The 139,990-nt window shown below is 39.7% G+C and overlaps 1 protein-coding gene, 1 long non-coding RNA gene and 1 pseudogene across 3 annotated transcripts; 1 reads left to right on the top strand and 2 right to left on the bottom strand.

Annotated features, from left to right (window-relative positions):
• Window positions 1–8,003: 8,003 nt before the first annotated feature.
• Window positions 8,004–19,229, bottom strand: LOC141276042 (uncharacterized). The gene is made up of 2 exons (XR_012324907.1): window positions 15,226–19,229; window positions 8,004–13,738 (listed from the first exon to the last, which is right to left on the bottom strand). It is a non-coding gene; the product is annotated as an uncharacterized lncRNA (long non-coding RNA).
• Window positions 19,230–37,274: 18,045 nt separating this feature from the next.
• TAB2 (TGF-beta activated kinase 1 (MAP3K7) binding protein 2) lies at window positions 37,275–123,903 on the bottom strand. 2 transcript variants are annotated; one of them, XM_033867827.2, is made up of 8 exons: window positions 123,519–123,903; window positions 98,790–98,938; window positions 75,590–75,780; window positions 66,531–68,031; window positions 50,523–50,683; window positions 50,214–50,307; window positions 48,887–48,967; window positions 37,275–39,330 (listed from the first exon to the last, which is right to left on the bottom strand). In XM_033867827.2, exons 3-8 carry the CDS (start codon window positions 75,689–75,691, stop codon window positions 39,188–39,190), a joined length of 2,082 nt encoding a protein of 693 aa, XP_033723718.1. In that variant the 5' UTR covers window positions 75,692–75,780; window positions 98,790–98,938; window positions 123,519–123,903; the 3' UTR covers window positions 37,275–39,187. The 2 variants fall into 2 exon arrangements, with proteins under 2 accessions (XP_033723718.1, XP_033723720.1); XM_033867829.2 differs by lacking the exon at window positions 98,790–98,938.
• On the top strand, window positions 79,269–80,613 carry LOC117314451 (large ribosomal subunit protein eL30 pseudogene; annotated as a pseudogene).
• Window positions 123,904–139,990: the final 16,087 nt, after the last annotated feature.

The raw sequence follows: 139,990 nt of genomic DNA, 5'->3' as shown, positions 1-139,990 counted from the left end.
GAAGTGGAATCGCAGATCCCACCATGAGGGAACGCGTGGAGCCAGGACCCTGTGCAAAGGTAACTCGTGGGGCCCTATGTAAAGTCAAATAGCAGGGCGCCTTGTTCAAAAGTGATAAAGAATTTCAAGACATTGGCAACTGAGCATTGAAACGAGTGCCCTCTAAGTGCCCGCCTCTGATGCAAGAGACTGAAGAGGGGAAGTCGGGGGGATTGGCAAACTGCACACTGGATTGGCCACTTCCAAGTGAGTACCAGATGTACGCAGGGGGGGCTCTAACAGGGCAGCAGGCATGCTCATTTGTGTCGGGCAAGGTGGTTTTTTACAAGCAAGGCTCACAAACCAAATGGCGGGAGGCCAGGATGGGGGCAGCTGTGGGGTTGACTGAATTTAGGGGCTCGAACCCTGTCAGGACTCTCTCATCTGTTTTCTTCTATATGTGCGATCATTCTCTCCCTTAAGATTTTCCCTGCACTGTGAAAGCCATTCTGTTGGCAGACAGGCACATAGCCTTCTAGCTAAAGGACTCAGGAGGCAGCCTCAGAAAAATCCTGGGAAGAATTCTGATTGGCCTGGCTTGGATCACGTGTCCATCCCAACCAGTTGCTGTGAGGTTCTACCATTGGTTCACTGGGTCTTAGGTGCACACTGATTATCAGCTCACACCTGAACCCAGGTACTTTGTGGGGAGTTGGGGATGGTGAGTGGTTCCCTCAAAGAAGCGGGTACAGTGTCCAGGCAGACAAAACAAATGCCCCATGCACAGCAAAGCCAATCTACTGACACTGGGCTGTGGGGAAGGACAGTACAGCATTTATTGCATGGAGCCAGGCAAGGAGAATGGGCAGCTGGTGCTCAAAAGACCTGAACTCCCCAATGGCTTTCAGGCAAGGGTTTTAAAAGGCAAAATCAGGGCTGAGGGTTGCACAGTACATGGACAGTTTTTTGATTGGTTAGTGGTGAGGTAACAGTGTGATGTTTCAGTAATCTCAGTCATCAACCTTCTGGTCCAACCAGTCTAGGGTCTACGTGTTTGTGGTCAGCAGTCTTCACTTGGTGGGGTCCTGGCTTCTGTAAAAACAACTAAAAATGTGAGTCAGAAGTTTATCTATCGCCCTCAAGGAGAAACTCGGAGTCTTGTGATTCTTTTATGGCTGGACTATTATTTAGGTTATTATTACTTTTTTGCTTCACTGCTTTTCCTTTGTTTCTGCTTTTTTATTTCTCTAATCATTAACTGCTTGGGCCTGTTCTTTGGAACTCAGGGAAGGCCTAGGAGACTAAAGCTTTTTCTACAAGCAAGAAATGGGGAACACAGGGGGTCTATCACTGGGGAAGGTCCCTGTGCACCAGGACTTAGGACGTCCCCACCCTCCTCCACCCCCAACACTGGCTGCACCCGAGAAAGGAGCTGCTGTGTTTATTCACTTCCCCCTTAGTCACATCCACAGACAGCAGACGGCAGAGCTTTCTGTGGGAGGAAGTTGGGAGGCCCTGCTGCTACGGCACCCGAGGTATCATTGTGTTCATCTTGCCAGTCCTGGGACTGCGGCCAGATGAGCACTTAGGTGGGAAGCCTCCAAAACCCCTGCAGGGGAGGAAGTGCCTCCCCAGAGTCTAAGGTGACCTGGGTCCCTTTCAGTCACTTCTGAGCTGATGCCCTCAGGAGGCCTTGGGATCACGGCCGCTCAGCCTAGCAGCTGGCAGCCAGGCTGAAAATGAGGGGCTGAGGGCCTGACCCAGCTGGGGAATTACTTTGTTCTGAATTCCTGGGGAAACAACATCACCTGTGTGTCCTCGTGGAGGAATGACATACCTATCCCCATGACAGAAACAGGAAAGGTGCTGGGTAGATAGAGGCAAATGGGCACGGCGCTCAGAAACCAGCTGAATGCTGTACTTACTGACTAGCTGACTGACTGACAGACGCGGACTGGCTGACTGACAGACAGTGATTGGTGGATTGACTGATACTGAGAGACACTGACAGGCTGACTGACTGACTGACACTGGCTGACTGATAAGATGGAAAGTGTGGTCAGCACCTGTAGCTGTGGGGAGAGATCACTCAAATAGGATTTGAAAACCACAATAGTTTTGACTATCTGAAGTCACCTTACTCTTGTCTTCAAATCAAGGGCATGCTTGACTTCAACAAGCCCTATTAAACCTCCGAAGTTCAGATTCACCCATGCCATTCTTGATGAGGCAGGTTATGGAGGCATTTTTTCTCCAAAGGAAAAATGGGAACGTCTCTCCTTGCAGCAGTGATTTCTCCCAAACAGGCCCTTTTCTCTTTCTCTGACTGTTTTTAGCCCCCATTTGCTCAGAACCTCTGCTTCACACGAAATCCCCTGCTCAGCAGTCCTCTGGGCGCCGTGTTGTGCTCGATCACGACACCTTTGCTCTCCCACCGCCCTTGACCTCCTGCCCCCCACCCCTGCCCTCAAACCTCCCCAGCCTTCATGCTTCCTCCACAAAGCCTGCCCGGCCATCCCAGCACCTTCTGCCCAGATGGCGTCCTGCTGTCCTTTCAGGGGCTGGACGTCTCCCGTCTGCTCCACGGCGTCCTGGCTCTGAATGGTGATTGGCGGCTCATCATTGAACTCTTTCCTTGCATTCAGGCTGGACGTCCCCAACAAGACCACACACACTTGGAGGGTTGGGACTCTGTCTTTAACCTTGTCTCTCCATCAGCCCTGAGGCCAGGCAGTCGAGGCCAGAGAGGTTACGTTACAGAAACAAAACGGTCCCTAATCCCAATGGCTAAGACCCCAGAGCTCGTTTCCCCACTGTGCTCTGTGTCCGTTGTAGGTTGGCTGGGGCTGTGCGTGCACAGACCGCTCTCAAATGGGCACAGACGCTTAAAGCTCCTCCCAGGCTCATCACTGCTCTTGTTTCATTGGCCAAAACAAGTGATATGAGGACACCTAACTCCCCAGGGGCAGGAAAATGCAATTCTACTGTATGTCTGCATATGGTAGGCCTATTTGTAGAACAGCACTATGACAATTTGCCTGCAGTGGCTTAGAGAGATGTGTCTGTTGATTGAAAACCTCAGTGGAAGGAACGAATTAAATGAAGCATGGGACATCCATTTAATAGAATACTGTAAGCCACTGAAATGGTATCGTAGGAGGATGTGGATGACATAGAAAATGTGGAGCACACATTATGAAGTAGAAAAGTAGCTTATAAAAAGAATGTACCATATGATCTCTCTTTTTTGTGTAAAAAATGCATATTTATAGAAAAGAACCAAAGGAAATTTACTAGAAGTTCAAGAGAATATATCTGGGTGGGGGGATTACGATCACAGGTGGCCCTCTCCCCTTTTTGGTCTCTGTAGTTTTCTAAATCTTCTATAGCTAATAACTGTGGTAACAAGAAAACAATTTCTTGCTAAACAATGCTGCCTTTAAAAAAACAATAAAAGTACACATTCATTATCAAAGATTCAGACAATTCAGGCATCTTGAATTGACATCTGATAACACCAAGGTGCAGGTCCTTCCAGATCTCTTTCCATACACGCGTGCATATTTAACTGAAAGAGGGTCCTCAGGGGCTAGGGCCCGGGTCACACCTGGCTGACGTCAGTGACATCACAGTCCAGGTGAGCAGAGCCTCGTGCTGGTTCCACTGCCAGAGCGTCTCGTGCAGGCCCTGGATCCCGGGAAGGTTGAAGGATCTGGGCAGGCCCCGCCCAAGCTCTATGTCTGCGGGCCGCAGTGGCTGTCGCATGAAGACCTTTCGGCACCCGGGGCCACGAACACTTACATCTGGGACCGTGCTATTGCGGGGGAGAGGGGGCAGCTCTCACTGTTCAGCTGCTCGCCTGGGAGAGGAGGAAGATGCACGTTTCCCATTCTCTGTTTCTGTTCTTTGAGTTGATTCAGCTCCAGGGAATTTTTCTGGCCAAGGCATTTTTCAAATAACTCTTCACAAACTATTTGGTGCAAATAACAGTTGATTTGTGGCTCTGCTGACCTTTGATTTGTTGGCAAGTCCCTGCCTGGGGCCCTGGGGAAATTTCCCTTTGCTTGTTTACCAAGAGTGGTTTAGGACCTGCAGTGCCAAGAAGGGTTCCCTAGCGCTTCCGCCCCGGGACCTGACCGCGTGGCCCCTGCCCTCAGGGCTCACACCCTGGTCGGAGCTCAGCCTCATATCTCATATGGAGAGGCAGTTGTCCTTTGGACTCGCTGGACCACGTCACTCATAGTCTCCGGCTTTTAACCCCTTTCCAGAAGCCCCCGAGGAGATTCCCAGCGTGCATCTCACCGGATGGCTGCCGCCTGCAGCCCCGCTTCGTCCCCCGTGTCTTCCACACCTGCTCTTTCCTCGCTGGGAGCTGAGCCACATGACTTTGTATTGGTTCTGATGGGTCAGCTCATTACAGAGTCTGGGAGCACAGCCAGGGCCTGTGGTGCCCATGGACTCCAGTGGCTTGGGCCTCCTTCTTGGGGGCTGTAGGTGAGGGCTGTGCTGGAGCCATTGCGGCTGGTGGACCAGACGTGGTGCTTTCCTATCAGGATGGAGCTGGAAGGAAACTCCCAGGGACTCCCTTCCTGGGAGGCTCGCTCAAGGCCCAGGGGAGCTTTCGGCCCCAGGACCCTTCCGGGCAGGGACCCATAGTTCTCTTCTTTGCGAAGGAGAAAGCATGGCTGTCTGCTGGAACCTCTGGGGACCTGGAGGCCATAAGGAGTGGACAGAAGCTTTGGGAAGGCGGGAGGGAGCTTCTTAGGGGTCCACCGTGTGGCTGCAGCAGTTTGCTTAAGTCACTGACCACTTTCATCACGGGGACGGACAGTCATGTGGAAAACTGCGCTGTTCTCACTGAAGGAGTGAGGAGAGCTGGGGTCGGAGGGCGCCTTGACGAGGGCTGGACAGCAGGTAGCAAAGACCAAATTGCTCCTGGTGCAGGGGCTGCCGTCCCCTGCGATTTAAGGGAGGCTCCAAACAGCTCCAGAGAACAGAACGGAAAACAAAACAAAACGAAACCCTGTTTAGGACAGCTGATTGTTGACAAAGGTGCAAAGGCAATTCAGTGGAGAAAGGATAGTTTTTTAAACAAATGGTGTTAGAGCAATTGAATGTCCGTGTACAAGCCAAATCAAAACAAAAACTCAAACTCAGATTGTTTTCTGAACTCGTGCCATATACAAAAATAAGTCAAAATGGGCCGCAGACCTTCGTGTAAAACCTAAGACTATAAAACTTCTAGTTTCATGTCTACAAAAACACATAGACAACTTTTTGACCTTTAAGACAAAGATTTCTCAGGTACAAAAGCATGATCCATAAAAGAAAATATTGGTAAATTGGACTGCTCTTCGAAAGATGCTATTAAGAGAATGAAAAGATAAGCCATAGACTGAGAGGAAACATTTGCAAAACATGTACCTGCTAAATAACTTGTGTCCAGACAATATAAAGAACTCTTGAAACTCAATAATAAAACAAACAGACCAATAAAGATACTGAATAAGACACGTCACCAAAGAAGATGTATAGATGGCTAATAAGCACATGAAAATATGCTCAACATAGTTAGTCGTTAGGAAAATGCAAATTAAAACCACAATGGGATACCGCTACACACCTATTAGAATGACTAAAATAAAAAAGATAGACCATGTCGAGTGTTGGCAAGGAAGTGGAGGAACTGGAACTGCATCACTGTTGGTGGAATGTACCATCAATAAAATGGTACAACCACTTTGGAAAACAGTTTGGCAGTTTTTAAAAAAGGTAAACACTCACCTGCTATGTGATCCAGCCGCTTCACTCCTAGGTATTGACCCCAGAGACATGAAAGTGTATATCCATGTGAAGACTTCCACATACATTTTTATACCAGCTTTTATTTGTCATAGACAAACACTGGAAACAACCTGAATGCCCATCACCAGGTGACTGGATAAACAATTTGTAGCATAACCGTGTGATGGAATGCCACTAAGCAGGGGAAAGGAATGAACTCCTGGTATGTGCAACATGAATGGATCTCAAATGAGGCTGTGACAGAAGCCCATCTCACACGAGCACATAATGTATGATAGCATTTATGTAGAACGCTAGAAAATGTAATCTGATTTCTAGTGCCAGAAAGCAGATGCAACTTTACCTGGAGATAAGGGAGTGGGGAGGAGGAGGAGGAAGGGGTTACCCAGGGGCACGAGGAAACCTGGGGGCCGTGGATACATCATCCTGATTGCAGTGGTGGTTTCGTGGGTGTACACAGATGTCAACATTCATCAACTGTACACTTTAAATATGTGCGGTTTGTAGTATGTTAATTATATTTTAGTAAAACTCTTTAGAAGAAAAACAAAAACTGCACAGAAACGTGTTCCCAAAAGAACTAATTCTGGAGGGTCTGATGCGGACCGGCTCTCACTGTGAGTCTTGTGAGCTGGGTCCCAGCCTCACCCCGTCGCCTCTCTGTCCCGCACAGAGTCCAGCAGGAGGGGCCCCTGCCCTGTGTGTCCCCACTGAATGAGGTAGGTCCATCTAAGGCTCAGGGGCACGTGGGGGCTGGTCTGTGGAGAGACTGCAGGGCTGCCGGGCCTTCCGTGGAGCACAGGGCCCTGTCCTGGCTGTTCCCAGGGCCCACTCCTCCAGGTAGGTCCCCTTGTGGCTGGGCTGCTGGACCGCCCTCCTGACCCCCGTCCAGTCCCTGCTCTGCTGTCCAGGGCCTTTTTCTCTGGCCCTTCGTGGACACCTTGGGTGGAGGGGGGGAAGTTCCTGAAGGTGGCAGCCCTTCTCATTTCAGGCCTGGCACTGAAATGCCCTGGAGATTTGGTGGAAAGACAAGGAACGTGGGGCACAGGCAGCTTCTTAAATAAGTGCTCCAGGAACAGCTGGAAAATGGGAGGAGCAGGGAAGGGAGAAAGTGACAGCAGCAAAGGAGAAGGCACGAGAAAATACCAGCTTCCCATTTCTGTCCGTTCACCAGAGCACCAGTACTAGTGTTTACTTGGCATTTCTCCTTACTTGATTTTACACCTACCCATTTGTTTTTTTTAACATTTTTATTGGAGTATAATTGCTTTACAATGCTGTGTTAGTTTCTGCTGTATAACAAAGTGAATCAGCTATATGTACACATATAGCCCCATATCCCCTCCCTCTGCGTCCCACCCTCCCTATCCCACCCCTCTAGGTGGTCACAAAGCACCGAACTGATCTCCCTGTGCTATGCAGCTGCTTCCCACTAGCTATCTATTTTACATTTGCCTACCCATTCTTTTAATCTCTTATTTTTTATTCTCATACTTTTTCTTTTTCATGGAAAGGCATTTTATTTTAAATATAGCAGTGTGGATATGTCAATCCAGACCTCCCAATCTATACTATACCCTCTCCACCCCCTGCCGCTTCCCTCCTGGTAACTGCAAGTTCATTCTCTAAGTCTGAGTCTGTTTCTGTTTTGTAAATAAGTTCATTTGTATTGGTTTTTTCTTTTCTCTTTTTTTTTTAGATTCTGAATATAAGAGATATCATATGATATTTGTCTTTCCCTGTCTGACTTCCTTCACTTAGTATGATAATCTCCAGGTCCATCCATGTCGCTGCAAGTGGCATTACTTCATTCTTTCTATGGCTAACATTCCATTGTATATCTGTGCCACATCTTCTTTATCCATTTCTCTGTCAATGGACATTTATGTTGCTTCCATGTCTTGGCTATTGCAAATAGAGCTGCAACGAACATTGGCGTGCATGTCTCCTTTCGAACAATGTTTTTCTCTGGATATATGCCAAGAGTGGAATTGCTGGATCATAGGTTAGCTCATTTTTTGGTTTTTTAAGGAACTTCCATACTGTTCTTCACAGTGGTTGTACCAATTTACATTCCCACCAACAGTGGAGGAGGGTTCCAGTTTCTCCACACCCTCTCTAGCATTTACTGTTTGTGGATTTTTTGAGGATGGCCATTCTGACTGGTGTGCGGTGATATCTCATTGCAGCTTTGATTTGCATTTCTCTAATAATTAGTGATGTTGAGCATCTTTTCATGTGCCTCTTGGCCATCTGTATGTCTTCTTTGGAGAAATGTTTGTTTAGGTCTTCTGCCCATTTTTTTGATTTTTTTTTTTTTTTGATATTGAGCTGCATGAACTGTCTGTAAATTTTGGAGATTAATCCCTTGTCAGTCGCGTCGTTTGCAAATATTTTCTCCCATTCTGTGGGTTGTCTTTTCGTTGTGTTTACAGTTTCCTTTGCTGTGCAAAAGCTTTTGAGTTTAATTCGGTCCCAGTGGTTTATTTTTGTTTGTTTGTTTGTTTATTTATTTTTGGCTGCGTTGGGTCTTCATTGCTGCGCAGGCTTTCTCTAGTTGTGGTGAGCAGGGGCTACTCTTTGTTGCGGTGCGCGGGCTTCTCATCGCGGTGGCTTCTCTTGTTGTAGAGCATGAACTCTAGGCTCCCGGACTTCAGTAGTTGTGGCACATGGGTTCAGTAGTTGTGGCTCGCGGGTTCTAGAGCACAGGCTCAGTAGTTGTGGTGCACGGGCTCAGTTGCTCTGCGGCATGTGGGATCTTCCCGGACCAGGGCTTGAACCCATGTCCCCTGCATTGGCAGGCGGACTCTTAACCACTGAGCCAGCAGGGAAGCCCCATTATTTTTGTTTTTATTTTCATTACTCTGGGAGACGGATTGAAAAAGATATTGCTGCGATTTATGTCAAAGAGTGTTCTGCCTATGTTTTCCTGTAAGAGTTTTATAGTATCCGGTCTTACATTTAGGTCTTTAATCCATTTGGAGTTTATTTTTGTGTCTGTACATGTACCCATTTTTATCTAGCATTTTCCAAGCAGCAGTATCTGTGAGGTCCTGGGTTGATATGTTAGCTACATTTTTTCCAGTACACATGAAAGAGTTATGTAACTAAAGATATTTCTATAGAGATGGAAAGTAGATTAGTGGTTGCCTAGGGCTGGGGAACGGGTGCTGTTGGGAGAAGTAAGGGGATAATAACTAAGGGTATGGGCTTTCTTTTTAGGATGATGAGAATGTTCTAAATTAGATCATGGTGTTGGTTGTACAGCTCTGTGAATGTACTAAAAAGCTTGAGTTGTATACTTTAAATGGGTGAATTGTATGGCCTGTGTATTATACCTCATTAAAGCTGTTACAAAGTGAAAAGAAAAGGAAAAGAAAGAAAGCTGGTCTGAGTAACATCCCGAATCTTCCTGCATCTCTCAGTGGGGGAGGGACCACATAGAAATATTTGGCTATAAGAGATCCTGGGTCCCTTCTGCTTCTAACATCTCAGGGCTCCTGTTAAAGTTGCATCTGCAAGGAACCGACTGCCCCATGCTTCCCAGATAAGCAAGTGGCGGCAGCCTGTCTGGGAGCTGAGACAGGCACAGCCCAGTCCCATCTGGGAGTGGGCGCTCCGCTGGCAAGAACCTGAGCCTGGCTGTGGGCTGTGGGCAGGGCTTTGCCCCATCACAGTATCAAGGGCTTCACATCAAGCAGTGACTTGAAGCAGCCACAAAACATCCATCACTATTGCACCACCAAGAAAACATCTGGGGTCCAAAATTGCAGCTGACCCCACTGTGAGTCGCTTGACCATGAGACCATTGGACACTTCTATGGGTCCAGGGTTGACAAGGTACCTAAACCAAAGGAGACAAAGAACCTGGAGCCACTTGAAACCCCTCAGGCAAGGCAGGGCTCCTTGGGTGATAGTCATCCAGGTTGCCCAGGACTGCTCCAGTTTTAGCACTGAAAGCCCCACATCCCCAGGAAACACCTCAGTCCTGGGCAAACCAGACAGCTGGTCACCCCAGCTCCTCACAAATCCATGACCCCTGAGGCAAACTTCCAGGTAAAAAGACTCCAGAAATGCTACAAGAATTGGCTTTCACCCTCCTCTGCTCCAATATCCACAATGACTGGAATGTGTCCTGGAGAAGGGAAAGAGGAGGGTTGTTTTGTTTTGTTTTGTTTTGTTTTTGCGGTATGCAGGCCTCTCACTGTTGTGGCCTCTCCTTTCACGGAGCACAGGCTCCGGACGCGCAGGCTCAGCGGCCATGGCTCACGGGCCCAGCCGCTCCGCGGCATGTGGGATGTTCCCGGACCGGGGCACGAACCCGTGTCCCCCGCATCGGCAGGCGGACTCTCAACCACTGCGCCACCAGGGAAGCCCAAGAGGAGGGTTTTGATACAAGCCCGGCAACCCATTTTCCAGGAACAGAAAACAACAAGAAGCTGGGCTGTAGGGAATCAGGCCCTTGGCCAGGGCACCTGTGGGGCGGTGGGCACTTGCCTCTCTCAGCTCCTACCCTCATCCTCCAGGGGATTAACTCTTACTGACTGTGATGGTTAATTTATGTATCAACTTGACTGGGCCACAGGGTGCCCAGATGTTTGGTCAGATAGTATTCTGGGTAGGTCTGTGAGGATGCTTCTGGATGAGAGTAATATTTGAATTGGAGGCTGAGTAAAGCAGATTGCCCTCCCCAGTAAGGGTGGGTTTCATCTAATCAGGCGAAGGCCCAGAAAGAATGAAAAGGCTGACCCTCCCCCTAGTTCTTCCTGCTGGACGGCCTTCTGACTGAAACATTGGCTCTTCCTGGGTTTCAAGCTTACTGGCCTCTGGACAGGAACTACTCCCCTCAGGCCTGTGGACTCAGACTGGGACTAACTCATCAGCTCTTTTGTGTCTCCAGCTTGCCCACTCACCCTACAGATCTTGGGGCTTGTCCACCTCCATAATCGTGGGAGCTGATTCTGTGTAATAAATCTCTCTCTCTTTCTCTCCCTTTCTCTCCCTCCTACTGGTCCTATTTCTCTGGAGAACCTTTATTATACTGATGAATTTAGCTCTCTCCCTGCACTAATTACTTAATGACCTTCAAATGAAGATGTTGATTTTTAGTAACTTTGAAAGGCTCAGGCTGGTGATGATTTCAATGTCAAAGCAAATAAGCCGTCAGTGTTGTTTGTGGCCTGTTACTGTGCAGACTTAGAGGATTTATAAGTGGCTGTGGAAGGAGAAAGGCTGGTGCATCCGAGTGTATTGTCTGGGGGAACACACCCGTCACTGGTCCTCCATGTAGTGCTAGAAATACTAGTGTTATTGAGTTACTTCTATTCTTGGTCACATGTACATTCTCAGACATTTCAAGACATCCAGTGTCTGTGGGGAGTTGGTACCATGAGCTCCAAGGTCTTGTCTGGCCCTGACACTCCATGATTTTTGAAAACTACTTCCCATTTATGTAGCACCACTAACCAGCTTGCTTTGAAATGGATAAAAGTACATGTCCCTACCCCACGCAGTCTTTCCTACCCAACTACAGAAACATTTCTTCCCCTCAGAGCTCACTTCACATGTGGGTTTGAGACATTATTTTCAAAGGGCTCCAGACGCTGCCTTGGTGTTGTCAAGGATGCCAGTAGAAAGCTTCTTCAGGACTTACGACTTGGCTCAGCTCTTGGAAGGAGAGGAAAAGCACAATCGAAATTCTCCGAATTAGTTTATGTTCATCTGCTCCGGCTGAGAAGGGAGCTGACCAACTGTAATCCACTCCAATCCGGAATCCTTTGTTCTGTTTTACTTAGCTGCCGAAAGAACAGGCCTCCAAATACAGCTGGTAGCGTTGGCCTGTGGCTACCCAGTCCTTCAGACCCAAGAGCGCAGGTAAGTACCTTCTCTGACCATTAGGTGTCCCTGTTGCACACAACTTGTATTGACCTGGACTCCAGGCGCTTGACAGTGCTCCAGCTTTAACCATCTAGCAGTGCCCGGCCTGAGGTCAGTAACCAGTAAACAGTGGACAGTGTTTACAGAATATAGGTAAAGCTCACTACACTTGCGCACTGGCAGTTACAGCTCCTTGTTAGTGGAAGATGTAAGAGCTGTGGGTATCACGAACATCAGGAAAGGCAAATAAAATATATTTTTACATTGTAATTTTAAATTCATATTAAACTAGTTTGAATATACAGAAAATTGCAGAGACTATTATGAGAAACACTTGAATTGAACTGTAACATCTTGCCATGTTTGTTTCAGTGTTTGTTTTAAAGAAATGAAACATTGTTGGGGCTTCCCTGGTGGCGCAGTGGTTGAGAGTCCGCCTGCCGATGCAGGGGACATGGGTTCGTGCCCCAGTCTGGGAGGATCCCACATGCCGCGGAGCGGCTGGGCCCGTGAACCATGGCCGCTGAGCCTGCGCGTCCGGAGCCTTGTGCTCCGCAACGGGAGAGGCCACAGCAGTGAGAGGCCCACGTACCGCAAAAAAAAAAAAAAAAAAAAAAAAAAGAAATGGAACATTGCTGATACAGTTGAAGCTCCATTGCTGGCTCTCCAGAGACAATACTATCTTGAATTTGGTGTTTTTCATTCCTGTGTATTTCTATGCCACCACTGTATTTATATGTACTCATAAAGATTGCATAGTATCGTTCTGGGTGTTTTCAATTTTTAGGTAAATGTTACCATTCGCACTATGTGTATTGTTTTGCAAGTTGCTTTTACTACCTCAGCCATTATTTTTCATTTTGGAGGTTTATTCATGTTGATATAAGTAGCTCTGGCTTTTTTACTTGGATCATTTTATTGTATTCAAGTGAATCTCTACAGCAATCCATTTGTAAAATTATTGGCTGTTTTCAATTTTTTACTCATTGCAGATAAGGCTGCAATGACAATTTTAAAACAACTTTATTCGAGTGTAACTTGCATACCATATAGTTTATCCACTTTAAGTATACAATTTAATGACCGCTAGTAAATTTACCAAGTTGTGCAACTATTTCCACAATCCAGGTTTCAAACATTTCACTATCATCCCAATAAGGCCCCATGCCCATTTACCATTAATTTCCAGTCCCAGGCCAGCCAGGCAACTACTAACTACTTTCTGTGCAATGATTATTCTTACACAGGTCTCTTTGTGCTCACGTGCAAGACAGCTTCTCCCTCGAAGAGTGGAATTGCAAAGGCCGTGGGCACGTGTATTTCAATTCTCAACTTTTGCTTTATCGTGCCTTGTGTGGTTGAATCAATTTACACTCTTACCAGTGGTGTGTAGACTTTTTTTTTTAAATGAAACCATGTGTGTTTTTTTTTAATTAATTAATTACTTTTTGGCTGCATTGGGTCTTCGTTGCTGCACGCAAGCTTTCTCTAGTTGCGGTGAGCGGGGGCTACTCTTCATTGCAGTGCATGGGCTTCTCATTGCGGTGGCATCTCTTGTTGCAGAGCACGGGATCTAGGTGCACAGGCTTCAGTAGTTGCAGCGCGTGGGCTCAGTAGTTGTGGCTTGTGGGCTCTAGAGTGCAGGCTCAGTAGTTGTGGTGCATGGGCTCAGTTGCTCCGCGGCATGTGGGATCTTCCTGGACCAGGGCTCGAACCCATGTCCCCTGAATTGGCAGGCAGAGTTTTAACCACTGCATCACCAGGAAAGCCCTAGACTTCTTCTTTGGCCATATTATTTTCTTTAATTTTGTTCCTTTCTTTGCCAATCTGACTTGTGTAGTTATTTTGTTGTTTTAATTTGCATTTTCCTAACTTCTATCTTTCGGTGTTTATTGGCTTTTTGCATTTCCTCTTCTGTAAATTGCCTATTCATATTCTTTGCTCATCTTCTAAAGTACTGTCTTGTCCTATTGATGTGTAGCAGTCTCTTATATATACTGGATAATTATTCTTTTTCAGTTACATGCTTTGGAAATATCTTCTCCCAATCTGTGGCTTATTTCAACTCTAGGGACTTCTGTCGGACAAAAGTTGTAAATTTTTATGTAGTCAAATTTATCAACATTTCCACATCTTATAAGAAATATTTCCCTACCCCGAGGTCACCAAAATATCTTTCTACATTTTCTTCTAAAATTTAAAAAAATTTACATTTCACTTTAGGTCTTTAATCCACCTATAATTGGTTTTTGTATGTGGTGAGGAATTTTTTCCTCCATGTGGATGTCCTTTTCCTCTATCAAACCACATTCCATGTCAAGTTTCTGTTTCTGGGCTCTCTGTTCTGTTTGTCTGCGCCTGTGCCCGTACTCACTATCTCCATCATTACAGCTTTAGAGCAAGTCTTGACATTTGGAATGTTATTAAGCTCTACAAGGGCAGGGATCAGTGACCTTTTTGTTAACTATTATATTCCCAGCATCTAAAGCTATAGCACATAGTAGGTGTTCAATAAGTATTTGTTGAATGAATGAATGAATAAATGGTAGGGCAAGTCTCTTTTCTCATTTTTTCTTTTTTCTTCAGGACTGTCTTAGCTATCTCTGGTCCTTAATTGTTCTGGATAAATGTTCAGATCAGGTTGTCAAGTCCCACAAAAATCCTTACTGGAAATTTTATTAGAATTGCTTTGAATTTATAGATTTATAGATCAGTTCGTGGAGAATTGACATCTTTATAATACTGAGTCTTTCCATTTAGGAACATGGCATATATCTAGATGTATTTAGGTTGTCCTTTATTTCCTTTAGTAATAATTTGCAATTTTCTCTGCAAAGGTGTGGGTGCCTATGTTATTGAAATTATTCCTGGACACCTTGTAGTCTTTATTATTATTATAAATGAATTCTTTTTTCTTTCCATTTTCCCATAGTCTCTTCTTGGTGTATTTATGTTTGTATGAATAAATCTTGAATTCCCCGAATACTTTGTTTGCATCTACTGAGATGATTCAGTTTTCCCCTTTCATCTGTTAATGTGCATTTCTTTGATAATTTATTGATGTTGAGCCGTCTTTGCATATGGGAAAAGCCCGTTAATTTTCTCCATTAGGGTGGACCAGTAGAAGTTTCTGTGGTGATGGAAATGTTCTGCTCTAAGAGAGTAGTTACCGCCCATGTGTGGCTATTGGGCATTTGAAATGTGGCTAGTGTGACTGAGGAAGTGAACTTTAAATTTTACTTAATTTGCTTAATTTAATTATAAATTTAAATCGCCACACGTGGCTCATGGCTGCTGTCCTGCACAGAGTCCAGCTGCGTGCCCGGTGCTGGCCAACCTGTGATGCTGCTCGGGGTTTATCTCCTGTGTTCTATTCCCTTGAATGGGCTCTTTGGGAAATACGATAAAGACTATTGCTTTTCCTGGGGAAATATAAAAAGGCAGCTGAACCCAAACCATGATGCAGTGAAAAGTCACATGACAGCCAGAGCAGCCACCACCGCAGGTTCTTCTGTTTCGTGTTCCTTCTCACAAGCAGGGGGATTGTGCCCCACCCCACTTTACCAGACAATGCAGACATCCACACGTTGAGGGCAACTCCTTAACACCAGCTCTTCTTGGGAAAATAATGCGTATGTGTATTCCACTGTTAAGGAGATACATATTCATTAGAGAAGACACAGGAGATACAGAAAAATGACGAGGAAAAAAAAATCAAATCAACCACGTAACATTTTGGTGTATTTCCTTCTCATATGCTTTTAATATATAAGTTTCTGTTGCTGTTGTTTGTTTGCAGATGTACAGTTGAGATCATTCTCCAGATATAATTTAAAATCCTGGTTCTTTCCTATAATATTGTAACATGAGCATTTCTTCCTCTTATTATAAACTTTGTAAACATCATCTGTTAGAACTACATATTTTTTGCCGTGGAGAGGCTATAATTTACTTAATTTATTGCACATTATTTATTCCTCTCTTTTGCTATTATGCATATAAATATGTTTGGCATGAAGCCCTTTCACCGTTCCAGAATTTACACCAAGTAGAATTACTAGGCACGAGCAAAGTAACACATGGTTTAAGGTCTCTGACGCCTATTGCCCAACTGCTTTCCAAGAAGGCGTGCAGATCTACCCCGTCATCAGTAATGCAGGGGACCCTGCACTTCATTACCACCACCACCACCCCCTTCTCCTGCTCTGCCTGACCGTGATGGGCAGGCGTACTGGTCAGACTGTCCTTTTCTCACTCGACAGCCCTTCTGTTGGCAATCTTACTCCGGGCTTGATCGTCACTGACACGTAGCTGCCTTTCCAGCCTAGAACACACCTTGGGCTTCAACCGCCCCCTGACGGCTCTATTTGGAAGACTCACTGGTGCCTGGGACTCAGCACGCTCACATCTGATATCATGACTCTCCCCCCAAATCCCCTTTATCTGTGTTCCCTGCTCAGCCATCTGCTCTCCCTGCACACTCGCCTCTTTCCGTGCTCTCCACTGTCTACCTGGCTGCCCCTGCCAGAGACTGGGGGACATCCTTGACCAACTTCCTTCTCCACTTTATACTATCACGTAGCCAGTCCATTCTGCTTCCTACCTGCCCTCTCTTCATCTCCACTGTGATTGTTCCTGTGAATTCTCTCCTGGATTACTTGAATCATTCCCCCCCGCCCCAACTTTCCTAATAAAGAATTTTCAACATATAAAATGTTATGTTGGGACTTCCCTGGTGGCGCAGTGGTTGAGAATCCGCCTGCCAATGCAGGGGAACACGGGCTTAAGACCTGGTCCGGCAAGATCCCACGTGCTGCGGAGCTACTGAGCCCGCACTCTACAACTACTGAAGCATGGGCCTAGAGCCCATGCTCTGCAACAACAGAAGCCCACGCTGGCTGCAACTAGAGAAAGCTGGCGTGCAGCAACGAAGACCCAACGCAGCCAAAAATAAATGAATAATAAAACAAAAAAAGTTATGTTATACAACTATGCAACCTACTACTCAGACTTAATAAATGCTAACATTAGCCATTAAATGCATCACATTTTTAAAAGAATGAGAATACGAGATATAGTTGAAACTCTCTTTATGACTCTAAATCCTGTCACCCGTCTTCTCTCCCCAGGGGTAACCAGTGTTCTACAGCTGGTGGCCTCCCTTCTATTTTTATACTTCCAACACACATATAAGTCTGCAAATACAGGGTATGATGCATTTAAAGTGTTATATAAGTGATACCAAATGCCACATAATCCTGCCTGCAGCTTGGTTTTTTCACTTAACATTATATTTTGAGATGTAGCTCTGTTAGCATGTGTGGCTGGAGTTCATTCTAATTGCTGTATAGATTCCACGGTATGAACTTACACATCTGTTCCCGTATTGGTGGACATTAAGTTACCGCCCCCCGCCCTTTTTGCATTACAAACCATGTTTTAATCAATGTTCTTACACTCACCTTCTCTCACATGCAGATGGTGTCCACAGGACACCTCCCTACAAGTAGAATTGCTAACAGAACACATCTGCAACCTCATTAGATTCTGCTAAATTGTCCTCTTGCAAGGTTTGAGGGCTTGTTTTCCCACATTCTCACCAAAAATGTACTGACAGCTTTTCCACTGCTGCTGACTTGATGGGTGTGAATCACACTGTACTGCGGTTTTGATTTGCACTTTCCTGTTTACAAGGGAGGCTTAGTGTCACTCCCCTTGTGCATTTCCTCATCTGTGAGTTGCCTGCTCATGACCTTTGCCCCCACAGAAGCCTCCTGCCCTCTCCAGTCTATTCTCTGCTCTTGCTGCCGGAGCGAAAGCTTCTAGAAAAGGCAGCCCTGACCAGGCATCCACTCTGTTCAACAACCCTCTGCTTCTCAAAGCCGAAGACTCATAAGGTGGCCTCAGACCTGCACCACCCCCTGTGGCCTCCGTTCCGGCCATGCCCTTTCATCTCTCTAGACACCAGCTGCCTGGACTTTTCTTAGTCCCTCAGATGTGCCAGGCTCTTTCCTGCCTCAGGGCATCTGAGGCACAGTTTTCTCCACTCGTGGCCGACCTCCTCTCCCAACTCCTGAAACTCTCCAAGCCCAGAAGAATGTAGGGCTTCAGGGTCCCTTCAGGGAAGCGCCGTGAGCCTGATCAACGTGCTCCCAGCAGCCTCTTGGGTCCTGGGAGCCCAGTGGTCTCGTTGTCGTGAAGACAAGATGCTGGGTGCACAGGTGCTAGACCTTTCCACTCTCCCTTCCCTCATGCACCTCCTGCCACGTCTGCCCCATCTCCTCAAGCCCCTGTTGGATAAAAACGGGCAAGACTTGGGAGGATAAGAGACAGTTTCTATATATATCAAGGCTGTAAGCTGTCATGAGATTTAAAAATGCATATAGGGAATTCCCTGGCGGTCCAGTGATTAGGACTCTGCACTTTTCACTGCCGAGGGCCCGGGTTTGATCCCTGGCTGGGGAACTAAGATCCCACAAGCCATGAGGCGCAGCTAAAAACAAAAAAAAAGAAAAGAAAAAGAAAAATGCACACAACGACGAACGCTTGCACCAGAGCTGTCTGAGGCCCCCACTACTGTGTGTGGTTAAACATCTCCGGACTCCCTTCCTTCCGCCTAACGAAGGCCTTTCTCAGAGTGTAATTAAGTCTCATGTGCGCTTGAGCCTTCATAAGAGAAAAAACCCAAAGCGTGGTACTGCATTATTAATACTGGACCAAGAGAGCCTGAAAAGTGTGGCTTTGCTGACCTGCTCAGGTTCCCCCCCCCGACCGGGTTTACTGAGATACTATAACATTGTGTAAGTTTAAGGTGCACGAGGTGATGATTCGATCTGAGTGTATTTCGAAGTGAGCATCACAATAGGGTTAATTAACACCCCATCATCTCACCTGTTTACTGTGTGTGTGTGTGTGTGTGTGTGTGTGTGTGTGTGTGTGTGGTGAGAACATTTAGGATCTTCTCCTTTGGCACCTTTCAGGTGTATAACACAGTATTGTAAGCTTCGGTCACCATGCTGTGCATAGAGCCCCAGAACGTATCCGTCTTATTAGCTGGAAGTTTGTGCCCTTCGACCGACATCTCCCCATTTCCCACCTGGGCGGCTGGGCAACCACATTCTACCCTGTTTCTGAGTTCGGCTTTTTCAGATTCCACCCATTAAGTGGGATCGTCTGGCACTTGTCTTTCTCTGACTTACCGCAGTCGGCCGGCTCCTTTGGGAATGGCCTTGCTCCCCGCTGGCAGGAAGGAGGTCCCATCCGGGAGCCGTGGGAACTTCCCTGGGAGTTGTCATCCTGGGCGCTTACGGTGGGGGGAGGGGCTTTTGCTGTGACAGCCGCGGGGACGCAGCCCTCCGCGCTCTCTCTGCGGGCTGACGGCTGGGCTGACGGACCGACCCAGCTTTTCTCTCTGGATCCCCCTCTGCGTCTGTGCTGAGGCCACTTTTCCCACGAGCTGCCCCAGCGAATGACACAGGGCGGGGCACAGGGCAGGAGCGCTCGCTCAGACCCCTTGCTGAGGGATCTGAGCTCCTTGGTGGACAAATTCCTTCAAGCACCCCCTTGGCCTGGTGCAGCTGCCGTAGAGCCACCTGCAGCCTGAGCTCTCCACCTTCCCCACCCCAACCTCCTTCCTACTCCCTCTCTCTCTCTCTCTCTCTCTCTCTCTCTCTCACACACACACACACACACACACACACACACAGGGTGAGGTCTGCATCGCTCCTTTCTCCTCTACCCTGGTGTTTCCCCCAGCACAGCTCACACATCTAACCCATCTTGGTATCCACTTCAGTGGGAAGCTGAAGCAACACAAGTGGTGACGGGAGGGGTCCCAGGAAACGAGATGGGGCTGAGGACGGGCTGGCTCACTGCCCAGGGCGAGGAGGGCACCGTGCTGAGTGGTATGTGGGCCCCTGACACTCCGTGGCAGCTCCGTCACTAAAGATTTCATCAGTGGTGGTCCAAGAAAAAGGTCCCGGTGGTGGAAATTATCCTTCCAACGTGAAGATGGGAAAACAATGTCTACAGGAGTGGAGTTTTTGGTAACTGCTAAGCTGCCGTAAGGCCCCGCAGAGGGATAATAAATACTTATTACTATTATTATGCCCTTAATGAGCAGTTAAAGCCTGGGCATGAGGCCTCTTGGTAAAGAGGCTTTTACCTCCTGCAGTAGAAGAACTGACACAGCTGAAGAGTGGACTGAGGACCTGATAGACTCAGAACTTCAGAGATGTTTAGATACTCCGTCAGGGCAGGTCTGTCAGGCTGCTAAGGTCTTTGCCTTGGCTGGGAAAACATGACCCATGAGCATGTGATGGGGGCATCTGGAGGGATGCCTCTGAGGATGTTGGCTCTGCAGACCCCCCTGCTCCCCCCTCTCCCAAGCCCTCAGAGCTTGTGGAAGCGGCCCCTCCCCAGTAAGATGGCCCTTCCCCGTGCTGGAAAGACACAGCAGAGGCCACGGTCCTGCAGGGTGGCAGGAGTCTCCTCTGGAGCTGCCCTCATCTCCTCTCCTGGCCGCCAGGCTGACAACTAGGGGTCACTTCCAGCATAATTTGGCTGGACATGGACTGTTCCTGATCAGGGAGGAAAATGATTCTATTCCACAGATGTTGGGAGAATCAGCAAGCATGTGTGGGCAGGAGCCAGGGGAGTCTGTCTGGGACTGGATTTTGAGGGGCCTCCTCAAAGAGGCTAGAATATAAGACTGGATAAGCAAGAGTGCATCGATTTGGGGCACTTTATCAGACGTGGGGTTTAACACCCTGGCAAGGCCTCCAGAGGAGGGGCAGACTCCTGCTGAGGTGGCCGTTAGAAGCCTGAAGTGTCGCAGCCAACACTGGGTGAGGTGAAAAGGCCTGAGTTGCCCTAACAGATGGTGAAGGAAGGAACAGAGACTGAGGGGAATGGCCACACTTGAAAGCTCATCCTATGTGAGGCCAAAGACCCCCAAAGAGCTTCCAGACGGGGCCATCAGGAACACATGGGAGAGAGGGACCCAGCGTCACCAGGACGCTCGGCCGTGGCTTTCTGCTGCAGCCAGGGTTGGTGGTAGAAGGGATGGCACAGAGCAGGGCTCGTTAATATCCCTTTCCCACCCCCATGAAGTAGTAGAGCTGGGTGGCAATGCTTAGCTACCAGGAACTGGAGGCTACAATGATTTTACAGCAAGACGAGAGGGGACTTGACCAGCAAGAACCATGGGGATGGTCATTAGAGCATGGTGACCCTTGAGGTCAAGTAGTTGGGGAGCCAACAGGGGCACTGCTTAGCATCTACAGCCAGAGAAAGGCAAGACTGGAAGAGCGGAAAGCCAAGGGAACTCACCCAAATAAAGTCATGATCCTTTCCTCAGTTTCTGGACCAGAGTCTATTTTCAGGACTGGAACCCATTAACTGATGAGTGGCCACATCCTTAGGAAGAAGGACCCTGTGACACCGTGGCAAGTGCGTACTGTGATGATCTCCCAGCCTCTCCCTGGAGGGACCTGTGGCCGGTTACTCAGGTGACTGTATACAGGAAGGACAATACCCAGGCATTTGGAGGCTATGACAAAAGCATTCTTTTCTATTCCAATTAGAAAAGAAGACGAGAAACAGTGCATTCACGTTGGATGGACAACAAATTCATTTGCAGTTTTGCCTCGGGGCTATGTTAACTCTCCTGTCTTCTGTCATGATCTAGTCCAAAGAGAGCTGGATTGCCTGAACTGCCCATGGAACATCACACTGGCCCATCAGTCACACTGATGATATGCTGATCGGATAGGAGAGCAAGAGGTGACTAGGAAGCAGAGGTCTTGGTAAGACATATGCTCACTAGAGGTGGGAGATAAACCCTGTGAAGATTTAGGGACCGACCACTTCAGTGACGTTTTCAGAGGTCCAGTGGTCAGGGGCATGCCCAGATGTCTCCTTCAAAATAAAAGACAAATGCATTGTCCATCACAGAGAAGAAAACTCAGTACCTGATGGGCGTCTTTGGCTCCTAGTAGCAACACATTCCACACCTCCAGCCCATATACCCGGTGACATGAAAGTTTGTCAGCTTTGCGTGGGGTTGGGAGCAGGAAACAGTTTTGTAGCCGGCCCAGGCTGCTTGGCCCGTAATATCCACCAGACCCTATGGTGTTGAAGGTGTCAGTGGTGAAAGAAGATGCAGGGTAGAGCTTATGGAGACCCCTCGAGCGGGAGACTCACAACACAGACCCTCGAAATTTGGAACAAGGCCATGCTATCCAGTTCTTTTGGGAAATAGTTCCTGGTATGTTACTGGGCCTTGGTCATGGGGTGCCAAGTGACCATGCAGGACTGTCCATTATGGGTCCTATCATATGACTCATCAAGTCATAAAGTTGAATGGACCCACCATCAGTCCATGGTAAGATGGAAATGGTCCATCCAGAATCAAGCCTACGCAGGGCCAGATGGCACAGGTGGGCTGCTTGAGGAGGTAGCCGGAACCCACACCATCACCAGTGTCATTTCCCCAGCTCACACTTATGGCCTTAAGGGGGGTCCTATATGACCAGGAGGAAAAAGCCCAACCTTGGTTAATGGATGGGCTCATCAGTCTGTGGGTACAAGCTGCAAATGTATGGTGGCTGCATTGCAGCTACACTCAGGGGTGCCTTGCAAGACAGTGGAGAGGGAAAATCTTCCCAAGGAATGGAAGTGTGAGCTGTGGCCTCCCACTTTAAGTGGAAGGAGAAACGGCCTAAGGTGAGACTGTACATCACCCTGGGCAGTGGCCTGGATGTCTGATCAGGGGCTTGAAATAAAAAGGATTGGAAGATGGGAGACAAGGAGGTGGGGGTTAGACCATGTGACGGACATACGGGGCGGGGCATGAGATGAGAAGTTATCACACATTATGTCCATCAGAAAGCATCACTATGGAAAAGGCACTGAACAACCAAGTAGACAAAATGACTTAGCCAGCTGACAACGGTCAAACTTTGTTATTGACCCCCTGGAACCGGCATGATGGGTGCACAAATGGAGCGGCCATGGTGACAATGAAGGAGGCTACGTATTAATACATACCTAACGTGGACTCTAAGTCCACTCTCTCTACTTCAGGCCCCTGAGGGCCAATGCTGAGCCCCTGATATGTAGTCTTCCTCAAAGGACAAACGCCAACCTCTTGGGAGCACGTCAGCTACACTTGGCCCCTCCTGTTCTGTTCAGTTCTTCCTCATCAGAGTAGATACCTATTCTTGGTGTGGGTTTGCCTTTCCTGCCCACAGAGCTTCAGCCAGCACCACTGTCTGGGGGCCTCCTGCACGCCTTATCCATGGGCACAGAATCCCACATAGCACACTGTCAGGCCAGGGGATGCTCTTCACAGTGAACGAGGTGCAGGAGCGTGTCCTCGATCATGAGATCTGTTGGTCATATTGCACACTGCAGCGGCCGGGAACGCTGGCCTCGTGGAGCACTGAAGTGGCTAACAGCCCAGCTGCAGCCCCAGCTTAGCAGTAACATTCGGAAAAGGAGAGGGGCCACCCTTCGGAGAGCAGTTCGGGCATGGAGTCAGAAATCTCTATTGTGGGACTGTGTCCCCAGTAAGAGTCCATGGGGCTAGGAAACAAGTGGTGGAACACAAGTGGTTCCACTTACCAGGACCACCGATGACCCACTGAGGGACTGTGTGCTTCCCTTTCCCCAGCTTTGGGCCCTGCAGAGTTGCAGGTCCCAGCCCAGGAAGGGGGTGCATTCTTGCTAGAGTGCACAGCAAGTCCCACTGAACTACAAGTACTGCTGTGCACCTTCGCCCTGGTGTCCAGTGCCCAGCACGTGAGGGGTCACGATCACGATCCTGGGGGCTGGGAGGAGTGTGGGGGGGGCCCGGGTGACCCCTGTGGTCACCTCCCGCTTCCCGCCTCAGCATGGATCTTCGTAGACCCTGGCAGCCCCTGGGCTGTGCAGCCTGTGGTCGCCGGGCCTCCGAGCCCTCAGGCCAGGAGGCTTGGGTTACACCAGGGACACCCCAAAGACCTGCTGAGGGGAAGGCTGAGGGGAACTGGGAACTGGTAGTGGAAGAGGGAGGGGGTGAGTCTCCGTTGTGGCCCCAGATCGACTGCAGAGACAGGAGCGGGAGTGTGTCCCCCAGCCTCCCTCCTTAGCAAGAGCCCCACGGAAACTGTGGAGGCGCTGCTCCCCAGACCCACGTGAAGAGGTAAGGTAGGTCCGTGAGGCGCGTGGCTGAACTGCGACAGCCATGAACGTGAGCTGCCCAGACGTCCCGCTGCAACCGAGGCCCCAGCCGCTGTCCCGGCGGATCCGTCGCCGCATCTGCGCTGAGGCAGTTTCCAGCCACTGACGGAGCCCAGCGGGTACCAGGACCTGAAGGCATGGGCGCTTCTGACAGGCCGCCACTGCTCAGGGCTCCCCACCGCCCCGGCTGGAGCTTCCTTAGATCTGTGCTGCGGCCCGAGTCTGTGTGCCCAGTCCTTCCTCCCCGCTTCCCAGGGCTCAGGCCATGCTGTGCTCTGCCGCCCTCCCCGCCCCCATCTCTTGTGCATCTCTAATCTCGCCTCGCCTCTGGTCGGCTTCTTGGAGGGTGTGAAATCACAGAGAGGCTCTTTAAAAAAACTTTTTTTTTTTTTTTTGCGGTACGCGGGCCTCTCACTGTTGTGGCCTCTCCCGTTGCGGAGCACAGGCTCCGGACGCGCAGGCTCAGCGGCCATGGCTCACGGGCCCAGCCGCTCCGCGGCATGTGGGATCTTCCCGGACCGGGGCACGAACCCGTGTCCCCTGCATCGGCAGGCGGACTCTCAACCACTGCGCCACCAGGGAAGCCCTAAAAAAACTCTTTTAAAAAAATTATTTATTTTTGGCTGCGTTGGGTCTTCGTTGCTGCACGCGGGCTTTCTCTAGTTGCGGCGAGCTGGGGCTTCTCCTGTTGCAGAGCACGAGCTCTAGAGTGCAGGCTCAGTAGTTGTGGTTCACGGGCTCAGTTGCTCCGCGGCATGTGGGATCTTCCTGGACCCGGGCCCGAACCCGTATCTCCTGCACTGGCAGGCAGATTTGTAACCACTGCGCCGCCAGGGAAGTCCCATAGAGAGGCTGTTTGGATTTAAAAGCTCTACTGCTGGGACATTTCTCAAGGGGTTAAGGGTCTACAAAGAAGTTTAAAAATGTTTAGAACAAAAGGCAGCCTTTAGAACAAAATCAGCTATGAAAACGCAGCATATTGTTCTCATTTTTTTTTATTTGCTCCAGATCGCTGAAGGAATCAGTGTGGATTGGGAACAGCATGCAGCCTGGCGTTGAGGGGCCGCCGGAGTAGAAGTCCCTCTTGGGGGCTCTCCTGTCTCCCCTGGCTCTGTTGCTGTTTCTCCTGATGAGCCGTGAACTAAACTTGTGCTCACGTTGTGGCAGCTGCTGTGTTTTTCCCGTGAATGATTTGTGAAGAGGGGTAGGGATGGGACTTACTCAAGGATAAATGCCCTAACCCGGCCAACACAGGTGGCGGGTGAAGGCCCACTGTGGGAAGGACTTTGTTCTCAGGCAGTAGAGGTGACGGCTTCACGTGGAGTTTCAAACAGCCCCTTCTGAGATGGAGTTGGAAGTGACAGCATCGAGGTCCTGGCTGCTGGCTGCTCTGCTCGCGTCCAGACCCCTCCGTGGAGTCTTTGCTTCCTCTGCTTGATATCCGTTTCCTGTGATCAGCATCATAGGTGCTTTTGAAGGCTGCTACCACGTTTGTGCTGTCTTTTGGAATTAATCAAAACTTTAATCCTCTGCTCAAAAAGTTTCTTTTGAACTATGGAAATATCAGCCCTGTCAGAAAATATTTCTGAAGGGAAAACTGAAAACAGCTTAAACTCCTCTCTCTAAAGTTTTTTCCGAGTGAGCAATGTTTTAAACTTAAAAACGTTCCCGTGTAATTATGTCTCTGTGTGTATTCGTGCTTTTCTTCTGCTTGACTTCCATTCTGTTTACTCAGCAGTTAGGAGCCGTGCCACACAGGGCTCAGCTGATGGAAGACATCCTCACGATGTGCTCAGAAAGCGAGAAAGGGGAGCCCAAGGGGAGAAGCCACACGTGTGCTGTGTCCTCCCCAGCACGGCGGTTAAGGGGGAAGGGCATCATCTTTCTGAGATACCCTCCACTCTTCCTTCCTTATTAAAGAAAACATTTAAAGACGTGAGAAACGAACAAAAACGATGTGAGATTTAGGAATCCATCCAACTTAAAATCTGCTGCTGAACAGACCGCACATGAAGAGACAAACGAGGGTAGGGTCAGAGCGACACTTTCCAGCCTTTTGGGAGCAGTGACCCCAGAGCTGTTCACTTGCCCGTTTTCCTCTCCACCCGCCTCAACAATATGACAACCAAGACCGGCTCTGAAGAGACTAACAGCTAATGTTTGGAGCATTTTGCTACACGTCTTGACAAGTGAGGTTCTCCATTATATCACAGAAGCAGAAGCCAGGAAAGTGTCACAGTTTAATCGTTCTTCAGTAAAAGAAATGGTTGCTTTCATTTAGAAATGTATTCTCGGGACTTCCCTGGTGTCCAGTGGTTAAGACTCCTTGCTTCCACTGCAGGGGGCGTGGGTTCGATCCCTCCTTGGGGAATTAAGATCCCGCATGCCCCGAGGCTCAGCCAGAACAAAACAAAACAGAAAAACCCCCCAAACCCCCAAAACTACTAGAAATGTATTCTCTTGAATTTGAGCACATGCTACTAATGGGAGAACCTGAAACCAAAATATGACAAGACCACTCTCAAAGCAACTGGGCAACATACAGAGAAGGCACGTGAGAGGCAGTCCAGGGCTGTGAGAGATCCCGGGGGACAGGCGGGCACAGTGGTAACTGTAACACCGAGTCTGTGTCCCCAGAACCAGAAGAGTGCTTGGCACATAGGACTGCATTTTTTTTTTTTTTTTTTTTTGTGGTACGCAGGCCTCCCACTGTTGTGGCCTCTCCCGTTGCGGAGCACAGGCTCCGGACGCGCAGGCTCAGCAGCCATGGCTCACGGGCCCAGCCGCTCCGTGGCATGTGGGATCCTCCTGGACCGGGGCAGGAACCCGTGTCCCCTGCATCGGCAGGCGGACTCTCAACCACTGCGCCACCAGGGAAGCCCAGGGCTGCATGTTTTGAATGAATAAAAAGAAATGAAATTTCTAAATCAAGGTTTAACTCTGGAAAGCAGAAGCATCTGATAGTTGTTTGGGATTTGTCAGCATAAAATGTTACATAGTGAGTGTAACCAGAGATGTTAATTTTATATACAAGAGAATTACTAGAATTAAACAAATAGTTTAAGAAAAAGGCAGGCAGAACGGGGAAAGCTAAACATGGGTCGCTCCCTGAAGAGCATCTGTTTGTACTGCAGAATTCAAGCTGCCAGAAGGCCAGAGGCTGTGTCCTTGGGATGCTGACGCTGTGTTCCTTTATGCAACATCCAGCGGTGGCGGCATGGGAGTGAGCACCGCCAGGACAAGGCAGCTCTTCCCTCCCTCACAAAGAATGATCCTCTGGAAGGACCTGAGGACTCAAAGTCCTAGGATGGCTCTGATCTCGGTGCACATGTGGCAGAGTTCACCCGGCCACTTTCACAGCGTCCGCACGGTCACGGATCTCATGCTGAGCTCCCCAGAACAGATGACAACGCGAAGCTCCTCAGCACAGGTTGACCTCGTCTTGCTTAGCATTAATTCAGTCAATGGTTTGAGAAGAAAACTGACCAGGTGTACTGGTTATCTGATAGACAGTGGTGATAGCTTTCAGAGGAATTCATATATACTCTACTACTATGTACTTGTAAGTAAGATACAAGTTAGTGACCGTATAGATAATTGAAATTCTCACATAGGATGATGTCTGCACGTCTTTAACTTCAGATGTGACAAGGTCACCTTATAGCTGATAATTACTAAGAGGGCACCTAGCTGGCAACTGGTTTTGTGTTTCTGCTTTTCCCCTTATTTGTCTTTCTCATGGGTGTTTGTTCATCAGCTTTTCCCCACAAGGTATTAAAACAGATGTTTCCTCCCCTAAAGTTTCTTTTAAGATAAATTTATTAGTTTAATACATACTGTTTTAATACAATAAAGTACACTCACATAAATTGTGTAATTTTCATACAAAAATCCCCATTTTTAAATGAGTTTTGACAAATGGATACACCCATGTAACTTTGCCACAATCAAGATGTAAACACATCCATCACCCCGAAGGTTCCCTTGTGCCCTTTTCAGTGAATTCTATCCCACTGCTCTGTTTTCTGTCACTAGAGATTAGCTTTGCTGTTTCTGTAATTTCACAATAATGAAATCATACAGAATGTGCTCCTCTGGCCGGCTTCTCTCACTCCGCAGAATGCATGTGAGACTCGTCTATGTTGTTGTATCAGTATTTGCCCCTTTTTCATCCTGAGTAGTGCTCCAGTGTATATACAGACCGCATCTGTTTATCCCTTCACCGATGATGGGCATGTGGGCTGTTTGCAGGTTTTGGCTATAACGGGTAAACTTGCTGTGTGGACTTCTGTTTTCATTTCCTTGGGCAAGTTACACCCAAACCTTCCATGGCTCATTATTGCCTTATTAAATTAAGCACGCTCTCAATCATCCTCCACAGGATGGTCCAAATTACCTTTCCTGGCTTTTCTTCCCAACCTGTCCTCACCTTTCAGCCGAGCGAGGTCCCCTGCAGATCTCTGCACAGCCCCTGTAGCTTCTAGACTCCACTGGGGCTCACACTGTTTCCCACACCTGGAATGTCTTTCCACCTCTGTCAGATTCGCGCCTACCATGAGTCCCATTTCAAAGGCCTCCCCTTCATAAGTTGTCTCTGACTCAACCATCAGAAGTCATCTCTCCCATCACTGAACTTTGTACCCCTCTGTACAGCACTTGCCTTATAATTACAGTAGATTCTTTTTATTTATGGTAGTTGTGTTCTATGAAGTCTCCACAAACACTGTATTAGTGAATACTAAACTCCCATTCCTAGGGAAATACAGGGTTATGTTCCCATGAGCCTCTGGTCACAACGTTTTCATCCACCAAGTAATACCTGACCTTGTTTCTATGTGTGTTTCATAGGTACTCTTGACTCATTGACTCTGACCTCCCTGGCAGCACCATGACTCACACCTGAACGAGGCTTACCTGACACACCGTCTCTTCTCCTTAGGCACATCCTGGGCTTCCTGAACTCAGGAACACGAGACAGCCCTTCAGCACTATGCTTGGGGGTCATCGTAAACAGCAAAATCACCAATAAAAAGCACAAAAATGCAAAAACTATGGCACTAAATAGGCCATAAAAAAGAACAGGTGTTGGGCTTCCCTGGTGGCGCAGTGGTTGAGAGTCTGCCTGCAGGGGACTCGGGTTCGTTCCCCGGTCCGGGAAGATCCCACGTGCTGCAGAGCGGCTGGGCCTGTGAGCCATGGCCGCTGAGCCTGCGCGTCCAGAGCCTGTGCTCCGCAACGGGGGAGGCCACAACAGTGGGAGGCCCGTGTACCACACACACACACAAAAAAGGACAGGTGTTTATAGTAGGAGAGCTGAAACAAAAAGGCAGGGTCCTCACCTTGTCTGTCTGACCTGAGCCTGAGTGTCAGGAAACTCAAAATTTTCATCGGTCTGTGCATGTCCATGAATGACTATAGTGAGTAGACAAATTCACAAATTTTATGGAATTCCAGGAATAACAAGGATTGACTGTACTGATTTCCCTTTTGTAAGCTCTAAGGCAGTGACTGTATCTGCCATGTCATCTAACACAATGCTTGGCCCATGGGAGGAATGTGATATTGAGAAGCATTTGGGGGAAACTGATAGAAAAATAAAGTTATACTAGCTCACCCAATTTCTCAGGTAACTTAAAATTTGTTATGCACCTCCATGTGCCAGGCCCACATGGGGAGCAGGTATATAGTGGTGAACAAAACAAGAGACCCCGTTCTCACTCGCAGGAGTAAGAATAGGAAGGCTAGCAGAAGGAGTAGCAAACATTGAAATGTAAAATTTCTCCTCAGATGGAAAGAAGATTCCAGAGACTGAGAGCTGATCACTTACTGTAGCTACCTTGGAATAAATAGCAATAAAAATCCATCTGCAAGCCCCTCAGGAGAGCCTGGAGGTAGCTCACTGTAGTGGTTAAAAGCATGACTGGAGTCAGACTGCTCGGTTTTTAATTTTGGTCCCATTAGCTGTGTGACCTTGGGAGAGTTACTTAACCTCCCTGCTTCACTTCTTCTTTTGTAAATGGGAATATCCTATCCTCTACCTCTTTGGGTTGTTACGAGGATCGCATGAGTTAATATTTGTAAAGCATTTGGAACAGTGCCTAATGTAGCAAAAAGCAGGTGTTAATCATATTTTGAAAATTACACAGTGCCCAATTCATCTGCCGAAGAAGCAAACCTTGTCAGATCAATGTGATTACCTTTCTTTTTTTTTTTTTTTTTTTTTTTTTTAACATCTTTATTGGGGTATAATTACTTTACAATGGTGTGTTAGTTTCTGCTTTATAACAAAGTGAATCAGTTATACATATACATATGTTCCCATATCTCTTCCCTCTTGCGTCTCCCTCCCTCCCACCCTCCCTAGTGATTACCTTTCAAAGAGAAACAGGGAAGTGCAATATGAGGTAGATAATGTCTGGGCATCTCATTATCAAGCCAGGAAAGGTGGTCTTGGGCTCTCAGGTGAACTGTGTAGTCTGAGGACGTGCCGAGTAGAGATGTTCCAAGATGTTATCAGGACTGAGTCACGGTTGGTCCTGAGGCTAAGAATCACCGCCCCATTCTGCTCGTCTCCTGGTGAGTCACATACAAACCTACTGAGAAAATGCTCAGTACGTAAAAAAAGGATTAATTTTGAATGGATGGTTAACACTGAAAGAGAAATTAAAGTTTAAATACTCTAAAACATTAGAAAAAAAAAGGTTCTATAAAAACAGCATAGGGAATTCCCTGGCAGTCAAGTGGTTAGGACTCTGTGCTTTCACTGCAGTGGTCTGGGTTCAATCCTTGGTTGGGGTATGTGGCACAGCCAAAAAAAACCCCCCAAAAAACAAAACAAAAAACCCACAACAGCATAAAGTCAGTAGCCATGAAGTAAAAGCACTGATGGATTAAGAAAACAAAACGTAACAAAAGCAAAAACCGAGTGAGTAACTGGGTAGCACAATTCTAAGGCCAACTGAGTCCATGAAATCACCCTGAAGAGCATAGGCAGAGAGCTGTGTGACAAACGCCACAGGAGGAAACCTCCCACATGCCTCAAACGTGTAGCGAAAAGCACAGGACATACAAGTGCCAGAAAACAAGCATTAAGCCCATTTTCTTTCTTATTTTAATCAATCAATTATTAATTAATTAATTAAGCTTTGGCTGCATTGGGTCTTCGTCGCTGTGTGCGGGCTTCCTCTAGTTGCAGCAAGCAGGGGTTGCTCTTCGTTGTGGTGCACGGGCTTCTCACTGCAGTGGTTTCTCTTGTTGCAGAGCACGGGCTCTAGGAGCGTGGGCTTCAGTAGCTGTGCCACGCGGGCTCAGTACTTGTGGCTCACGGGCTGTAGGGCGCAGGCTTAGTAGTTGTGGTGCACAGGCTTAGTTGCTCCGCGGCATCTTCCTGGACCAGGGCTCGAACCCGTGTCCCCTGCATTGGCAGGCGGATTCTTAGCTACTGCACCAACAGGGAAGCCCTAAGCCCATTTTCTGAACAAATAAAGATGTCAAAGGTTCTATGTCCAATTATAATTCATAAAGCATGGTAGAGGAAGCTGGGGCCTTAGGAAAGGAAAACAGAGTGTATGAGGAAAGACGGAAGGTCGTTATTCTGTCTAGAGGAGAAAGCTGAAGGGTTACTGAACTGTATTCTTTGAGAACGGAAGGGCATTTTTTTCCTCTGTATCCTTGTAGAAACCTGAGAAAATAGAACCCAATGACTCAATATAGCAACAAAATCCTTTTACTTGTGGACTCATGACTATGTAAAAATGCCATGAAAAACGAAAGCTTCATACGACTCAAGGTCTCAAGATTTCTGCACCGTAGCGAACATAGATGTCAGTACATCAGAACATAGATGTGCTCAAAGGAAAAAAATGCCAGTTGGCCGAAGGTTTTCAGCGAGTCCTGCTTATTCTTTCTTTCATTTGTCTTGGAATGTGGAGGCCATTTGTTTCATGTAATGTGAAGTCAGTGCCTTTTTTTTTTTTTTGGCAGTATGCGGGCCTCTTACTGTTGTGGCCCCTCCCATTGCGGAGCACAGGCTCCAGACACGCAGGCTCAGCAGCCATGGCTCACGGGCCCAGCCGCTGCGCGGCATGTGGGATCTTCCCGGACCGGGGCACGAACCCGTGTCCCCTGCATCGGCAGGCGGACTCTCAACCACTGTGCCACCAGGGAAGCCCGTCAGTGCCTTTAACTATGGTACATTAATGGTTGTGAACAGTAGAAAAGAGTAAGATTGTGGTTGATAAAGAAATACAGTGACAAGTTTAAAAAACTTTGCTGTGTGTTTTTACCATTTGCTAGTAACGTAATTATGCTCTGGGATACTGAATCTGGTGCTTCAGTGAAAGGGTTTGTGAAATAATTCTATTAAAACCCCAAAAGATAGTCATTATGACTTCAAGCCAATTCGTGTACTAAAATGTACCCTTGTTTCATGGTGCCCATCACACAGGCAGTGTCTTGGTTATACATGCCTGAGTCACAAATATACACCTAGTCCCTGCTCTCTGCTATTGTTCCTTTAGTCGGAAGCCTGTCTTTCCACCCCCTTCTTGGGAAAGGGGAGGAGTTATTTCACATTTCACTTGCTTCTTTCTTTCCTCTTCTCTAGACCAGTTTTCTCAGGAAAAAGATTCTCTCATGTCCTTCTCTGCTTCAATTGTGAATTAAAAAAAAAATTGATCCTCGTTATGTTTAAGAACAAGCCACGCAAACATCTTTATCGAAGAAAAAGGCAAAATTAAAGCTCTAAAATGAAATCAGATGTAACAGAATCAGGAGACTCAATTTCAAATGTCAAATTTCTGGAATTTTCCAGAATATCCACAAAGCTCTCTAATTCTCCACCCTCTTCCAGAAACGTACATAAGAGATTTGAAACATTTTCACTTAATTTCACTGTTAATTTACTTACCCCAATAGTACTGCACCTTATTTCAGTATTTCAAATGCAAAGCATTCCAGTTAATTGGTGATCTGGCCTGGGAACCTATCACTTATGATATTGGTCCTATGAGAAAATACATATCAAGTTCAAAATGGCTGTACCGATTAACTTGGAATTAAATGTTAGAAATTAACTTGGTCGTCAAGAATCATTACCACCATCACCAGTTATTGACTTCTTGCTGTACATAAGGGCATTTACTGTGAGGACACAAAGCGGGTGTGTAACAATACCTGCCCTGTCAGGATGTAAATGGAGAGGTCAAAGTAGCAATGAATGACAAGTGGGCAGAAAATACAGCAAGTGCCATGAGAAGGTGCAGTTTGGAAAGTTCTCACAACCTTGACCCTTGACCTGGTTAAGTTTTGGCTGCACCAAGTTTAACCTTTGAAAGGTTAAACTTAAGTAGAGACAGGGGAAATGGGATGGACAAAAGTACATTGGGGTGATGTGGGGCGTGCAAGATCTCTTCAGGGAAGTGATTAGGCCAATTTAGCTGGAAGAGTATTCTGTTGCAAAGTAACAAACCATCCTGAAAAGACGACAGAATTGTACAAGTTAAGCCCAGTCAGCAATGGGGAAAGAGTAGAGGTTTCTGAAGAGAGCATGGAGATGATGTTCTCTCTTTAATCTAGCTGCAGGTGCAAGGTAAGAGGAAGAAGCCAGAGGCAGAACCGATTAGATCACAGTGCGAAAGGCACTGAGCCTACTAGGAACTAATGGGTGGTTTCACAGGTGGGAGGGAGCTTTTTTCTTTTTTTTTCTTTTTTTGCGGTACGCGGGCCTCCCACTGTTGTGGCCTCCCCAGTTGCGGAGCACAGGCTCCGGACGCGCAGGCTCAGCGGCCATGGCTCACGGGCCCAGCCGGTCCACGGCATGTGGGATCTTCCCGGACCGGGGCACGAACCCGTATCCCCTGCATCAGCAGGTGGACTCTCAACCACTGCGCCACCAGGGAAGCCCCTTTTTTTTTCTAAATTTTATTTATTTACTTATTTTTGGCTGCTTTTGGGTCTTTGTTGCTGCACGTGGGCTTTTCTCTGGTTACGACGAGAAGGGGCTACTCTTCGTTGTAGTGTGCAGGCTTCTCATTGCGGTGGCTTCTCTTATTGTGGAGCACGAGCTCTAGGCGTGCAGGCTTCAGTAGTTGTAGCTCGCGGGCTCTAGAGCGCAGGCTCAGTAGTTGTGGCACACGGGCTTAGTTGTTCCGCGGCATGTGGGATCTTCCTGGACCAGGGCTCGAACCCGTGTTTCCTGCATTGGCAGGCGGATTCTTAACCACTGCGCCACCAGGGAAGCCCAACTTTTTTCTTTTTAAACTCTCTGGAAAGCACTGCCACGGTGAAGATACCACAGTATTTATTCACTATGCTATGAGGATCAATAAGCATTTTTGGAATGTAGATTGGTAAGTTGTAATGGTTCTACTATGTAAGTCGTCCTTTGGTATTCACGGGGGATTGGTTCCAGGACAGTCCCCAAGATATTCAAAATCCAAGGATGTTCAAGTACCTTATATAAAAAGGTGTAGTATTTATTATGCTTTAAATGATCTCTAGACTACTTATAATACCTAATACAATGTAAATAGCTGCTGGTGCACAGCAAATTCAAATTTTGCTTTTTGGAAGTTTTTGGAATCTTTTTCTCCCGAGTATTTTTTTCCCAACATTTATTTATTTATTTGGCTGCGTTGGGTCTTAGTTGCGGCACACAGGATCTTCCTTATGGCATGCGGGATCTTTCGTTGCTGTGTGTGGGCTCATTGCGGTGCGTGGGTTTCTCCCTAGTCGTGGCACACGGGCTTCAGAGTGCGTGGGCTCAGTAGCTGCAGCGTGTGGGCTTAGTTGCCTTGCGGCATGTGGGATCTTAGTTCCCAGATCAGGGATCGAACCGTGGCTTTGGAAGGAGGATTCTTAACCACTGGACCACCAGGGAAGTCCCTTCCTGAGTATTTTTGATCTGCGGTTGCTTAAATCTGAAGATGTAGAACCTGCAGATATGGACGGCCGAATGCAGTTGGGATCAGAGGAAAGATGTATTTCTGCCCTCAGAAGAGGGGGGCGGGAAAGAAAGAGGTAAAAGAAGGGGATCTGTAAAGAGAGGCTAGAATGAAGTGGACCTTGGGTCAATTTTAGGCTTAAAACAAATATGCAGATGTGCAAACACTGGACTAAGTCCTTTGAAGAAAGTGTTTATTTTCCTAGAGAAATAATTTGCTATTCTCCATCATAAAACGTACATTCTTTAGAGAGCTGGACATGCAAGAGAAATATAAACACACTTGATCTCCAGGTCAGCTTTGTAACCTTTGCAAAGCAATCAACCTTTTGACTTTAAAAGAGGGAAAGAATTACAGTGACTGAAATACCAAATTCTGATCGACTGAGATGTCCCTAGACCAATTCAGAGAAATAAATAGTAAACTTACCATTCTGTTCATTAATACTGTTGAGAAAAATGCCTCAAAACCCATTCATACAGAAACATAACCCAGTTTTAGGATAATCCGGTTCCTAGAGAGAAAAGAGGTTGGCTCAGATAGTTCCACATTTAAGCCCCTCAACACCTCTGTGAGGAGGGTTTAACGTTAATATAATTATCTTCCTTTAACAAGGCAAGGAAAGAAAAGCAAAGGACTATCCCAGGGTTACAGAGTAAATCTAGGGAGATGCCCGAATTGGATCCCAACTGTCCTGACTCTTAAGATTTGAGGGGTCTATCTGGGGAATAAGGTGGCACAGTATTAAAAGTGCAACTGCTTTCATAACCTTCTTAAATAACTAGGTAAATTAATGAGCTATTGTACTGTAACATGGCAATTCTACTTTTGAACTTGTAATACAGGAAGAAATTTATAGTTGCAAAGACAATGCATTACCAAGCATTTTTAATGACTAACTACACTCCCTTAAAAAACAACAAGAACAACAACAAAAAAACACCAAACAGCCTACTACATATTGGGGGGGGGAATCCAATTTAACAAATATAAAGCTACAAAGTTGTACTTTCTTTAGAGGAAGCCTTTTCTCTCAGTTGCCTAATTATATTTTCAGATGGGAACAATAAAAATTAAAATGCAGCCCTGAGTCATTTCATCTTCAAGTAAAATGGATACAATTATAGCTTCTAAAAACTAGAATCAAAAAAAAAAATACGTTCACTTGTCACGGAGAAATATAAGCATTTTGTAATATTATATAGGAAACTATGCGAATACCTGTCACGCAGATATCAAATCTGGAATGGCGTTTGATGCCATTTAATATTATTTCCTAAGGCAACACGGTCAACTTCAATTACTCACAGACTGACGATTATATCTCATACCATTTACTTAAACTTATCATTGTTCACTATAATTTCCCAACAACATTAAACTGGGATAGAGGAAACTGATGAAATGTCAGTTAACCTTGCTATTTATACATGCTTTGATTAAAATATAAGTTAAATAGCTAATATAGTTTTGAGCTATCATAGATATGAGTTTATGTACAATTTCAATTCTCCAATATAAAGTCAATTAATATTACACTGTAGTTTGGCCCTGCTTGTCATTTAAAAAAAATGGAAATTTTAAAAGAAAAATAAATTTTTATATTTTTTCCACAAAAATTCTCAATACAACATGCATCTTTGTATAACATACTAGTTATATAGTAGATACTGGCCAACATTTTGTTAAAAATAAAAGTTTTCCTGAGAAGTCCAGTTTACATGAACCGCTAACTGCCCACCTCCCCTTTCAATATAAAGCATGTCAGCACCCAAGGATGATCAGCAATGAGAAACGAAGTCCATCTTTCCATCTGAGGCTCTTAGTGCCTGCAATTCTATTTTAGTGCAATAATTCCTGAAGGTAGTCTCCAGACCACCAACATATCCAGACCTCACATTCCCTGGCAAAGAATATTTATGTCCTACTAGGTTTTAAAAGACCAGTCAGGGCAAGGCAGAGCTTTCTGTAAGTTATGTCATAACAAGGTCAGCAAGGGCCACTCTGCTCTTTTCAAGCTCAGAAAAACTGAGTCATAATTTTTTGAAAACTCAATGTAAAGGTTCTCTTCAGGGGAAGCACCACCATCCTCAGCACTTACACATAATACGAGAGAGCAAATATTAACTAAATGACTACTCAGGCTAAATGGCCCAAGAAATCGCATTTAAAAATCCCAAAAGAAACAAAAGAAAAAGCTATAATAAACTCCGAGAAAAGCAATATTCATTTTTCTGCCTTAGCTTAAACATGATTGCTTTCACTCATTAGTTAAAAAGAAGCCTGCGGAAATTGATACAAGTAATCCAAGCAATGCAGTGGAATGCCGTGATGTCATGAGAAGACTCTAGAGAGTGAGCTTTCTCTGGTTTATATTAACTATCAAAGGTTCTTCTGGGGCATAAATTATCTCCTGTCCCACAGACTTTAAGAACAAGTCACAAAATCCACGTTAGAATAGAAGTGTTTTAATTTTTATAAATAACTTATCTGTTACAAAGATAGTTTTTACCCAGCTAAATCACAAAACCATCAACTCAAGATATCCAAATTACGTTTTATTAATAAAACAAGTAAAAACTGATTTATCAATCTTCACATAGAACTGCAGATGAAGCTGAAAAACAAGGCCTATTTTTAAAACAAAACGCATCAAATGTAAGGGCTTTGAGTTTGTCTAATTAACTAGGATTGTCATAGTTCTTCCCATATACAAGATGCAAAGCCTGGAAGTTAAGGCTTTGACATTCATATAGAATCACCTGTAATAATCCTGTTTATTTAAAAATATTCATTTGCAAACATTTACAGTGGGTGACAGTCTACATTACCTCCTATCTTTTGCTACATTTCAGCACTTCCCTTAGCCCCATTCTAAGTACTGATATATAATTCCATAATTGTTTTTTAAAATGCATACTGTTATTTCTTTTTCTTGATTTCATTTAGTTATATACACTCCTGATCATCTGAATATTTATTTTCCTTATAAAAATATATCATCAAAATAAAGAGATGCTTGAGGTTGCTTCAGTGTTCAAGTTTGCTTGTTTTTCTTTTTTCCAGCTCTTCTTCAGTTGTCCTAAATATGACTAGCCTTGTTTTATAAATATACATGATACTGCCACCAAGTCAGGTTTAGAAACGGATTGCCCCAACAGTAAAGCATTTAAACTTCTCTCCGAAAAAAGGGCTGTAGGTACTGCTGCTGTTGCTGGTTTTGAAACTGTACTTTCCCAATAGTAATCTCTTGTGAGAGTTCTGTGGGACACGAGGCAGATAAAGCAAGCTTAACCTTGTTGCTGTCAGTGGGTTAAAAATATCTTTTGTTTTAAGCTTCCCTGTGGAAGATAAAACACTGTGTTGTGTTACCCACTGCTGAAGTCAGTATATAGTGTGACCTATAGACGTAAGTCTTGTAATATTTTCTGCAATTCACTGTGCAGCATCTGTATGTCTTCACAGAACATCGGCACTCATGAGGGCAAAGTACAGAATAAGTAGAGGAAAGTTATTTTGTGCATAGTTTCATTTCATTAATGCTTTTTTTATTTTAAGGCATTGCTTCTCTCAGGTAAGGCTTAAAAAGGGACATGATCGTGCTTAATCACTAAAAGGAAAAAAGAAAATTAGTTAACAAAAGACTATTACACTATACATATAGAAATACAAGAAAATAATAAGGAAGAAAAGAAATCACTTAAAGCAGACTCGAGAGATCTGTACAGTAGGAAAGGCTTTGGGATATCTCACTCCATGTTTGTACAGACAATGCATGCTGCTTTTCTTTTCATCTTTAGACCCTAGATGCTGGCTTCACAGAGTGGAGACGTTTTCAGGGAAGACAAAGACAAAGCCAAGAGTACCACAGATTTGTGAAGTTCTTCCCCTATCCATTGGCACTATATGGCAGCAAACAGTTTTTAAATAGTTAAACCTTGTTCCTTTTCTTCATGTTTGTAGTGTTTCACCGAAAGCTTTAAAAAAAAAAAAGCCATTGTTCTGTTCCTTCCTCCTGTCAAAATTCAGTAGTGACATGAGGGGAAAAGGTACTGGGAACACCTAGGTATTAATATATTGAGAATTATCCTTAATGGGCTACTGGTAACACTGTACATGGTTAGGCAGTGGGCAACCAAGTCTTTCAGCAGATTACCTTCATGTGATGAATTTCAACTGCCCATGACATTAGACTGAGGTATTATTAGCTCTGTGGGCTGACATTTAACATTAGCACAACACCATCTTGTCACACCTTCAATTTGACAAAATCCTATGTAGCAGTGAAACTTTTCCCCTGATGACAGACTAGTTTCTTGAACTTCAGATGTGGTTTTAGGGAAGATATAGGGCCTCTTGGCTCAGAAATGCCTTGGCATCTCACACTGTTCACAACGGATTAAGGCTGGATGGTTCAAAAAAGTACAGGCAGTACAATTCCACTGAGCCCCCTCATCATCTTCTGTGTCTTGAGTCTTTGGTGTTTTGATGGTGGACCTTTGATCTGTAAGGAAGCAAAAATCGCAAAGTCATAAATTACTGGCAACTTTAAACACTATTTGTACTGCACAGCATGAAACAGCTTGTTAAACAAGTGAAGCACCTAGCTGAAACTGACACACACGCTTGATCCTTACAACCTGTCTCTGTCAGGCTGGCACCTCTCCACTGGGGAACAGCAACATGTACATGACATAACCACCTCAATATCTCCTCAAAGGGGAAAAGAGCATCATTTCCCCCAATTTATAGCAGGAGAAAAGGGAAGTCAATTCATATGGTAACTAATAGCCAAGATTACCATAATGTCAACTAATATGGTGAAAAGGTGTCCAACCACAATGTAATACTGCTAGTGCATTTATGTCTGATTAAAGTTTGAGTTTCATTTCTCACTGAAGTAGTATTTATATTTTTGTTTTCTACCAGGAATGGAAGTTTTTGTTAAATGTTCTCTATCTGAACAACACAAATAAAATATAAAGATGAACTAATTTCTAAAATCTTATTTATTTAACTAAATATCGACAATAGACCTTGGAGGAGTAAATCAGTATAAAATTTTACCAGACTTTATTTCTCACTTTATTTTAAAATCATATTTATTATGGAACACGAGAAAGACTATTAGATTAAAGATTAAGAGTTGTGAGAATGGAGTTCTACTCCTGGCTCTGCCACTAACTCCTAATTTCTTTGCTCTGTGATCTTAGATAAGAAATCATGTATCCTCTACATCTAATCTTTCTTACCTATAAAATAAAGTCACTGCAGCTTTATGAGGCCAATGTTCTAGAATGTTTGAAAGTACAGAGGTAACTTAAATATAAGGAATAATTATATTCCTCCATGGTTGTATCTAAGATGAAATTACGTTTATGAAACTACTTTTTTGGGGGAGGGAGGTACCATTATAATTTCAGAATAGTATCCCTACAAATTATTGTGGAGACGTTTTAAGTAAAAGGAGCATGCATTGTTGGATCTCTCCAGTCAAGGTTTATAATTTGTAGTTTCCAAACTATGTTAAGATAATGTATATTAATTTGAAAATTCTACCTGCTCCATGGAGTTGATAACTAAATGATACCTTTTCTGCTATTTTAAAAGACAAACTATTGTATATAGTAGATGAAAATATCAAGTTTCTATAACAAATTTAAAATCATTAAGCTATGTTTGGTACTTTGTACCCCTTTAGCAGCACTTTACTGTTTGGCGTTAAACACTTTATTGCAAAATTCCCACTTTAAGCATTGGTCAGAATTTTTTAGGCATCACCACAATTTCTGGCACCTGCATGGGCAGCATGGAAGTACTATTTATACTAATTTTCTTTAAATTGAATAACTTTAAAACAAATATCTATTTAAGGTTTACCTAAGTAAAAATATTTGAAAAATCAAGGGTCTGACAGTACTAATTAGTATCCTCTAAGACACATTAAAATAAATACAGTTTAAAAAAAGTTTGACTTTTTACCATCTACAATTATTTCACACTCCATACCTGGGAAACATTTTATAGCATAACTGTTTTTATCTGGGGATAATCCAGTCTACTTACTAGAATTTTGGTCTCACCAAGGTTAGAAAACATTCCTACCTGGCACATTTTCAGTAAAACCTTGTCTTTCCTTTTCGTTTAACTACAAAGGTTTTTTAGGAAGGCTATTCTATCTATATTAACACTTCAATCTATTATTAAGTGCCAGAATCTTCTTCATTATTTAAGTAATATCTAAGGTATCAATAGAGGACCTAATTTTTTTTTTAAATGGAAAAATCTCCAATGGTTTTCTTACATCTGCACGATCTCTTTTGGTACTTAGAATTATGACTCTTATTTATGAGTGGTATTTGGAAACTAAGTAACCACCAGAATTGAAAAAAGAGGAAATTAGGTGGCACAGGATGACTTGTGATTGCCACACTTCATTTTAGCTGTTAAAAAACCCTGCGTTGGGCTTCCCTGGTGGCACAGTGGTTGAGAGTCTGCCTGCCGAGGCAGGGGACACGGGTTCGTGCCCAGGTCCGGGAAGATCCCACATGCTGCGGAGCGGCTGGGCCCATGAGCCATGGCCGCTGAGCCTGCGCGTCCGGAGCCTGTGCTCCGCAACGGGAGAGGCCACAACAGTGAGAGGCCCGCATACCGCAAAAGCAAACAAACAAACAAACGAACAAAAACCCATAAAAAACCCTGCATTGTCTGTTGGTGGAAATGTAAACTGATATAGCCACTACAGAGAACAGTATGGCGGTTCCTTAAAAACCTAAAAATAGAACTACCATACGACCCAGCAATCCCACTACTGGGCATATACCCTGAGAAAATCATAATTCAAAAAGAGTCATGGGATGGGGCTCTTTGGTGGAGCTAATGGCAGACTCTGGGAGGGCTCACGTCAAGGAGAACTTCCCAGTACTTCTGCTGCCAGTGTCCTCGTCCCCATAGTGAGCCACAGCCACCGCTGACTCTGCAGGAGACCCTCCAACACTAGCAGATAAAGAAACAGAGGCTAAAGACCCATTAGCAGGAAAGTCAGCACTGGAACTCAGGACTTCTGACTGCAGAGACCACCCACACACTTCCACATCTTCTGTTTCTCTCAAGGCCCAGCCCTGTCTTCCGAAGAGAGATCGGGTGCTGACAGGGTCTTGGTGCTCTGGCCGGATGTCAGGCCTGAGCCTCTGAGGTGGGAGAGCCGAGTTCAGGACACTGGACCACTAGAGGCCTCCCAGCCCCACGTAATATCAAACAGCGAAAGCTCTCCCAGAGACCTCCATCTCAACACTAAGACTCAGCTCCACTCAGTGCTTCACCCAGCAAACTACAGTGCTGGGCACCCTATGCCAAACAACTAGCAAGACAGGAACACAACCCCACCCATTAGCAGACAGGCTGCCTAAAATCATAATAAGGTCACAGACACCCCAAAACACACAACTGGACGTGGTCCTGCCCACCAGAAAGGCAAGATCCTGCCTCATCCACCAGAACACAGGCACTAGTCCCCTCCACCAGGAAGCCTGCACAACCCACTGAACCAACCTTAGCCACTGGGGTCAGACACCAAAAACATGGGAATTACTAACCTGCAGCCTGTGAAAAGGAGACTCCAAACACAGTAAATTAAGCAAGATAAGACAGAGAAACCCACAGCAGATGAAGGAGCAAGGTAAAAACACACCAGACCAAACAAATGAAGAGGAAATAGGCAGTCTACCTGAAAAAGAATTCACAGTAATGATAGTAAAGATGATCCCAAATCTTGGAAATAGAATGGAGAAAATACAAGAAACGTTTAACAAGGACTTGGAAGAACTAAAGAGGAAACAAACAATGACATATAACACAATAAATGAAATTAAAAATTCTCTAGAAGGAATCAATAGCAGAATAACTGAGGCAGAAGAACGGATAAGTGACCTGGAAGATAAAATACTGGAAATAACTACCACAGAGCAGAATAAAGAAAAAAGAATGAAAAGAATTGAGGAAAGTCTTAGAGACCTCTGAGACAACACTGAACACACCAACATTCGAATTATAGGGGTCCCAGAAGCAGAAGAGAAAAAAGAAAGGGAGTGAGAAAATATCTGAAGAGATTATAGTTGAAAACTCCCCTAATATGGGTAAGGAAATAGTCAATCAAGTCCAGGAAGCACAGACAGTCCCATACAGGATAATCCAAGGAAAAACACGCCAAGACACATATTAATCAAACTATCAAAATTAAAAACAAAGAAAAAATACTAAAAGCAGCAGTGAAAAGTAACAATTAACATACAAGGGAATCCCCATAAGGATAACAGCTGCTCTTTCAGCAGAAACTCTGCAAGCCAGAAGGGAGTGGCAGGACATATTTAAACCGATGAAAGGGGAAAACCTACAACCAAGATTACTCTACCCAGCAAGGATCTCACCCAGATTCCACAGAGAAATTAAAACCTTTAGAGATAAGCAAAAGCTAAGAGAATTCAGCACCACCAAACCAGCTCTACAACAAATGCTAAAGGAACTTATCTAGGCAGGAAACACAAGAGAAGGAAAAGACTTACAATAACAAAGCCAGAAGAATTAAGAAAATGGTAATAGGAACATACATATCGCTAACTACCTTAAATGTAAATGGATTAAATGCTCCAACCAAAAGACACAGACTGGCTGAATGGATACAAAAACAAGACCCATATATATGCTGTCTACAAGAGACCCACTTCAGACCTAGAGACACATACAGACTGAAAATTAGGGGATGGAAAAAGATATTCCACGCAAATGGAAATCAAAAGGAAGCTGGAGTAGCAATTCTCATATCAGACAAAATAGACTTTAAAATAAAGACTATTACAAAAGACAAAAATGGAGACTACATAATGATCAAGGGATCAATCCAAGAAGAAGATATAACAATTGTAAATATTCATGCACCCAACATAGGAGCACCTTAATACATAAGGCAAATGCTAACAGCCACAAAATAGGAAATCGACAGTAACACAATCATAGTTGGGGACTTTAACACCTCACTTTCACCGATGGACAGATCATCCAAAATGAAAATAAACAAGGAAACACAAGCTTTAAATGATACATTAAACAAGATGGACTTAATTGATATTTATAGGACATTCCATCCAAAAACAGCAGATTACACTTTCTTCTCAAGTGCTCATGGAATATTCTCCAGGATAGATCATATCTTGGGTCACAAATCAAGCCTTGGTGAATTTAAGAAAATTGAAATCGTATCAAATATCTTTTCCGACCTCAACACTATGAGACTAGATATCAATTACAGGAAAAAATCTGTAAAAAATACAAACACATGGAGGCTAAACAATACACTACTAAATAACCAAGAGATCACTGAAGTAATCAAAGAAGAAACCAAAAAATACCTAGGAACAAATGACAATGAAAACATGATGACCCAAAACCTATGGGATGCAGCAAAAGCAGTTCTAAGAGGGAAGTTTATCGCAATGCAATGCTACTTCAAGAAACAAGAAACATCTCAAATAAAGAACCTAAACTTACACCTAAAGCAATTAGAGAAAGAACAAAAAACCCCCAAAGTTAGTAGAAGGAAAGAAATAAAGATCAGATCAGAAATAAATGAAAAAGAAATGAAGGAAATGATAGCAAAGATCAATAAAACTAAAAGCTGGTTCTTTAAGAAGATAAACAAAATTGATAAACCATTAGCCAGACTCATCAAGAAAAAAAGGGAGAAGACTCAAATCAACAGAATTAGAAATGAAAAAGGAGAAGTAATAACTGACAATGCAGAAACACAAATGAGCATGAGAGATTACTACAAGCAGCTATACGCCAATAAAATGGACAACCTGGAAGAAATGGACAAATTCTTAGGAAAGCAAAACCTTCCAAGACTGAACCAGGAAGAAACAGAAAATATAAACAGACCAATCACAGGCACTGAAATTGAGACTATGATTAAAAATCTTCCAACAAAAGCCCAGGACCAGATGGCTTCACAGGCGAATTCTATCAAACATTTAGAGAAGAGTAACATCTATCCTTCTCAAACACTTCCAAAATACAGCAGAGGGAGGAACACTCCCAAACTCATTCCACGAGGCCACCATCACCCTGCTACCAAAACCAGACAAAGATGCCACAAAAATATGAAAACTACAGGCCAGTATAACTGATGGGCATAGATGCAAAAATCCTCAACAAAATACTGGCAAACAGAATCCAACAGCACATTAAAAGGATCATACACCACGATCAAGTGGGGTTAATCCCAGGAATGCAAGGATTCTTCAATATACACAAATCAATCAATGTGATAAATGATATTAACAAATTAAAGGAGAAAAACCATATGATCATCTCAATAGATGCAGAAAATGCTTTTGACAAAATTCAACACCCATTTATGAAAAAAACCCTGCAGAAAGTAGGGAGAGAGGGAACTCACCTCAACATAATAAAGGCCATATATGACAAACCCACAGCCAACATCGTTCTCAATGGTGAAAAACTGAAACCATTTCCACGAAGATCAGGAACAAGACAAGGTTGCCCACTCTCACCACTATTATTCAACATAGTTTTGGAAGTTTTAGCCACAGCAATCAGAGAAGAAAAAGAAATAAAAGGAATCCAAATCGGAAAAGAAGAAGTAAAATTGTCATTGTTTGAAGATGACATGATACTATGCATAGAGAATCCTAAAGATGCTACCAGAAAAATACTAGAGCTAATCAATGAATTTGGTAGAGTAGCAGGATACAAAATTAACGCACAGAAATCTCTTGCATTTCTGTACACTAATGATGAAAAATCTGAAAGAGAAATTAAGGAAACACTCCCATTTACCACTGCAACAAAAAGAATAAAATACCTAGGAATAAACCTACTTAAGGAGACAAAAGACCTGTATGCAGAAATCTAAGACACTGAAGAAAGAAACTAAAGATGATACAAACAGATGGAGAGTTATACCATGTTCTTGGACTGGAAGAATCAACACTGTGAAAATGACTCTACTACCCAAAGCAGTCTACAGATTCAGTGCAATCCCTATCAAACTACATATGGCATTTTTCACAGAACTAGAACAAAAAATTTCACAATTTGTATGAAAACAAAAAAGACCCCGAATAGCCAAAGCAATCTTGAGAAAGAAAAAAGGAGCTGGAGGAATCAGGCTCCCTGACTTCAGACTATACTACAAAGCGACAGTAAACAAGAAAGTATGGTACTGGCACAAAAAGAGAAATATAGATCAATGGAACAGGATAGAAAGCCCAGAGATAAACCCACGCACCTATGGTCACCTTATCTTTGATAAAGGAGGCAAGGATATACAATGGAGAAAAGACAGCCTCTTCAGTAAGTGGTGCTGGGAAAACTGGACAGGTACATGTAAAAGAATGAAATTAGAACACTCCCTAACACCGTACACAAAAATAAACTCAAAATGGATTTAAGACCTAAATGTAGGGCCAGACACTATAAAACTCTTAGAAGAAAACACAGGCAGAACGCTTCATGACATAAACCACAGCAAGATCCTTTTTGACCCACCTCCTAGAGAAATGGAAATAAAACCAAAAATAAACAAATGGGACCTAATGAAACTTAAAAGCTTTTGCACAGCAAAGGAAAACATAAACAAGACAAAAAGACAACCCTCAGAATGCGAGAAAATATTTGCAAATGAAGCAACTGACAAAGGAATAATCTCCAAAATTTACAGCTCATGCAGCTCCATATCAAAAAAACAAACAGCCCAATCCCAAAATGGGCAGAAGACCTCAATAGACATTTCTCCAAAGAAGATATACAGATGGCCAAGAAACACATGAAAGGATGCTCAACATCACTAATCATTAGAGAAATGCAAATCAAAACTACAATGAGGTACCACCTCACACCGGTCAGAATGCCATCATCAAAAAACCTACAAACAATAAATGCTGGAGAGGGTGTGGACAAAAGGAAACCCTCTTGCACTGTTGGTGGGAATGTAAATTGATACAGCCACTATGGAGAACAGTATGGAGGTTCCTCAAAAAACTAAAAATAGAACTACCATACAACCCAACCCAGCAATCCCACTACTGGGCATATACCCTGAAAAAACCGTAATTCAAAAAGAGTCATGTACCACAATGTTCACTGCAGCTCTATTTACAATAGCCAGGACATGGAAGCAACTTAAGTGTTCATCGACAGATGAATGGATAAAGATGTGGTACATATATACAATGGAATATTACTCAGCCATAAAAAGAAACGAAATTGGGTTATTTGCAGTGAGGTGGATGGACCTAGAGACTGTCATACAGAACGAAGTTAAGTCAGAAAGAGAAAAACAAATACCGTATGCTAACATATATATATGGAATCTAAAAAAAAAAGAAAAATGGTTATGAAGAACCTAGGGGCAGGACAGGAATAAAGATGCGCAGACGTGGAGAATGGACTTGAGGACACGGAGAGGGGAAAGGGTAAGCTGGGGCAAAGAGAGAGTGGCATGGACATATATACACTACCAAATGTAAAATAGATAGCTAGTGGGAAGCAGCTGCATAGCACAGGGAGATCAGCTCTGTGCTTTGTGACCACCTAGAGGGGTGGGATAGGGAGGGTGGAAGGGAGACACAAGAGGGAGGAGATATGGGGATGTATGTATATATATATATAGCTGATTCACTTTGTTATACAGCAGAAACTAACACACCATTGTAAAGCAATTATACTCCAATAAAGATGTTAAAAAAACAAACAAAAAACACCCCTGCATTGTGAAGTAGAACTGATTTCAAGAACTAAGTAAACCTCTATAAGTGAAACTAGTAACTCCCTATTTTAGCTTTAAGGCAAAAATGACTGATTCTTTATTTCTCCCAAAGTAGCCAGTACACAAGCTTCTATCTTTTCTGCAAAGGTTTTTAAGTACTGGAGTTTTTCTTTTCGAACTTTTTATCATGGGAGAACGGTGAAATAAACCCTCAGGCACTTATCCTGCTTCTACAACTCTCAAGACAAATCTTATTTCATCTATATTCCACCTCCCTCCTAACCTCAACACATAAGTACTGGATTATGTTGAAACAAAACAGGATCTTTTTATATGAAAATTTTAGTTTTTGAAAGACAGTAAGAAAGAGTGTATTAAGGCAACTCACTTAGAGGCTAAAATACCCACTTTGCTTATTTTAGGAAGCTAGGCTATACCACTGTTTTCTTTATTCCTTTATTCAATTAACATCCAAATAGCATCCAATGTCTGAACACTGGCTTCCCCATGTACTATGCCAAATACCCTAATCTCACTTTTGCTCCTTTGTAATAAGAGTTCATTACGTTCCAGCTAACAATGTTTAAAGACATTTAAATTAAAAAATATGAAGATAAAGCTAGGCCTAATTAAATTACACTTGAACAAAAACGAGTGGACAGCACAGGATACTGAAAGAGACTATGAAAATTCTTGTAACAAACTAAAAAACTAGTAACATACTTGTTTCTTTCTTATTCCCATTTTATATGTTTTTTAATGCCTGGAGTAAAAAAACCCACACAAATGTTCCGACATTTCTTAGTTTGGTGTCTATACAGTCTGTGAATATCAGTGATGTAAAAATGATAATAGGTAATTATTTTAAAAAACCATTCGTCTGAAATTCAGAGTATTTTGATTACAGAGAACTATGCGTAAACTATATAGGACAGAATACTCATGAAAAATAAACTTTCCTAAGGTGTCTTCCTTAACGTTTGTCTAAAATTTCAAAGAATGCAAGTTTCCGCACCTGGTGATCTTTTTTTTTTGGCCAAGATTTGCTATTTTGGGAGTATATGATGAATCCTTAGGACATGCATATTACTTTTCAAGAGCTAAGTACATTACATTTTTGCACCCCTCCAATTCCCAGCATGTAAGTGAAAATAAATATCTTCCGAATGAATCCATCCCAAGAATGCCGAAGTTTGAAGCACTTCTAGAGTGGAAGGTTTTCCAAAACCTTGCTTTTCAAAATGCAACAGTTCTCACGCTTACTGGACACACTAACCTTTGGGTTTTGGTGGCACAGGACCTACAAATCCAATATTGTCATAAAAGTTATGAATAGCGCTGGGATTAAAATGTGGTCCTGAAATACATAAAAAGTAAGTATATCAATGCTTATAGCTCAAAAATATTAAAAAAATTGTTAAAAAAACCAAATATTTTTTTTCTAAAAAATATCACAGTATAAATAGAAGAAATAAATACTTTTTGCACCTCTAATGTCAAATTACATGTCAGGGTTTCAAAAACAGCTGAGATAGGTATAATATAGTACCCATAACAGAGGTCTAAGTGGTAAATTGGGGAAGAAGTCAAATTAATGCCAGTAAGACAGTAACAGAATTAGAACTAGACGCCTGTTCTATGTGACAAGATAACTTAAAATTTAACAATTTAAAATTCAATTTTAACATGGTCTTAAGCAACTAAATAGCTTGGCTTCAAGTAAGTATAGAAACCTTGTAGTAATGTAATAAAATGCTTCAGATTTTAAACAAAGTTCAAGAATTATAGTTTCTAGACTGGCACTAACTTCCTTTTTCTCTCCAAAGTTAAATTATGGCATTTTCAATGAATGTTTCAAGATAAACAGCTTACTTACTAAAATAAAACAAATCATCTTTCAGTTTAATGGATTTTGGCACATACTAAGAAGTATGATTAAGGGCTTATTTTTCGGCTTCTTCCCTTTCCTGTCTTTTCCATTCTATATATTTCTATTATTTCTAAACTTCAGAATTAGGTTTAAGTTATAAATATTCCTTTTAGTTGTCTATGGAACTGAATTGTAAACATTTTTTTGTTTTACAATAAGCAGTTATTGCTTGTCAAGAATAGCTCAAGTATAATAAACTATCATTGTCCTAAAAATATATAAGCCGTATTTTTATTTTCTTCTCTATTTTAGCAATTAAGAAAGTACCATTAGGGTGGCGATGCCTTTTAAATTATGTTCTTAAAAGCATAATTCTTGAAAGGGAAAAAGGTATATGAGGTACGTACATCTTAATCTTATTAAATATTGTACCAGATTATACTAATACATAACAGCAATACTTTTGACAATACAGCCAGACATACTAATCACTGTCTTCCCTTAACACATGACTAAAGGGGATTTGAAGGCTATACAATGTATCAAATTACTCCTCAACCAAATACATAACTTTGGGGGGGAGTGGAGAGTGAGTGAAAACAAAAATCCAAGTAGCACTATACACTCCAAAGTCAAATCTGAAACAGTAAGATCACAATTGATAAGTCTGGTTTTAGCCATGGGAAAAGAGTTGGTAAAAATGAATTTCAGCTGAGTATGCATTGAACTTTACCTCTGGCTTGAAAAAGATCAATTTCTTTGGTTAAGCAGTCAATGTCAATCTGGAGTTGTCTATTACAACTTCTCAATTGCTGCATTTCTTCGAGCTGAAAAATAATTCCATGTGAGAAGGATCTACATTGAACTCTTGTGTTATTAGCTTAGAAAGAGTGAAATTTTGCAGGGGGAGGTAAGGACAGAGAAAGAAGTATGAATTAAGAGCATTTCTAGAAAACAAGATCAAGCTTTCATACTTATGACAGATTGCCTATTCTCATGTTCAAGCATAGCAGTCACAACAGTTAGAGAAAGAAAGACTTACTGAAGGTATTTGGGATATGGAATTTGATCTTTTCAGACGCCTTCGAGTTAGATTGTTTTCCATTTCATTGACCTCAGATTTTAGTTTATCCAGCTTTTTCTTTTGAATCTCAAGTTCTCTTTGAAGTCGTTCCATTCTGGCCTTCTGATGTACCAAAAGAGCTGCAATACATATTAGTAAATATGAGGACCCACCCAGGTTAGTCAATTAACCTTTAAACAGCCTTGGGAAAACAAAACAATGACTACTTCTGTGACAAACAAGAGGCTGCCAAGAATCCCAAAGATAAAAATAACACGAAATATTGTGAGTTAAACATTTAAAATTTCAAAATTTTTACTTGAAAATTATTTTAATCATTTAAGCATACAAATGTCACTCATTTTTTGGGGGGGGGGAGATTTTAATATGGCCAATGACAGCATTTTTGCCTATAACCGCTCAAAAGGTCTAGTAGAGTCAATTAACCTACTTACTATTTAATTCAAATTTGACCCCTTGAAAGGATAAGCCCCTCTACTCCAAAGAGTCTGACATGTTTGGACTATACATAAGGTATCCTAATATAGACATGTTATAGATATTTTAGAAGGGAACATGAGTTAGGTTAAATCCATTTTGATGTACACAACAACTAAAACTGATTTCAATTCATATGAATGTTAACATTAAATTCCTCAAACTGCAAATTAAAAACAATACCATTCAGATAAATCAAACACATTTTCTTATATTGCAATTACATTTTGTGAAAATATTTTCCTAAGATTTCATAAGGAAAGAAAATAAGCAATCAATCTTGTCACATGAATGATGAATTGCTTGGGAAACCTTATTAAACCATAAAAATTGGTATATGTTCCTGCCATCTCTGGACAATGTGAGCTTCACTTCTTAGGACACTGGACTGGTAGTGAAGATACCTGAATAGACTTCTATTAAAAGGCAGCTTGGGATGATTCTACCATGAGAAAACAGGCAGATTTTGGAAAATACAATAAATAACCTCTAAAAATGAAAAAGTCAAGTCGATTAAACAGATTAGATTAATGCTAAACAGTCATCATCAATCAAACTCAAATTTCCATGAATCTAAAAAATAAGGAAAAGGCTATATACATTCAGGCCATTCAATCTGGTAGTGTACTCTAGAATCAGAATTAGGGTGTGAGGTGCGGGAGGCTAGTTAGGCTCAAGTACTTTAAAATTAACTTTAAACAATACATAATTTTTCCCAACAAAAATTTGACACTAATATAATCCACAGGTATTTCCTCTGTAATTCTCCTTTCTTACTTATTGGAAGAAAAGAGTATTAGGGCATTATGTTTCAAGTTTTAAAAACCACGACTGATTCTTGCTACCCTCTCCCCCATTTTAATATATATTCTAAGAACACAGGGCAGTGTTTTTGGAGGTACACATGTTCCTGGTAGAAAACTCTCCATGTCTCTGTACATCCATACCTACCCCAAGCTTGTTCTGTCAGGCTTTTATTAATTTGGTTTATTTTATTTGAATTGCAGACTTTTATCCCTCTATTTCCAAAATATAAGAATTCTGCATTAGGGTTTATTTTATTCTCTTAAAAAAGATGAGGAGTGGGCTGTTAATTTTTGAGTGGGATAATAAGAGGAGAAAGACAGAGGCACGAAGTGGGAATGAAGGGCAAGGCAAAGGAGAACTAGGAGTACGTAATACACTTTCCTTCGTTTCTAAACCCTAACCACCTACCAACATGTCTCAAGTGGCATTAGACATTTGTTCAAATTAATGATTACTTAAAAGCAGTATTTCTTAAAAGTAATGGAGATTTTCTCCCTAAAAGTTTTTTCCTAAATATGTAAAAAAAAAAAAAACCCACAACTTTTAAAAAATACATGTATTTATTTATTTTATTTTTGGCTGCGCTGGGTCTTCATTGCTGCGCACAGGCTTTCTCTAGTAGCCGCGAGCGGGGGCTACTCTTCTAAAACACATTTACTTAGTGGTTCTAATGATATGTGATAATTCATATGTGTGCTGAATTAGAAAATAAGATATACATTTGTTATATTATTTAATATTATATATGGAGAGGGGATAAGAACAGATTTTCTAAGAAATTGAAACCCAACCTATATTACACTCTGAGTGGTCAAAATTCATACCACGAGGGCAGGGAGAGAACCTCAAAGTAAGGAGTTATAACAATTAAATACGAAGAATCAATTATATTAGCGAGGACTTCCATTTAAAGATGATTGAGCATTGCATTTACATAATCTTCTGCCTCCTGAAACCCCATGAAAATGACAGAGGAATAAAACTGATAGAATCCAACAATGATAAAAAATAGGAAGAAGGCAATAAATGGACGAGAAATTTCAACAAGTTTCTGGAGAATGAAAGTAGATGAAGTGGCATAGGTTTATGAAGGAGAAAGCTGCAGTCTCATAGACAAGTACTGTACTGCAAAGAGGCAGCTAACTTGCCTGCAGAAACCTAAAGAGGCTCCAGACTTTGGAGAATGAAGGTAACAACAGAAGGCAGAAGTGAGGAGTGGGCCAGAAAAGGGGGTTAATTGGATGTCTCTATGGAACAGCTGATCTCTCCCAATCCTGTGGAAGGGCAGGTAGCTGTATGCTTATTCTTAAGGCTCCTTCAAACACACATTTCTCAAGCTGGTTCCCATACACAAAGAATGCTAGGTGGTGATAGTGGAGTGTTCTCTTGCAGCACAAGGCTCTTCACTTATTCCTCACAAAGCAAAGTCTGCCAAGTGACGAGTCTCACTTGCCCACCCAGGGCTTTTAGCCCTCATAGTCCTTCATTCTCAAATATGAAGCAATAGCCAAGGATCACCACACATTTGAGCAACATCTGACATGTGAAGGACCTAGATAAAGAGAAAGACTAAACCCAGACTAAGTGAATATAACTGAATAGGGAGATGAGAGAACTCAACTTCTAATGAACACCATTAAGAGAGTTCAGACAATGAGCATCCATAAAACAGCAATCTGCTATGAAAAAGGAATCGGAGAACTAGCTCTTAGAAGTTAAAAACATTACTGCTGAAATGAACAATTCATACATGGACTGACAGAAAATTTAAGGAAATCTCAACTACAAAACAGAAGGACAAGGAAGTGGGATATACTGAGAAGATGACAATGAGAAATAAATAGAAAATTGGTCCAGGACATTAAATAGCTGATTAAAGTAAGTTCTGGAAAGAGGCAGTAAGAAACTGGAAATCAGGAGATTTCCTGGTCTGAAGGGAGACACTAGCCTTCAAACTGAAGGTCCAATGAATGTAGAAAAATGGACGATTAAAAAAAAAAAGACCTATGCCTAGATATATTACTGTGGTCTATATAGAGTAGTTATACATAGAATATATATGTGTGTGTGTATATATATATATATATATATATATATATATATACACACACACACAAGTATGTATACCTTGATAAAATTAAAATAATATCCAATTATATACAAGTAGTTAAACCATAATAAGGCACAGGTAAAGACTATGCTGCAGCTTCATTTGTAATATTTGCATTGTAATAATATTTTAATTATTCAGCCAAATCACATTAATTTTCCCTATTCTGTAATCCTAAATTATTTAAATCGTAATGGAACTGAAATTACTTTTTGTACTAGTTCAAAGGGCATTAAGTAAATTACTACCATGAGTGAAGTGTGAAGGAAGGAAACAAAGGGAATAAACTACATCAAGAGCTTACATATTATTACTTCGTATTTATAAATCATTTCACACTAAAGGGGAATCTTTTTCTGTTAGATGAGTTCATTTCATTTTTCACTTGGAAAAATTCAGCATTTTAGATTTTTCATGATAAAGTACATTTCTCAATTAAACTGCAATCTCCTTGAGGGTAAACATTTTTGTATCATCTTGTATCTATTTTTAACCCTGAACATTGTAGGCACTTGATAAATACCTATTAAATGTAAAATAACAACAATAATTTGACTTTTAATGGATAGTAAAATGAAATAGAAATGTCTAGGAAATACTGTTAAAACAAAAATTGGACATTTATTTTAAAGTCTCCTTGAATGTGTACTTCTAATACGTTTTACTTAGCAAAATTTTAATAATTTTAAAATATGGCAAGACTTTTTTAGGTTGCTCACACTGCAGAAAGATGGCTCTTTTATATGCCAGTTCTACTAAGGAAATAAGGGTTATATTTAACATTTCAATCATACAACGATTTCTTCAGTTTTCCAAACTTAACTATCTACCTTGTCCTTTTAAATAGACAAAAAAGGAGGAGGAATAACAGGTAGAGAAAAAATACTCAGTATGTTTTAAATCTTCTTTCAGTCAAAATTAAATTTTAATGAATAAAGGTAATTTAGGCATGCAACGCCCCCTGGTGGTTGTTAAAATAACTGACAATTAGTTACTTAAAATACATACTAAGGCTCTTAAAACCGCTTCTATAGGCATACTAGATATTTCACACAGCAATCTCGGAAAACGTAGTCTTTACCGAACTTTGGCCAGCTTCCAATAAACAATGGAGACAATTAATTACTCAACTTTATTTGTAAATAGAAAAACTCACCTGAAGTTTCAGACAGCGCTAGCTTTACTAATTTTAGGCATTCTATAAATGTAAATGACATCTAATTTCTCCAGAAGTTAAAAAAAAAAAAAAATAAGAGAATTGGATGGGCATATTAAAAAAAAGATGCCTTTGCCATTGGAAAACGTACCAGGCATTTATGGATACAAAGATTTTAGGCTTATTTAAAAAAAAAGAGAGAGAGTGAAGGAGATAAACTTTATCACTGGAAACAGAAGACACTTATTTCTACTGTCTTTAAAATTTTTGTCTGTCAGGGCAATTTTAAATGCCCAAGTGTGGTACCATGTGGCCTAAGTCATTGTACCCCAAAAGGCACAATGTCACCTTCTAAAATAAATCAAGATTTCTCTGGACTGTAACTGCGGACAGCAGGGATATTTAGATGTTTTATATGCCACTGTATAATTACAATCACTTATTTGGTGATTGAGTCACAAGATTCAGAGACGGCAATTACTCTTTAAAATAAAGCATGCTGATGTTTTAATCTATTTTGCCACTTTTAAGGACAGCTTGAAATCAGATCTTGCAACAGTGTTGCAACTGGGCCTGTAATCTGGGCAACACATTTTACAACAAAACCATGAAAATAATGCTTAACCTCTGTAATTATTTTTAAGAAATTTAAATTACTTATATATTAGTATTAATAATAGATGAGTATGGGACCCCTGCTAGACAACTTTGTTGTCATTTATTTGCATATAATTAAGATGCTGCATGCACTCTTACAGCATTATGATACAGATACTGTCTAAAAGCTTTGTTTTAGAGAAAAAGAAAACTGGGGCCTACAGACACCTAAAGAGCCGCAAAGAAATACAACTGGATGAACCATAATAGGAATTGGGAATGTTTATAGCTTAGAAAGATTTATACTTTAAAAGGGGATATGGTAGTTATTTTCACGTTTTTGAAGGGATGCCATATGAAAGAGAAATAAGGCCAGTTCAATATGATTTCAAGGAGTATCACTATAACTAAAGAGGAGATACACACAAGATTTTTGTTCTTTTCTCTCAAAATCTTGGAGTGGAGAAGGGCTTTCTAAACATAAACAGAAGCCAGAGGAAAAAAAGATTAAAAAGTTTGAATGTACAAAAATAAAAAAATTTATAAAACAACAAAAAAATTTATTGACCAAGTTAAAAGTAACAACATATTAGAAAAAACAGACTAGGCACAAAACAAGCAAGTTCACAAAATAAGAAATACAAATGGTTTAAAAATTAATACATGAAAAGATGCTCAACCTCACTCATATTCAAAGATGCAAATTTAAAAACACCAAAACAATATATTTTTACCTATCAGACAGACAAAGATGTATTTTTTTCAATCACCTACATAGTGATGGGTGGGAGAAAGAAGAAAAGGACATTCTTATAAATATTACTAAAAATGTTCCCCATGTATAAATATAGGAGTATAAACTGGTAGAATCTCTTTAGAGAGAGTCTCAAAATTAAAACTGGCAACATGCACTGAGGCGGTCATCAGTGTCCTTCACCAAATATTTCTGCCTCTCTGCTTTCCAGGTATGTGGTAGAACGGCGCCTCTCCATTCTCTCTGAATTAGGGGTGGCTATGTGGACTTGTTTTTTCTAAAGAGTAACAAGTGTCGGAGCAGAAGCTTAAGGAGTCAGAGCTGATTTGCTGTATGTCCTTTGCCTTGCCTGAACAATCACGGAAGCACAGAGATGGAGCTTCCCTTAACCTGGGTACCTAAGTGAGGATGATGTAGAAGGGCCCACCAGCTAATCTAATTGGCAAGTGAACTAGAAATAAACCTTTGTTGTTTAAAGACACAGTTTCTTACAGCAGCATAACCAAGCCTAAATGATACATCTATCAAGATTAAAAATGCACATATCCTTTGACACAGCAGTTTTCCACTCCTGGGAATCTCTTCTGCCAACATACTTGGGTGTAGGCAAAATTTGTATGCACAAAATTTTTACTGCAGCAGTTTGTAAAAACAAGACCCTAAGATCTGTCAAAAAAGGACTGATGAGAGATCATGGTACAAAATACTATGCAGTCGTTGTCGTCTTTTTTTTTTTGGGGGGTACGTGGGCCCCTCACTGTTGTGGTCTCTCCCGTTGCGGAAGACAGGCTCTGGACGCACAGGCTCAGCGGCCATGGCTCACGGGCCCAGCCGCTCCGCGGCATGTGGGATCTTCCCGGACCGGGGCACGAACCCGAGTCCCCTGCATTGGCAGGCGGACTCTCAACCACTGCGCCACTAGGGAAGCCCTATGCAGTCATTTTTAAAAGAAGCAGATCTGCAATGCCTGACATGGAATACTCTCAAAGAGATAAAAACAAAAACACTGATAAAGATGGAGAGTAAAATACTATTCTTCATTTGTATAAAAAAAGGTATAAATATACATATGCTTCATATACAATTTCAATTTCTAGAAGAACACAAAATGAACTGTTTGTGACCAGCTACTGGTTGTCTCCGGGGAGGGGAACTTTCCATCATAAACCCTTTTTGGTCTGTTTGCATTTAAAAAAAAAATCAAGTATATTTAGAAAAATGTTTTGGTGTAATCCCTATAGAATCCTAGCTGACTTCTTTGTAGAAGGTGACAAGCTGATTCTAAATTATATATGGAATAGCAGGAGACCTCAAAGAGCCAATCTAAAAACAGAACAAAGTAGAATTTACCTGCCCCAATTTCAAAACTTACTACAAAGTAACAATAATCAGTGTAGTAATGGCATAAGGATAGACATACAGATAATAAAAAAAAAACCCTGAAAGTCCAGAAATAAACCCATGTGTTTACGGTCAACTCATTTTCTACAAAGGTCCCAAGACCATTCAATGGGAAAAGAAGAGTCTTTTCAACAAATGGTGCTGGACTGCTATATTTAAAATAGAGAACCAACAAGGACCTACTGTATAGCACAGGGAACTCTGTTCAATATTCTGTAACAACCTAAACAGGAAAAGAATTTGAAAAAGAGTAGATACAAGTATACCTATAGCTGAGTCACTTCGCTGTGCACCTGAAACTAACACAACATTGTTAATCAACTCTACTCCAGTATAGAAAAGAAAAAGAAAAGGCCACCTATGGTACAGGAGAGAACTCTGCAGCAACAACACAACAGCCCAAATGGTGATGGGACATCTGGACTGCCACATGCACAGGAATGAAACTGGACCCTTATCTCATACCATTACACAGAAATTAACTCAAAATAGATGAAAGACCAAAATTTAAGCTCTAAAACAATAAAACTCTCAGGAGAAAACACAGGGGTAAATCCTGATGACCCTGGATGTGGCAAATGATTCTTAGATATGACAGCAAAAATATAAATAATGAAAGGAAAAAGATAACTTGGGCTTCAGCAAAATTAAAAACTTGTGCTTCAGGGACACTATCAAAGTGACAGGATAACTCACAGAATGGGAGAAAATAGTTGCAAATCATATAAGGGACTTATATCTAGAATATACAGAGAACTCATACAACTCACTAATAAAAACAAATAACCCAATTAAAGAATAGGCAAAGGAAATAAACAGGCATTTCTCCAAAGAAAATATACAAATGGCCAGTGAGTACATGAAATGATCCTTGACATCATTAGCCATCAGAGAAATGTAAATCAAAACCACAATGAGATACCACTTTACAGCCACTAGGATGGCAAGAATCAAAGAAAAAAGCAACTGTGGTGAAGGATGTGGAGAAATCAAAACTCTCGCACATTGTTGGTGGGAATGCAAAATGGTGCAGCCACTGTGGAAAACAGTTCATTCCTCAAATGGCTAAACACAGAGCTACCACAGGACCCAACAATTCTACTCTTATGTGTATACCTACACATATGTGTATACATATGTCCACACAAAAACTTGTACACAGATGTTCACAGCAGCATTATTCACAATAGGCAAAAGCTGGAAACCACCTAAAAGTCCATGAACTGATGAATGAATAAACAAAATGCAGTATATCTATACAATGGCATAATGGGCCATCAAAAGGAATGAAGTCCTAACACGTGTTACAAGGTGGATGAGCTTTTAAAACATTATGCTAGGTGAAAAAAGCTAGTCACAAAAGACTACATATTATGTAGTTCCTCTTATATGAAATGTCCAGAATATGTAAGTCTACGGCGACAGAAGGTAGATTAGTGACTACTTAGGGCTGAGGGTGGAGGTGATGGGATAGGAGGTGATAGATAAAGGGTACAGAGCTTCTTTTTGAAGTGATGAAAATGTTCTAATATTGGTTGTGGTGATGGTTACACACATGTGACTATACTAAAAATCACTGACTTGTGACACTGTAAATGACTGATGAACTTTATCTCAATAAATGTTAAAATAATGACTAAGACTTTTTAAAAGTAAATTAAAAGAATGAAATATTCGTACATGCTAAAATAAAATGATCTTAAGATGTTAAACAAAAAATGTATATAATATATCCCCAAAGAGTATGTTTATGTTATACATACTGTGGAGTATGTACATATTATATAATGCCACATATATGTATTTATGTATACCCATATACATATATATTGCATTCCCATTTAAAAAAAGTGTGTGAGACAGACAGAGAGAGTAATTATAAAGGGAAGGAGGATCAAGAACTGCTAATGGAGATTACCTCTGATAATTAAACAGTGGGATGGCTGGGGGAAGGGACAGGTCAGGGGTCAAAAGGAGACATTTTTATTGTATCTTCCCTTTTTTGGGTTAAATTTCTTTTACCATATGGATATGTTATTTTCATTAATACTTGTAGAAAATTCAGTTTAACATAGGAAATAACTTGCTAGTAGGCAGAACTCTTCAGAAATGGAATGTGCTGCCTTAGGAGGCAATTTCTCCCTCAGAAAGCACGCAGTACACAATGGGTTTACGCTTGACAGGGGTCCTGCAGGACCAACTGCTGGATGGGTAAGTGGACTGGATAACGTTTGTTGCAGAGTTCTAGATGAAACAAGTCTCTTCCAGCCTTGAGATTTACTCCAAATTAAAAAGGTAAGTAGTCTTAAGACCAGGAAGAACCTACGAGAAGTAGGCCAGATTCGAAAGGAAAAAAATTCTTTAAGTGGTTTGAAGTCAAGCTTAACTACTGAGTTAATTTAATGTGACCTCAATGTCAACATAGTGAGTCAACGTTCGAAAAAAGGCATTTCCAATCAGCAGGTGAATCAGAGTCAAAGTGCAAATTTTAAAATTTAAATTAATTTCTAGTTCCTTTTGAAAAGAATATCTAGCCCCCTCAAGTTTTGTCATGATTAGCATTTTTATTAAATCTCATTAAATAGAAAGGTGTTGTGATTTGGAGGGAAGTACTGCTGAAAAAAATGACAAGGAGGGGCTTCCCTGGTGGCGCAGTGGTTGAGAGTCCGCCTGCTGATGCAGGGGACACGGGTTCGTGCCCCAGTCCGGGAGGATCCCACATGCCGCGGAGAGGCTGGGCCCGTGAGCCATGGCCGCTGAGCCTGCGCTTCCGGAGCCTGTGCTCCGCAACGGGAGAGGCCACAACAGTGACAGGCCCGCGTACAGAAAAAAAAAAAAAAAAAAAAAAAAAGACAAGGAATGTGAAAGTTGAAGAAGCTAATTTCCTCTCATACATTTTCTTATTTGTATTTCTATTTTAGGTTTAAAGTCATAGTTGCTGTTTGACAATGTAATGGGACCATAAATATAACTGGAAGAAAAAGTATTAAAGTATCATTAAAAATGCTTATTACTTTAGCTAGATCAATGCCATAGATGCTTTCTGTAGCGATAATGGAGAAGATGAAATCATTTTTGGCAGCAATGTTAGTTTGGTAAGAGCCTCTGGCAACTGTAACAAAACACAGACCACAGGCCACTGCCCCCAATCCCCTACCATGAAAACTGGTTTGAATGAGTGGAGCATTTGTTCTCCACACCTACAGAAGTTTCCAGTGTTACAAAAAGCAAACTTCTATGAATGGGGGGAGGACACCAGAAAGTCTCAGAAGACAGTGAATGATTAAGGACTAAAGTATAATTTACTTCCTTTACAGGGGGTGATGGTGATAGACTTGGTGCTGAGATGAGCAGGGTCCCGAAAGAAGTTTCATTAACTGTCCTCTTTTTTCATTCTATAGCAGAGGGCGTATGAAACAATAGATCTTTAAAAAGAAATTCTCATTTTTGAAATTTTTATTGTAGTATATTTATATTTCAAATGTTAAATGATAAATAAATGAAAAATAATGCGTTTTGTTTACCACATTTATTTAGGCACGTTCTCGCCTCAATTTGAGAAAAATATTTTCCCATGATTCTAGTACCTGGCTTAACTTGCTCTTCTACTCTGAAACAGTATGATTCAGGAGCTTTAGAAAGATCAATTTCACTGCAGGAGGCAGGGATATTTCTTTTCTCTTTATTACCCACACCACACAAATTAGAGTTCAGAAAAGATCCTTACTTAAATATCAGTATTATTTGGGTCACCTCATTTAGTGCTGTGTAAACTGTAAAGCATTACACATGTATAAGTTAACATCGCAAGAGATGCATTTTGCTGGAAAGAACAGTCCTTTGATTTGACTAGAACCAAGTCAATGAAACACTAGATCAAGATTTTGACACTGGATGATACAGAAATCTTGGTCAACACCAGTTCCATGTTAAACAGAAGGAAATGAGATAAGAGGTTGCAGAACAGCACCCACCCCAGTACCGTGTGCACATGCACATAACACAAGGGTACACAGCCATACGAATGTTAGGAAATTCCTTACATAGGTAGGTACGCTTAAAGAAAGTGATCATGGTTGTTATAGCTGTTTGGAGGTTGTTCAGTAAAGAGAAATAATTTGAGTGGCCCATTCTGGGGAAACCTGTTTTTTTTTTGTAGGCTTTGAGCTCTCAAAACAGATCCCTTATTCATTAGCAAAGCTTTTTTTACCTTCAGGTGTCTTTATAAGGTCTTCCGGGACTTCCCTGGTGGTCCAGTGGTTAAGACCCTGCTTCCACGGCAGGGGGCACGGGTTCGATCCCTGGTCGGGAAACTAAGATCCCGCATGCCACGCAGTGCGGCCAAAAATAAAAGAAAAAAATAAAAAGGTGCTTCCTATATCTACCAAGGTTATTACTTTATTGTTTCAAGTTATTTCAAATTATAGCTATATATTATCTATATTGTGATTTCTTTTGTGATAGCTGCCTGTTTTTATTTATTTTTATTGAGTGATCTTCTAGTTCCATGCTTCTCAAACTGAGGCATACACAGCCCCTACAGTGGTGCACCAGGGGTTATATGAAGGTACAAGATAAACCTGAAGCATCTTTCCAGAGGGTTTATTTTGAAAATCTGGAAAGACAGTGCCATGGGCTCTGTTAACTGCCTACGTGAGAGTCCTGACGCTGCTACTTGTCCTTTGGCTAGGTATTTAACCTATCTGTTCCTAAGTATTTTAAGCTGAAAACAGGAATACTACTAGTGCCTATTTTATAGTTGGTTGTGAGAAATAAATGGGCTTTCAGAACAATGCCTAGCACATTATAAGCTTTCAGCAGGTATTAGCTGTTATATATCTTAATATTAGATTATTCATTTCCCCCTTGAGCAAATATAAGCAATGATGGAGAGACAGGAAATGCTGGGGGGTGGATTCAGATAGGGAGATCAGGGATAGTCTCATTGAAAAGGTAGACTTCTGAGTAAAGACTTGAAGGGAGTGAGGGAGTTAACTGTGGAGTCAGGGAGAAGAGAATTTCAGACAGAGGGAATAGCAAGTTCAAAGGCCCTAAGGTATGCCTTCTATGTTTAAAGAATAGTAGCATGAAGGCCAGCAGGGCTGGAACAGAGTGAGTGAGGTGGTAACTAAAAGGAAAAGAGATGGGGGAGAGGCAGTGGATGGCTGAATGAAATAGGTAGTGATCATGTGCAGAGGAGTCATATGATCTGACTTATGTTTTAAAACTGTATCCCAGTGGATGCTGAGTTAAAACAAGACCATAAATAGGCAAGGGTGAAAGCAGGTAGGCTACTGCAATAATTCATCTAAGAGATGACAGTAGCTCAGGCCAGAGTGGTGACAATGAACGGGGGTGGTAAGAAAAAAGAATTCTTGATATACTTTGAAGGTTAGAGTTGACAGGATTTATCGTCAAATTAGATGTGAAATATGAAAGAAGGAAGGAGTCAGTGGTATTTCTGAAGTTTCTGGCCTGATTAAGCTGCCATTAATGGAGATAGGAAGAGTAAGTTCGGGGCAATGTCAGAAGCTGTTTCAGACAGAGTAAACTTGGGATGCCTAGTAAACATTCAAATGGAGATGTTAAGTAGGCAGTTAATTAAACTGCTTGAAATTCAGGAAATAAGTCCAGGTTAGAGTTACAAATTTGGGAGCTATTAGCATAGAATAATATTTAAAGTTATGAGGCTGGCTGAGATCATCTAGGGAATGGTAAGGACAGAAAAGAGAGAAGGCCCAAGGATTGAACTCTGAGGCTTTGATCTCACTTCTTTGAACAAAGAAGTGGAAGAACAAAGAAGTGAAAGGTCAGAGAGATGAGGGAGAACCACCAAAGAATAAAAGGAGAGGTGGAATCCTAGTGTATTATCCTATAGTAAGTCAAATGAACAAAATGTTTCACAGAGAAGAAGGTGCTTGACAGCGGCAAACGCTACTGATACAGATCAAGGAAGACAAGGGCTGAAAGACCACTGGGTTTAGTAACGATGCTGTCACTGATGACCTTGACAGGAGCAGTTGTGGCTGACTGCAGTGGGAAAAATCCTGACTAGAGAAGACTCGAGAGAGAATGGGAGAGAAGTTGGAGTTAGCACATTTAAGCAATACTTTATTTTCACACTCCAGTTAGTATACAAATATCTCACATCTACTTTAAACAAAAATTCCCCTTATCAAGTTATCTTCATAAAATAAATTACTCTCTGGGGGTGGTGGTGGGAGGAGGAGAGACACAGGTGAGGGAGATTAAGAGGTATAAACTTTTGGTTATGAAATTCTGAGTCACAAGCATAAAATGTACAGCATGGGGAATATAGTCAATAATTATGTAATTTTTTGTATGGTGACAGATGACAACTAATCATCGTGATCACTTTGAAATGTACAGAAATATTGAGTCACTATGATGTGTACCAGGAACTAATACAGTGTTGTAGGTCAATTATACTTCAAAAACAAACAAAGAGACATCAGATTTGTGGCTATCAGAGGTGGGGGGGGGGGCGGAATTAGATGAAAGCAGTCAAAAGGTACAAACTTCTAGTTATAAGATAAATAAATACTAGGGATGTAATGCACAACACAGTAAAGATAATTAACACTGTTGTACGTTGTAAATGAAAGCTGTTAGGAACAAATCCTAAGAGGGACTTCCCTGGTGTTCCAGTGGTTAAGAATCCGCCTTACAATGCAGGGGATGTGGGTTCGATCCCTGATCGGGGAACTAGGATCCCACATGCTGCGGGGCCACTAAGCCCACGTGCCTTAACTACAGAGCCCACGCGCTCTGGAGCCTGCGCACCACAACTACTGAGCTCACCTGCTATAACTACTAAGCCTGTGCGGTATGGAGCCTGCCGGCCACAACTAGAGAGAAGCCTGCACGCTGCAACAAAGAGCCCAGGCGCCACAAAGAAAGATCTCGCGTGCCGCAACTAAGACACGATGCAGCCAAAAAAATAAATATTAAAAAAAAAAATTTTAAAAAAGAGAATAAATCCTAAGAGTTCTCAGTCAGAAGGAAAACATTTTAAAAATCTATTTCTTTAATATTGTATCTATATGAGATGATGGATGTTCAGTAAACCTACTGTGGTAATCATTTCATGATGTACATATGTAAATCAAATTATTATATTGTACACCTTAAGCTTATACAACGCTATATGTCAATTGTATATCAATAAAACTGGAAGAAAAAAATTACTCTCCATTTAAGAATCAGTAACTATCCAAACACAGGAAATCTACTATTTTGTTGGAAGGAGAGGAGAAGAAAGGACTTTGAGGGAAGAACAGGAATTAAGTATCAGTGGAAAAAAATACTGTTATATTAAAAATAATTTACTGCCAAAACTAAACAAAAATGGTTCCAGTTTAGTCACAGATATATGGAAAATAAAGTCTCAGCACAATTTCTAGTGAAATCAGAATCACCCATGGAGCTTTAAAACACACATGGGCACCCATGCACACGTGCACCCAGGCTTCACCATTAAGAAGCTCTAATTGAGCAAGTGTGGACTGAATCTGGGCATTTTTATGTTTTGAAAGCTTCGTAGGTGATTACAGAATTTGAAAGCACCACAGCCTAGCTTGGGTTGTGAATCACTAGAATATAATTGTTTAAAACATAAAATAAACCAAAACAATCAGGCTCCTCTAAGAAACTCAGCAGTAAAATCACTACTTTTAGAAATTCTAAAAACGACAAGTGGTACTAATAGTAGTAGGAGGCTACATGCTGCATGGGGGTGATACAGTATTTTCCAATCTATAATACTTGGAACAATTCATTGGCGATATAAGGATGACTGAGATACATCCTTACTCTAAAGGACTCCAGCTAATTTACAAAACCTGAGTCAATAGTCAAGACAAACATCCTCTCCTTTTTTATCTGAATGAATTTAACAGTTTCCTACGGAAGATTAAATAACTTAAGGGGTCAGATAAAATGTGATATGATAGAAATTATCTCTAATTGAATTAATATAGATATAATTTAGTATTACACCAATATTAACTAGCCTGTTCCAGAAAAGGACAATCAAGTGAGATAGATTTAAAACTAATGTTTTCATTCACAATTCTGAACAAAGAGAAAGGTTGCACTAACTGATGTTTAAGGGAGACTGAAAGAAATAAGTACCAGGAACAGGATTCAAATTTCTCTTTGAGTTATTCAAGAATTCACAGCAATTTAAATTTTGTTATAAAATAAGACAAGTAATGTTGTATTAGAAAAATGAAGAACAGAGAATTCTTCTGGTCAAAGAAGGCAGATTTACTATATTAGTTCACTAATCTCTTATTAAAATGTTTTTATGAATTTTTATTTGAAGAAAATTTAAGGGGAAAATCTGCATCACTACACGTGACAGAGTTACTGAAAAGAAAGTTTTATAAACGTTAAGAAAACAGACAAATCAAGAGTTGATTATTCTGAAGATCTGATAAGGCTACCATTCAAGCTTCAAGTTATAAGATAAAACTGATATTCAAAATTTATATGAACACTCTCAAAGGTTCTTAAGATAGTATTATTTCAGGCAACATTTAAAAGATAAAATAATGGTGATATCCACTTCTGCAGTGAAATCAAATGTACACCAATTAAGCCCAGAATGGAAAATGATCCCATTGCCAATATTATTATTACCTTGTGTGTAGGCAGCATCATCAGATCCCATACTCAACTTCCGTGCTTCACTTATTCTATCCACATGTGCTAAAGCAGGGTCCGTGAGGTGCTGAATATTCTCTGTTTCTACATAATGATCAGGATGGTTCAGCAGATTTGTAAGTTCAAAGGTAGGGGACACCACCCCTGGTGAAACTGCAGGGGGTTTATTGGGAGAAACGGTAATTTTGAAAGTATATTTTGTATTGGGTTGAGTGACCACCACTCGAGGAGAAGTTGCAGAGTTATTGCCTATTGCTCGACTTTTGGGAGGGTGGTGATGAATAAAGGCAGGCCCCATGCTCACTTGCCCGGACATGTTCCTGGAGGCAGCAGATGCTCCAGAGTTTGTGGATATGAAGAGAGTGGGCTGATTCCGCATGACCTGCTCATCTCCTGTGGTGGCATTAGCTGAAATATAGACCTTAGGTTGACTACGGGACATCACCTCATCGGTATTTGGGGGACTGGCAGCTATGTAAACAGTGGGTTGATTTCTGTTTAAGGTCTGGCTGTTGACCGAAGAGGAACTGCTGGAGGTTCGAGGTCCAGAAGAACGCAGTTTCGAAGAACTGCTTCTTTGCGGGGGTTCAAGTTTGATTTCAATCTGGTTTTTCCGAGGTCCTGTTGAAATATTCTGAATGTTATATTGGCTATGGGCAGAAGACTGTGAGCTACCAGACGAATGAATTGTTGGTGGCTGTGGAGTAGTAGGTGAACTGATGGGCATGTAGACGTGAGAGGTCTGGTGGCCTTGCTGATTTGGCTGCTGGGCTGAGGTATGTGGCAGAGGATTAGATGCAGGATATGTAGTCCAGGGACCAGGTTGTGAAGGTTGATAAACTTGTTGAGGGTTCATGGGATTAAACTGAGATACCCAGCCAGAATGCTGTTGTGTCTGTCGAGTTGTACCACTAGGAGTTGTAATGTAGGGCCTAATATAGATAGAATTTCCCTGTGGACTGTTAAGTACAGGTGGAGGTACACCATGTATGTGCAAAGATGTAGGAGTATTACGACCAGTCTGGATATTTGGGGCTAAAGTTACCATAATGGGATTAAATCTTGGAGTTTGTTGAGAAAGGTTAGATGTTCCTTTGCTGCCTAAGTGAAATCCAAGATGTGGTGCTGAATTTGAAGCACCAGATGTACTGGACATTCCAAAAACATTAAAGCCTTGAGGAACTTGAGCTGGTGCTGTCTGTGGCTCCTGCTGAAATAGTTCATTATTGGACTGACCACCTTGAAGTTGTCCATCACTAATGCTGTGCGTTAGAGTCCTACTTCCATTCATTCTATTTCCTTCTCTTCCATGGTGGTAAACATTCTGTGACTGCAAGTCCAAGTTGAGAGAAGTCATGTGATTGCGTAGACCAGAAATTCCAGAATCATCCGAAAAATTCAAGTCTCCTTCACCGTAAAGATACCTTGTACTCTCCTGAGAGAGAACTGCACAGCAGGCATCCAGGTTATTATTATTCTATAAGACGAAATAAAAACAGCTTGTGTTAACAACCAGAAGCCAATGCATATACTCTCATCACTACTTAAATATTACACGATTAACAAGAGATTATTTAATACAATTATAACAGATACACTTGAGCTCTTTTACTTGAGAAGAACTAGTATTTATGCAAATAGTTGAATTAAAAATCCTCACTACTAATGTAATGGAAAAGTTCTCTAACTAGCAATAGCTAAAAGTGAACAAAGTCAGTATTCTGTTTTAGGAGTTATTTTATAGTAAAATGGATTCATGCAAATATAGTAAAATTACAACTTAATTAAAAATGCAGTTTGAATTTTGAACAAAATATAAGCATTCAACTTAAGCATATAATATTGTATAATTAATATTTTGCATATTCATGTGCTATGTAATTCTTTTAAACCAATGACCTTTTAAAAACTATTATTTGTGGTATTTAAATTAAAAAGTTCTAAAATTCATAACAAAGGCATTACAATTCCTTATGTGCTTCCTCTTGTGTTAAAAACAGACAAGCCACATACATATACATATGTAAGATCAAGGTAGCCTCCAGAGTAACTGAGATCACATCTTTGCCTTTAGATAGCATCATATAATTCTACTCCAGAGAAATGAAAAACAAAACAAAACAAAAAAACAATTAGACTGTTTCTAAAGAATTCTCAAAAGAAACTACTTACAAATTATCCATAAAAATATTTACTGAACACCTACGATATGTACATCATTCTGTTTGAGACTGTGGAAGACTCAAATGATGTATAAAACCAGACTTTTCCCTAGAAGAGCTTGCAACTCAATTAGGGAGACAAACCATGGATTTATGAAAAGGTAACATTATTAAAACATGAATATATGTCAAATAATAAGTGGTATTGAAGTTCAACAGAGAGTTAATACCGTAGGCTACCGCAGAAAGGACTGTGTTAATGAGGGAGGTATAATCTCATGGGTTTCACAGTATATGTAGGACTTGGATAGGAAAAAAGGCATTCCTGGTGAAGGGAATGGCATGCCTAAAGACAGACATAAATGTGATAGTAAGGAAGAGTATGTTCTAAACAAGGTGACTGGAGCAGATCTGGCTGGAGTTAAAGGTTTGTATTGGAAATTTTGTGGAACAAATTGTTAGAAAAGCAGATTGGGGTTAAATAATTGGGGCTTGTTAAAAATGAGTTATACTAGAGTTTGGGCTTTAATACAGGCAATGGGGAGAGCCACTGAACATTCATTAACAGAGAAGTGAAGACACAAAGGGTGTTTGGGGAAGATAAAGAACTCCACTGATACTTAAGATGAAGAGGAAAGGAAAACTTTTTGCCAAGAAGATCGGTTAGAAGATATGAAATAATGACTGATGGTGGAAACAAATTATGAAAGACTACAAATAAACAGTCAACACAATTTGGCTATAAGGGAGAAAGAGAATTCAAAGACAGCTGGAAGACAAAGAGCCTGACAGAAGGGGGACAGTTTTAGACATAAAGAGGATGAATATAGCCAAGTTAAAATGTCTACAGGTGGTTTGACATGAGATAAAATCTTATTAGAGAAAATGGAACTAAAAGGCATCTCGAAGTCTTGTTAAGAAATGGTAGTCCACAGTTTGACCAGATAATACGAAAGAAAAGATTAGTGAGCAACGTTTGACTTTTTTTCTTCCCCAAACGAACACTTCAAATCTCTCATGCTATAAAAATTCTTTTATCCTACACACAACTCTGAATTGATATATACTAGTTTTTCAAAGAAAATTTAAAAATTCATCACAATCTTTATCAATTGATTACTCCTTATCATAGTTAGACCTTATCTTTTGCCCAACCTAACTGATGCTTTTTGCTTCAAGCTAAGTTTATTGCTATTCTTAGTAAATTCTTCTCCCTCCTAAGTCAAAGCTCACAAAGACCTCTTCTTCTCATCTCCTTTGCCGACATTCCCAAATTAAAATGTATATTCCCTACTAAATCCAATCCCACACTTCCTTTTTAAAAGCTGATACTCCCATTTAAAAAGTCTTCTTCTCTAATTCTCTTGAGCTCTCAAAAATCCTTTCAATTCTTTATAATCTCTCATTATTTAATATGTCCTAGTCCCAGCTATGCCATAACTCACGTGCCCTTAGGTTTTTTACTCTCTACAGACATTAGTTTCTTATCAGCAAAACATAAAAGAACTTACAGGGATTTTACAAGGCTACAATAGGATAAAAGGAAACGTACCTTTTATTAAACATTTTATTTTGGAAAATTTTAAACACATATGAAAATAGTAAATATGACAAACTCTCCTATATGCATCATGCATCTTTTAAAATATCAATATATGGCAAATCTTTCTTCATCAAATGTGTAAGCCCCAGCTGCTCCCTTCATCAAGCTAGATCAAGCCTGACATTATTTAATTTCCATCTGTAAATATTTCAGTATGTATCTTAAAACATAACCACAGTGCCATTATCATACCCTAAAATAATCAACACTTAAGATCGCATAATATCCAAATAGTGTTAAAGTCCCTTGATTGTCTCATAAGTATCTTTTTAGTTAGTTTAAATCGGGATCTAAGCAAGGTCCACATATTTAATTTGGTTGATATGCCTCTTAGATTTCTTATAATAATAATTAATCCTCCGCTCTTTCTCAAATTTTCTAAGCCATTTGTTTTTTGAAAAATGATCATTTGTCCAGCAGATTTCCCATCTGGATTAGCTGACTGCACCCTGTGGTATCAATATTTTCTGTATTTCACTGTGAACTAGAAGGTACAACTAGAGGTATGCGCAGGTTCATGTACAAATTGTTAGCAAGACCCTGTATGGGCTTTATTTCATAGTGTATCACACAGGAGGCACAATAATATATCTGCCTGTCTTTTTGTGATCTTAAGGCTGATTGGTAGGTTCTGATGTTGTCACAGCTTGATCCAGCTAATGATTTTTTTTTTTGTGTGTGTGTGTGTGTGTGTGTGTGTGGTATGCGGGCCTCTCACTGTTGTGTCCTCTCTCGTTGTGGAGCACAGGCTCCGGACGCACAGGCTCAGCGGCCATGGCTCACAGGCCCAGCTGCTCCGCGGCATGTGGAATCCTCCCGGACCGGGGCACGAACCCATGTCCCCTGCATCAGCAGGCGGACTCTCAACTACTGCGCCACCAGGGAAGCGCCAGCTAATGATTTTTATCAGCCAATGATAATCACTGTTTAGAAACTTTATCTCATTAGGGGTTGCAAAATGGTGCTATTGGTGATATTCCAAATATAAGATTCCTTTCTCATGTATTAGCTGCAATTCTTCCTCATAGAACTTGATCTCTTTAACTATTTACTTACTCTTTGCACAGAAGAGGCAGGATAAATAAGTTCTCTTTACTGGCTTTTAGAATAATGAATTGGTGCCCTAGCAACTTCCAAAGGTGACACTTATTTTCAGTATCATTATAAACTCCTGTATCTTTAACATTTTGATATGTGTCAACTGATTGTGGTCATTATATCCTATCTTCAGCCTAGTGGGAATGACTCCAAGTTGGCTCCTGTGTACATATGACATGAGCCCATTAGTCTTTCATAGCTTCCTTGCTTTCTAATATGACAAGATGTCTAAGATCATCTTGTACACATCTTATCCCAGACCTGGGACCAGCTGTTTCTCAAAGAAGCCCTGGCTACTTTTAGTGGGAAACTGTATAGGACTCCCTTTAAGTGTATCAAAAGAGATGGGATGAGTTTTTAAAAGGTTGAAAAATCACTGCTTTTTTATATATATATACAAATGTGCATTCTTTTCAAAACCACAAAAGAGTCTGAATCATTATTTTCAGTTCATCTTTCATTTTTCTCCAAGCTTCTTGCACAGAGACATTACAGATAATATCAAAGTATACACTATAATCATCCTTCTCAAACTCTGATTCATTCACTCTTTCAACCGATATTTACTGAGCATCCCAGTAGGATGTAGAAAGGAATATAATCGCTGCTCTTAAGGATCTCACAGTCCAGTGGAGGAGATTAATGTGTATGCAAATAAATATAATGTACAATGGTAGGTGTTTTAATAGAAATATGAATAAGGATTATGGGTGGAGAGCACCTGAGAAGGCTTCAATTAAGGATATGGTAAGTAACACAACATATTACTTTGAAAAGAAATAGCAATTTTTATTTATTTATTTATTTATTTTTGTGGTACGCGGGCCTCTCACTGTTGTGGCCTCTCCCGTTGCGGAGCACAGGCTCCGGATGCGCAGGCTCAGCGGCCATGGCTCACGGGTCCAGCCGCTCCGTGGCATGCAGGATCTTCCCGGACTGGGGCACGAACCCGTGTCCCCTGCATCGGCAGGCGGACTCTCAACCACTGCGCCACCAGGGAAGCCCAAGAAATAGCAGTTTTAAACTTACAGATATAATCGTCATATTAAAAGAATTAAAAACTAGTGAAAATTTCAGTTAAAAAAATTAAAGTGTCAACTATGCAATATTTTTACACTATTCTAAGTTATGACTTAATTACCAAATTTTAAAGATATGAATTACATCCACTGATAACATAGCTATCTTAGAGAATCCACAGCACAAGGAAATGATGTGAGTAGTTCCCAAAAGAGGGGGCTGAACAGTAAACAAAGTCAGGAAGAGAACAGAGGATAGATATTTCTGTTCTCCTCCTAAGAACATGTATACAAAGTGGTAGTGTGACATGATTCTTTAGCTACTAATTTTCAATATTCTATATACTTTTTTTTTTTATCTAGAAAAGTTCTGAACCAGTATATTATAGGGAGGATCCCTCCAGAGAAAAGACAGCCTACCCAACTGAGAAAGGGAGAGTGGCTCTCAAAAGAAAGGCTGTCACCAAATAAGAGGTGTTTATACTACATTTAGAGGTAGCTTATTTGCCGTTACAGTTTAAAAGTAACTCTAAATTTGGGAAAACTTACACCTTAGTTGTATCCCCAGAGGAGCCCTCCCCATTCCTTGCTTGTCACATTTGTGTTATATCAGCTAAAAGGGACATTATTCGAATGATTAGCAACTCAATTTAAAGAGAGTTGGGTGTTGGGAAGCATGCCATACGGAGGTTTGTGTTTGTAAAACCAGATTAACACAGTGAAAGTTGATACTACTGGGGGCCCAAAAGAAATTCTAAATCATCTATTTTCTATTTTTTGGTAAAGTTGAAAACATGTTTACTTATTTTATTTTTTAAAAAACTAGGTAATTCATTTACAAAGATCAAAACAATATTAAAAGATACACGCTGAGAAGTCTCACTCCCATCTGGCCTGTTCCTCCTTGCCCACCATGGGTAACCATCTTTTATTAACTTTGTTTTTAATCCTTCCAGTATTTCCTCATGCAAACAGGGGCAGACGTACATACATGTGAATATTTATTTATAGATGTATTTACATACATCTATATATACTGCTCTACATTTTTTTTTTAACTTAATATATCCTGAAGATCATACTGTAAGAGTTTCTCTCTCCTCCCTCCCTCCCCACCCCCTCCATGTTCTGGACAGTTCTTTCAGTAGCAAATCTTATACAATCTTATTGAAGAACCTATATATAATATTTTTGTAGTTTTCAATGATTCACTGAACATTCTCAGTATAGTCTTATCAGAAAATGCTATTTGAAAAATTAGGAAGAGGTACCTGAGTTCTAGGGGAAGACACCTTCCCCTATCTCTGCTTCTTCCCATACTTTCTTTACCTTCTGACTCCATTTTTATTACCCTTTTTTCCTCTTTCATTTCGCTGCACATCCGATATCAACAAATATGGACTATTGATTCATTCACCAAATATTCATTATGGGCCTTCCACTATTATTACTGTTATTCGTATTGGTTGCTAACATTTATTGAGCACTCATTATGAATCAGGTATCCTTAGTTGCTTTCCTGCATTATCACATTTAACTCTCTGTGAACTTTCTTTATTCCCATTGTACCCCTGAGGAAAATGGGGGTCAGAGAGGTTAATTCAATTGCTGCTAATAACTGTCAAATCTTGAACTCAAGTCTCTATCAGGAAAATATATACTATTTGTTATTATTTAAATTTTTAAATTTATTTCCCCCTAGCTTTAACTGAGGTATGATTGATAAATAAAAATTGTATATATTTTGGTTGTACATGATGTTTTTTAAAGGTATACAATGTGATGATTTAATATACATATACATTGTGCAATGGTTACTACAATTAACACATCCACCACTTCACATAGTCAACTCTTCTTTCCTTCTTCCTCCATCCCTCCCCCAACTCTCCCACCCTGGCTTCTTTCTTTCTTTTTTGGTGGTAAGCATACTTAAGATCTGTTCTCTTAGCAAATTTCAAATATACAATACAGTATTATTAACTCAAAACATATGCTCTTAAACAATATACCACAGAAAGAGCCAGACGTGTTTGGAGAATTCCAATCAGTTGAGGATGATTATAGCATAGGGTGTGAGGGAGGAGGGACTGGGTAAGAGATCATGCTGCAGAAGAAGGCACGATTTTAGATCACAGACCTAGTATGTCCTAGTCAAGATATATAAACTTTACTCTGAAGGGTATGGGGAACAACCATGAGGTTTTTAAACAGGTAAATATGATAAAACCTGCATTTAAAAAGACATTTCTAGCAGAAGTGAGGAGGATAGATAGGAGCGACCAAAGCTGGGTTAGACTAAAGGTGGGTAGACCAATTAAATGTACAGATAAAAAGATGATAGGGTGTGAACAAAATGTAGTCACTTGATATCAAGTACAGATATTGAGCCTTTAAAGTTTCATATAATTTCAAACTTTAAAAATCATTCATCAAGAATAAATATGTCTGAAACCAAATCACTTTTTTATATCTCCATTTTAACAAGCTGAAAAATAGTTCTTGATAGAAAGGTTTCCAGTTTAATCAAATGAGTAGGTACACTATCACTAGCTGTTTAGAATTACGGATTTCTAAAATTGTACGTACTAAGAAAAATGTAAAAATTTATTAGATAGTGGTATTAATTGGAAAACTTAAAAATAAACATTTTTCTTCTTTAGAATTGGGACTTCAGGCATTGTCTAGTCAAATTTCCTCATTTTACAAATAAGAAAACGAAAGTACAAAAGAAGGCATATTACTTGTCAAATATGTTTAGGGTGCCCATTTAGGATTAGATCTCAAGTTTCCTGATTCCTTATTTAATGATTTTCTCACTTTCATATGAAGACCTGGAATTTTTAAAAGTTCTGGCAAAATGGGGAAAGGGGGGAGTGAAGCAAGCTCATAGTAAGTGTGGACCATGTATCAATGCTTTATATTGAGATCTCATTTAATCCTCACATCTACTTTACAAGGTAGGTATGATCCATATCACAGATGGGGTACAGAGAGCCTAACAACTTGCTAAAGGCCACATGACTATCAGACACCAAAGCTCATCTCTCCATCATAGTACACTAATGCCAAAGAAGATAAAAGAGTTTTCTTTCAGTGTTTAAAAAAATACCAAGTTTGTATTAATAAATTCAGAAATCATTGAACACTGACCTGTAACATGCACCTGGATACAACAACTTCAGGTACTTCAGGGAATTTTTGTCGCAGGTCATGTAAAACCTGAAAATCAATTTGGTGGCTTCCTTGGGCCATTCGTATATTGCCTGATCAGGACTATTTGTACAGTAGGCAATTCTAGGCCTTAGTGGAAACAGTACTCATCTCTTCTGTCCAAGCATTTTCTGTGAAAGAAAGAAAAAAAACTTTAATGAGAACTGTTATAGAATGAATATTGTTGTGGATTTAAAATTTCAATACAAAAGGGTATGTGCTTTAGTACCTAACATTTAATATAAACTATAAAAATATTATTTAGTCCTATAATGCTTCCCATATAGTTATACTGTCTTTTCAGTTTATAACTACTGGTGGCAAACTTTAAAATGTTCTAATTCCTATGTATTTGTATGCTTTATAATGGCTGTGCCAAAAGGCATTCAAATAAGAAACTGTCAAGGTTGTTTTAAAATGGAAAACTGAGTAACTTTACTGATTTTTTTCTTAATGATCAGAGGACAGTCTAAGGTAAGTAATCTTGTTTATTCTACTTAAAATTTTTAAAGTTTGGATCCTGAAAAAGCTTGGTCCTACAAATAGCTTTGCCTGCTTTGTCTAAAACTGATCTGTGAAGCAAAACATTTGATATTTTGCCTTAATTTTCAGATATACTTAATCTTTAAATGTGTAATCAATTCATTCTCAGGGCCTTAGCAGCATTTTATTCCCTCTGTTTCTATAAAATCAGTATTTTAAAAATGCTAATGCTTGGGCCCCAACCCCAGAGGTTCTGATTTAATTGGCTGGGAGCAGCATGAGCGTGTGGATATTTAAAAGCTCCCCGAGTGATTCTAACGTATGGCCCAAGTTGAGAATTACCTAACTTATTTATATTCCTAATATTCCTAATGTAAACCGTGCTTAATCTTGAAAGCCTCTTTGGGATATAAATAGTATAAAGTATATTAAACCTAAATAACATATTAAAATATTTAAAATCATTCCATTTGCATAATAATTAAAATACATTTCATTTTAGTATAAATTTGACAATACGACAATCTCTTTAAAACAAATTTCTTATCTGTAGCATTTCTCTTTTCCATAAGCTTAAATACAAGTCTGTAAACTCTATGAATATAGGAATTAGGTCTCTTTTGTCCATTATTACACACCTAGTGCTTTGTAGACAGTTTTCAGCATAACAGTAGATATTAAAACACTTTTGAGTAAATTTAGTTATGACAGGCCTCCCGAATCCTCAACACAATAAAAGCTCATTGAGATATCATGTTTGGTAAAGACTCTCAAGCTTTTTATTATCATTTGGTTAATTCTTCCTTAATTCTTTTGTCTGTGTGACTTTAGCTTAGTTACATCTCATAGGTAAAAGCACTGCCAAACCAAGTTATCTGCATTACACATTTCTCAAATCTATTTCTAAAACACACACACACACACACACACAATTTTTAGCACTCAATGTAGTGTTTCTAGAAAAGGGTTGCAGGAGAAAAGAAAAGTACTGGAAATTAGTAAAGATATTTAAACATAACAATAAAGGGCGATAAACAGGCTACAGTACTGCTCATCTTGAGAAAGCCTCCTTGACTTCACTCCAGCTATCAGCTCATTTATCTGCCCATTCCCTCTTTTGGGCTAAACTCCTTGAAAGGGTGGTTTATACTTTGTCTTCATTTCCTTCCTCTTATCACTTTTAAATCCACCCCAGTCAGGTTTTCATAGTTTTTCTCCACTGAAACTACACTTATCAAAGCTGTCCTGGATCTTCAGGTTGTCAAACTTAACAGTCACTCCTCAGGCCTCATCTCACCAGACCTCTCTGTAGCTTATGAACTAGTCAACCACTCCCTCATTCTTTAAACAATTTCTTCACTTGGCCTCTGAGATTTATACTCTTCTGGATTTCCTCCTACCCACTAGCAGCTCCTTCTCAGTTTCCTCTGTCAGATCCTCTTCCCTTTCGGAACATCTAAATGTTGGTGAGTTATGGAGTTCAGATCTAGGGTTTCTTTTCAATTACACCTACATTCCTCTTCAAGGCAATCTCATCCAAACACACTACTTTAAAGAGAGGCTTTGCAAATCTGTATGTCCAACACCAAGGGAGCTCTCTCTCCCTTGAGTTCCAGACTAATATAACCAGCTGCCTGCCTCACATATCCTTTTGGATATCTAAAATTCACTTCAAACTTACTATGTCCATAATTGAACTCTCAATTTTCCCCCATCCAAACCAAACTTTTCCCAGTCTCTTTCATCTCCGTATATGGTACCACCAATCATTCAGTTGTTCCTTCTCACATGCCATATCTAATCCATTATAAAGTTTGGTTGGTTGTTATCTGCAAAAGAATATTCTGAATCTGACCACTTCTCCCCACCTCTATTACCGCTCTTGTCCAAGCTGCCATCATAGTTCACCTAGACTGCTACTGCGAAGGTCTCCTAACTGGTCTCCTCCCTGCCTTAACTCTTTGCTCTACCCCCACCTCCCACTCTATTGAACAGAGTGATCTTTGTGAAAAGTAAATCAGAACAATCATTTCCCCAGCACAAAATCCTAAACAAGGCCCCTGGCTAACTACCACCCCTGGGGCTTTGTCTCCTACCACCATCTTTATTCCCTCAGTTCCAAACTAAGTTCCCTCATACTGGTTACTTTCCAAAGAGAAGCCAATCTCATTCCTCCCTTAGGACTTTTAGACTCCTTGCTCCTTCTGCCTGGAACACTTTTCACTCAGATACTTGCATGGCTTTCTCTCTTACTTCATTAACATATCTGATCAAATGTCACTTCCTCAGAGACTGCTTCCTTGACCAATCTATCTAAAATAATGCCACACTTGTTTCCCTTCCCTCCCTATCACATCCTCATACCTTGCTTTTACTTCATAGCATTTATCAATATCTGACATACCTACCTACCCACCTGCCTATCCCTAAAGCGTTAGCTCCGCAGGATTACGAACTTTGAAGTTCACTGCTGTATCCCCAGGATCTAAGTCAAAGATGTAACATTTGTTGGATGAAATAAAGGTTTTACTGTATGGTTTCTTCATATTTTTTGCTTCTAACATGCATTTCAAATAACCTAGATTGGAAATTTATATACATAATTTGAGGGAGAGGCAAATAAATAAATTCTCAGTCTAATTCAGGACAACCTTTCTTATTTAAAAGTAGATGAATCATGTAAATAAATTTCAACTTATTCTATTGTTAAAACATATACAGAAATTTCTAAAGTTCTTTGAAAAACTCTTATCACACTTGCTTGCTTTCTAATAAAGACTATCAAGTACACAAACAAGAAAATTGTTCAAACGTACAACTGTATTTTAGGGATTCCACTTCCTGTAATACCTAAGTAGCTCCTACTGGATGAATTCTCTCATGAGCAACTTCTATAACTAGACAACGCATAAAGAGATTGAAGGCAGAAACAGCAAAGGGGGAGTGGTGGTGCTGGGGGTGGGGAGGTGAAGGAAGTCAGTACGTAGAAGAAGTGGACAGCACAGGGTGATTTTCCATTTTTTAAATGGCTTTTAGCCAGAGAGCAGGCCTCAGTTGGTTTGCTCAGCTAAAACCCAAACAAGTAAATCCATAGTCTTACTCACTTAATGAACCAAAGGATAGGTCATGTTGTGGCATGACCACAACAGCTGAAAATCTAGCCAGTAAATCATAGAAAGGAGAGAAGCACCAAATTCTGTGTATAAATTCTGCACGTATCTCTGATCCCCAAACTACACATATGCGAGAGATTCCAAACAGCCAGGCTAAGGCTAAAATAACAGAACTGACATTTCAGTTTGAAGTTTGAGTTGAGCCAAGTTAACTGCCTACTGAAACAAACAAGTAAGGAAGCAAACCACCAACCAAACATCAATACCCAAACATCAATACTAGAGGAACACAATAGACTCCAGAGTCTCTACAATGTGTCATTCATAATGTCCAAGTTATAAACTAAAATTACTACACATAAGAAACAGGAAAAACTGACCCATTCTCAAGAGAAAGGCAACTAAGGGAGACCAAGCCCAAGATGACCCAGATGCTAGAATTAGCACATAAGGATTTTATAGCAGCTATTTTAACTATGTTCAAGAATGTAAAGGCAAATATACTTGGATTTCTCAGCCAAAAAAAAAAAAGAAAGAAACTATTAAAAAAATGCAAATTCAAGAAGTGAAAAATGTCTGAAATAAAAAAATTCACTGGCTAGATTTAACCACAGATCAGAAATGACGGAAGAAAGAGTCAGTGAACTTGAAGACAAAGCAACAGAAATCATTCTAACCTGAAGAGTGGAGGAAAAAAAAAATGGTTGAGGTAGGGAGATGAACAGACCCTCAGGGACCTGTGAGAAAGAATCAATAACTCTAATATAATATACCTGTAAGTGGAAATCCAGAAGAAAAGGGGAGGGAGAATGGGGTAGAAAAAAGTATTTAATGAAACAGTGGCTAAAAATTTCCCCAAGTTAGTAAATGATATAAATTTACACATCCAGAAGGTCTTGACTGGCTCCCCGGCCATCTTGGAGGTTGCTCTTGGTTGGGCGCCATCCTGCACCTAAGGCAGGAAGGTGGTGGTCACAAAGAAGACAAAAAAGTTGCCTAAGTCAATCAACTCTAGACTCCAGATCAACTCAAGATTCCAACTCCTTATGAAAAGTGGAAAGTACATGCTGGGGTACATGCAGGCTCTGAAAATAAGACAAGGCAAAGTGAAACCTGTCATCCTCACCTACAACTGCTCAGATTGAGGAAATCTGAAACAGAGTATTATGCCATGTTGGCCAAAACTGGTATCCATCTACAGTGGCAATAATGTTGAATTGGGCACAGCATGTGGGAAATACCAAAGAATAAGCACAATGGCTATCAATGATCCAGGTGATTCTGATATCATTAGAAGCATGCCAAAACAGATTAGTGAAAAGTAAATCATGCAAAATTTTTCTATAATAAAACTGGCCAGAGCCTGTTTTAAAAACAACAAACAAACAAAAAGATCTTGATCAAGAAGATCAGCAAACCCTCAACAGGAAAAGCCAAAGAAAACCACAGAGAGGCCTAACAGTCGAAGTGCTGAAAACCAAAGAAAAAAAAAAATCTTGAAAGGAGCCGAAGAAACGAAATACAGGGAAACAACAATTCAAATGAATGCTGACTTCTTATCAAAAACAGTGGAGTCCAGAAGATACCGAAATGACAAAATTTAAGTGCTGAAAGGGAAAATAAACAATCAACCCACATCCTGCATCCAGCAAAAGTAAACTTTAAGGACAAGGCAAGATAACTATTTTTAAATATAGCCTTTGTGGGTGAGTGAATAAGTTTTACAACTAAACACATTACTGAAACAAACAGGTATTTATTTAATTACGAAAGGAAAACCAAGAAATACTTTACAACTTACTCTGGAAAATTATTTCTAATAATAAACAAAAATATATTTTCTATGGTTAAGATGCAAAATGACTGCTCTTCTGAGAAAATAAAGAAGTCATACTTTATAGGTATGCTTCTAACAGTAGGTGCAAAATTTTGGCACCTAACCTGCCACCAGCTCAAATGATCTAGGAGGAATAATTTCTTAAGGATTCTAAACAGTAGCAGAGTATACACAGTACTACAAAACCCAAATAAATATACTGGAAAGATTTACAAAATGTGCCATATTCTTTCCTTTCTTAGAGTATGTAAGCAATTTATTTCTGACCTCTCAATATTATGACAGTGCAGAGTACTAAGTATCAGTTAATGGCTCACTCAGACTTCACGTTATGATAATTATCAAGTCTTCATTTTCACTATTGTTTACCATGGTGAATTCTTCCAGGACTGTAAGAGTATAACACAAATAATGGTTTAACTGTACTCACAAGAAGAGACCACAGTCTTCAGATTAAAAAACAACAATAAAGAAAAGCAACAGAACTTATAGGTCTGATCAAAATTTGAGCATTTATGAGGTAACTGGATATTTAAAATTAGACTATCATCACCATCCACAACCCACAAATTTAAGGAGTGCCTAGTATGCAGCAGATACCATGTTGGAGATACAAGTATTAGAGTCTATACCCTTGCTCTCCAGGTCACAGACATTCCTGGATTAAAGGCACATCAAAACAAGCTCATAATTTAGGTAACTATTTTAACTTGTCCACTATTTTATATTCTGTCTGCCTCCTGCTACCAGATCTGCTGCCTGCTATCTCAGTCTACCTTGTTGCTGACACAGCAGTCTTTTTCATCCGTTTCACATCATTCAAAAACAGACTGGAAAGGAGTACATGAGGAAAAACTATAAAGAGCAGCAGCAAGAAAAAGGTAGGGGCCACATCGTGAAGTGCCTTTTGGGCCATTAAAATTTGGAGGTTTTAGCTTCAGGGTAATGGGAAGCCACTGATAGATTTAAGCTCAGAGGCAGGAAAGGTGACATGATCAAGAAAACCTGTATGTATGAAGAATGGCTATAGTACAGAGAAAAGGGGCAAAAGAATATATGAGAAGACCAGTTAGAAAAATGCTGTAGTGTAACCATGAAATAGTTAATAGCTTGTAACTGCAGAGATAGCAATGGACAGTGAGTAGAAGGAAAATCTTCAGGGATATTTAGGAAGTAAAATTTAATAGAACTTTGAGATGGATTAGACACTGGGGTAAAGAAGGAGGTATAAAGGTTGCTTTCTTATTTGCTCAGATGGTGGTCCCATCTATAAACTAGGGAACAACAGAAAAGGTCCAAGAAAACAAAGGGGTAGATTCTAAGTTTAGTTTTGAACATACTGAGTCGAGGGTACCTTTAAAACCTCAAAACAGTGATATCACAGAGGGAGTTGGGATATATGGACCTGGAGCTCAGAGGAGAGGTCTAGGCTGCAGATAAACATTTGAGAGGCATCTATGGTGCTGGCATTAATTAAAATCTGAGCATAGATGAGACAATCCTACCATATAATTTAAGAACAGTCAAAGAAAAATATTCTTGGTTATATTATGTATAAAACATCATACAGTCATTATTAATTTTTTCCCTAAAGGCCAACATTCCTTCCAGCCCAAACACTAAACATTATATAAAAAAATTGATTTTAAAATATCTTAATTTTTTGTTCCGGAACTATTTTAAGGATATACCCTATAATGAAAAATTAAATAAAAATTTAAAGAAGAAAACATGTACATAGTTTTTTAAAAGCCAAACAGTACTACAAAGTTTATCGAGAAACCAGCAATTTCCCTGTCTCATGCCTCTCCACTTTTATCCTATTCCATATTCCACTGTCAACACTGAGCTGTTTCTCCACATTATACAAAGATGATTATAGGGCTGTTTCTTGATTTTTCAATTTTATACATTTTCTATGGACTTCCTACTGTGGAAAATGAAGAGTTAGCTTTATAACTTAGTTCCCATCCCATAATATAACCATGCTTCTTCACTCCAATGTCCATCTGCCCAATACTTATTTCACAATTTTTTGCTTAAATCCATATTCAGTATTTATATTACTTTTTCCTGTAAATACTGTTAGCCTACACTTAATCTATTATGAGGGGTGGATTATATTGCCAAGGTCCTTCCCCTACTAGCATTTTGGGAAGAAAAGTGTGTGTGTTGTTAATGAAAAAACTGTAGAATATTAACCATATGTGACCAAAAGCTGGCTTTCCATCAAGTCCAAGAAAACAGCAAAGCTCTCGCAATTCTAACCCCAGGATAAATGGGGAGAAATGAGAGGGGAGGGGATAGGGGTAAACACTACTATTCTGCTATTGAAATTATAGATTTAGATGAGATGTATTACTTTTAAACAAACCTTGACAAGAGATTAAAAAACAAACAAAACCCCCAAACTATGACTATACCGATCTGTAAAAGATTAAAGTTGACTGCTCCTGGCCAGGAGGTACCATACAAAATAAATGATGGAGGAAAGCAAAATTCCCAGAGATCTAACTTTTAAGAAAAAAGGAGTGGACTTCCCTGGTGGTGCAGTGGTTAAGAATCCATCTGACAGGGCTTCCCTGGTGGCACAGTGGTTGAGAGTCCATCTGCTGATGCAGGGGACACGGGTTCGTGCCCCGGTCTGGGAAGATCCCACATGCCACGGAGCGGCTAGGCCTGTGAGCCATGGCCGCTGAGCCTGCGCGTCCGGAGCCCATGCTCCGCAACGGGAGAGGCCAGGGCAGTGAGAGGCCCGCGTACCGCAAAAAAAAAAAAAAAAAAAAAATCCATCTGACAATGCAGGGTATATGGGTTCAATCCCTAGACCAGAAAGATCCCACGTGCCACGGAGCAACTAAGCCTGTGCGCCACAACTACTGAGCCTGTGCTCTAGAGCCTGTGAGCCACAACTACTGAGCCCGCATGCCACAACTACTGAAACCCGTGTGCCTAGAGCCTGTGCTCTGCAACAAGAGAAGCCACCACAGTGAGAAGCCCGTGCACCACAACAAAGAGTAGCCCCCACTCACCACAACTAGAGAAAGCCTGCGTGCAGCAACGAAGACCCAATGCAGCCATAAATAAATAATAAACTAATTAATTTATAAAAAGATAAATAAAAACGGAGTAACTGGTAATGTATCTTATATAAACTACTTAGATTTATGTAATTTAAACTTGACAAAGTGTTGGCCTTTATTATTAAAGTCTTATTAAAAAAAAGAAATCAATGAATAAATTAAATGTAACTCTCAGATAAGCTTAAAACTTTCCTAAGCAGTAGAATTTCAAGAAACAATACTCTAACCATCTGTTTCTAAAATTTTCTGGCAAAAGAACATATTAATAGTTAAAAACAGAAATAACACTGCTAAATATTTCACCCTCAATTTCTACATTAGTGGGCATTGTTTCATTTAATAAGATGAGACAATTAAATGGCTGGTTAAGTATAAATTCTAGGATTCTATAATTTGTGCTCATTTATTTATGAAATTTAATCTGTCACTTACTTGCAGTGTCTTCTTGGGCAAATCATTAAACTCCTCTGTGTCTCAGTTTCTTCACCTACAAAATGGTGATGACAGAGTAGCTACCTCACATGATTTTGAGTAATACACATAAGATAATAAAAAGGAACACAGAGCAAGCAAACAAGTAAATAAAATAGCTTATGTAAATGGTAGCCATTAACACTATCATTTCTTCCTTGTAAAATGAAGGAAACTCCAAGAATTTACAGGATTAGTGATAACACAGTGAAAATTAATGGTATTACACTTGCCTGGCCTGTAGCAAAAACTACAAACACTAGTAGTAATAATTATTTATTCTAAATATCATGAATTTCCACAAAGTACAAAGGAACAAAACCTTAGCAAACACAGCTGCAGGCCACTCTGGCTGCAGAATATTGAAGGAGTTGACTGAGCCTTTGAGGCCTTCCTTTCCCATGTATATGGGACAAATAATTTGTTTTAATTAGGTAACTCAGATAAAGCTACCTGAAAACCAAATATTAGGTTGCATATAAGTGCCAGATAAGTGATATAAACTGTGCTATAGGTGTTTAAAGGGCTCTCTGGGCTGAGGGAAGGTGTGGGAGGGTCTTGAATCATGGGTACTTAAATAAGGTTAAAGTATGAAGCAAGGCAACCAAATACTGGGCAGGTTCTGGAGACAATGAGTCAGTCACCTGTCTGGCTAAAAGAAGGAGGGACAGGAGGAAAGGGAATTATGAAGAAGGAGTTTGGGGTGGTGAGTATCTACAAGAGAAGACGAGAAAGGCCAATGAAGGCTGCAAGTGTACAGTGGCCTTTATCATAGAAGATCTTGAGTTAACACTAACGGTTTAGTATTATTATGTAAACTGGTATACATATTTTATCTTTGCCCAGTTTGTACATGGTTGAGTTTTGCTGGAACAAATTTAATTATTATAACAAAAAAAAAATACAGTTCATGTTGAAATATCACAGAGAAATAGGAAGAAATATATAAAACTAAAGTTCATTTCTCAGCTGCATTAGGATTCTCCTTTAGCTTGTGGACAAGAAGGTCTTTCCACTTTAACCATATATACCATCCTAAAATTTAACTCTGATTTCCATAGTGACTTCCAGAGACGATAATTTTTTCTATAAACAATGAAATCTTGAGTTGGATAGAACCCTAGGAAATTGTCTTATAAAAGTATATATATTTAAGAGGTAAGAGAAGAGCCTTGCTGCCCAGTAGACTCCTTTTACCAGACTTCCTCTTCCATTCATCTATCCAATTTTACCTCCTAAAACTAACCCTTGACAACAAACAGAAATTTTTACACAAGTAATGTTAGTTTCAAAGTGGAGAGACTACCTTGTTCACCGCTGCTGTACCCTAAACACTTAGAAAGTGTAAGGCAAGTAGTAGATGTTCAAAAAATATTGCTGCAATAAATCTCTAAATACAGATCAGAATACATCTAGATTAAAGACTACTATAAAAAATGGTAGCTATCCCTCCAAACTAAAGTGTCTGCCTTACCCCTGGCTATGTCAGTGCTGCTGTAATACTTGTTTTGAAACTGTAAATTTGTTTCAATGCAATTGATATGTTAGGGAACAATTTGAACACTAAATGAATTTTGCTGTGATTTTATCTGCCAGAAACACTAGGTGAATGCAGAAAACCATACTCAGCTGAAACAAGCTGCATGTGAATACACAAAATGTGAATGTGAACACACCTCAACCATCTGCCAGCTACCTCAGCTCACTGCATCTTCGTGGAATCAGTCACACCCATCCACAACTTGTGTTCAACTTCCCTTGTGATTTCAGAAAACCCTTCTTCAACCACTTCACAATAGCAAGCTTCCACAACTATGTGGAAACTTCTTTTACAAGGCAAACTTCAGGAGGGTTTAAAAGCAAAATACAATATTTATTTGTATAAATATTGTACAAGTATTTACATATTTCTTAGCCACTTAACATGTGTAAAACTATACTATCATGTTTTTTAAGGTTCCTATCTTTCTAAATGTTCACTGATGACATTTTGAGTGTTGTACCCCAATTCCATGTTTCCCGTAAGTCTTGTAGGGTTTTGTTTTTTTATTTTTTGACTGTATTATTTTCCATAGTATGGTGTTTTTTAGGAACACATATGTTAAATTTTAACAGAACTGTTTGTACTGCAAAGCCCCTGACCTCAACAACGGTTACTCAACTCCCCAGGATGTCTAATTGGAAGGTAGAATGTTTCAACTTACATATTTGGTTGTCAATATGATGTTAACAGTTTCTTATTACTAATTTTAACTTGTGTCTCTCTGTGGACTGGCTGACAGGATCAGACTGTGCAGTGAGTTAGCTATAACTTTTTTAAAGTTAAAGCAAGTTTTGAAACTTTTTGGCCTCAATGAAGATTTCAGAATTAAACTTAAAAAAAAAGTATTACCTTCCTAATTATATACACTATTTAAAATACCTTTTTCATTATTGGTGTAATATGTAAGTATCTCATCAAATGCCAAGTAGGTAATCGTTGATGCACTTCACATCTGATTAACTTTAAAAGAATTTACAAATGCCATTAATTGAATAATGAAAAATCTCAAAATTAACTTCAACAGCAAATTTTTAGAACTGTATTTCTTGGAGCATGATATTACATCTTTATTAAGGCAAAGCAAATTCACTGCCCCCCAAATTCTATAATATCAAGTTATTTTCCTAACATTTAAAATGTAAGAATTATAGCTATGGCAATTAAAAATCTAAAATTCAAATACTATCATCATCTACAATTAAAAACAGGATAAGTATAATTCACCTGTAGCATAAACTTTACCATAAAACAGCTGTAATACTGAATCATTTTACATAGATATTTGCAAAAATAAAATAACAGAAACACACCAAGTTAGTCACCTAAATGCTACTTACTTTACCTATCATGTTCAGATTTAGTGTTAGTTAAAAGATTAAAGGGAACAAAGGATTATGTTACCAGAAAATGTATTTCTCAACTTTATAAGCCTACAGTAATTTATTTTCTAAAGAAAAACAGTAAATATTAATAACTGAAGTAACATAATGATCCACATTACCTCCTCTTAAAAAAAAATTTCCCAATTTTCTCATTTAATACACTGCCTCAAGTTCATTGAATGTTGACCATTTCTTATGGTTAAAAGGCTTACCAGTTATAAGTTCCTCTAAAAGGAATGTGCAAGTCAGCCACACTTGGCAATTTATGTATTGTGGTTTTGTGGTGAGTGCTACCATTTTCTAAGGATCAAGAAAAGTGCAATAAATCTAAGGCAGAAGGGTTATAATCCATCAAAACATATTATATAACTAACTACCTTGTGTGTATTTTCCAATTCATACCCCATTATTATCTTTCAATACATTAGGGCTTTAAGATGGAAACAAAGTTACTTCTGAGTGAGCCCCTTTTCATGTAATTTTTGGATAATGCATCCTGTATGCAAATATCTTTAAAAGAAAACATGATATAAATATGTGATATGATAATAAGCTCCTATTTATGGGTAAAAGGGAAAAAAAGAGGAGAAAAAGAAATGAAAGCACTTGAAAGAACCAGTTTACATCTTACATCAACCATAAACATTTGGAATGAACTAACAGTCTCAGTGACATGTAAAAATTATAATAATGTGGTTAAAATATTAATCTAGAATGGCATTTTAAGATGAAGATTCAGAGAAAGTTATAAGAAGTTTCACCATCTCCATGTAGTTTCAACCCCTTCCTTGACCCCTGTTTTTTCTGTTCATCTCATCTAACTTTGCCCATCTTCTTTCTACTGTCATGGCCCTTAGCTGACTTCTCCCCAGTGTAGACTGCTGGCCAGATGCTAGGTATGTGTGTGTGTTACGGCACTGAGAGTGTGATGATTAACTTCATGAGTTAGACACAGTATAAATGGACAGTTATTCTTGATCTCCAAAACCTTTAATAACTAACAAAAAGTTATATCAGTAATTTTAAAATCATATACATACACTTGATTGGTAATTGACAACTGTGGTGAATCATGAGACTGCTAAGCCTGCTAATGGAGAAAGTACATAAGGATCTATGTGCAAAGGAAAACATTTAAAAGAAAGATTTCATTACTATAACAGTATTCAGAATCTTCAAAAGAAATTACAGTGTATTTAAAATGAGTGGTTAAAACAGTGAAACAATATTAAATTGAATCAACTCTCTAAAATAAAGTAATTTTGTTTTTTGTTAAGTTATGTGCCAGTCTTTCAAATCTAACACTACAAAACTGTTGAAAAGATGGCTATTAATCTTGTTATGGGGAATGAATTTTATATTAGATGGTCAAGAATAATCTCAAAACTGTACAGAAACTTCTATCTCAGCAGATTTATTACATATAAATCTATTTCACAATTCTCCAAACAATTATAGATACCCTTAGAGAATACTCAATATTTTTAATTGTATAATATAGTTGAATAAAGAACCAGAAATCTCATTATACAGTGCTTATCCATAAATCTAGAGACTTTCATAATAAGAAAATATGAACTGCAAAAATATATGAAAGTGATCATCTACTTCATATTTTGATTTATGAAATGACATATTTTCTAATATATTACTGTTATATATTATATTTGCATATGTACTATATAGTATACATATTTTGCTTACTCAATAAACATTTGTTGAGTGTCTACTAGTCACTCTATATGATAATGGGTGCTGAAAATATTAAAATTAATAAAAGCACAGTTGCCTCCACTCAAGAAATTTACATTATAGTAGGGGAAGACAATACATCAACAAGTAAATATAATAACTGAACTGTAACTGAGTTGTGCTGCAGTATACATGGGAAACAAAGAAGGGACCCATCAATTCTGAGGGAAGTGGAGGGTTTATGGAAACGATTAATTAAAGAAGGCAACACTGAGACAGCGGAAGCAAGAACTACAATCCTGCAGCCTGTGGAACAAAAACCACCTTCACAGAAAGATGGACAAGATGAAAAGGCAGAGGGCTATGTACCAGATGAAGGAACAAGATAAAACCCCAGAAAAACAACTAAATGAAGTGGAGATAGGCAACCTTCCGGAAAAAGAATTCAGAATAATGATAGTGAAGATGATCCAGGACCTCGGAAAAAGAATGGAGGCAAAGATGGAGAAGATGCAAGAAATGTTTAACAAAGACCTAGAAGAATTAAAGAACAAACACCTAGAAGAATTAAAGAACAAACAAACAGAGATGAACAATACAATAACTGAAATGAAAAATACACTAGAAGGAATCAATAGCAGAAAAACTGAGGCAGAAGAACGGATAAGTGACCTGGAAGACAGAATGGTGGAATTCACTGCCATGGAACAGAATAAAGAAAAAAGAATGAAAAGAAATGAAGACAGCCAAAGAGACCTCTGGGACAACATTAAACACAAAAACATTCACATTATAGGGGTCCCAGAAGGAGAAGAGAGAGAGAAAGGACCTGAGAAAATATTTGAAGAGATTATAGTTGAAAACATCCCTAACATGGGAAAGGAAATAGCCACCCAAGTCCAGGAAGCGCAGAGAGTCCCAGGCAGGATAAACCCAAGGAGAAACACACCGAGACACGTAGCAATCAAATTGACAAAAATTAAAGACAAAGAAAAATTATTGAAAGCAACAAGGGAAAAATGACAAATGACATACAAGGGAACTCCCATAAAGTTAACAGCTGATTCCTCAGCAGAAACTCCACAAGCCAGAAGGGAGTGGCATCATATATTTAAAGTGATGAAAGGGAAGAACCTACAACCAAGATTACTCTACTCAGCAAGGATCTCATTCAGATTCAACGGAGAAATCAAAAGCTTTACAGACAAGCAAAAGCTAAGAGAATTCAGCACCACCAAACCAGCTCTACAACAAATGCTAAAGGAACTTCTCTAAGTGGGAAACACAAGAGAAGTAAAGGACCTACAAAAACAAACCCATAACAATTAAGAAAATGGTAATAGGAACATAGATATCGATAATCACCTTAAACATGAATGGATTAAGTGCTCCAACCAAAAGACACAGGCTTGCTGAATGGATACAAAAACAAGACCCATATATATGCTGTCTACAAGAGAACCACTTCAGACCTAGGGACATATACAGACTGAAAGTGAGGGGATGGAAAAAGATATTCCATGCAAATGGAAATCAAAAGAAAGCTGGAGTAGCAATACTCGTATCAGATAAATAGACTTTAAAATAAAGAATATTACAAGAGACAAGAAAGGACAGTACATAATGATCAAGGGATCAATCCAAAAAGAAGATATAACAATTATAAATATATATGCACCCAACATAGGAGCACCTCAATACATAAGGCAACTGCTAAGAGCTATGAAAGAGGAAATCAACAGTAACACAATAATAGTGGGGGACTTTTAACACCTCATTTACACCAATGGACAGATCATCCAAACAGAAAATTAATAAGGAAACACAAGCTTTCAATGACACAACAGACTAGCTAGATTTAACTGACATTTATAGGACATTCTGTCCAAAAACAGCAGATTACACTTTCTTCTCAAGTGCACAAGGAACATTCTCCAGGATAGATCACGTCTTGGGTCACAGATCAAACCTCAGCAAATTTAAGAAAGTTGAAATCATATCAAGCATCTTTTCTGACCACAACACTATGAGATTAGAAATCAATCACAGGGAAAAAAAACCGAAAAAACATAATCACATGGAGGCTAAACAATATGTTATTAAATAACCAAGAAATCACTGAAGAAATCAAAGAGGAAATCAAAAAATACCTAGAGACAAATGACAACAAAAACAATATGATCCAAAACCTATGGGATGCAGCAAAAGCAGTTCTAAGAGGAAAGTTTATAGCAATATAAGCCTACCTCAAGAAACAAGAAAAATCTCAAATAAACAACCTAACCTTACACCTAAAGGAACTAGAGAAAGAAGAAAAAACAAAACCTAAAGTTAGCAGAAGGAAAGAAATCATAAAGATCAGAGCAGAAATAAATGAAATAGAAACAAAGAAAATAATAGCAAAGATCAATAAAACTAAAAGCTGGTTCTTTGAGAAGATAAACAAAATTGATAAACCATTAGCCAGACTCATCAAGAAAAAGAGGGAGATGACTCAAATCAATAGAATCAGAAATGAAACAGGACAAGTAACAACTGACACTGCAGGAATACAAAGGATCATGAGAGATTACTACAAGCAACTAAATGCCAATAAAATGGACAACCTGGAAGAAATGGACAAATTCTTAGAAAAGCACAACCTTCCGAGACTGAACCAGGAAGAAATAGAAAATATAAACAGACCAATCACAAGCACTGAAATTGAGACTGTGATTAAAAATCTTCCAACAAACAAAAGCCCAGGACCAGATGGCTTCACAAGCAAATTCTATCAAACATTTAGAGAAGAGCTAACACCTATCCTTCTCAAACACTTCCAAAATATAGCAGAGGGAGGAACACTCCCAAACTCATTCTACGAGGCCACCATCACCCTGATACCAAAACCAGACAAAGATACTACAAAAAAAGAAAATTACAGAACAGTATCACTGATGAATATAGATGCAAAAATCCTCAACAAAATACTAGCAAACAGAATCCAACAACACATTAAAACGATCATACACCATGGTCAAGTGGGACTTATCCCAGGGATGCAAGGGTTCTTCAATACATGCAAATCAATCAATGTGATACACCATATTAAGAAACTGAACAATAAAAACCATATAATCATCTCAATAGATGCAGAAAAAGCTTCTGACAAAATTCAACACCCACGTATGACAAAAACTCTCCAGATGGGCTTCCCTGGTGGCGCAGTAGTTGAGAGTCTGCCTGCCGATGCAGGGGACACGGGTTCGTGCCCCGGTCTGGGAAGATCCCACATGCCGTGCAGCGGCTAGGCCCATGAGCCATGGTCACTAAGCCTGCACGTCTGGAGCCTGTGTTATGCAATGGGAGAGGCCACAACAGTGAGAGGTCCAAGTATGGCCAAAAAAAAAAAAAAAAATCCTCTCCAGGAAGTGGGCATAGAGGGAACCTACCTCAACATAATAAAGGCCATACATAACAAACCCACCACAAACATCATTCTCACTGGTGAAAAACTGAAAGCATTTCCTCTAAGATCAGGAAGAAGACAAGGATGTCCATTCTTGCCACTATTATTCAACATAGTTTTGGAAGTCCGAGTCACAGCAATCAGAGAAGGAAAAGAAAAAAAAGGAATAAAAATTGGAAAAGAAGAAGTAAAACTGTCACTGTTTTCAGATGACATGATACTATACACAGAGAATCCTAAATATGCCACCAGAAAACTACTAGAGCTAAACAATGAATTTGGTAAAGTTGCAGGATACAAAACTAATGCACTGAAGTCTCTCGCATTCCTATACACAAATGATGAAAAATCTGAAAGAGAAATTAAGGAAACACTCCCATTTACTATTGCAACAAAAAGAATAAAATACCTAGGAATAAACCTACCTAAGGAGACAAAAGACAAAAGAAAACTATAAGACTGCTGAAAGAAATTAAAGATGATACAAACAGATGGAAAGATATACCATGTTCATGCATTGGAAGAATCAACATTGTGAAAATGACTCTACTACCCAAAGCAATCTACAGATTCAATGCAATCCCTATCAAATTACCAATGGCATTTTTTATGGAACTAGAACAAAAAATCTTAAAATTTGTATGGAGACACAAAAGACCCTGAATAGCCAAAGTAGTCTTGAGGGAAAAGAATGGAGCTGGAGGAATCTGACTCCCTGACTTCAGACTATACTACAAAGCTACAGTAATTAAGACAATATGGTAGTGGCACAAAAACAGAAATACAGATCAATGGAACAGGATAGAAAGCCCAGATATAAACCCACACACCTATGGTCAACTAATCTATGATAAAGGAGGCAAGGATATACAATGGAGAAAAGACAGTCTCTTCAATAAGTGGTGCTGGGAAAACTGGACAGGTACATGTAAAAGAACGAAATTAGAACACTCCCTAACACCATACACAAAAATAAACTCCAAATGGATTAGAGACCTAAATGTAAGACCGGACACTATAAAACTCTTAGAGGAAAACATAGGAAGAACACTCTTTGACATAAATCACAGCAAGATCTTTTTTGATCCACCTCATAGAGTAATGGAAATAAAAACGAAAATAAACAAACGGGACCTATTGATACTTAAAAGCTTTTGCACAGCCAAGGAAACCATAAACAAGACGAATTGACAACCCTCAGAATGCGAGAAAATATTTGCAAATGAATCAACAAAGGGTTAATCTCCAAAATATATAAACAGCTCATGCAGCTCAATATTAAAAAAAAAAACAAACAAACCAATCAAAAAATGGGTAAAAGACCTAAATAGACATTTCTCCAAAGAAGACATACAGACGGCCAAGAAGCACATGAAAAGGTGCTCAACATCACTAATTATTAGAGAAATGCAAATCAAAACTACAATGAGGTATCACCTCATACCAGTTAGAATGGGCATCATCAGAAAATCCAGAAACAACAAATGCTGGAGAGGGTGTGGAGAAAAGGGAACCCCCTTGCACTGTTGGTGGGAATGTAAATTGATACAGCCACTATGGAGAACACTATGGAGGTTCCTCAAAAAACTAAAAATAGAACTACCATATGACCCAGCAATCCCACTACTGGGCATATATCTAGAGAAAACCATAATTCAGAAAGACACTTGCACCCCTATGTCCACTGCAGCACTATTTACAATAGCCAGGACATGGAAGCAACCTAAATGCCCGTTGACAGACGACTGGATAAAGAAGATGTGGTGCATATATACAATGCAATATTACTCAGCCATAAAAAGGAACGAAACTGTGTCATTTGTAGAGACGTGGATGGACCTAGAGACTGTCATACAGAGTGAAGTAAGTCAGAAAGAGAAAAAAAAAAATATCGCATACTAATGCATATATGTGGAACCTAGAAATATGGTACAGATGAACCGGTTTGCAGGGCAGAAATAGAGACACAGATGTAGAGAACAAATGTATGGACACCAAGGGGGGAAAGTAGTGGGGAGGATGGTGGTGGTGGGATGAATTGGGAGATTGGGATTGACATATATACACTTATATGTATAAAATGGATAACTAATAAGAACCTGCTATATAAAAAAATAAATAAAATTCAAAAAAAAGAATGATGACATGAAAAACAAAACGATCACAAGATTATAATTTAAAAAAAATAAAATAAAGAAGGCAACACCTAAGCTGGGTCTTGGAAGATAAAAATGTGTTCGCTAGATTGTCAGGCAAGAGGGAAAGAATATTTCAAACATAAGTAGTTGTCTGGGAAAAGACTTTAAATGCATGGCAAGTTTGGAAAACCACAAGAAGCTGGTTAATGTTGAAGTGCAGGGAGTGAGACTAACAGTGAAAAAGTGTGATAAAGGAAGAGGCTGAAGAAGTAGGGTAGGCACAGGCATATCATAGATGATCTTAATTGCTTTCCTCTGCACCATATGTGCTGAATCCCACAAGTCAGCAAGAACAACATGCCTCTCACTTTCCAGATTCAGATAATTTATCTCTGAAGTTCCAAGCCCTGCCTGGTTCTGTGACATTCCACCAAGTCCCAGAGGTGGGCATGCATTCATTCAGCAACATTCACTCTGTGCCATTTAGCAGTGTATAAGCTGCAGTGGAGATCAGGAGGAAGTGTCTAAAACTTAGGAATTAAGGAGAGGCAGGAGAAACTTCACAAAGAATGTAGTGCTTGAACTTAGCCATTACAGATGAATCATAAAAGTCTTGCAGGATATCACTGACTACTGTTTGTGTTGCGGGAAAGACCATGAAAGAATAAATTTGAAGAATTATAGCTGTAGTGTAGAAGGGTAAGTGAGATAAGGCTAAAAAGGTAGAAAGTTTTCAGTGAAAAATGTACAGATTCTAGATAATGTAAAAGAGCTAAGAAAATTATAGTGGCCTGGAACTTTCTCATAAATATGATCTACTTTTTGGTTCACCTTGATATCTGGGATCCATTCCACAAACATTGCCCACTATAAGCCTGGTAATGTGTTCTAAACATGCAAAGATGAATAAAATATGGTCCCTGCTTCTGAGATTATAAATTAGTAGAATTCAGATTTATATTGGACTTCTTATAGCATATATTTGTTATCTTACTTCATCCTCCCCACATGTGAAGCAGAGAAGACAACAGGTAAACCATTTTTTTTTTCTTTTTAACTGAAGAGAATCATGGAAAGACGTATTAAGAGATATATCTACAGTTCCAACTAAGTCAGTAGCAGAACAGTATTCTAGGCCAGCAGTTCTCAACTGTGGTGTCACTACCCAGTGCTAGCACAATCAGTTGTAAATGAAATTTGTTGCTGATCATTAAGTACCAGAGCTGCATCTATAACAATATAAAGTATCTAACCTATGGACAAACACATGTGTTTAAAGAGGAGCACATAAGGATGTCACTGGAGTGTATATTACTAAAAGAACAACCTGAATGACCATTGAGGAATGAATAAATAAATTACTGTATAGCAATACTAAAGAACATCACACAACTTTTTTTTAAGTGGAGTAAGATATCCAAGTAATTATATACAAAGACCTATAAGACATTACTGAATGAAAAAAGATGCAAAACCCATGTATAATGATACTCTTTGTGTTAAAAAAAAAAAAGGATACAAAAAAATTTTTAGACAGATTATTTTTATATGAATGCACAGGAAATGCTCTGAAAGGGTAACACTAATGAGAGCCGGCTGGGTAAAGGGACACATGGATGGAAGATGGACCAAGGAGATTTAGTCATCTCTGTTATGTCTGAATTTTTTATAAGGATATATATTCATGTATTACTTGTATAATTAAGCATAAACAATTGAGCTTAAAGCAGAATATTTTCCCTATAAAGTTATTTCCTACATATTTCCCCATAACACTACTTGTATTCTGATATGTGGGTAGGAGAGTAAGAGCAGAATAGAAAGAATTTATTTGCAAGTACCTGAACTGAGCCAACTCAATGTACTTTCAAATAACTCAAAGCCTATGTTATCAATGCTGAAACTGTTACCGATACAGTTAGCAACTGCAACAACGCTCAATCATCAGGAGTCTTGACAGACGAGATTTAAACGTCCATACATAAAGGTGGACAAGAGCACTCTCCTCTGAACCTATAGCATAACCACTCTGGTTTAGCCTCACTACAGGTTGGGCTCTGTGATGAACGCTGTTAACCTGTATTATTTCAATTACTTCTTACAACATTCTTGTAAGGATTAAATGAGAAACTGCAGGTAAAACTCTTCACACATAATGCCCAATCACATAACAATAAGTGTTGTCCTTTATAGGTGTTCCTACTGCCTAATCTCTAACCTTATCAATTACTGTACTGCAGTCAGCTTTTCAAAAGCCTCACTGTACTGCAGTCAGCTTTTCAAAAGCCTCACTGACTTAAGTGTGCCAATGCTAAGAAACCTGCAATGGATTCTCATTACCTACTGGACTAAATCCAAACTCCTTCATCAGACATTTGAAAGCATGTGTGACGCAGCTCCATCACCCATCATGTTCCTTCTGTACCCTACTATTCTGTAGGCACATTGGAGTGCTCACAATTTTCAGCATATATTATATACTCTGACTTCCATAACTTAGGAGTACTCTTGTCACTCTCGCTAAACAGTTCTATCTACTCTTCAAGGTTCTGTAGAAATATTACCTTCTCTACAAAGTTGATTCTCTCTGGCACTCTCAAGTACATTGCTTATCTCTATTATGATACTTTTTTTGTATCACTTGTTTGTAAACTGACTGAAAGCAAGTTTTATTTATTTTTACATCCCTACTGTGCCTAGCACAGTGTTTTATACACAATTTGCATTTAATAATGTAGAAAACTTTCACCATTACTCATAGCCCCAGTGATAACCAGTACAACTTGAAATTCTGAAGCAATTCTCTCTAATTTCCCCTTCAATTCACCTACCAGTGGTAATGACCCTATAGTAACTCTGGTAGTAACTCTTTCCAGTCCTAATTCAACACTCAGTGAGATATAATTATTTCCATACCAAACAAATGAAGTGGCACATAATCAGTGACCTAATGCTGACAAGACTGGCTAACATTAAATTCATTATGCATTAACACTGGAGGAAGGAATACAAAGCATAAGCTAGAATATTGGAATCATCTTTTAAAATCACAACTGGGATATAAAATTCCTCTGTTCAATTTTGGGTAATCTCTAACCTAACTGAATTGAACTTTAAAATCAAAGGATGTGTAAGGTCATCTACCCATTTAGTAAATAAAGTCACCTTTTATGGATTAATTATTTCTAAATCTATACAAATTGGTAAAAGCAGTAAATGTCCTTAAAAGCTAAGTGACCTCAGCCCTCTAACCATTCATAAGTGGTTTTTTCTCGGTTAAAATCTAAGGTAGCAAGAAACCTTAGTTTTTAGTTTTGTTGTTAAATTTCACGACATTCCAACTACTAATGACTTTGGCTTCTTTTGAGCAATCAAGTAAAAACATAGCAAATACTAGTTATATACTTACATTTAAAATATAATTAAATTCTTCAGGCGAAAGTATTACATAATACGTTACTTGATTCTATCTAGGAATCTTCTTCCAATTTTTGAAAGCCATATTAACTCTTTATGTGAAGGCATTCGTAGTGCAGAATAGTTGAGGATCTCAGGACAGAGAACTGGTTTCATTTAATTCTCTAAACTACTTGTACCACATGTGAACCTCTTAAAGGAAGACAGTTTTGTTGTTACTGTTTACTTTTCAATGAAGACCAGAGTACTTTTTGGAGATTTACAGGGCTTAACTCAATAGCATGTCAAATTTATTTTTCTTAAATGGTTTTTGCATTAGTTTGCTACTACTAGCAAACAAGTTAAATTAGAAATATTCAGGCAAAGGTACATTAAAGTCAATACTAGCTGCATGTTATCTAGGTGTTAGGGATGTTACCAAACTTTAAAGCAAGATGACCACATGTTTTGAAAGTAAAGTGTTGGTTATTATAGATTTCATAGTAAGGCAGTTACATGGCTAAGCTTGGCTGGTACCATGGACTTTAGCATACCTGGAAATAGAAAAATTCAAATGGTAGCTGTTCTTGATTGGCCCATTGCCATTTTTGCAGCTTACAAATTTTTAATTAAGTAACTGCAGTGAGCTCATCTCTACTGGATACTTCTTTTCCAGGGCAGGTCCAGGAACTGGGTCTGGAGCCTTGAAAGCAGAAGAGAAACTAGAGTAAACTAGGGGTAGGCAGAACAAGAAACGTGACCAGATAACATTGAGATCTAATAGCAGTGAGGTAGTCCCCAATGTCTCTCACATGAAATATTCTTAAGTGGAAAAGAATCTCTTAAATTACAAGTTACCAGAAGATGCTATTTGCATTAGTTCAGTCATTGTCTTAATCTACACAACTCCACTCTGAACTCCTAATTCTAGAAACTAAAACAGTAGCCTTTATGAAATCTCTATTGGCTTTTAGCAATAGACTGTCCAATATGGAACCACAGAGTATAAAAGAACGAGAAAAACAACAATAAATTCACTTTCATTGGTAAAACTGGAATTGTAAAGTCCTCATTTCAGGTCAGTTTTCTCTTTTGCTATCTTATTTCCAATCATCTTCTAATTGTTCCCCTAAATTCCTACAATCAATTGTCAGAGGTTTCTTAAGAAATGCTTTATATATATCCAAGCAATGAACTGAATTTCAAGTTCCAATTTTTAAAAATACTTTGTAATTCTTAAAGAGGGAGGCAAAGAACAGCTCATAAGATGTGGTTCTTAACCACACTGGAAATTCTTTTTTCCATTACCAAAACAGATTCAATGATTTTTTTTTTTTTTTTTTTGGTTAGGTCCACATTATTTAAAAAAACACACACACGCAAAACTTGCAACTACAAAGGTTACAGAAATGGTAGGCTATTAAAAATGTTAGACTGTTGTACTAATTAGATTACTAGGGCCTGGAAATGATGTCCTTATGTTTGGTGAGCTGATACCCTTAGGAGTCTCTCTCTAAGAAACGAATCAATCCCAGTCAAAATAAACTGAACCCTCTGCTGCTGTCAAATGATGGCAGATTGTGAGAACTGTAACAGGACAAAAAAGTAGTGAAGACAAGGATTCAAAGAACTCAACTCCCTGCATTTCTAGTAACTAGAAACACAACAAAGCAAAATAAAATGAAAGTAGTTTTTAAGAAAAATGTCAATTTTCCACCTTCTGTGATGGCATGTTGCAGGTGAAAATATTCAGGTGGAGAAAGATCTAGGTTCAAATCTGGTTCCAGTATAAACTAAAACTCTGCAGAAGTTTCCGGTCTATTAAATGGGATACCATCCCCCACCTCACTGGATTGTCATGAGAATTAGCACCTAATGACCTGGCACACAGTAGGTATTCAATACATTTTTCTGCATAATGGAACGTTATTTTTTTGTTCTAAACATATGAGTATACTTAAGCTTTCATTTTAATAAATGCTAAAGCAACAGCTGTGTAACAAGCTTTAGGTTTAAATAACTCAACTGTGTCACATCCTAAGAGATATAACTGATTCATCAACACTGATTTCAGAACAAAGCAAATGTAAGAACGCTCAGTTCTGAGAATTGATGATAAATAAAAATATAACAATTTACATTTAGGATATAAAGAGAATTAGTGGTAAACAAGTAAGTAGATATGTAATTCTTCCTCCTCCAAGTAAAGGAGAAAATACGTTTGTCAACAGGTTAAAAGGTTATAGATCTGGGATACAGTGCCTTTTAAAAAACAAAAGGAATCAATGTATGATCTAACTAGGTCTTTAAGTCAGGAAATGCTTTAAGGGCAAAGAAAAGCCTTACATTTGAGCAATAATTTTCCTCTTACTGATAGAACAGTGGCTTCCACACAAAATTATTATTTACCAAATATGGTTCAAAGATCACATTACACCTTCCCTGGCATTACCAAGTAATAGAGCATTATCGCAGGCCACAAGGAATTTTAAAAAGAAAAAGAAAAAGAAATTTCCTTAAAGTTACTCGAAATGTATTCACTGCTACAACTTTATTTCAAATAGTTTTTAAAAGTTAACATGGAAAGAAAGAGTCTTACTCAAAAGAGATTGCAATTTACTTAGAGATGATAAGATTAAACTAAATTTTGCCAGAAGGCAAAAAAAAAGAAAAAAAAAGTATTTAAAAATGAGGATTCCTATTCATTAACCCATATGGATAGACTTTCAGTTTAAAGACATCAAGAAAAACACTTTTATAGACAAACCATTAATTTTTGTTTTTATTTTATAACTACTATCATATTGAAATCTCATTACTCAAATAATGTTTCAGTTGATTCTTTTGGATTTTCCAGATATAAAATGTCATCTACAAATAAATGTGCCTCCTCCCTTTCAATAATTACACCTCCTGTTTTGTTTTTTGGTCTAATTATATTGGCCAGCATTCCCAAGACAATATTATGTAACAGTAATGCTGGCCAGACCTTTTTTGATTCATGACTTTTAAAAAGGAATTTAGTATTTCACTAAATACTAAAATAGGAATTCTAGTATTTTACCATTTCTAGTAACAAAATGCTGGCTTCCGGTCTGAGATATATAAAATCTTGGCTATGTTCATTCGTTCTTGTTTCACTAAGCATTCTTATTAGAAATAAATGTTGATTTCCCTTTTTTTGATATCCGTCAAGATATTCATAGCCCCCGTGACCTACTAATATGACTTAACTTGATTTATCATTACATTCCTAGAGTGAATATTACTCAGTTATAGTATTATTCTGTTAATGTAATGCTAGATTCCATTTGACAGTTTTATTAAGCATTTTTTGCACCAACTTTTGTGAGACTGATGTGCAATCTTTTATGTTCATATTTTACGTTACGTGGCTTTATAAAAAGAACCAGGAAGCTTACCTTTTCTTCTCTATATTCTGATATACACAGCTAATTATCTAGTGCTTTTTTCAGGAAAGAGTCTCATATCAGCTAAGACCAGCATTTTCATTTGTGGCTCCGGATCCTATCCCTTTCTTTCACATTTCCACAACACCCTTTCTTTTCAATCTCTCACTTCAACCTACGAACCTGTTTAAGTCTTAACCATCTTAAACATATATCCATGAACACATTTATACCACAAAAACTTTTCTTATCAGTTAAGTCTTGTTCAGCAAGTATTTATTCACAAAGCTGTTTATTAAAACTGCTACTCTATTCAAGGAACTGAGAATGAACTGCAGTTCCTGCCCTCTATTCCTAATCTAGTAAGGAGCACAACCATGCATACAAAAAACTGCAATAGCAATGCAAAGAATAAACAAGTTATGCTAGGACATCTCTCTCTCACCATCTGTGCCTTGCCAAACTTCTCTACTGAGTAGTTATGCTATGGTCTCAAATTTGTTTTAATCTGCCTTCAAGTTTTATCCCTTGGTAAGTTTTATTCAAATCACCAAATCCAATGACCTCTTCAGGAGCCTTACCCACCATTTTGCAAAAACTTTGCAGCTTGTTTCATATTTTTTTAATAAATCCAATTAGATCTTCAAATGTACTGTTAAATTTTGTTTTTTTAAAGGAAATTCATAGAATATTTTATTCTTTAAAAATTTATTCATTTATGGCTGCATTGGGTCTTCACTACTGTACGCCGGCTTTCTCTAGCTGCGGTGAGCTGGGGCTACTCTTCGTTGCGGTGCGTGGGCTTCCCATTGCAGTGGTTTCTCTTGTGGTGGAGCATGGGCTCTAGGCGCACGGGCTTCAGCAGCTGTGGCACACGGGCTCAGTAGTTGTGGCTCGCAGGCTCTAGAGCGCAGGCTCAGTAGTTGTGGCGCACGGGTTTAGCTGCTCTATGGCATGTGGGATCTTCCCGGACCAGGGATTGAACCCGTGTCCTGTGCACTGGCAGACAGATTCTTAACCACTGAGCCACCAGGGAAGTTCCCATAGAATATTTTAAGTTTTACTAGGCACTTTTAATTCACCATATCATTTGATGCTCATGAAAAACCACCCAGTAAGGCTAGGTAATTATTACTCTCATTTGCAAGGTTCAGAAAAATACATCAATTTACTGATTATCAAAACTCCAATAAGCAGCAGAGTTAGGGCCAGAGATGTATTTGTGGCTTTCTAACTCCAGGTCCAGGGTTCCCTCCTCTATATTTTATTAACTTGATTGATTAATTACTAACTTGAATACTTACTGATCATTCTCTTCTTTGAAACTTTTCTGGTCAATATTGCATATTCTTCTAGCGTCCTAGGTTCCTTATTTTGGTACTTCTTAATGTTTGTCAAAAGGATGTATAAGTAAAATCTATGACATTTATTCTCTCACTTCTTGCTCTGGCATCTCATCTACAGTTACAGCATCATCTAGGGAGAAGCTCCTTTAAATTGTAGTTTAACCTTCCTGTTCTACTTGATGAAACGTAAGCATTCAGAATCATAGAATTTGATGTTGAAAGGATCTTAGAGATTATTAAGTCCAACATCTTTATTTAACAGAAGAAAAATATAAAGTTCAACTCACACAAGTCAGTAGCAGAATTTGAATAAAAGTTTAAGCAAAATTTGCCTTTTTAAACTTATGAATCATAAAACAAATATATACCTATACAGTAAATAGAAAGCAACTAAAATTTCAAGAGTAATTACTGGCCCCTGTTTCATTTTTGTTAAAGATACTTGTCCATATTTCTAATATGACAATACTAATGTATGAGTCCATTTATCAAAGTAATTTTTTTAAAAAAATCATGGAATGGCAATAAAGTTAAAACCTACTCAATTCTATATATTCGTGCATTAATTATCTATCTTCCAGATTTTTAGAGTGAACTGGGAATCAAAATCACACCACTACCTAGCCTAATGCTTCCTACCTAGGTTGATAATCATGACCTAGTCTACAAGGCAGGAACAGATACCACTAGACTGTTTGCTGAACACCACTTAGAACAGTGCCTGGTACATGTATTAAGCACTGAAAACGTGTCAGCTACCACTGCTTCTCCACCAATTACTACTTCTGAATATATTCATATGATTATAAATATGGCCGTATTAATGATTCAGCCATACAGACAAGTATCCTGTTAGAGGACCAGTACCTCACTCTTCTCCTTTAGGTCTATTGTCCAAGTTTTGTTCTAGTGAGCAGGGCCACAACCCTTTGTTATCTAGGAATACCTTTCCAACAACTCCCAAGCTAGAAGTACTTTAATATCTCAACATCAGAGTCTATAGGCTCTGAAAATTAACAGCTCATTTTAAAAGGAAATTTTCTACTCCAACACTTCTAAACTTTTAAGCTCATTTACCCATGATACAGAATGCATGAGAAATAAAAGGGAATCTCATGTGAAGCAGGAAGATTTTTTTTCCTCTTAATTGTGCTTAAGTTTAAACTTAAACTCTTCCCCAAACTAGCTTCCCCTCTTCAACTTCCCATTTTTATCAGAAATAGCAATTTTCTTGTTAGCCTGAAAACTGAAATTACCTTAACTTTTCTCTTGCCTTCCTTTACCTTTCTCAACTGCTTCAAATTTCATCCATTTAATAACTATCATTCCTCAAAACACAACTCCTGAGACTCTCCTCACTGGATATTACAGTCAGTACAGTTCACAATCACTTCCACAGTTCTGAAATCTAAAAAGTTCTGAAAAGATTTTTTATGAAGCTTCATGTCAAAACTCATCTGGTAGTGGCAAAAATCTGCTTTGAACTGACGTGAAGCTACTTATAGGCTTTATTTAGCCACTTACTGTAAACATTTCCATTTTTCACTGCAGAGATACTAGTGTTTAACTACTGGGTGATGCCTCAAACCTTGCTGGGCATGTTACATAGTATACAATATATACACATGTTACCTTTCTAAAATTCAAAAAATTATGAATTCCAAAACATAGCTGGCCCCAGGGTTTCAGAAAAGTTATCATGGACCTGTACAATATTGTTCCAAGAATCCTAATTTAGGCACCCTATTCTTAACTTCCTTTTTGATACTTCCCCTTACACCACTCCATGCATTTCAGCCTCCATATTTACCACCAAGTCCTATAGGTTCTTCTTTCCAAACACCACAATTGCCAATTCTACTCCACAACTACTGCTACCACACTATCCCAATCATCCAATTTCTAAACGACCAGACCCATGGTTTACCTCCCTACCATTAAGTTCTTCCCATCTGACCCATCAAGCAGATTAAGAAAGGCTCCTATATAACCACTTAAAATATTTCACTGCTTTGCACAAGAACTTAATAAACTGGAACAGATACATAATAAGAGGGTAAAGATGGTGATTGTGGGATTATAGATGAATTTTTGTTACCTTATCTATAACTGTAAGCTAAGAAGAGGTTCTCTTTTTTTTCAAACTTTATGAAGTTTTAAAAATTTCTAAATTGACGTATTTATTCTGTAATTAAAACAACACAAACAAATGAATAATATACTAGGCCGCTCCCCTATTTATCACTTCAACTAAAATTCCTCAGTGTGGTTTTCAAGGTCTTCTCCAGTTTGGTTCCACTAGGACTGGTATCACGGACACCCCCCTGGCCAACCCCGGCTTTTCAGTAAAGGCCAGTTTTACTGAAATATAGCTAATTATTTTTTAAAAAGAATGATTTTTAATGAGTAAAATAAATGATCACAAAGAAAATCAATTATACTGAAAAGCACAGTAATCAAGTGTTCTTTAGAACCCATATTTATGATATATTTGCTTCTTTATTAACACTCAACAATAAAATCCAGCAGGGGTCTAATAACAACTATAATTTTGAAGTAGTAATCTACATAAACTGTACTCAGAGACAGCCACAACAGTAAAGTAATATGAAAATATCTGTGCTTTTTTTCTATTAGTAATAAAGTCACAGGTACTGCTAATACTACTGTGCTTTACTGTTTAAAATCATAATGGAAGGAAATATTAAATTTCAGTTACAGGTTATTCGTTGGTAAAAATATACAGATTTTTTTTTTCAGGGACTCCTTTAAATTCTCTCCTCAGATGCTCTTCAGGGTTATGGAGTCTAGAATTAAACCCTATTAAATCCACCTACTTTTATTTCCCACTAGTCCCCACAGTCAGAGAACTTCAGTCAGGTTTTGTCTGAACACGTTCAACCCTGCTTTCATTCCTGACTATGTTACTGCTCTAGCTTAGGATATCATTTCTCCACCTGCACGCTTATCAAAATCTTAACTATCTCTTGAAAAGCAATTCATGTTCCATCTCCTTTTCGAATTCTTTTTCTACTTCTTCAGCTCACATGGATCTCTCTATTCCTAGAACTCCTAATGTACCTGTGGGTCAATGCTTCATGACCCAACATGTAATTATTTTCTTCGAGTTCCACTTCCGCATCTCTTCATCCAAGGTGTAAGATCCCTGGGGACATGGGTGACATGCTTGTATACAGGACACTGCACATATAATATAGGCACATCGAATGTATTCAATAAAGAAACTATTCTCAATAAACCAAGTATCAGAAGACAATTTCTTTGGGAAGTTTAAGTACCAGAAAATACATCAAGAGGACTGAAAATTCCACTAAGCAGCAAAAACAGACTCATAAATTAAGCTTAATATTAATAATTCACCTCAATCAGAACCTAGATAGTCACATTATATTAAAAACTCAGAAACTTATTTACCTGGCAGTAATGAATTCCAAGTAATAAATCAGGAACGGAGTGCTAAAGTAGGCATAAAACAATGATTCATTCAAAAAATATTTGCTAAGCATCTACTACATGCCAGGCACAATTCCAGAGTCCACTGATTCAATGGTAAAAAAACAAAAAACAAAAAACCCCAAAACCCCCCAAAACAATGAAAAACAAAAACGCACACAAGAATTTACTGTTAGGCCTTGGACTAGAACCTGGGGTTCCTGATTCTCATTATGAGGCTCTGGAACAAAAAGCTGTTTCTGTCTTTCAGAATAGGTAAAGTTGGGGTGGAGAAATGTTCTCAGAAGGCAGTAAATCATATAAAACATTATAAAGAAAAAGATTTGGAGCTATTAAAAATATATATATAATCTACATAGTATATAAATATAACATTAAAATCTCTATACATAAAGTCTATAAAGAAATAGATTTGGGGATAAGTTTCAATTGTCTGTAGAATATTTATTGCCTAATGATACTAGATGAATGAGGTATTACTCTACTCACTGATTAATATTTTAATCACAAACACTTCATGAAGTTTTATTCTTCTTCAAAGAGCTCTGCCAAGTTGCCTCATTTACTTTATATAAAAATATAAAAACTTAAATACCAATATCACAGAAGTTGGGTGGGTGATAGCAGTCATGGTGGTAAATACTATTCGAAGTAATCTTTTTCATCGGAGGGAAGAGCCCAAAAGAGGAGGATAATGTGAATGCGGGTAGGAAACAAGGAACTGCTCTCCACACATTTCAATCTCTAGTGCTGTTTATGACCAAATAGAAATTACTTTTCTTAAAGGAAAGTTCTTAGACTAATAGCAATGGAATTCAGAGACTGAGTGAGTGAGTAAGGGGGAAGGATAAGTGGGTGGGACTGGAACAAATAAATAGTCTGACAGTGCCATGCTAGTAACCTTAAGTCATCTTATCCAAAACTCAACCCACTGCCTCCCACGCAATAATATAGCTATATGTTAACTACTAATAACAGAGCACTGATTCTGAAGTTAGAAATCTCAGGGTCTTCAATTCTTTTCCTCACCATATACAATCACTGGCAAAGTTCTACTGATTACTCCCACAAATGTTTCTTGCATTAATCCCCTTTTGTAGTCCCACAACCTCCTGGTTCAGGTATCTTTTACCTGGATAATCAAAGTAACACAATAATCTCTTATCTGATGGCTCATTCCACTCTTAGGCCGTTCTAAGCTATATTTCACAGTGGTAACAAGCTTTCTAGCTCCTAAACATAGCTGGATCATGTCACTTTCCTCCCCAAGAGAGGTAAAAGATTTTGTAGAATTAGACTGTACTGAGTTTTGGTAGAAGGTGATGACATTGACCAAGGGAATAATGGAAAAGAGGTTGGGCAGGAAGAGAGGAGACTTAAAGACCAAGAACTTACAACAAAGGAGTCAGAAAAGTTAGATAAAATGCAGGAAAGAATGGGATCAAGAAAGCCAAATGAAAAAAGGAATAACAATAAAGTTTTAAGTTTATCATTTTTATAATAATTTTGTAACAATGAATAGCTAACATTTATTAAGCATTTATGTGTGTGCTAAGCACGGGGCCAAATGATTTATAATGCATTCACTCATTTAATGCTCTCAATAATCATGAGAAGTAGGTACCTCTGTATCAGACTCAGCTGACTACACATTGTTCTCTCCCAGAGAAAATAAGGATTATTTTATATAGCGCCCCGCCCCCCACAATGCCTAAAACAGAGCACCAAACAATTTACACTCTTACTATGTTGGTGTCAACAATACCAGAGGAAAGCCATTTTTCCTATTAATTTCATTAATATGTCATTGACTAGCACAATATATACATGTATATACAGCTATATACATACATACACGTACGTAAACATACACATACAAACACACTAGGGATCTGGAAATAAAATACTATGGCTTTCAAAAATAACTCTTCTCTTGGGGCTTAAATCTGAATTGGAACAGTAATGGCTCAGGGTATTTTTGTCTTGTAAAGCTCAAAGAGGGAAGGTAAATAAAAATGTTTTTAACTGAAGAGAAAAGAGGCTTATGCCCCTACCATCTACCTGGAAATAGGGAGGACCTAGTCCTCCTAAAGGCAGATGAAAGTTACTTTCTTTTAAAATGTGTATAGGAAATTTCCTATGAGATACTACTATGGTCTAAACTCTAAGCCCAGCCTACTATTTGCCATGTGTGCTCCATTCCGTACAAGAAGTCTGGGCCAACTTTAGATGATTTTGCATAAATCCACTACCACTCGGAAAAAAGAACAAATAACAAATGGCAAAATGTGTGTTTCACTGACCTTGGGTTAGTAATGTTGCTATGTTTGGGTGCATTCTTCAGGAGTGTAATATTTGTTTGAAAGCATCAGGGTACTACTCAGAAAAGACTTTTTTTTTTTTTTTTTTTTTTTGCGGTATGTGGGCCTCTCACTGTTGTGGCCTCTCCCATTGGGGAGCACAGGCTCCGGACGCGCAGGCTCAGCGGCCACGGCTCACTGGCCCAGCCGCTCCGCGGCATGTGGGATCTTCCCGGACCGGGGCACGAACCCGTGTCCCCTGCATCGGCAGGCAAACTCTCAACCACTGCGCCACCAGGGAAGCCCCAGAAAAGACATTTGACCAAAACCTATACTCTGGAATCTCAAAAACTCACTTACTTTTAAAAGCAAGCAAATCTTCTAGCTTTAAACTTTAGTAGTATGTGTGTTCACTCATTCATTCACAAATACTTACATAGAGCTTAAATGTCAAGGCATTGTACTGATGCTGTAAAAACTTATTTAGTGGGAGAAACTGAAAAATAAACAGAATATTATAATAAAATATGGTAAATCCTGTGATAGGGGAAAAAAAGTCCTGAGATATTTAAATTATAAATAAGAAAAAGCATTAATCAGTTACAACAGAAAATATCATGCCACTTAAAAAAGTATTTTCCAGAATACCTTAATATGAAGAAAACATACCTGAATGGAACTCAGAAGATCTTTTTACCACGTCTGTAAACTGAGGCTTACCCTTTCCCTTTACCAATTTAATTCTGGCTCTAAGTCAGAAATCTAAGTCTCTCCTTGCTAGCTATTTTGCATTCCTATTTTAAATTTTTGTTTTTGACCTGTCTCTTTGGCTATCTGTTTAATCTACAAAAGAAATGTTGCCACAGAAAGCCTTTCAGTCACTTAATAATAGTGTCAAACCCTTTTCACAATATGCATAAAGCTACTTCATTTACAAAGATTTAGGACAAAGCTCTGAAAATTAGTAAAGCACATGTGTCTATACTACTATTATAGCCATCTACTTTTCAAATAAGCATGATTAAATACACATTACAATAAATATATATCCCCCAAATTTGTCTCCCAACCACATAATTTCTGGTGCACTCAATGTGAGATAAACAACAGTGTTGATAAACAGAACCAATCAAAATTTTCACAAAGTTCTTCACGTGCTAGGAGAATCTTGCTTTTTGCTAACAAGCCTTAAACAATGGCACAGTAAAAAGAAAAAGGTTACAGGTATAATTTTTAATAACTATCACTATAATTTCTCAAATATCAACTCAACTGATGACTCTCTAATTTCTATTTCTAGCCTGAATTTCTTGCTTGAATTCCATTTGCATATCAAATTACCTACTTGATAGGTCCAGTTAAGTGTCTAGTAGGCCTTTCAAAGTTAACACATCCAAAAAAAAAAAAAAAACAAAAAACTCTTGATTGCCCAGCCCAAACTTGTTACTTCACTGTCTTCCCCAACTCAGCCAACAACGACTCCATACTTCCCAACTGCTTGGGCCAAAAATCTTGGGAGTCATCCTTGACTTCTCTTTTATGCCTCAGATCCAATTCATCAGCAATTTCTGCCCACCCATGGTTTGTAATATATCCAAAATATGATCTCTTCACACTCTTTCCTGTTGTTACTCTGGTCTAAGCCACCATCAGCTCTCATTTGGATAACTGCAGTAATTTCCAATATGGCTTCCCTGTTGACATCTTTGCCCTGCTCTTATAGTTTATTCCACAAAGAGCTGCCAGAGTGAATCTTTTAACAAGGAAAGTTACCTTCAGTTAACAGTTTAAAGAAGAAAAACCGTATGGTCATATCAAGTGATTCTTAAATTAGGAAGAGACAGGCACCTACAAAAAACCTACAGCTAACATGTACTTAATGGTGACAGACTTCATGCTTTCCCTTAAGATCTGGAATAAGACTAGCTTGTCTGATGTCACCACACCTACTAAACACAGTATTGGAAGTACCAACCAGAGCAGTAAGGCAAGAAGAGGAAATAAAAGGCATTCAGAATGGAAAGGAAGAAATAAAACTGTCTCTATTCATAGACACATTAGAAAACCCACAGTCTCCACAAAAAAACTACTAGAATTTATTAGTTTAGCAATGTCTCAGGATAAAGGGTGAACTCACAGAAATCAACCATATTGCTATAAACTAGCAATAAACAACTGGAAACCAAAATTTAAAACACAGTATCATTTACAACTGCTCCAAAAAAAAAAAAAAACGTATCTAGTTATAAACCTAGCAAAACATGTATAGAATTTGTGTGTTGGAAGCTACAAAATGCAGATGAAAGAAATCAGGCAACCTAACTGTAAGGAGAGATAAACTTGTTTATGGCTTGAAAGACTTAACAAAATAAAAATGTCAATTTTCCCCAAATTGATCTAAGGGTTTAATGCAATTCCTACCAAAATCCCAGCATGATTTTTTTATAGATTCTAAATTTTCCATGGAAAGGAAATGCAATAGTTAAAACAATTCTGAAAAAGAAGAATTAAGTTAGGGAAGTTTTACTACCTGGTTTTAAGACTTACCATACAGCTACAGTTATCAAGACAGTGTGGTAGTAGTACAGAGATAAACACAAAGATCAGTGGATCAGAATAAAGAATCTAGAAACAGACGCTCACAAGCACAGCCATCTGACTTTTGACAAAGGTGCAAAAGCAATTCAATGGAGGAAGGATAATTTTTTTTTAACAAGTGGTGTTGGAACAGCTGAACAATCCACAGACAAAAAGTGAACTTCAATCTAAACTTCACACCTTTATGTGAAGATTATGTAAAACTGGATCATAGATCTACATACGCAAGATGTAAAGCTTTTTAGAAAACTTTTAGAAGAAAATAGGAGAATGCCTTTGGAAACCTAAGGTTAAGCAAAGAGCTCTTATTAGACTTGACAACAAAAGGCACAATTCATAAAAGAAAAAAAGATAAATTAGACTTCATCAATTTTTTTTTTCTCCGCAAAAGCCCCCATTAAGAGGATGAAAAGATAAGGCACAGATCAGGAGAAGATATTTGCAAATCACATACTTGACAAAGGGCTTGTGTCCAGAATATATAAAGAACTCACTAAACTCAACAACAAGAAAACAAACAATCCCATCAGAACATAAGCAAAAGACTTGAACAGACACTTCACCACAGAGGATACACAGACAGCAAACAAGCACATGAAAATACATTCAACATCATTAGCTATTAGGGAAATGCAAACTAAAGCCACAAAGAGATGTCACTACATATCTATTAGAATGGCTGAAATAAAAAATATACTGACAATACCAAATGCTGACAAGGATGCAGAGAAATTAGATCTCTCATATACTGCTGATGGGAATGTAAAATGGTTCAGCCACTCTGGAAAAGTGGCAGTTTCTTACAGAGTTAAACATACATTTATCATACAACCCAGCCACTGTATTCCTGGGGATTTATCCTAGAGAGATGAAAAAGTATTTTCACATAAAAACCTGTGGAAAACTGTTCACAGCAGCTTTAGTTTTGGAGCCCCAAACTGGAAACACAAAATTCCTTCAATCAATGGCTTAACAAATTGTGGTACATCCATACAATGGTATACTTCTTAGCATTAAAATGCAATGAACTACTGATACACGAAACAACTTGGATGTATCTCAAGCGCATAACGCTGAGTGAAAAAAAGCCAATCTCAAAATATATAACACAACACATGATTCCATTTTTATAGCAATTCTTGAAGAGTGAAAGGGGGAAAAAAAGGAAAATAGCTCACGTCTTAAAATCCTTCCGTGGCTTCTAATTTCATCCTGAATACCAAAATCCTTTCTACGACCTAAATAGCTACATGGAAAGCACATCAGTAGATGAAAGGATCTCATCCACTCTTCTCCCGCTCTCTTAACTCCAACTGCACTGGTCTTCTTGCTGTTGGAACACGGCAAGCATGCTCCTGCCTCTCTATTTAGAAAGCTCTTTCCCTTTATTACTTCACTCAGGCACCTGCTCAAATGTCATCTAATCAGAGAAGACTTCCGTGTTGCCTCCCAAATAAAATGATGTCTTCTTTCTCTTTCTCTCTCTCTAGGAACCTTAAAACCAACAAACAGAACTCAAACATCTTCCTCACCTGTTACTGCCCCTGGTATGCTCTTGTGCTGATGAATGGCAGGCATTATACTATGCACTCAGGTACTCAAGCCAGGGCATGTGTGATTACTTACTTACTTCACACTCAGTATTCTCTTCTCAAATTCATCACCTACTCTTCTCCCTAATTACAGCCTTAACTCACGTCTTTATCAATTCTCAAATAAACGGTTATAAGGCTACCTCCCGCCCCCCCCCCACTCTTTTCTAAATATTCTCTACACTGCAGCCAGAGAAATCTTAAACATTCCATCATTTATGGGATGAAGTCAAATCTACTTTACAGAGCATACAAGTATTTTCATGCTCTTTCTTCTCATTTTCCACCTCACTTCCAATTAACCCACCACTGGTACCTAATGCACTGTGGAACTATTCACAGTATTGAATAGGTGTGGACTTTGCTACCTCCATCCTTTATGCATGTTGTTCTCTCTGACTGCAATGGCCTTTCTTCTCCCAACTTGTCCTCCTCTTCCTTGCCTATCTGACACAAACAGATTGTGTCACCCTTCCTATGAAGAATTCTCTCTTATATCCCTCCTTCCCTCAGAGTCAGACACTCCCTCCTGTAGATTCCTAAAGTGTTTTATGTCTAACCTTGTCACTGCATTCGCTAGTGTTAGTACACTATTGATAGCTTGTATACCTGTCCCTTGAGGGCAAGAACAATATGTTAGTCATCCTTCCAATCCCATCACCTAGCAAAATACCTGGCACACAGCAGGACTCAAAACTAATTCAAAACTACTGGATAGGTGAATTAGGTTGACCAATAAAGAAGGTAGAGATGAGGCATGGTGAAAGAATGAGTCAGGCAAGATTTTTTGGGTTAGCTATTTTGCACAGGTATATCATAGAAGCCATATGAAACAAACTCTATGGAGTTTCTTTCTATTCTTTTGGTCATGTGATACCCTATAGAAACTGAAGTACTGATTCCGTAGCTTGGTTTGGCGAAGATCACCAGTTCACTTTTCCCATGAACCAGTTACCTTCCTCAAAAGAGTACTTCTTGTTCCATTCACAGAGCTACAGCAACGGCTCTGAACAGTCATCCTGTAAATTCATACCATTGTTCATGAGGGGAAAATCTCATGAAGAGAATGAGGATGTCTCACTCAGGCCCAAGCACCACCTCAGCTAGAAAAATCTCAAAAGAGAAAAAGAAAAGTCAAGCCCAACCAATACATGTCAATACATTTTCATATGTAAAAAAGCAGAATTGGCTTTGTGGAAATGGAAATTTTTTATTTTTTGAAACCCCACTTCCACAGGTTTATTTTTCCATTTCCTTAGAAAATCATCATAAGGTAGCAAACAGTACTTAGTTAAGTACAGTTCAGGTATATGCTAGTCACAAGGTAAACAGCAAGTTACTCTCAATGCAAACACACAGTACCTGTATTTTCACCAACTTTTGTTTGTCAATGGTCCCTTAGATATCGTGAGTACTTTTTCTCTTCAGTTCTAGTAACTACTTAACTGTGATGCCTACATGCATCTGCTTGAGTTCCAAAGAGTAGACGCCCATGTTTGTCAGGTCACTAACAGTCTTTTAAAAATTAACCAAGCAATTATACCACAATCTGTGCTCAATGAATTAAAATGGAACAAACACTCTGTTCTGAAGCCCTTTTAAAAAGCAAACTTTCTTGCCTATATTGCTATCTTCTTTGTTACTATTTTCTAGTGATAACATAGCACCAATAAAAGCTGATGAACAGAAAATGTTTGTATAAGCATCACTGTATAATACAAACTGTATTATTAGTAGGTTAAAATATTACTTATACAATAGCAATTAATACTAATTAGTACAGCAAAATATTCTACAACAATCACCAGTTCACTCAATGAATTAAGATAAAAAAACTTTTAGGAAAACTCAAAGCAAAAAATCACAGTTAACCCAGTAATGAACATCAGGAAATTCAGCACTGTATCTTTTTTGAATGTGAAATATGGACACAGAAAATAATACTATTAAAATAATTGAAAAAATATTAACTAGCAATTTAAAACAAAAAATTACGAAGGTCACCTTATACAGATAAAGTGGTATATGTTTTATAGTATTATATTTAAGCTCATATATTTTCAGTGTTTTCAAAATCCGATCCATGCCAATTTTCTAATGCTTTTCATAAAAAAACCTAAATCATGGGTTGTGAACTAATTTCAAATTAAAAATGTGGGCTTTTTCACAGGAACAGATAAGAAAAATACAAAGAATTAATAATGTGCATGTTTATTTTGTAATTAAAATAATAATGGTGATGTTTTGTTTATTTCACCCTTGGTCTGAAGAGGTACAGTAAATTAAACAGTATAGAAGTTATTTCCCTTTTATTCTACTTGTTGGGGAAAATGAATTGAACAGGTATTCTGAAAGAAAAACCTAACAAAGCTAAATTCCAAATGTAAGATTACCTCCCATTATTTGAGCTATATGTCTACTAGAAAAAATAATTCACCTTGTTCTGTTTGAAAGATTAATACTTTTTGAAACTGAGCTTCGCTAAATAGAAGCTAATATTGATATAAGAAAGTTACAGGGAAGAAAATCTGCCTCAAAAAGCATAGGATATATCAGACATTTTGACGACTACTTATTGATGTCTACTAAATTCAGGTAAGTACTGTGCTAGGTAACATAAATACAGAGCTAGCTAACATAAGAAATACAGATAATGTAGTTAAAACTACCATGCAAGGTAGGTATTATTATACCTATGTATTTTTCTAAAGACAAGTCCTAGAGTCAAAGAGTTTGAGTGATTAGCCCAAGACCACAAAGCTATAGTTAGTAATAGAACTCACATTTGAACTTGGGCTCATCTGACTTTAAAGACCAGGTCTTTTCTTATCATACGTCACAGATTCCCAACACGATAAAATTAAGATGTTTAGTTAAAAGGGAGGAGGTTGACAAGTTGACAAGTTAACAGAGACCAACTCAAACTCAAAAGTAGTATTTTCTTCAGCAGCTGAGAGAATTAAAACTAGGTAAACTCCCTTCTACTCCTATTTTCCCAGTTCATATCAGAATGATTGTTTTTGTTGATTTCTCTGATAAACAAAACTTGCCTGGTGTGAGAACTGTGTTCAGCAAGGTCAAATTGCAGATTTCAAGTTTTCATTTGTATTGGCAAGTATTTCCTCCCATTGATAGGGAATGGAAAATCATTCCGCTGAACTGCCATTGGCTCTATACTAATGAAACAAGCAGTATCTGGCCTGCCTGACTGGCAAACCGACAGGAAGCAAACTTGTGATGTGCTCCATTTTGCTAACACTAAAAAGGTTAACATTAAGATATTATGGGTCAAAATAAGTTTTCCTTAATATAAATGTTAGAGGAAAACTTTAAACATTAAAACTCAAAAGAAGAGTATTATTTAATAATTCAGATGAAAGTATAGTTAATAAACCAAAGAATAAAAAGAATTTACTAACTGAAAATTTACTTTTTGTGCACTTTTTTCCCCTCCATAATTCACTGTCATCTGTTATTCTCCCAGAACCTGTCTTCTGCACTAGCCAAACAGACAAGTTAAATGGTCAGAATCAACCCCCAGAAACTCTGAAGTTTTTGATGGTAGCACCAATCTCTATACTATACCTCGTAATGTGGCATTGCTTTTGACTTACTATTTTGGCAAGCTTGGGCAGGGGCTGGTTGCAGAGACCACGAATTTTCTTTAACAGAGTAATTCTTTTGAATAATTTTATTAAAAACAATCAGCATTCATATATTTCCACCAAAATCTTTTAAATTCTACACTTCTTTACTCTTGCTTCTCTCCTCTGTCTCTCTCTGCAGGACCATTCCAACCTCTACTTTATTATTTGGCTTCTGAGGCTTGTACCAGGACTGTTTTTTGTTTTTCTTCTTAGGTGAAACAAGAATGCCACTTTCTTTAACAAGGCAATTAAAATACTACAAATTCTTAAAATGCCCTGGTCTATGTTGTACCTGTTTGTGGATAAATCAGACTGACTTTCTTTCTGAAGCCACTCAAACTGACACCCTGTAGTAGTATCCCTTTCCAGTGGTAGGTTATTACAGTTCAAAGCAAACAAACAAACAAACAAAAACCCACAAGAGTATAAAAATATCCAATTGTAGATATTTTTATCTCATTTCTAAAACAGTATTGTGTCATGCCAAGTTTAAAAATGAAGCAATTTGTTTCTATACATCTTCAAGGGGAATTTTTTTAAAAGCCAAGAAATATTTTGCATAAATGACTAAAGATCTTAGAACTTAAGGGAAGTCTTCAGTTTTAGGAAAGCTAAAATTATTATTCATTAGGCAGAGAATAACTTGCTACAGAACAGGAAAAAGCTTCCTGGTACTAAGATTCAAACATCTGAAAAATGGTTACTGTTAAAGTAGGGTAGGGTGGGGTGGGATGTTTTCCCTTTTCCGTGAAAACACCAATATTCCCCACATCACAGGAATGTAAGAAAGTGACTGAGCCATTTAATCCATAATGTCAGTATAAATGTACAGTTTCACTGAAATTGCCTTAAAGAGGTAAGACAAACTTGTCTTTTAAAGCCTGGTTAAGAGCACATAATTATACATGAATTATTTTTTCTAATCTGCTTTTAAACATTTCTATTCACTTTTTCACTTTAATGTCAACAACTTCATAGGAATAGGTTAATAAATATTAATTTAGCTGCAAATAATTTCTTTCTTTTCTTCCTTTTAACTTCTAGGACGTTTTTTCAAACTTTTGGCTAGATTCAAAAAAATAGCATTCAGAAGATTTTGTGTGATATCTGAGTCTGTGCTTAAAACTAGAGATTCAAAGACTTAAGTCCAGTGCAAACACTTTTCAAAACCAGAAGGTGCTTACTACCAAAAAGAGTTGTGATACACAGGAAAACTATCACTAAGAGCCATTCAGCACTGAACGCGCAGTATTCCTTGAGCTCCTTAAGTACAGGCCAGGCACCGAAGATATGGTGAAGTCAAGACTGAAAGGAAAATAAGACACGGTTTGTCCTTGAGACAGTTTAGTGATTTCCCAGGCTAAAAATGAAAAACAAATATTGCAATTTGACTATTCCACTCTTTCTTCATAAAACTTATGCACAATTTGCATTACTTTCTCTTCATAAAAGTTTTCCTTAATACTTTGTGAATTCTCTGAATTACCCCTTTTCACACAATAATGGTATAAACTAATGACAAAGCGAACATTTATTGAATATGTAAACTGTACTAAATGTTTCACAAGTACTTCCATGAACTGGGATCTTATACGACATTTTTATCTACTTGTCAAAATGCTGAAATCCAGCTCATCAAGATATGTCACAACTTTTCCTCATCATAAAGACTAGGTTTACTCCTGACAGCATATTGACTAGATAACATGTGCAAACGCTCCAGAAAGTATTAGTGACCATAAATTACAGTTGAGTTTTAATTAACCTTATTCTATCAGAGAAGAGTGCTTTAGTTGTTCAAATAAACTGTGTATTAAACAATGTCCCCCACAGTGCTGTGAAAGCTTCTTGGAAAGATTACCAACATCAACTATTTTGTTTTATAACTCCAGATAAGCAACAGACAAAAAAGTTGCAGTTTATTGAGCCCCTTCTATATATCAGATAATTTACACAAAATGTATAATTTGGCATCACAACAACCCTATAGGTATTCTATTCATTTTACAGAGAAGAAAACAAGCTCAGAGAGGCTGAGAAATTGTAGTTGGCCCCAAATCACAAAGCTAGTAAGTGGCAAACCAGGATTCAAACCAGGATATCAGACTCCAAATTTTCTATTGAGCCACAAAGCAGCTTTCTGAAGCACTAACAATAGGAAATCGCTATTAACTAAAACTCTGAAGTACAAACATAATGCTGTTCCCAAGTTATGAAGTATATTTCTAAAAAAAGTTTCTTATTGGAGTATAGTTGATTTACAATGTTGTGTTAGTTTTGAAGTATATTCTTAAAGAAAAAAATTTATGTATGGAAGTTTTTGTTTTTGAAATCAAAGATAATATCCACTATGTAGTTTTTAAAAGAGCAAATATGCAATGTCTGTTCCCCAACCTCCTGTTCTGTTTTACTTTTCTCCACAGTACTTTTTTCTCCCAGACACGCTTGATTTTACTCATTTATTATATCTTCCACTACTAAAATGTAAACTATATGAGGACAGAAATTTTGTCTGTGTTATCCACTGCTGCCATCTCCAATATCTCAAAGAACCCTGTGCTCAATAAATATCTGTGAAACGATAGAAACCTTGGCACTTAGTAGGTATTCAATAAATATTAGTTTCTCTTTTACTATGCAGGAAACACTAAAAAGGTTAATGTTAAGATATTAAAGGTCTAAAGAAATTTACTACTCCCTTGATACCAAATTTTGAACTGAAACATTATCAGAAATCCAATAGAATTTCTTGCTCAAGTTTTACATTAAAAATGTTGAGGCAAATCAAAAAGATACATTCGGCAAAGCCTCATTTATAAAGCACTGTCAGGAGATACGGGGGTCTACATGAATTATATTTTGAACAAAGCACTTTTAAGTGGCAAAACTTTAATCAATTTTCACAGAGATCTTTTACTGATATTAATATTCACAATTTTGCTTTGTGGCAATTCTGACTTGGATCTCCTTCTAAAACATCAACTTCTCAGCTGACGCATCTTACTGTGCTTTTAACAGTAGCCCATTCCTTCTGAGGATTAAGAAATTAGAAACTAAGCATACTTTGTAAAATGAGTCAATAAAAATCAAAGTGAAAAGTCTAAGTAAAATGCATAAGTTTAACGCTAGAAGGCTAGTAGTAAATACTACTTAGCACCAAACATTGTGTTTTGAGGGATGGAATACTTAGAAAATGAAGAAAAAGACAGCCATTCTTTTTTTTTTTTTTAACATCTTTATTGGGGTATAATTGCTTTACAATGGTGTGTTAGTTTCTGCTTTATAACAAAGTGAATCAGTTATACATATACATATGTTCCCATATGTCTTCCCTCTTGCGTCTCCCTCCCTCTCACCCTCCCTATCCCACCCCTCTAAGCTGTCACAAAGCACCGAGCCAATATCCCTGTGCCATGCGGCTGCTTCCAAGACAGCCATTCTTAATCTCTGACTCTTATCAAGATCACAGGCGAGTTTAGCAGTTAACTAAAGGGAATGTAAAAAGTACAGTACTGGGCTTCCCTGGTGGCGCAGTGGTTGAGTCCGCCTGCCGATGCAGGGGACACGGGTTCGTGCCCCGGTCCGGGAACATCCCACATGCCGCGGAGCGGCTGGGCCCGTGAGCCATGGCCGCTGAGCCTGCGCGTCCGGAACCTGTGCTCCGCAACGCGAGAGGCCACAACAGTGAGAGGCCCGCGTACCGCAAAAACAAACAAACAAACAAACAAAAAAGTACAGTACTGGCCACCCCTGAGTACTTACTCAGGGATTTTAGCTTTCTGATTAAGTAAGTGTCCTTGATTTTTAGGGTCAGAATCATAAAAAAATGAAATGTTAAAATATTATAAGTATTTTGGAAATATGAGCCAGAGGCAAATAAATATGAACATGCATACGTTTAGATTTCATACAATTTCCAAGTCTCCAAATCCTTACCATCTTAATACAGAGGACTTAAAATAAAATGACATATAGACTGTGAGAGTCTACCGAAAGATTCAGCCCAAACCTCCTTAGAATCGTTCAGCATGATCACCTTCCTGTGCTTGGCACCCACCACTACCCACATTTCCATTTTCCTAGTTGCCTAAAACTGTTCATCTAATCCTCTACTAGCATCTTATCCCCTAGCTTCTCCTCCTTATTACTGTTTTGCCCCATTTTCACATTTGCCTCTGTTATTTTCTCATAATCCTTCTATTTTATAGAGTCCCAATCTTAGATGGACCAAATAAAGATGACATAAGTGAAACAATGGAAAAGTGCTACTACCGTTCTCTCTTGGGTCATAGGAGCATGGCCAAGTAGAGATATAATGAAATCGAAGCTTTTCTGAATTACAGTTTAACTTACAAACTTTGTATGTTGTAAAGATTATCAGGAACTTTTTTTCAAAACATCTATAACAAGGTAAACAGTGCCTTTTAAATAAGTTGATAACCATTAAAAAATACACTTTTAGTCTTGATGAATTTATACAACTAAAATAAATGCTGTTTCAGAAAATTCACACATTCCTCATGGGACTTTTTTGGCGCGAAACTCACAAAGTTTCATGTAAGTGGTGCCCATCACACCCATTTTGCAAAATGCCATATGTTCATAGATACATATGTAGATTTCATCCTCAACAGTATTTTGAGAATTTTCCTTACAGAGAAAACTACAGAAGTAGAATAAATTTTTATTTCTGTCAAGACACAAGACTAATCATGTTATGACACTTACCCAAGTATAACGTGTTACTAATACTAAACAAGCAATTCTCAATAATAACGTAACTGGGGATCTGAGTAGTTGTGCCCACTTAACTCTGCAGAGTTTAAAAACCTCCTGATTTCATTAGATGCAATAACTGTATGCAAGTTTTAAACAATATCACTAGCTGAAGGCAAGAGCTTCTTTCCAGTAAAGAGAGGACCAAATATAGGTGTTATTTCAATCAAATCAGATTAAATTAAAACTTATTTTTCAGGAAATTTGTATCAGATGAGACTGATCATTTATCCACTTCTTAACAAGTTACAAAGGCACAGGTTCTACTATGTGACAGTTCACTAAAGAGGGTTGAACCACTTGCATTCCATCAGTGTCCCCTGAGAATACTTTTGAACTCAGAAAAGGTATTCCACGTGCCCAAGAGAAAAATGAAATAACAGAGTATATTCAGTGGATGACTTACTCATCTAATTAACGCATTCAACTTTCAGTTGATCCTTTAAAGATTTAAATCTTAAGCACCCTCTATTAGAAACTGATTAGATTTAAGGGGAAAAAAACCCCAACAGAAGTTCTGAATCACTGGAATTTTTGTTCTATTTCCTGTTAACACACTGATAGTGCCATCATTCAATATATTCCTTCCAGACACGTTTTTTCAAAGCTATTGAATCCTTTTTAAACTTGGCCCTATTTTAATTTGTAACTCATTTATCTGACAATTCTTCCCATTGTTTCTAATTTAAGTGCTCAGCCAAAGCTTACAGTAAGATGAAGAGCGTGTCTGTCTTTATTAGAAAATGCAGTGGTTTCAAAATCTGAAGTTTCAAACTGTCAGGGTTTAAAACCAATCACGACTTCACTGTTCCAAGGAATTCAAAGATACTTTTAAAAAGGTGTCAATACTCTGCTACTGTATGAAGAGTGTGGTAAGCAGCAGTAGTGTAAAAACTGAAAGCAAAATTGTATTCCATGCCCACCAAAATTCCCGGCCAAATCTGAAATTGCATAATGAGCAACGTACTCTTTAAGAGTGAGCTAAAGCACAAACGAATTCCTTTTATAAAATGCGAATCAACCTGACCCTAAAGTTCGACACTTTACAAACTTACCTAAAACAGACAAAATGGATGCAAAAGTATACTGCCTCACTGTTGCCTCAAATACGACCTTAGTGTTCAAGAACTTTCCAATGAAGAGAGGCACTCAAAACAGCCTCGCACTGGAGACCCCGAAACGCATGAACTCCTGCGAAACCCCCGTGAAGCTGCAAATTCCCTCCACTCTCCTGGAAACCCAGCTTATCAGAAACATTTGAAGAATTCCTCCACGACAATTAAGCTGACTTGAAGAATAGAAACCGAACATCGCAAATATACTATATATGGAATGAAACATGGCCAAACGCATAGATACGAAGCCACATGGGCTCCGCCACTCTGCTATACTACCCAGCCCGAGCAGCCTTACAGCATCAGCAACGGGAAGATACACCTGTCACCTGTTCAGCGATACCCAGACCCTTTCAGCCTCCCGGCCCCAACCCCAATCTTAGGGTTTGAGGTTGACAGGACAGAAAGCTAGAACTATCCTCTGAAATCTAAGAGCCACACACTCACAGCGGGGCTGGCTCCCCACTTCCAGAAGGCTGCAGAAAACCCACATCGGAAAAGGAAAGACGCTCTCCCCTCGACCTCCACGTAACTCCCTCGATCTCTCCCCGCAACACCCTCGCCCCTAAGTCATCCCTCCTCGGGCCACGGCTCCCCCAGAGGAGATCTCCGTCCCCCCCGGCCCAGCCCCCCCATATCTCACACATGCCAAAGGGGCGGGCCGGGGGCACCCGTGCAGGCAGGGGCCCTCCCCGCCCCCGGCACCCTCCCCCACCCGGGGCTCTCCCCGGCGCCCGACTCCAATGAATCTCCCCCTCCCCCTACACACTTCTTCCCGGGAGCCCAGGCCGGGCCCGATGCTCCCCACCCCCGCCCGGTCTGGAGGACTTGGGGGGCCTCCCTCTCTGCCTCGCCACTGGGGAAGGAAGGAGGCGGAGGGAGGAAGAGCGAGAGGAAGAAGCGGACGCCCCGCAAGGGCCTCGCGAGTCGGCAGAGTCCCTTCCAGATGAAGGGGGGGTGCGGGGAGCTGAGGGGAGAGCCGGGATTGGGGATCCCGCCGAGGCCCGGCAGCGCTGTCCGCTTACCCTTCGCCGCCGCCGCTTCCCCCTCCTCCTCCTCGGCCGCCGCCGCCGCCGCCTCTCCCACTACGGCAGCCGTCTCCACCGTCGCCGCCGCCGCCTCCACCACCACAGCCGCCGCCAGCGCCGCCGCCGCCTCCGATTCCACCCGGCAGGGGGGACACCTCAGCTCTCCCTCCCTCCCCGCTCAGCCCCTCCGATCGGCCGCCGCCGCCAACTCCCTCCGGCTGCCGCCGCCGCCGCTCGTGGCTGAGGGGGAGGGGAGGGGGTCGGGCTGGGTCGCCCCGCCGGCGGCTGCTGCAGATCAAAAACGATGGCTGGGTGGCGTCGCCTCTCCCCGCTCCTCGGCTCCAGCTCGCTCGGCCTCCCTACCTCCTTCGGCCCCCACCCCCCTCGCGCTTGCTTGCCCTCCCCCCACCCCCCCAGCTCTCGCTCGCTCTCGCCGCGGCTCCGCCAGTCCAGTGCAAATCAAAATACTGTCACACAATATGGCGGCGCGGCCGCCGGCAAACACCGCGAGATCTGTGGGCGCTGCTGAGGCGGCGGCTGTGACTAGGCCTCCCCCAGTCGGGCGGCGGGGGAGCGGCCAGCGGCGGCGGCGGCGGTGGCGGCGGCGCGGAGATGCTCTTTCTCCGCCCTGCACCCCTCCCCCGACTCTCGCAGACTCCACACCCGTCTTGCGAAGGCTGCAGGGAGAACGCTGCCCGGTCGCGCGGACTGGCGCGGGCAGCCGCCGGGGCCGTGCTAGAGGGGGCGCCGAGGCAAACGGCCAGAGGAGGGCCCGATCCTACTTTTTAAGTTTTATCCCGGCCGCCGTTACTTGGAGGGGGTGTGTGTGTGGAGAGAAAGAGCAGGTTTACCCCCCAACGGGGGCCGATAGCAGTTTAGGTCGAAAGGAGAAAAGAACTCAGCTCCCCGCGGCTCGGCCCGTCCGGAAGCGGGCGGCGGGACCAGTGGGGCTGCTGGCCTCGCCGCGCGGGAAGGGGGCTTCGAGCTCCGGGCGGGGGGCGGACCCGATGCCGCGGCACTGCAGCAGCTCCGCGCCTTCACCGGGCCCGGGCCGCCGAGGGCGGCAGGTGGGCCGCGGCGGGGCGGGGACACACCCCTTTGGAGGCAGGCGGCGCCGAGAGCCGCTGGCTGACTGTGGTCAGAGCGGGAGACCAGAGTCGTCCCGAGAGTGTGCGGGACACGTCCTAGAAGGCTCGGAACTCGCAGCTTCGAGTTTGGAAAAAAATGTTGGGCTCTGAGTCTTCTTGAGCGCTGGAAAGAAAAAACCAGTCTAAATACTGCAAGGGTTTTGTTGTTTCGATTTTATTTAAATTGCACGTTCCTAGAAGTCCTAGAAGCAGAGCCAAAGACACTTTAACTTCGGGGGGGGGGGGGGCAGGCAAAGCAAAGACTTCTGTTTCTATCTTCTTAAAGAAATATTTGTTTAATTTCCCCCTAAAATGAAACGTGTTTAACACTCACACGTTTCTCACAATGTAAGATATTTATTTAAACATTCTAGCGCTTTAATGGTGTCCAAAACACTACATTTTTAAAATTTTTGTCCATTTCTCTGCCAGTTTCTTCCTTGAAACAATTCTTACTCCCCAGAAAAATCCTGAAGGACCATTTTTATTTTTCTATTTCCAGTATGAGCGCTGTAGTTACAGCGAGAGCCTTTAAACACACACACACCCACCCAAAACAAAACAAAAATCTCTTAAGAAGTACAGGCTTCTCTACGGTTAAGGTACTTTTGCCAGTTCTTTTCCCCTCACTCATCATTTAAAAATACCTGAAATATTGGGATAGGGCACCAATTCAATACCTTTACCACGTCAGAAGCCGGAAGTACTTATTATTACTTACTGTATCAGAATTTAAGTATTTTTCTCTCCATTGTCGATATTAAGAGGAGTAAATTAGGATTTAAAAAATGGGAAGACTATAGTTTTAATGTACGCAATGCTTGGTAATAAAAAAAATCACTGAACCTTAATACTTCACAGTAGTCCTTTCTGAGAAACTATTTCCGAACTAAATGTTAAAGTAATTAATGAAATGAGTTTAGAGAAATTGAATCCATTATTAAGTAAATTTCACTTCTCTTTGAAACCACTATAAAATATAGAGCCAAAAATTGCTTTTGAAATGGTAGAATTACATATTTTATACAAAATATTGTTAGAAATTTAATGAAATGTATATATACATATTTTAATAGAAATATAATGCTTTGTAAACTTACGAACACGATAGGTGTGAATAGCTCAAGTCTAAGAACCAGTGGGTGGCAGAGAAGGTATGTATAACAATACATCCTCGCACCAACACTGAAGAGCTTTAACCTGGATCTAATCATGAGAAGCATCAAACAAACCCAAATAGAGGAACATTCTACAAAATAGCTGGCCCATATTCTTAAAACACGCTCAATGTCATGAAAACAAAACAAAACTGCAGATTAAAGGAAACTAAAGACTTAACAACTAAATGCAATATGTGACCGTGAACTACATCTTTACTGGAGGAGGAAAATTTTATACTTTAGGATGTTACTGGGATAATTGATGCAGTTGGAATATGAACTGTAGATTAAAGTACGTTATCCATGTTAAGTTTCCTGAATATATTATGTATGAGAATATTCTTGTTCATCGGAAAACACACTGAAATATTCCCTGTGGCCACCAGGGAAGTCCCCTTGGTTATTTTTAAATTTTAAAATAGTTTAAATATTTTAAAAAACTTGGTGAATATGGGAATTTCTCTACTATTCTTGCAATTTTTCACTGTATGAAATTATTGCAAAATAAGTTTTAAAAAACAAAGAGCTTTAAACTGCAGAGTTCCCTACTTAACCAAGAGAAGGAATGTTGTGAGATGGACAGGTAGAGATAGAGAAATAGATATCCTTTCATAATGGAACTAGCCATCTGTTTCTCAGTGACAGATGGGAGTTTTGGTCATTCAACTTTTCCTTCTTCTCACCTATTTAATCTACTTGAATTTGGAACAGAAATAGGAACGCTTACTATATATTTGGTAAATGTGATATCCATATTTAGTGATCCAATAAATATTCAGTGTCTATTATCCACAAGGCTCTGTGGAGAAAACATGAGGGAACAAAGCAGACTGTGCCTTTCAGATGCTCTCTGTAATGATTAGAGAGAGAAAACAACATATAATCCCTATACTACATTCAAGAGTCTTTTAGTCTAGTGCTGTGTGGCCACTAGCTACCTGTAGCTATTTACATTTAAATTAATTAAGCAAAATGAAATGTTCAGGCCCCCAGTTGCATTAGCCACATTTCAAGTGCTCATTAACCGTCTTCACAGAAAGTTCTATGATTGAACAGCACTGGTAGTAGAAGAGAATACACTATGTAAATAACACCAATACGAAGTAGATGGTAATAAACACCATAGAAGCTTAGAAGAAGGAGAGTTTACTTTGCAGGGGGTGGCAGTAGAGGAAATGTCAGGGACAGTTTCAAGAAGATTGTGTACAGGCAAGTGGAGATGGAGCAAGAGAATTCCAGGCAAAGACAACATGAACAAAGCGGGAAAGGGAGAGGCATATTCAAGGGATCGCACTTAGTTCTATGTATCCATAGTGCAAGGTACGTAACAGAGTGTAGCGCTGTACAACACCACAAATGCTGAACTGCTGAGCTTGGACTAATTCTCTAAGCAACGGGAAGTTACTAAAGAAGTTGTCTTTTGGACAAGACAAAAAATATGATCAAATAGTTCTTTAGGAAGGATAATCTAGCAGCACATGTATGAAATGGATTAGAGTTGAGGGCATAAAGACTGCATAGCATTGCAATAGCCCAAATGAGACATAATGAATTTATATAAAGCAGTCTATCAGTAAGGATGTAACAAATTCCAATTTAAAATGGCTTAGGGGGCTTCCCTGGTGGTGCAGTGGTTGAGAGTCCGCCTGCCGATGCAGGGGACACAGGTTCGTGCCCCGGTCCGGGAAGATCCCACATGCCGCGGAGCGGCTGGGCCCATGAGCCATGGCCGCTGAGCCTGCGCGTCTGGAGCACAGATTCAAAGTAGAGGGAAAGACTGAAGGTGCAAGAATGAGATGATGACTCTTGAGCGTCTAAGAGAAACTTATAGGAATAATATTGAAGGCACAAGAAGAGTTTAGCTTTTTAGGACAAGGGACATTTTCTGAGACAAAAATAATTAAGAAAGGAAGACTATCCTAAAATATTTGTGTGTGTTTGTGCATGTGTGTGTGCAAATTGAAAGGTGATTCTAAAATTTATGTGGAAATAGAAGGGTCTATAGTAACCAAGACAATTTTGAAGAAGAACAAACTTAAGACTTAACGCTACCACGTTTAAAGACTCATTAAAAGTCTCAGTAATTAAGACAGTGTGGTATTGGCACAGAGACAGATGAATACACAAAAGGAACATAACAGAGAATCCAGAAATAGAACTTGATTTATGACAAAGGCACTGCTGCAATTCAGTGAGAAAAGGATATATTTTCAACAAATGGTGCTGGAACAATTGGCCATTCATATGGAAAAAAAGGATACTTGACTCCTACCTCACACCATATACAAAAATTAATTCAAGATGGATCATAGACCTAAATGGGAAGTTTAAAAAAGCTTCTGTTAATCAAAAGACACTATCAGGAAAGTGAATAAGAAAGAGAGAACATATTTCAATACATATATCTGACAATGGACTCACATTCAAAATATATGAGAAAATTTCCATAAATCAAAAAGAAAAACCAAACAACCCAATTTTTAAAATAAGGAAAAACTCTTGAAGAAGTACCCTATAAGATGATTTCCAAATGGCCAATAAGTTCACAGAAAAGTGTTCAACATAATTTCTTATCAGGAAAATGCAAATTACAAACGCAATGACATATCAGTGCCTACCTAACAGAAGGGCTAACGTTAAAAAGTCCAACAGTGCCAAGTGTTAGCAAAGAAAAGTGTAGAGCAACCTGAACTCTCATATACTGCAGATGGGATTGTAAATTGGTTCAACCACATTGGAAAACTCTTTGACAGTGTCTACTAAAGCTAAACATATGCCTACTTTATGACCTAACTATGTTGTTTTATTTTATGGGTCAACTTGGCAGGGCCATGGTGCCCAAACAGCTGGCTGAACATTATTCTGGGTGTTTTTGTGAGGGCGTTTTTGTATGAGATTAACATTTAAATTGGTGGACATCGAATACAGCAGATTGCCCTCCACAATGTAGATGGGCTTCATTCAATCACTGAAGGCTTGAATAGAACAAAGGAACAACTTTTCCCCCACTAGGAGGAATTTCCCCAACTGGATGGCTTCCTGACTTGAACTGGTACATAGGCTCTTCCTGGTTCTCCAGCCTGCAGGCTTTTGAACAGAAACTGCAACACTGGCTCCCCCTGGCTATCCAGCCTGCCAGCTCATCCTGTAGATTTTGGACTTGCCAGCCTACATAATCATGTGAGCCAATTTCCTATAATCTCTCCATCATTCTTTCTCTCTGTATCCTATTGGTTCTGTTTCTCTGGAGAATTCTTATACACCAACAATTTCATTCCTGGGTATACACTCAGGAGAAATAAATGCACGTGTCCATCAAAAAACCGATAAATGGAATATTATTCAGCAATAAAAAGCAACGAAGCACTGATACATGCTACAACAGCGATGAACTTTGAACACCTTCTGCTAAATGAAAGAAGCGAGTCACAAAGGACCACGTATTGTATGTTTCCATTTATATGAACTGTCCAGAATAGGTGAATTCATAGAGACAGAAAGTATATTAGTGGTTGCCAGAGGCTGGAGGAAAGGGTGGAACATGGAGTGGCTTTTAATTGGTACACAGTTTCCTTTGGGGATGATGAAAATGTTCTACAGTTATATATTGGTGATGGTTTCATAACTCTGAGTATACTAAAACTCACTGAATTTTGTACTTTGCAAGGGTAATTTTATGGTATGTGAATTGTATCTTAATAAAAGTTACATATTTAAAAACGAATTAATTACTGATACACTTAACAAAATCAGTGAATCTCATGCACATTCTGAGAGGAGAAAAAGAAAACAGACAGAAAAGAATACACATTGTATAATTCTGTATATGTGAAGTGCAAGAACAGGCAAAAGAAACTGATGGTAATACAATTCAGAATAGTGGTTACCTCTGGGGGGTACAGGATGAGGAGTTTTGATTAGGACGACTCATGCGGGAGCCTGCTGGGGCACTAAAATATTCTTCATCTTGATCTGGGTGGTGATTGTTTGGATTTAAACACATGCAAATATCCATCGAGTTATATATACACTAAAGTTAAGCGTGACTTAGGCACTTTACTGAAAATATTTTGTACTTCAATAAAAACATTTTCTAAAAGGAGAACAATGGGTGACAATGTAGAGAAATTTAATCTTAGAAAGAGGGACAGTAGAGAGGTTGTGGTGGCCTCCAAGCTTTTGAATATGCAGAAAGCAAGGTCCTTTGCTCAGAGTAAGAGTGTTGGGTAGGGGATTAAAAACTTATGGAAAGGAGATAGTGATATGAAGGAAGAGGGTCACTCATTAATTGTTGTCTTATTTCTCTCTAGGATAAACAATGTGATTTATGTCACATGCTCTCATGTGTACCAAATATGGTATGTGTGTGCTGTGTGATGCCACTGTGGGTAGAAGCACCAGAAGTTTTTATGAATGATTTAAAAACTTATTCCAGGAGAATAATAATAACAGACAGATCCATGAGAAATCAACAGTCTTTTTCATGGACTCAGCTACCCTTTGCCTCAGGACTAGACTTGAAAACAGAGAGAATTAGAATGGCTAATATTCTCATCTTTGTCTCTCCCTTTCACCCTAGATCATAAACTCTTGAATAAAAATCTGTTTCATTCAGAATAGTTTATGCCAGCATAATAAGCTAGTGTTTAAATTCCATAATCTAGCTTTAGGCTGGACTGGGGTGCTCAGTACTTTTAAGGCTCTTTTTCACCTTTAGATAACCATTAGTTAAAAAGTCTGTTATCTTTCCAGCCAACCAGTCATGCTGATTTCCATTTTTGAGACTAGATCATGATGCAAGAGCTTATCAGAAAATGTTGCCACTGTCTGATGTAGAATATGGCACGTTGATACACTGGCTTGATGCACAAATGTGATAGGAACCCAGAGTTTATAACCCAGTTATAAACCACTATTTATTATACAGTGCTTTACAATTTACAAGGTTTTCTCACATATATTATCTTCTCTGTTTGTCACAGTTTCTTTTGTTTTCTACATCATTACTTCCACCACCAATTCACAACTAAAGATTTTAAGGTTCAACAGGTTAAATGACTTACTTTAGATTGGGTAATCTAAAACAATTATTAAGTGAACAGTGGGACTTTGAACAGATCCTCTGACCACATAGCCCAGGTCCTTTTCACCATACCATCCAGCAAGACATCTTCTCTTTGCTTAAAAAATTTACAATGATGATAATAATAGGGTGGGAAGTTTAAGAGAAACAAAGTTACTCTGGAAATTCAGAAGAAGAGGGGACCACAGGAAAGGTTTCTTGGGGATTATATTCCAGATGGGCCTTGAAGAGGTGACGGGATTGCAAAAGACCAACCCCCCCCAGAACCAAACCAAACAAACAAAAACAAGGGAAGGCATTGCACGTGCATGTAATAGTAGGTGCAAAGTCATAAAGTCAGAAAAGCATAGACCATATTTTGGGAATGTTCAGTAGTTTGGTTTTGTTGACTGTAGGAAAAACGTAGGATAGTGGTAAGAGAGAAAACAGAAAAAGGTAGCATTACGAACTAAGTTTGGTAGGCAGTAGTGTACCATTGAAGTCTTATGAGCAACTGAATATACTTGCATCTGTACTTCATCTGTCCTCTATTCGGTGGAGAAAGAAGAGGCTGGAGGTGGGAAGACCACAAAGCCAATCATTTCTAGGCAAAGGTATGGACAACCTGAACAAACCTGTGGCAATAAAAAAAAAAAAGTCAGGAGCAAGAGAAATTTCGATGGTAGATTTTTTTTTTAACATCATTATTGGAGTATAATTGTTTTACAATGATGTGTTAGTTTCTGCTTTATAACAAAGTGAATCAGCTATATGTATACATATATTCCCATAACTCCTCCCTCTTGCGTCTCTCTCCAACCGTCCCTATCCTACCCCTCTAGGTGGTCACAAAGCACGGAGCTGATCTCCCTGTGCTATGCAGCTGCTTCCCACTAGCTATCTATTTTACATTTGGTAGTGTGTATATGGCCCTGCCACTCTCTCACTTCGTCCCAGCTTACCCTTCCCCCACCCCGTGTCCTCAAGTCCATTCTCTACGTCTGTGTCTTTATTCCTGTCTTGCCCCTGGTTCTTCAGAACCATTTTTTTTAGTTTGTTTGTTTGTTTGTTTTTTTAGATTCCATATATATGTGTTAGCATACACCATTTGTTTTTCTCTTTCTGACTTACTTCACTCTGTATGACAGACTCTAGGTCTATCCACCTCACTACAAATAACTCAATTTCGTTTCTTTTTATGGCTGAGTAATATTCCATTGTATATATGTGCCACATCTTTATCCATTCATCTGTTGATGGACACTTAGGTTGCTTCCATGTCCTGGCTATTGTAAGTAGACTTGCAATGAACATTGTGGTACATGACTCTTTTTCCATTATGGTTTTCTCAGGGTATATGTGCAGTAGTGGGATTGCTGGGTCGTATGGTCGTCCTATTTTTAATTTTTAAGGAACCTCCATAATGTTCTCCATAGTGGCTTATCAATTTGCATTCCCACCAACAGTGCAAGAGGGTTCCCTTTTCTCCACACACTCTCCAGCATTTATTGTTTGTAGATTTTTTGATGATGCACATTCTGACTGGTGTGAGGTGATACCTCACTGTCATGTTTTTCTCTAATGATTAGTGATGTTGAGCATCCTTTCATGTGTTTGTTGGCCATCTGTATATCTTCTTTGGAGAAATGTCTATTTAGGTATTCTGCCCATTTTGGGATTGGGCTGTTTGTTTTTTTGATATGGAGCTGCATGAGCTGTAAATTTTGGAGATTATTCCTTTGTCAGTTGCTTCATTTGCAAATATTTTCTCCCATTCTGAGGGTTGTCTTTTCTTCTTGCTTATGGTTTCCTTTGCTGTGCAAAAGCTTTTAAGTTTCATTAGGTCCCAATTGTTTGTTTTTATTTTTATTTCCATTTCTCTAGGAGGTGGGTCAAAAAGGATCTTGCTGTGATTTATGTCATAGAGTGTTCTGCCTATGTTTTCCTCTAAGAGTTTTATAGTGTCTGGCCTTACATTTAGGTCTTTAATCCCTTTTGAGTTTATTTCTGTGTATGGTGTTAGGGAGTGTTCTAATTTCATTCTTTTACATGTACCTGTCCAGTTTTCCTGGCACCACTTACTGAAGAGGCTCTCTTTTCTCCATTGTATATTCTTGCCTCCTTTATCAAAGATAAGGTGACCATAGGTGTGTGGGTTTATATCTGGGCTTTCTATCCTGTTCCATTGATCTATATTTCTGTTTTTGTGCCACTACCATACTGTCTTGATTACTGTGGCTTTGTAGTATAGTCTGAAGTCTGGGAGCCTGATTCCTCCAGCTCCATTTTTCTTTCTCAAGATTGCTTTGGCTATTCGGGGTCTTTTGTGTTTCCATACAAATTTTGAAATTTTTGGTTCTAGTTCTGTGAAAAATGCATTGAGAGGTTGAAAGGGATTGCACCGAATCTGTAGATTGCCTTCGGTAGTATAGTCATTATCACAACGTTGATTCTTCCAATGCATGAACATGGTATATCGCTCCATCTGTTTGTATCATCTTTAATTTCTTTCATTAGTGTCTTATAGTTTTCTGCATACAGGTCTTTTGTCTACTTAGGTAGGTTTATTCCTAGATATTTTATTCTTTTTGTTGCAATGGTAAATAGGAGTGTTTTCTTGATTTCACTTTCAGATTTTTCGTCATTAGTGTATAGGAATGCCAGAGATTTCTGTGCATTAATTTTTTTTAACATCTTTATTGGGGTATAATTGCTTTACAATGGTTGTGCTTTAATTTTGAATCCTGCTACTTTACCAGATTCATTGATTAGCTCTAGTAGTTTTCTGGTAGCAACTTTAGGATTCTCTATGTATAGTATCATGTCATCTGCAAACAGTGACAGCTTTACTTCTTCTTTTCCGATTTGGATTCCTTTTATTTCCTTTTCTTCTCTGATTGCTGTCACTAAAACTTCCAAAACTATGTTGAATAAGAGTGGTGAGAGTGGGCAACCTTGTCTTGCTCCGGATGCTAGTGGAAATGCTTTCAGTTTTTCCACCATTGAGGACGATGTTGGCTGTAGGTTTGTCATATATGGCCTCTATTATGTTGAGGAAAGTTCCCTCTATGCCTACTTTCTGCAGGGTTTTTATCATAAATGGGTGTTGAATTTTGTCAAAAGCTTTCTCTGCATCTGTTGAGATGATCATATGGTTTTTCTCCTTCAATTTGTTAATATGGTTTATCACATTGATTGCTTTGCATATATTGAAGAATCCTTGCATTCCTGGAATAAACCCCCCTTGATCATGGTGGATGATCCTTTTAATGTGCTGTTGGATTCTGTTTGCTAGTAGTTTGTTGAGGAGTTTTGCATCTATGTTCATCAGTGATATTGGCCTATAGTTTTCTTTCTTTGTGACATCCTTGTCTGGTTTTGGTATCAAGGTGATGGTGGCCTCGTAGAATGAGTTTGGGAGTGTTCCTCCCTCTGCTTTATTTTGGAAGAGTTCGAGAAGGATAGGTGTTAGCTCTTCTCTAAGTGTTTGATAGAATTCGTCTGTGAAGCCATCTGGTCCTGGGCTTTTGTTTGTTGGAAGATTTTAAATCACAGTTTCAATTTCAGTGTTCATATTTTCTATTTCTTCCTGATTCAGTCTTGGAAGGTTCTGCATTTCTAAGAATTTGTCCATTTCTTCCAGGCTGTCCATTTTATTGGCATAGAGTTGCTTGTAGTAATCTCTCATGATGTTTTGTATTTCTGCAGTGTCAGTTGTTACTTCTCATTTTTCATTTCTAATTCTATTGATCTGAGTCTTCTCCCTTTTTTTTTCTTGATGAGTCTGGCTAATGGTTTATCAATTTTGTTTATCTGCTCAAGGAAGCAGCTTTTAGTTTTATTGATCTTTGCTATTGTTTCCTTCATTTCTTTTATTTCTGGTCTGATTTTTATGATTTCTTTCCTTCTGCTAACTTTGGGTTTTTTTTGTTCTTCTTTCTCTAATTGCTTTAGGTGCAAGGTTAGGTTGTTTATTTGAGGTGTTTCCTGTTTCTTAAGGTAAGATTGTATTGCTATAAACTTCCCTCTTAGAACTGCTTTTACTGCATCCCATAGATATTGGGTCATTTGTTTCTAGGTAGTTTTTTAATTTCCTCTTTGATTTCTTCAGTGATCACTTCGTTATTAAGTAGTGTATTGTTTAGCCTCCATGTGTTTGTATTTTTTACAGATCTTTTCCTGTAATTGATATCTAGTCTCATAGTGTTGTGGTTGGAAAAGATACTTGAAAAAATTTCAATTTTCTTAAATTTACCAAGGTTTGACTTGTCACCCAAAATATGATCTATCCTGGAGAATGTTCCATGAGCACTTGAGAAAAAGGTGTATTCTGTTGTTTTTGGGTGGAATGTCCTATAAATATCAATTAAGGCCATCTTGTTTAATGTATCATTTAAAGCTTGTGTTTCCTTATTTATTTTCATTTTGGATGATCTGTCCATTGGTGAAAGTGGGGTGTTAAAGTCCCCTACTATGAATGTGTTACTGTCGATTTCCCCTTTTATGGCTGTTAGTATTTGCCTTATGTATTGAGGTGCTCCTATGTTGGGTGCATAAATATTTACAATTCTTATATCTTCTTCTTGGATTGATCCCTTGATCAGTATGTAGTGTCCTTCTTTGTCTCTTGTAATAGTCTTTATTTTAAAGTCTATTTTGTCTGATATGAGAATTGCTACTCCAGCTTTCTTTTGGTTTCCATTTGCATGAAATATCTTTTTCCATCCCCTTACTTTCAGTCTGTATGTGTCTCTAGGTCTGAAGTGGGTCTCTTGCAGACAGCAAATATCTCGGTCTTGTTTTTGTATCCTTTCAGCCAATCTGTGTCTTTTGGTGGGAGCATTTAGTCCATTTACATTTAAGGTAATTATTGATATGTATGTTCGTATTCCCATATCCTTAATTTTTTGGGGTGTGTTATTGTAGGTCTTTTCCTTCTCTTGTGCTTCTTGCCTAGAGAAGTTCCTTTAGCAGTTGTTGTAGAGCTGGTTTGGTGGTGCCGAACTCTCTCAGCTTTTGCTTGTCTGTAAAGGTTTTAATTTCTCCATCAAATCTGAATGAGATCCTTGCTGGGTAGAGTAATCTTGGTTGTAGGTTTTTCTCCTTTATCACTTTAAATATGTCCTGCCACTCCCTTCTGGCTTGCAGAGTTTCTGCTGAAAGATCAGCTGTTAACCTTATGGGGATTCCCTTGTGTGTTATTTGTTGTTTTTCCCTTGCTGCTTTTAATATGTTTTCTCTGTATTTAATTTTTGACAATTTGATTAATATGTGTCTTGGCGTATTTCTCCTTGGATTTATCCTGTATGGGACTCTCTGTGCTTCCTGGACTTGATTAACTATTTCCTTTCCCATATTAGGGAAGTTTTCAACTATAATCTCTTCAAATATCTTCTCAGCCCCTTTCTTTTTCTCTTCTTCTTCTGGAACCCCTATCATTCGAATGTTGGTGCATTTAATATTGTCACAGAAGTCTCTGAGACTGTCCTCAGTTCTTTTCATTCTTTTTTCTTTATTCTGCTCTGCAGTAGTTATTTCCACTATTTTATCTTCCAGGTCACTTATCTGTTCTATGCCTCAGTTATTCTGCTATTGATCCCATCTAGAGTATTTTAAATTTCATTTATTGTGTTGTTCATCATTGTTTGTTTCATCTTTAGTTCTTCTAGGTCCTTGTTAAATGTTTCTTGCATTTTTCCCATTCTATTTCCAAGATTTTGGATCATCTTTACTATCATTATTCTGAATTCTTTTTCAGGTAGACTGCCTATTTCCTCTTCATTTGTTAGGTCTTTTGGGTTTTTATCTTGCTCCTTCATCTGCTGTGTGTTTTTCTGTCTTCTCATTTTGCTTATCTTACTGTGTTTGTGGTCTCCTTTTTGCAGGCTGCAGACTCATAGTTCCCGTTGTTGTTGGTGTCTGTCCCCAGTGGCTAAGGTTGGTTCAGTGGGTTGTGTAAGCTTCCTGGTGGAGGGGACTAGTGCCTGTGTTCTGGTGGATGAGGCTGGATCCTGTCTTTCTGTTGGGCAGGTCCACGTCTGGTGGTGTGTTTTGGGGTGTCTGTGGACTTATTATGATTTTAGGCAGCCTCTCTGCTAATGGGCGGGGTTGTGTTCCTGTCTTGCTAGTTGTTTGGCATAGGATGTCCAGCACTGTAGCTTGTTGGTCGTTGAGTGAAGCTGGGTGCTGGTGTTGAGATGGAGATCTCTGGGAGATTTTCGCCATTTGATATTATGTGGAGCTGCGAGGTCTCTTGTGGACCAGTGTCCTGAAGTTGGCTCTCCCACCTCAGAGGCACAGCACTGACTCCTGGCTGCAGCACCAAGAGCCTTTCATCCACACGGCTCAGAATAAAAGGGAGAAAAAGTAGAAAGAAAAAATTAGTAGAAGAAAGAAAGAACGAAAGAAAGAAAAAAAGGAGGGAGGGAGGGAGGAAGGAAGGAATGAAGGAGGGAAGGAAGGAAGGAAAAAAAGAAAGAAGATAAAGTAAAATAAAGTAAGATAAAATATAATAAAGTTATTAAAATAAAAAAATAATTATTAAGAAAAAATAAATTAAAAAAACAACAAAAAAAATGGACAGATAGAACCCTAGGAGAAATGGTGGAAGCAAAGCTATACAGCATAAATCTTCCTCTCAGTCTACCTCCTCGGGCTTTCCTGGTGGCGCAGTGGTTGAGAGTCCGCCTGCCGATGCAGGGTACGCGGGTTCGTGCCCCGGTCCGGGAAGATCCCACATGACGCGGAGCGGCTGGGCCCGTGAGCCATGGCTGCTGAGCCTGCGCGTCCGGAGCCTGTGCTCCGCAACGGGAGAGGCCACAACAGTGAGAGGCCCGCGTACCGCAAAAAAAAAAAAAAAAAAAAAAAAAAAAAAATCCACCTCTTCAATTTGGGATATTTCGTTGTCTATTCATGTATTCCACAGACATCAAGTTGATTGTGGAGCTTTAATCCGCTGCTTCTGAGGCTGCTGGAAGAGATTTCCCTTTCTCTTCTTTGTTCTCACAGCTCCCGGGGCTCAGCTTTGGATTTGGCCCCGCCTCTGCGTGTAGGTCGCTGGAGGGCGTCTGTTCTTCGTGCAGACAGGACAGGGTTAAAGAGCCGCTGATTCGGGGGCTCTGGTTCACTCCGGCCCGGGGGGGAGGGAGGGGCACGGAGTGCGGGGCGGGCCTGCGGCGGCAGAGGCCGGCGTGACGTTGCACCAGCCTGAGGCGCGCCGTGCGTTCTCCTGGGGAGGTTGTCCCTGGATCCCGGGACCCTGGCAGTGGCGGGCTGCACAGGCTCCCCGGAAGAGGGGTGTGAGTAGTAACCTGTGCTCGCATACAGGCTTCTTGGTGGCGGCAGCAGCAGCTTTAGCGTCTCCCGCCCGTCTCTGGGGCCCGTGCTTTTAGCTGCGGCTCACGCCCGTCTCTGGAGTTCCTTTAAGCAGCGTTCTTAAATCCCTCTCCTCGCGCACCAGGAAACAAAGAGGGAAGAAAAAGTCTCTTGCCTCTTCGGCTGGTCCAGACTTTTCCCCGGACTCCCTCCCGGCTAGCCGTGGCGCACTAACCCCCTGCAGGCTGTGTTCACACCGCCAACCCCAGTCTTCTCCCTGCGCTCCGACCGAAGCCCGAGCCTCAACTCCAGGCCCCACCCGCCCCGGCCGGTGAGCAGACAAGCCTCTCAAGCTGGTGAGTGCCGGTCGGCCCTGACCCTCTGTGTGGGAATCTCTCTGCTTTGCCCCCCGCACCCCTGTTGCTGTGGTCTCCTCCGCGGCTGCGGCTCCGAAACTTCCCCCCTCCGCCACCTGCAGTCTCCGCCCGCGAAGGGGCTTCCTAGTGTGTAGAAACCTTTCCTCCTTCACAGCTCCCTCCCACTGGTGCAGGTCCCGTCCCTATTCTTTTGTCTCTGTTTATTCTTTTTTCTTTTGCCCTACCCAGGTACGTGGGGGGTTTCTTGCCTTTTGGAAGGTCTGAGGTCTTCTGCCAGCGTTCAGTAGGTGTTCTGTAGGAGTTGTTCCACGTGTAGATATATTTCTGGTGTATCTGTGGGGAGGAAGGTGATCTCCGCGTCTTACTCTTCCGGCATCTTCCCGGAAGCTGCGTTACTTATCCTTTTTCATTTCTAATTCTATTGATCCGAGTCTTTTCCCTTTTTTTTCTTGATGAGTAAGGCTAATGGTTTATCAATTTTGTTTATCTTCTCAAAGAACCAGCTTTTAGTTTTACTGATCTTTGCTATCGTTTCCTTCATTTCTTTTCATTTATTTCTGATCTGATCTTTATGATTTCTTTCCTTCTGTTAAATTTGGGGTGTTTTTGTTCTTCTTTCTCTGATTGCTTTAGGTGTAAAGTTAGGTTGTCTATTTGAGATGTTTTTTGAGGTAGGATTGTATTGCTATAAACTTCCCTCTTACAACTGCTTTTGTTGCATCCCATAGGTTTTGCATTGTCGTGTTTTCATTGTCATTTGTTTCTGGTATTTTTTGATTTCCTGTTTCATTTCTTCAGTGATCTCTTGGTTATTTAGTACTGTATTGTTTAGCCTCCATGTGTTTGCATTTTTTACAGATTTTTTTCCCTGTAATTGATATCTAGTCTTATAGCGTTGTGGTCAGAAAGATCCTTGATAGGATTTCAATTTTCTTAAATTACCAAGGCTTGATTTGTGACCCAAGATATAATCTATCCTGGAGAATGTTCCATGAGTGCTTGAGAAGAAAGTGTATTCTGTTTTTTGGGGATGGAATGTCCTATAAATATCAATTAAGGCCATCTTGTTTAATGTATCATTTAAAGCTCATGTTTCCTTATTTATTTTCATTTTGGAGGATCTGTCCATTGGTGAAAGTGGGGTGTTAAAGTCCCCAACTATGACTGTGTTACTGTTGATTTCCCCTTTTATGGCTGTCAGCATTTGCCTTATGTATTGAGGTGTCCCTATGTTGGGTGCATAAATATTTACAATTGTTATATCTTCTTCTTGGATTGATCCCTTGATCGTTATGTAGTGTCTTTCTTTGTCTCTTGTAATAGTCTTTATTTTAAAGTCTTTTGTCTGATATGAGAATTGCTACTCCAGCTTTCTTTTGATTTCCATTTGCATGGAATATCTTTTTCCATCCCCTTACTTTCAGTCTGT

Source organism: Tursiops truncatus, chromosome 12, assembly GCF_011762595.2.
Source record: "Tursiops truncatus isolate mTurTru1 chromosome 12, mTurTru1.mat.Y, whole genome shotgun sequence".
Classification (NCBI taxonomy): Eukaryota; Metazoa; Chordata; class Mammalia; order Artiodactyla; family Delphinidae; genus Tursiops; species Tursiops truncatus.
The sequence above is the reverse complement of the archived record's forward strand: the minus strand, read 5'-3'. Positions and strand labels throughout refer to the sequence as shown.

Bases quoted from the DNA above. Each gene is read 5' to 3' on its own strand.
- TAB2 (XM_033867827.2), bottom strand. From the start codon at position 75,691: ATGGCCCAAGGAAGCCACCAAATTGATTTTCAGGTTTTACATGACCTG. The intron at 50,308-50,522 runs GTAAGTCTTTCT...ATTATTTTTCAG, and splicing joins CCATATCCCAAATACCTTCA to CTCGAAGAAATGCAGCAATT. The intron at 48,968-50,213 runs GTAAAGTTCAAT...TATGTATTTCAG, and splicing joins TGATCTTTTTCAAGCCAGAG to GACCACATTTTAATCCCAGC.